The sequence below is a fragment of the Gymnoscopelus microlampas genome (assembly GCF_963454915.1).
Source record: "Gymnoscopelus microlampas genome assembly, chromosome: 21".
Lineage (NCBI taxonomy): Eukaryota > Metazoa > Chordata > Actinopteri > Myctophiformes > Myctophidae > Gymnoscopelus > Gymnoscopelus microlampas.
The window spans coordinates 35021766-35143661 of NC_139958.1; the positions used below are offsets into that span (position 1 = coordinate 35021766).

General features: G+C 42.1%; 4 protein-coding genes and 1 long non-coding RNA gene across 14 annotated transcripts in view; 2 read left to right on the forward strand and 3 right to left on the reverse strand.

Annotated features, from left to right (window-relative positions):
- prag1 (PEAK1 related, kinase-activating pseudokinase 1) overlaps positions 1 to 41171 on the reverse strand; it is a 77205-nt gene extending 36034 nt beyond the window's left edge. The window contains exons 1-4 of one of the 3 annotated variants that reach the window (XM_084046181.1): positions 41027 to 41171; positions 38038 to 38188; positions 7985 to 8034; positions 2282 to 2382 (exon numbers count right to left, since the gene is read on the reverse strand). The gene's annotated coding sequence lies outside the window, so the exon portion shown is untranslated. Of the gene's footprint in view, positions 1 to 2247; positions 2390 to 7984; positions 8035 to 38037; positions 38189 to 41026 lie in introns of those variants that run through there. The other 2 variants (XM_084046182.1, XM_084046183.1) reach the window with 2 other exon arrangements.
- Positions 41172 to 51761: 10590 nt separating this feature from the next.
- Positions 51762 to 54640, reverse strand: LOC311037459. Its single transcript, XR_014599963.1, has 3 exons — positions 53954 to 54640; positions 52613 to 52839; positions 51762 to 52391 (listed from the first exon to the last, which is right to left on the reverse strand). It is a non-coding gene; the product is annotated as an uncharacterized lncRNA (long non-coding RNA).
- A 2314-nt stretch (positions 54641 to 56954) lies between these two features.
- LOC311037939 (kelch-like protein 24) lies at positions 56955 to 65231 on the reverse strand (the record flags this gene model as incomplete). The annotated part of the gene is made up of 11 exons (XM_084047237.1): positions 56955 to 56969; positions 58405 to 58534; positions 59161 to 59371; positions 59807 to 59995; positions 60420 to 60548; positions 61713 to 61862; positions 62262 to 62400; positions 64008 to 64151; positions 64283 to 64474; positions 64580 to 64714; positions 64974 to 65231. The coding sequence occupies 11 exons, from the start codon at positions 65229 to 65231 to the stop codon at positions 56955 to 56957; spliced, it is 1692 nt and encodes a 563-aa protein (XP_083903363.1).
- Positions 65232 to 71436: 6205 nt separating this feature from the next.
- Positions 71437 to 109452, forward strand: prrc2b (proline-rich coiled-coil 2B). Of its 7 annotated transcripts, none has more exons than XM_084046087.1 (31): positions 71437 to 71576; positions 75623 to 75803; positions 76300 to 76477; positions 77200 to 77302; positions 78385 to 78445; positions 78828 to 78971; positions 79350 to 79684; positions 80066 to 80202; positions 81972 to 82141; positions 82966 to 83050; positions 83189 to 83366; positions 84749 to 85109; positions 85451 to 85638; positions 89656 to 89857; positions 90472 to 90676; positions 91240 to 93321; positions 93845 to 94005; positions 95223 to 95323; positions 95734 to 95875; positions 96887 to 96963; positions 97445 to 97741; positions 98495 to 98596; positions 99183 to 99375; positions 100114 to 100211; positions 100696 to 100823; positions 101307 to 101535; positions 102368 to 102538; positions 104165 to 104241; positions 105130 to 105211; positions 106253 to 106465; positions 107765 to 109452. In XM_084046087.1, exons 2-31 carry the CDS (start codon positions 75689 to 75691, stop codon positions 107930 to 107932), a joined length of 6783 nt encoding a protein of 2260 aa, XP_083902213.1. In that variant the 5' UTR covers positions 71437 to 71576; positions 75623 to 75688; the 3' UTR covers positions 107933 to 109452. The 7 variants fall into 7 exon arrangements, with proteins under 7 accessions (XP_083902213.1, XP_083902211.1, XP_083902212.1 ...); XM_084046085.1 differs by having other exon boundaries at positions 78385 to 78448; positions 107765 to 109451; XM_084046086.1 differs by having other exon boundaries at positions 76303 to 76477; positions 78385 to 78448; positions 107765 to 109451.
- Positions 109453 to 111814: 2362 nt separating this feature from the next.
- LOC311037198 (uncharacterized protein) lies at positions 111815 to 120188 on the forward strand. Of its 2 annotated transcripts, none has more exons than XM_084046318.1 (4): positions 111815 to 111947; positions 116583 to 116721; positions 118915 to 119019; positions 119237 to 120188. In XM_084046318.1, exons 2-4 carry the CDS (start codon positions 116584 to 116586, stop codon positions 119399 to 119401), a joined length of 408 nt encoding a protein of 135 aa, XP_083902444.1. In that variant the 5' UTR covers positions 111815 to 111947; position 116583; the 3' UTR covers positions 119402 to 120188. The 2 variants fall into 2 exon arrangements, with proteins under 2 accessions (XP_083902444.1, XP_083902445.1); XM_084046319.1 differs by having other exon boundaries at positions 111855 to 111918; positions 116550 to 116721.
- The last annotated feature ends 1708 nt before the right edge of the window (positions 120189 to 121896 follow it).

Here is a 121896-nt window from a genome sequence, read left to right on the forward strand (position 1 = left end):
TTTAGTCAATAGTGTGATGATATTGATATTTTTTTCATTTGGTCGTTATTTAAATTATTTCTTTGTTTGTTAGGAGTTAGGATTCAGATTCACCTGAAAGCCGGTCATGTATTGGATATCTCAAACTTGACATAACATTTTAACTACGTAGTAGCCAGCCCTTAACACATTAAAGCGAGCTTGTACATCTGCTGAGTCTTTGAGAAATAGTGAACATTTTTTGATTTCTTTAACACAAATCTTCTGTTCTGGGGATCCCTGGCACAAAACATTTTCAGATGGGGGTCCGCGGCCAAATACATATCATTGTGGGGGTCATTGGCAACGAAAAAGTTAGAGAACTACTGATTAATAGTTAGGCATTCGTAGAATCGGCCTCAGGTCTCATTTTATCGTCGCCATAACCTTTGCAGGGATTCAGTCTTCAGCAAAAACAGCCTTGGGAAGCAACAGTCATGTGGCCACATAGGTCAGGAGCCTATCTCCTGTTTCCCTAGCGGCAGGGATTCAGTACAATGTAATACATTATTATGAGTCTGTCAAAAATGCTGACTCACTGTTCTTCTCTTTTGCCTCTAATCTCATTCCAAAATAGGATCCGTTCCATTGACCTAACGGTGGCCAATCCGTAGGAATCTGAAACCTTCTGGTACTTTGCCGTGGCCGCCTTTCCTCCTACTTTTAAGCAGTGAAAACAAAGTGAAAAGTAACTAAGTACATTTACTCTAAGTACTGTACTTAACCACTTGAACCCCAGCATTCATATTCTGGGGGGGAACATTAGCCAACATCTACAAGCTCACAATCGCAATTTTTGGCAAAGAGGTTTGGTGTGTAGACAGTAAAGAAAAAACAATTCAGGTCCAGTTTACCAAGTCTAGAGGGTTTAAAGGGAAAGACCACTCATTTTCAACATTGAACTATGTCTTTAATACACCTTAGAGCTGTTGTGTGGAAATAAGAAAAAAGTCCAGTTCTAGGCAACATAGAGGGGGGGGGGGACTTTTTTCTTATTTCCACACACCAGCTCTAAGGTGTATTAAAGACATAGTTCAATGTTGAAAATGAGTGGTCTTCCTCTTTAAGTGGTTATAGGTTGTTTAGTTTTACTTTTTGCACAAGTATTGTTTGATGCTAATACTTTTGGACTTTCACCCAAGTCAAATTTGGAACACAGGCCTTGTACTTAACAAAGTATTTCTACATTGTGGTATGGCTACTTTTGCTTAATGGACGACTTCAGCCATTTTCAACGTATCTTCATATAATTGGTCCTCGCTGATGCTCATTATAATATATTTTTTGTCTACTCAGTCTGTGTCTCATAGCAGGCCTGTGGACGGTTCAGAAACCCGCCTACCAGTGACATCATCGATGGGGAATCCAAGCTAACTTAAATCTTAGGCAGGTTTGAAATCTGAAACCTGCCAAACGATGATGTCACTGGTAGGCAGGTTTCTGAAGTGTCCAGAGCTCTCCTATGAGACATAAGCAGAGTAGAAAAGAAATTGTGCCATATTATGATGAGCTAGTGAGGACCTATTAAATGAAGGGTTGAAAATGGGTGAAGTTGTCCTTTGACCACTTAAACCCCAGCATCCGTATTGTGGGGAAGGCTTTCACAGAAAATAGCAGATCGATCGGCTATTTTCAGTAAAGCCAGTAAAACCGAAAAGATACTAGTTTTTCAGAAAAAACGAAAAGATACTAGTATAGAGCCCTGAGGGACTCCGCTCAACCAGGGTTTAACCCATTAAGACCGGGATCGCATCTGTGTCATTTTAAGATTTCTTTGGCTACTCAAAAATAGCAGTTCTACAAGCTCACAGCGCGGCACTATGAGCTTGTAGAACTGCAATGTTTAGAAAAATCGTGGCACATTTGTGCAAATCTTTGAATATATAAATACATGTTTTTAAAGCGAACTCAAACTCAAATTGAACCACTGATATAGAAACATGAGTTAAAAAAAAAAAAAAAAAAAACTGTTAGGATTTTGAAGACATTTGTAGAATCCCCAGAAGCAAAGATTTGAGTTAAAATGTTTGCTTTAAAAAATATACACAGATTTGCACAAATTATCAAAAAAAAATAGCAGATCTACAAGCTCGGCACTCGGTGCCGCGCTACGAGCTTGTATATCTGCTATTTTTGAATAGCCAAAGTATAAAATAATGGTTAAAGACAAGTGGTTAAAATGTAAAATGACAGATGCTTTTCCCGGGCTTAATAGGTTTAAGTGGTTACCGGTAAGTAAGCAAAAGAAGAGTGCTTCTTCCACCTCTGGCCTTGGCTGCTTCTCCTGCTGTTGACACTTTCTAGGTTGCTGCGTGTGTGCTGGCGGGGGCTCTGGCACCGCAGGGCCATGATGATGAGTCACCGCTGACATGGGAAAAGGAGACGGGCAGGGAAAGTAGATGTCAGAATGTTGGGAACACCTCGCTGGCTGCTGTGTATGACTTCAAGGGATCTTTCTGTACGGGCTTACACAATGAAAAGGGAAGATCGTGATAATTGCAGATTATGTCACCATGGAAACTGGGATGCTGCCCAAGTACACGCACGCACGCACGCACGCACGCACGCACGCACGCACGCACGCACGCACGCACGCACGCACGCACGCACGCACGCACGCACGCACGCACGCAAACACACACACACACACACACACACACACACACACACATGTTTGTATTACTATACTTCAACACTTTAGGATAGCCATTTTGCCATTTTTAACCGTAAGCCTAAAGCCGAAAAACAGCAGATCTACAAGCCCACAACGCGTCGCGCTGCGACGCGTTGTGAGCTTATAGATCAGCTATTTTTCGGTGCATGACACTGGCGCGCAACTAAGTATGAATCATGTTTAACGCTAATTCCAATTTACTATAAAACAACCATTTGTCTTGTGAGGACCAGAAAAACGGTCCTCACAACGTATATTTCTTCAAATTCTACTATACTTGGTCCTCACAAGTATAGCAATACAAACACACACACACACACACACACACACACACACACACACACACACACACACGCATCATGCAATTTTGAAACATTTGAAGACAAATCTTATCTGGGGGTTCCCTAGCACAAACTGTTTTCTGATGGGAGTCCGCAGCCAAATATATATATTAATTTGGGGGTCCTTCAAATTGACATGAAAATGAACAACTGGCGATACGGATCAAACTGGGAAGAGACTTAGTCTCTTGGAAGATGAACCAGGGATTCGTGGCGCTGTAGTTGTCCCTTGATCTGTCTTCTCGTTGGAAGCGCCGCCAGCAGACTGTTAACCGCTTCCTGAACAACCATCAAAAACGTTCTCATCTGCACAGGTCAAAGGTCATCGACCCCCCCCCCCCTCTTGTGTAACTGTAAGCCTCTGGGAGGCACACAGTACAGCACAAGTTAAGATGTATGCGCGCGCGCGTGCGTGCGTAGGTGTGTGTGCGTGTGTGTGTGTGTGTGTGTGTGTGCGTGTGTGTGTGTGTGTGTGTGTGTGTGTGTGTGTGTGTGTGTGTGTGTGTGTGTGTGTGTGTGTGTGTGTGTGTGTGTGTGTTTGTGTACGTTTAGGAGTGTATTTAAAAGGGAGAGGTGGGTGTCAGTTTCAGTGCCCTTTTTTTCCCAGCCACGTTGCCATGGGAGCCGTTTGTTTAAATAAAGGGGTTGGTGTAGCTTGGAATGCAAGTGATAACGCAAGACAGAGCCGCACCTCACACAAACACAAGTACACACACACACACACACACACACACACACACACACACACACACACACACACACACACATGTACGTACGTGCGCAAGCACACACACACACACACACAAACAAACATGCATGTACGCACAGTCGCGCGCACACACACACACACACACACACACACACACACACACACACGCACACAAAGTTCACCCTGTCGCCTTCCTCACCTAGACCAGTGAACCTTTTTAATTTGAAGGACCCCCACTTTGACCCGCATTTGGTTCCTAACTCCCAATCATTTAACTGGGGACCCCCCGGAAGCCTCTCAAGGACCCCCGGGGGTCCCCGGACCTCACGTTGAGAACCAGTGACCTCATTGTTTCTCAAAATGGGGTTCAAGCCCTCTCAGGGGTCCTTGGGGGGGGGGGGGGGGTCTGTAACTCTGAGAGTGTACAAAATGGAACCAAAATGGACCCGTGCGGAACTACGGGTCCATTTGGTTCCATTTAGCACACTCTCAGAGTGATGGGGGGACCTTAAAATGAAAAGGTTTGAAAAGCAGTGTCCTAGACCAGTGGTTTTCAACCTTTTTCATGCCAAGGACCCCTAAAATTGTTATACATTTGGCCGCGGACCACCATTTGAAAATGTTTTGTGCCAGGGACCGCCAGAAGCAAAGATATCAGTTAATTTTTGTTTTAAAAAAATATAAATATTCAAAGATTATGCACACTTTTTCAAGGTTTTTCAAAAATAGCAGATCTATAAGCTCATAGCGTGGCACTCGGTGCCGCGCTATGAGCTTGTAGATCTGCTATTTTTGAATAGCCAAGGCTAAGCGGTTAAAATGATTGTGACGCCATGTTAACTAATAGACTCTATTCACAACAGCAATATTATCACTTCCTTCACAGGTGTTAGCAATGATACTAATGAAGGCTCTGTTCCATTTAGTGTAGCACAGTGGTTTCCACAACCCCCATAACTCTGAGATTGTACAAATGGAACCAAATGAACCCCGTAAGGGTTCATTTGGTTCCATTTGTACAATCTCAGCGTTAAACAGAGGCCATTTGGAAGCCCATGAGGGTCCCTGGACCCCAACTGTAGACCCACTGGTGTAGCAGAGTGTTTCCAGTGAGCCAACATGCACACTATCAGCACCCTGACTCTGTTTGACCAGAATGGAACAGAGCCTTCATTAGTATCATTGCTAACACCTGTGAATGTCTTCATAATATGGCTGCTGTGAATAGAGCTTATTTCGCTGGGGACCCCCTGGTACTCCCTCAAGGACCCCTGGGGGTCCCCGGACCCCACTTTGAGAACCAACGTCCTAGACAGTGTCTCGTGACGACGTCTGTGTGTTCCTGCGTGGGGCTGTTCATGTCTGTGTGTTCCTGCGTGGGGCTGTTCATGTCTGCACAGGTCCGCTCTCTGGGATTATGAAACGCACATCGTCACTGATCCATTCCATTTCACCCTCCATTAAAACCACTGTTTGTTGATGCAGATTTAAAGGGTTTATTACGCCGTTCAACCTTTGTTTACGCAGATTACTCACAATAACATCTATTACAACAAAGAAACCCTTCAGGACTGAGCCGTGGAAAGATTGTTTGAGACTTTTGCTACGTCGCCTGTTACACAATTATATTTATGATTATGATTATTACACCTTTTCCATTAGGAACAATGCATCTTTAGTTGACGGTATTATTTTCCTTTTATTTATGTATGTTTAATATCTTGCAGTTAAGTTTAGTCAGGGTCATGATTCATGACACTTCATCATTAGACAGACAGACAGACAGACAGACAGACAGACACAGAAGACAGACAGACAGCTAACAGTCAGAGCATCATTAGGTGTTAATCTGTCACTCTCAGACCCATTTACTGTAATGGCCCTGAAACGACCTGTTTGTCCTTGGCTTACAATACTGCTCCCTCTCTCTCTCTCTGTCTCTCGCGCACGCACGCACGCACGCATAAAAACACACATCTGGCAAATGCATTAGTCGACAATTACAGTAGAAGGCCATGACACCGTGGCACTGTGAGTTCATGAGGTGTTCAAATGATCTTAACATGGTAGCTAGACGCACGCATGCACGCACGCACGCACGCACGCACACACACACACACACACACACACACAGACACACACAGAGAGACTGTGCTGAATATTGACCATGTGGTAAAAATGTGGAGCACTATGACTGTGTCCACTGCATGTTGAGCTCTCATCAGCTGAGGTATGAGAGAATCAGCTGGCACCTAGTGCCTCGACATGAGCTTGTAGATCTGCCATTTTTTGAAAAATCGTGAACATTTGTGCAAATCTTTGAATATATATATTTTTAAAGCGAAGATTTTTAACTCAAATCTTTGCTTCATTGGGGTCCCTGGAAATAAATATTTTGAGCTGGGAGGTCGGCGGCCAAATACATATAATTTTGGGGGTCCTTGACATGAAAAGGTTTGAGAACCACTGATATTATAGCAGCAAAAGTGTTTCAGAAAACTGTTGGGATTTAGAAGACATTTGTAGAATCGGCCTCAGGTCTTAATGGGTTAACCTCGCTCCCCCTGTCTGCCTCCCAGCTGCTTTACAAGATCTATGTGATTACTACTGTCGTTACTGTCAATGGCTGACAGCCCTCCCTGTCAATCTCTGTGTTTATATTAGCTGCGGTGGTCTCTCTCTCTCTCTCTCTCTCTCTCTCTCTCTCTCTCTCTCTCTCTCTCTCTCTCTCTCTCTCTCTCTCTCATTGGTTAATTAGCTAGTGCTCATGGATCAATCAGAGATTTTCGTCAGACAGAATTAACTCAGGACCAATAGTGTGACAGTGATCCACTTCATAAAATGTTACTTATTTAGTAAAAAAAAACAAAATGCTAAATAGGCCTCAGTTATACATATTATGTAATACATATTATGTATAACTGAGGCCAATTCGGACCGCCTGCACAGGTCAGCGACGTGGTATTGACGTGAGTGAAGTCACAAGTGCCTCCACAGCACCAGCTGGAAGCGTCATGCTGCAGAGAGAACGCCAATTGAGAATACGCACAAAATCCTTTTTCAGTTCGCGGCGACCCCTGGAAATAGAACAGTGGCGTATTGGAACGCCGGGAGTGCGGGACCCCCCCGCCCCAATTATTTGCCCCCCAATTATTTGATAATAATTGGGGGGTGGGGCTGTTTTGACACACGCCGTTTGCAGTCAGTGCGTAATGACTTTCAGACACCTTGAATTGAATGAACAAAAAAAACGAGCATTCAATAAAATTGACAGACTTGCCAGTACCTAACAGTTAAAAAATATGACCTCGTTGGGTTATCCTCTCCATCTCCCCTCAATCAGTGTCAAAACAATTAAGCACCTCATTGGCCTCCAGCTGGGTCTGTATAGTGGATAATTACAACCTCTAGTCACCTGCTGCACCCACTTAATTACCATGATGACTGAGAGATACAGAGGAAGAACGACATCGTAATGTTTATTTTTTTACAATGCTTTATGTAGAGTCCTTAAGAATTAAGAATGAAGAGGGGTCATTGTCACTCATTCACACCGGTACAAGAAATGTGTGTGTGTGTGTGTGTGTGTGTGTGTGGGGGGGGGGGGGGGGGCAAACTTCATTAACTATTTATTCATTTTATTTTATCTTCAATATTTTCATTTTCCTCGCCTACCCCCCATCTCCGGCAGCCACCCTGGGGGGCCCATGCATGCACCACTGGCCCTATGTGCTGTTCAGCGGACATGTTGAAAACACGCCGGTGTGTGTGTCTCCTTGTTTTGACCGATTGCCAGTCTGACTGATTGACTGAGAGTGTGCTGTTGTGAGCCACGCTGAGCACTGCAAGACAAAAGACCAGTAAAGACCGCACCGAAAGAGAAACCACTTGAAGGATGAGTCAGGGGGAGACAAATGAAACCCATCACTGTCGAGTCCCTGCAGACCCTCTCTCTCTCTCTCTCTCACACACACAGACACACACGCACGCACGCACACACACACATGCTTACGTACGTACAGAGAGATGCACTGCACACAGACGCTCAGATCTCCTAACAAAGCTCTCTCTCAGTTCGCTCCAGCCTCCAGAGCCTGAGGCTCGGTATAGAATAAGAGCTGTATGGGATGAATAGCGTGTGAATCACACTGGGTTCCCAGACACACACAGACAGACAGACACACACACACACACACACACACACACACACACACACACACACACACACACACACACACTCACCTCCTCCTCCCCTCCTGCTCGTCTCTCTCCCGGAGGTCAACGTCACGTCCCTATATCATGTCAAACACCAAAGGCACAAGAGTTATAGTTCAGTGTCTCTCAACCCTTTCTGAACTCTGGACCGCTAGCATAATTGTACAATCCTCAAGGACCACCCTACTGCGCCTCCCCACAACTATATCACAGACACACAGACAATTGTTGATCTGCCTACTCACAACGTGGGAGCTTGTAGATTGTGAGCTTGCAGATCGGTTGTTTTCGGTGCGTGACAACGCGCGCAAACAAGCTCTTAACAGTCATGATTTCATTTCAAACTTCCACTCTACGCCTGTAAATCAATTTAATGTGTGATACATTTACAGTGACAAAGGTACCGTAAGGTTTAAACATTTCCCCCATGGACCACTTGTTATTATGCCATGGCATAAACCATTAGTGGTCCGTGGAAACAGTGTTACAGTTCACTAAGCTGTGAATGTCTGAAGAATGTTGTGTTTTGGGGGCCCCGCGTCGCCAAAATATACAGTTTTGTTTCTTATGAGAACCTGTATTATACACTAATTTGGCCTAGTTAGACGCCAGCATAAACGTTTCCTATGCTAAGGAATGTAAGCTAACTAGCTGGTAACTGCCCGAAGCTATTATTTTACTGTAAACCTTGTATGACAGGGTTTCAGTGATTAAATTGGAGACATATGAACCTTTTGAAACGGCATCACTCTGCTTTCAGAAATTGTGAAATGATACTCTTTGTCACCTCCGTCTATGATACTCACATGAAAGTCTTTTGGCCATTCCCCCCCCAGAAACAGTATACAACCACGGTATGTCAACTGATACCTGGAGGCGACAATATTTCATACCATTTCAGCCACTTTTAACGCAACATCAAAATTCCACGAGGCTTAGCCAGGCGTCAGGATAAGTTGCAGAGAAACCTGTTAGTCCGGTGGTTCCAGACTCCTGTTCCGTTTGTCTGAGTCACATAACCATACCAGATGATCCTCTGGTTTAGTCAGACCTGTCCTATGGTGTTTATGGGCCTTTTGTTGACAAGCGCAAACTTCTCTGGCCTTGAAATGAACTTAACCACTTCGACCCCATGCGTCTGTACTGTGGGGAAAGCTTTCGCAGAAAATAGCAAGTCGACAAGCTCACTAGTTCTCACAGTTGTGAGTTTGTCGATTGGCTATTTTTCTGCGAAAGCTTTCCTCACAATAACAGAAAACAGAAAAGAGGCTAGTATAGAGCCCTGAGGGACCATATGGGGTTTAAGTGGCAAAACACACTTATCTGAGCATTAAGGCTTCATTCGGCTAAGAAAATGCCATAAACAAAACATTAATAAAGTAAATAAAGAAAAGAAAAACATTTTAAAGATTTCTTTAAAGATTTTTTTTAAAGATTTTTTCAATATTCAATATTGTGTGCGGCCGTGTTATTTGGCATTGTGCCAAAACTGAGGTCATTCACTTTGGTAGGCTGTCGTGTTTTCAGCCCTGTTTCGGACGGGTCTCGAAAGGTAGCGGGGTTGGCCGCTCAAACTATTTGGTCCCAAACAAGATATCTTGAAAACCACTGACTGGATTTCCATTACTCTCCACTTCATGCTCCCCAGAGGATGACCCTTACTGATGTTGGTGACCCCATGACCTTTCCTCTAGGGCCTTTGAAAGGCAAAACCTCCCACTGTCAAAATATTTCAAACTGGATTGCCATGAAACTGGCTGAGCGCATTCATGCTTCCTGGAGGATGAACCCTCACAATCTGGGTGACCCCCTTATTTTTAACTCTACGGGTGACCCCCATTACCTGGAGGTCGCGAAAGGGGCAGGGCTTAACCCAAGGTAAAAACCAGAAGACAATATCCAAGGGCCGTTTGCTTGCCTAGATACTGTAAGTTAATTGAATATTCAGGAGCAGAAATACATCATGCATACTTAATAAGCAATTCATAGTCATAGAGAAAGGGACAAGTGAAAGCACAGATAATCTGATGGTAAGAAGGCATAGGAACTACATTCTTGTAACTGAGTTCAATCCTAAAGAGCAGCCAGAGCACACATGGACTTCACTGCAGCACACTGGCTCTCACAACCACCTATTATCTTTGCCTCTATGCTTTCAGCTTGTTGACTAGTTAGACAGATGCTAGTTATTTTATTTAGATAGAGGCTAGGTATGTTGTTTACTTGTGGACAGATGCTAAGCATGCCATTTAGATACACGTAGACGCGTAGTTACCTTGTTGAGTTGGCAACCATTGTTTTCCAGCCACTCTATTTACTTTACAACGGAGCCTGTTGTTGGTGGACTAGGGTTCATGCCTCCTATACTCCCATCCCCATCTTGCACTTAGTAGTAAGTCTCTCTGGATAAAAACGTCTGCTGAATGCAGTGGTGGACCGTAACAAAGTACATTTAGTTGATTACCCCATTAAGACCTGAGGCGATTCTTTAAAAAAATCTAAATCCCAACAGTTTTTGGAAAAAAGATTTTTCAAAAATAGCAGATCTACAAGCTCATAGCGCGGCACTCGGTGCCGCGCTATGAGCTTGTAGATCTGCTATTTTTGAATAGCCAGAGAAATCTAAAGTGACACAGATGCGTTCCAGGTCTTAATGGGTTACTATTCTACATTGTTTTGAGTATCTGTACTTTACTTGCGTATTTGAAAACCAATGTGGTAAGCTTATGACAAAAACAAATATTGCGCTTTTGACTCCAAACGTACTAAAGTAAATTAAGAATTAACCACTTAAGCTCTATGTCAAAAATAGAGAAAATGGCAGATCTACAAGCTCGTTGTGACATGCTGTGAACATTTTTGGAAATGTTTTGGAAAATGTCTACATTTCAATACAGCATTGCATTGGTATTAAAATGGAAATGTACCAAAGGAAAGTTCAAACTGACTGAGCATTCACGTAGATGAGTATCTATACTTTGACTCAGACACAGGGGTTGAGGCCTACGGCATTTCATTTCTAATTCCTCTCACATCATTGCATCAAAGTACGCAGGTGTGTACTATCCACACAGCTATTCAAAACCAATTGATGTGGAAGGAATATTGCGATGTATTACTTACTCTATATGTGTGTGTGAGCGTGCGTGCATGCGTGTGCATGTGTGTAGACTGAAGAGCCTTAATCACATTTAAATCGTTTTTTATTGACACGTAAGTGGTGTCTCAGAGGACTATAGAAAGGCACATTAACCTCTTTGGTACCGAAACACCTGCCTCGCCATTTTACAAATTAACCGCATGAGAGGAGAGGAGAGGAGTATAGATAGAGAGATATCATATGAAAAGGGATATGAAAAGGGGAGGAGGGTAGGGGGAGAGGAGAGGGGAGGGGAGAGTTAGCAGATCTTCACTATTTTTTAAATCAATAAAAAAAAATCATTCGAGGAGAGGAGGACAACTAGAGACTGAAAGGGATATAAAAGAGAATAATATATGCATGGTGTAATAATTGTTTGGAGTTGCCTAAGGCAGCGCTTCTCAAAGAGGGGTGGGGGGACCCCAGGGCTCCTTGAGGGGGTTCCAGGCGGTCCCCAGCAAAACAGTTTAACCACTTAAGCCCTATAATACTTTGTCGTACGATAAATAGTGAAACTATTAAATAGTATATCACATCTACAAGCTCACAATTATTGCACACTTTCAAGCATTGTGATACATTTTTAGCTAGATTTTTTTACAATTTGATGCAATTTTCGCCTATAATGACCCAATGCCCACAGTCTAAAACAGGGACTGTACTAAATCTTAACTGTGCTGTACTAAACTAAAATCTTCTCTTAATGGCGGCCCCTGGCACAAGCTCCTTTCAAATGGGGGTCCACAGCCTAGCATGTATCAATTTGGGGGGGGGGCGGGGGGGTCCTTGACATGCACATGTTTGAGAGAACCACTGACCTAAGGTCTGTAAAGGTTATCACCAGTCTGGTAAACACCATAGAACCCATAGATCATAAAAATGCATTCAGCCACCGAGATGCAACACACTGAAGAGTAACAAAGAGACTTCTTGATAGACACCACACCCATTCGTTCCCATTCCCATCTATAATGTAACAGGGTCACGTCTGGCTGTCTGAAACATCATACTTCTGATGGTCGATCGCACACACACACACACACCACGCGCACGCGCACACACGCACACGCACGCGCACGCGCACACACACACACACACACACACACACACACACACACACACACACACACACACACACACACACACACACACACACACACACACACACACAAGCACACACACCACGCATGCACGCACACACGCACGTTTTAATAATCTAGATGGCCATGTAATAAATACAGATGAACCTGGTTATCGCAGATCTCACCTTACAGCTGGTCCATTAGGATGATTAGAGCTCATTCACTTAGATACCGACTATACCGGATGGAAGTCACCAATTATGTGACTCTACATTAAAAAGTGATGATTAACAATCCTGTTTGCAGATGAGTTAAAAATGACTTATTGAGGATCGGGGCATTGATCATTTGGAGAGGGTTACCTACAGAATATTGCGATTACGGCATGCATTTTGTTGCTGAAATACGCCTATGTAGAGGTAAACAATAGAGTACAGATACCGACATAGTTAAAACACATACTGTAGGGTTACTATTATTTACACAGTACAGTATATGATGTCGCTGTGTGATTGTGTGACTGCACCTGGAACATGTTGTGTTGTGTTGTGTTGTACAAACCTGTTCTCTCAAACATGTCAGTAAGATTTATTGAGTTCCCAAGTTTAACCATGTTCAACCTCGTGACAAGTTGGGAGCTTGTAGATCAGCTATCTTCACTATTTGTGGAGGATTTTTGTACTTATTAATTTTTACTGACATGCTCGTAATAGGGAAGCCAAGTTGAATGTGATCTAATCTTTCTGTCTCAAAAGATAAACACACACTTGAGTCTGTATTGCTTTTGGCAGCTAGTAGCTATGTCAAATATTTTCGTTCCAAAAAAAAAACATGCAAGCAGTGCCAGTATAAGGAGAGAAGCCTTCCTAATAATAAATACCAATTAGAATCACACCCCTCGTTCGTCAAATTAAACATATTGCCCCATTGTCGTATTATTGTCATATTATTGGCCACCGCAGGAGACCACAACTTGACGTGGTTTCACAATGTTTTGGCGTGAAATATCAAATAACCCCGTGAGATGGGAACAATGTGCTCGTAACAACACAAAGCAGTAAAACCCACATGAATAGTTGGGACATGGAACATGAAGGGAGGGCGGATTGTTTTGTCGCAGATTTGCTGTGTTCAGCACCACTGCAGATCAGCCAGACACTTTGTCATGTTATAATACGGGGGGGGGCATATATCTGATACTGTGCTGTGTCATCAAAAGAAATGCAAATGAAATGCTGAATCTGAAGGAGCAAAGAGCAGCGAGTGACCACCGAAACCGCCAGACATTGTTCTGCCTGCACTGAACTACACATTTACATGCTTATACCTCAAATAGAGCTGTGCTGAATCCACACCCGTAGTTTTACTACCCGATTAACAGTATTATGCTCTTTTGTTATGTTTCTCGCATAATGTTTCCTTTGTTTTGTGTGTTTGATGCAGTGTGAAGTGCTTTGTGACTCTGTTTTTGTGCTGTGCAAATGTTGTTTATCCCATTAAAACCGGGAAAGAATTTCATGTCATTTAAAAATGTTTGGCTATTCAAAAATAGCAGATATACAAGCTCTCAGCGCGGCACGTATTTTTGAACATTTTTGAAAAATCTTGAAAGTGTGAGAACTACCGATTTAGACGGCATTGAATCTGCCTCAGGTCTTAATGGGTTATTATTATTATTAGTATTATTATTATGTCACTAATGTGACAAGTAGAACTAAACACAAAGGAAAAGATCAGTGGCTCATCTGAGTCTTTTGTGTTCCCGTGGGAGACAGAGCCAGAGGAACAGGAAGGTCCTACAAGGAGATATTTGATCTGTCTCTCTAACCTCAGCTAAAGGAGGACAGAAGAGACAAAAACTTAATGAGCACCTGTCTACGGAGAGAGACCAGAAATTCCTGTCTGGTTTAGAGTGAGTGTGTGTGTGTGTGTGTGTGTGTGTGTGTGTGTGTGTGTGTGTGTGTGTGTGTGTGTGTGTGTGTGTGTGTGTGTTACCTGTCATGTGTTGACGGAAGGGCCACAGGTGCAGGAATTTCCTCTACTCAATTGCGTACGCACGTGGGTACGGGTGTGCGTACACACACACACAAACACACACACACGCGCGCACACACACACACACACACACACACACACACACACACACACACACACACACACACACACACACACACACACACACACAGTTTAATATTGACTTCTTTCACAGGCAAATATTTGATTCAGTTGAGTCTCTATCTTTCTTGACCTTTTCATATCTCTCTATCTATACTCCTCTCTCCTCCCCTCTCCTTTGACAGTCTCAAATGCCACATGGAAGGGTACCACAATGGAACCTAACAGGGGAGTAGCCCAGGAATTAGACATGGGGCGCAACAGTAGAATGGCCACTGTGGTTAGATTTAAAACACTGGTCTCTGGTGACTCATATTGTCCTTATAATGCATGAGGGGACGTTTTTCTATTACTTTTTCAAAAAATAAATGTATCTTTATTGATTTTTATTTTTTCATTTTCTAACATTAGACATAAAAGAAGAAGGACAATATCAGTCACTAGAACCAGGCACATGTGTTTTCAATTAGTCTAAGTTGAATGGGCTTACGTATGGGGGATGGTGTCGTGTCTGATCAAATGAACATCAAATTGAAATATTGAATCAAGCAGCTTACAAACTGACTCGGGTGCACACACAAAAGCCAGAGTAGAAGATAGAAGGACAATACCCTCTTTAAATCAGAAATAGATCTTTGGTTCATTCTTTCAATGAATTCCCCGAAGAAGACCTTGCTAGGTCGAAACGTTGGTTTCTCATTCAAATAAATCCTAAATCGTGGCTACGAGTGTGCAGCCTTTTCTTTACTCTCATTCTTTCAATGACATATATGCGTTCACACTGGCAGATGCAAAAGATATAAAGCTACACAGCATAATACTGTAGCTTTGTGTCTGAAGTTGAAGCCAGCTCAACTTATTTGTACCTGTACAGTAGCTGTTGTAGCAGCTAGAAATGTCAAATGTATCTTTGTATCTTCATCAGTAGTGTTGATTTTGACAGCAAATTTTGATTTAGTTTTAGTCATAGTCTTTTGAATCAAATTCCATTAAGTTTTAGTCATATTTTAGTCATCTGAAATGTTTTACTGTTAGTCTAGTTTTAGTCGACTAAATATCATAAGATATATAAGATATATAAAACTACAGTTGATTTAGACGACTAAAATGTATCTTGGCGGTGCCTTTTTGGCGTCGTAATGGCTGATTTTACACACACATGCTGAAAATAGCCGATCTACAAGCTCACAACGCGTCAGCTTGTAGATCTGCTATTTTCAGAGCGCAACACCCGAGCGCAACCAAACATAAAATGACTCGTCTTTTAGTTCTACTGGATCTCCTCTCCACTAGTCCCTCACTAACATTGTAGTCTCGTTTTTATTTGTTGACGAAATTGTCAATACATTTAGTCTTAGTTTTAGTCATCATAGCTTAGTTTTTATTTCGTTTTTATTTCGTTTTCGTCAGTGAAAAAAGGTAGTCGACGGATTTTTTTTGTCATAGTTTTAGTCGACGAAATCAACACAGATCTTCATGTCACTGGCTTCGATTGAAATCTAGATTAGTATCTTTGTAGCTGTCAGTGCGAATACAGCAATACAGTAGATGAGTCATTTTCATTTACTAATTTCTAAGCAGCAGAATATCATATGCTGCCATTATTCTACACCGTGCATCTCTGTGGGTGTGAAGAGTTGGCTAGGGACCAAGGAGCACCCATGTTTGTTCCTGTTAGTGCATGCTGCTGTGTCCTTGTGTTCACTAGACACCTACGGTACATACTGCAGTCTGCATCTTCTCTACAACGTTGAAATTGCCTGTGGGTTTTTTGAGGGATTGTCTGTGTGCCCGGATTAACAGTGGGGGAAGAAGTGTTTTACTCTAAGTAAAAGTATCAACACCACAATGTAGAAATACTCTGTTACAAGTACAAGTCTGGTGTTCAAAATGTACTTGAGAGTACAAAAGTATTGGCATCAAAATATACTTGAGTAAAAGTACTCATTATGCAGTATGTCCCATTTCACAGGTTCGTCATGTATTAAAATCTTTTGAAAATAGCATTTCTAGATGGGCCAGGGCTATTTTCAAATAGCCAAAGTATATATAGGGTTGAAGTGGTTCATGTATGTATTGTAATAATGTTCAAAATCTTCAAAGTAACTAGTAACAGTTTTCAAATAATTGTAGTGGAGTAAAAAGTACAATATTTGTCTGAGATGTTTGTGGAGTAGAAGTAAAAGTATTGAAGATTGGAATTACTCCAGTAAGGTAAAAACAAATATCAAAATTGTACTTAAGTACAGTACTTGAGTACATGTACTTAGTTACACCACTGCGGATTATCCCCAAATATGGACATAATCCGGCGATTGAAAGTCGCACTCAAAACCCACCTCTTCAGTCTTCACTCTTTACAACACCCACTGATCTTCTACACAGGTCTATCAGACATATTATCTGAGAAATATGAAACAGGACGAGACATTTTTAGGCAGTGAAAATATGACTGTAGAACTGCGAACAAATCACAATACACCGTATGACACAACATGGTTAGAAAAAACTGCATTTGTTATAGGATGTGGATTGATATTGAGACAGAAATGGTAAGACAATATGATTGCAGCAAGAGTTCTTTTTATTACTATTGCATTATTAAATGTTTGTTTTCCTTCGAGCTCCAGAGCACAAACACTATGAGCAGAGCACACAACTAATCGTATAGTGCAGTCTGATAACAAATAGATTGAAAACATTTTATTTATAAATATAAGTGTGAACATTATATTTGATCTTGGCGTTCAGGCTCTGCTGGATATTTCACCCTTCTCAGCACATTAGAAGACAACCATTTAAGAGCAGGGTACATATACAGTACATACTATATCGTCTCTGTCAGGCGGAAAACTGTTACTTTTCAGGATTCAAATAAAAAAATTGCAAATACATCTAAAGCTAAAACCGCATCGCTTCGCGCCACGTTTCGAGCTTGCGGATCGTGCTGGGAGCAAACACACAAACAAACAAACAAACAAACGCATACCAACCTAGAGGAACAACAGTAGACGAGCTGAGCTTAAATAAACCGCCAGACTGGTCAGCTGCTTGACACGTCAGTGTTGCAGACACCTTAAATATACATCATGAACAAAGTGGCGTGTGTAAACGTCTCGAGTGTATCTGCCTGAACTAGCTCTCAGGCTGTACGCATCATATCAGGAATTTTGGCAGTGTGTGTGTGTGTGTGTGTGTGTATATTTTGGAGTTGATTGAGAGTGAGGTTTTCTCTACATAAGAAGAACCTGAATGAGTGTGTACACCAACCAATACAACCTCCATGCGAGACGATAATGAGGATTAAGCGATAGAATAAAACTCACATCACATTTCCTCAGTTGCTAAACACTTCAAGTTGTTTCTTGTCTCTCATTGCTTTCCCTGGCACCCTCCTGCTCCTGTATAATTTGATTGATAGACTCTCAACCCCCTGGTGGGCCCTGAGGATATTGCAAGTGGGCCCCCAAACTAATCATTAAACTAAACAGGCTGTGAAAATGCACACGGCCCACCCAAGTGCCGTGTTAAGTGGTCAGATGGACCCCGGTCCCATTTGTACACTATCAGAGTTACAGACCATTTGGAACTCCTCTCAACGACCACTGAGGGTCCCGAGGACCTCGCTTTGAGAGCCACTAATATCTAACAGTAGTCAAACCTGAACACACACATGAAACAAACACTGCTGCTCAATGTGTTCCAAAAAGGGAAAATGGAAAGTGTAATGACTGGTTACTTAGTCCTGAAAGATTGACGGGCTTCTCCCAAAGGTGATGATTAACTCACTGCATTCCAATCTGATGCTGTCAAGGTAGAGAGAGAGAGAGAGAGAGAGAGAGAGAGAGAGAGAGAGAGAGAGAGAGAGAGAGAGAGAGAGAGAGAGAGAGAGAGAAGAGAGTAACATGTCCCTGTGAAAGTCACATGAATCACTCACACACACACACGCGCGCACCGTCGCACACACACATGCGTGTCCACACACGCGCGCACGCACGCACGCACGCACACACACACACACACACACACACACACACACACACACACACACACACACACACACACACACACACACACACACACACACACAAGCAACCCTTATCTTTGGGTCAGCTGTCGGCATAAGTCCTCTATTTACAGTATTTTTGTATATGTAACTGTTTAGTGTGTATGGGTCTTTTGCCGGCAATCCCATCATTGACAGAACACACACACACGCACGCACGCACACGCACACACACGCACACACACACACACACAGGCTCGCGTTTGAAAGGTTTGACCTTGAGGGGCTTAACCTGCCCACCCTTATGCATCATTAAACAGCGTAAACAATGAGGTAAACATCTCCGAGGATCAGAGGCATACGGCCACTCAATCCTCTACGTGCTGTAAAATCCTCAGTGTTCATGTAACTCTGAGAGTGTACAAATGGAACCAAATGGACCCATTTGAGGGTCCATTTGGTTCCATTTGTACGCTCTCAGTGTTACAAATGGAGAAAATAACACACTGGATTGTACTGTGTTTGGAAAATAAAGAAAGGATATATCAATATTGTTTATTGCACTTTTATTTGTGTCCTCCATGCTTCTCTGTTTCTAGGGAAGTGTTGTGAATTTGGATCTTTCACTATGGTAAATGAATAAAATTATGCATTTATGTATCATATAAATGCACCATTAGGTCCAAGTATGTTGTGCATGGTTTATCTCTTAGCTCTTGCTCTACTAGATTAGTATTAACTCAGACCGTATAGTAATATTGGAGTTGAATACATGTTAATATAATGATATATTTATTTACCTACCTACAATATTTAAGAAATAATACACAAGATGATACAATGAGATATCTTGATTATGTGTGTCGGCCCAAGGCAAAGCAAAGTGCCTAAACACACACACAGCCATGATAATATAATGCAATATATCACAGCCTCTTGTGTATAATGATTGTTTTTAGAACATGATTGCCAGCGATTAACAAGAAGGGTCACCCAACATATTAACCAAAAACACAATTTTAACAATTGACTTTACTTTTCAATTCATGTCTATGGTTGCTAACTAAAGCCTTGTTCCAAAGACCCCAAATTGATATATATTTGGCCACGGACCCCCATCTGAAAATGTTTTGTGCCAGGGATCCCCAACGACCTCCAGAGGATAGGAGATCTGTGTAAAAATGATAATAATAATTCGACATTTTCTAAACATTTTAGATATTTTTCAAAAATGTACAAGCTCGCAGAGCAGTACGACGCGCTGTGAGCTTGTAGATCTGCTATTTCTTAATAGCCAACGCATAAAATATGGATAAAGGGGTTAAAATGATTATGATGATGTATTAACACATTTTGCTGTGGAACCCCCTCGGACCCCGCTTTAAAGAACCAATGCTCTACACACTGTGGACTCTATCAATCAAAAAGACAAATGGCCTTTAAACAAAAGAATTGCAGTGGCGAACACCAGGCAAAACACATACAGTATGTGCATAATATGTGTATATAATGGATGCACAAGCTGTGAATAGTGCACCACACATTTGGAGAGCAGAACCACTCACATGAATTGATTAGCCAATAGAATAAATATGAAACACAATTCCTGGCTATGGTTTTAAAGGGACGTACAGAATGTTGTATAATGGAATATGGCTTTCTTATAATATGTGGAAATACAAAACCGTCAAAATCCCACAAGGAAAGTCCAAGTGACTTTATTTGCATAGCACATTATTATAAAGAAAAGGCAATTCTTCACCGTGTTAAGGCATGAAGCATTTAAAGTCAAAAGATAAAGATTTTCGAAGAAATAAAAAATGAAAAGAATAAAATGGATTAAAAAGAAAATACATAAACACTATCAGTAATGTGCTCAAATCATCAATATTTTAATAGCATTTATGTTTCTGTTGAATTTTGTCCCTAATTTACAAATACAATTTCCAATCTGCCTGTTGGAAATTAATCCGCGCTGGGAAATAGATGTTGAGAGATTAGCTTGGATCAAGATTAATCCAAATCCCTGAAGTGTGCAATGCAGAAATGTGTTACATTAGAAGGCCCTGTCGTTACATTCCAGTGTGAAGGGCTGTGTTTCTCAGGGCAGGGGCTTCTCAAAAAGACACACGGTTCCGAATGTCCCTGCTGCTAGCCATTCTAGAGGCAGAGCTTTAAGAGAGACTGCATGTGATGCTACGTATGAAGCCAGAGGGCATGTGTTTGTGTTGTTATGAGGTCTTCTGAGCCTCACTCTGCATGGGGCCGAAGGTAATGAGACGCTGGCCTCCAGCTTTAAACAGTAAAACATCAACATGTGTGTGCGTGTGTGTGCGTGTGCGTGTGTGTGTGTGTGTGTGTGTGCAAACTGTAAACTTTTGAAAGTTGACAGCAGTATTTTTATATTTTGCATTCACTTGGTATAAAATCTTTGCGACAAGTAGCAGTAATGTATTCAAAATGTAAATTAATAAAGTTAGTTGCTCTGTTTATTCAAACTTCAAACTCTCACTCTCTCTCTCACTCTCTCTCTCTCCCCCCACACACACACGCGCACACACACATGCACGTACGCACGCACACACATGCACGCACGCGCACACACACACACACACACACACACACACACACACACACACACACACACACACACACACACACACACGCACACACACAAACGCCTGCACGCACGCACACACGCACGCACGCACACCTCAACCTGAATCTTTTCCTAATCGTCAGCCTACTCTAAAACTGTTATTTAACCATAAAACGTCCATTTCTCTCGTGAGGACCAGGAAAAGTGTCCTCACAAATGTCTGTTTCTCAAGTTCGACCATACTTGTGGGGACATTTGGACCTCACAAATACAGCAATACAAGTGCACGCGCACACACACACACACACACACGCGCGCGCGCGTGCGCGTGCACGGAGCCCCTTCCTTCAATGCCTCAAACAGAGCATAGCCAATTAAGGAAGCTGCCCGGCATTGCTTGGGGTTACTGGAAGCACACAAAAGGCTTTTGTGGAGCTGCCTGGGGCTGACACACTCTGAATGTATGGGAAAAGATTAGCCACGCAGACATTAACATATGACCGCTAACTGTCCGTTAAACATGTGTGTGATTATCCAACACATACATATTTTTAGGAACCTCATTATCATATTTTCTATCATATATATTCTGTTTGGCTAAATCGTTACCGAGCCAGATTACAAATTTACTGTACGTTTGCGGAAAGTTTTACTGCATTTGAGAGTTGATCTTATGCATAATTGCAAAAAAATTCTTTCCGTCCGGAGATGTAAATTGCTCACACGTATTTAACCGCATGAACCCTATAGCGTCGCTATTCTGGGGGTTGAACATTCTTGGGAAATAGCAGATATAGCAAGCTTGTAGATCAAACTATTTTCGGCGAAGAGATTTGGTGTAGATGGAAAAAAGGAGTAGACCAAGGATAGAGCTCTGGGGTACCCCGGTCACCTACAGGGTTTAAGTGGTTAAAGGAATTGAAAAGGTGAAATATGTATGGTAGACATAAGACATGTAGAAAAAGACAGAGAGAGAGGAGGAGGAGGAGAGGAGAGGAGAGAACTAGAGGTGAAAGGAATGAGGAGAGAGAGAGAGAGAGAGAGAGAGAGAGAGAAGGGGGAGAGAGAGAAGGGGGAGAGAGAGAAGGGGGGAAGGGAGAGAGAGGGAGAGGGAAAGGCAGGGGGAGATAGAGCGAGAGAGAGAAAGAGAGAGAATTGGGGCATGTGCATGTCTGACTCATCAAGAATCAACAATACGGTCGAAAGAGTGTGTCCTGGTCATTGTGACAAACATGGAGGTGTGTCTGGTGTGTGTAGATATGAAGGCAGAAGGATTCAGCACTCCCTCCATGCATCTGCAGAGTTCCATCATGTCAGCCACAGAGCATTAGGAGGCAGCAAAGTGTGAACCGAAACGTGCTGGTCAAGATATGAAGCATGAAATACATGGCAACGCCAGCACTCCTAATGGGTTTGTGTGGGCCTCAAGTTAAACCGCATGCTACTCTAGTAGCATGCGACCCAAACAATGGGTCAGGACCCACGTTTGGGTCGTGGACCATTTTTTATGGGTCACAAGTAAATATCCCCTTTTTTCATCTCCTACATACATTTTTTTTTATATATATATTTAGAAATCATTTAAAAAAATTACAACTTTTTATCAATTAAAAACTATTTAAAAATGTAAAAAAGTATTTCATAAATGAAACCAGAAAATCTAATAAATTCCATGAATAAAAAAATAAAAAACGTTTAAAAAGTAGTGAAAATAGCAGAGGTACAAGCTCACAATGCGGCGCGAAGCAACGCGTTGTGAGCTTGTAGATCTGCTATTTTCAATAGTTTGGGTCCCGGGCAAACATCTAGTTTCTCTTTTTGAGTCTTGAGCTAAAACGTTTGAGAACTACTGGAGCAGAGAGATAGGAAACAGGGCTAGAGTAACAGAGTGACATGCAGCTAAGGTCTGCCAGGCTCGGGAATCGAACTCCGGACTCGCTGCAAGGCATCAGAGTCTACACGATACGCAACTCAACCACTCGGTTATCAGTGAAAGGACATTAACACATCACAACCAATATACAATTTAATCTCTGTCGTTCAACGGCGTTGCACACACACACCAAAACAGCAGATATACATGCTCACAACGCATCGCATCGCACAACGCGTTGTGAGCTTGTACGTCGGCTATTTTCAGCACCGTTGTACGATGAAGCACAAATCCATGGCTTCACCACCCTGACTTCCTGTTTTGGCAGGCAGAGGGAAATAGATCAGTTTTATGATCCGTTTCCTGACTGAGTTGTTATAGCAGCATGAAGACAATACTTGATCCTCTCCAAGGACGACCCCATGCCTAATATTTTATTGTCTCTGTCGGGTGGAAATCTCATATATTTCCAAAGCTGTTACTTTTCAGGATTGGAATTTAAAAGTAGCAAACCGATCTACAAGCTCAAAACGCGTCGCGATCGACTATTTTTGCTACTTTTGTGACACTGCAGTATGACGAAGTAGGGCATTAAATTATGAAAAGATCATAAAAAGTCCGACAGCAACGTTATGCTCAACGTCATATGACGGTATCGCACAGCGTAAGTAGCAGATCTACAAACTCGCAACGCGCCATAGATGCAACATGCTGTGAGCTTGTAGATTGGTTTAAAACGAAAGTTCTCCAAACTAAAGTACTGTTCGCGCCACGTTTCAAGCTTGTAGATCTGCTATTTTTGCTATTTTTGAATTTGAGGTTTCCTTCCGACAGAGACCTTTTTTAAAATATCCCCATATGAGGCGGCCATGAACCATTTAATCTTTAATACACGGCACATGCCTGTTTAAAAAGCTTGAGGTTATCAGCGTGACGTTATCAAAACTAAATAAACTATATATTTATTTTGGGATTTGTGGCGCTGCTTCATATATCAAGACACTGGCCTCACTGGGATTTCCTGAATAATTAAACAAATACATAAATACAAATAAGTATAAATAAATGTTGCCATTGTTTCATCTTTTTTTGTCGGCACGGTTCTGGAATGAGAAGAATGCGACACGTGAAAGCCAGAGCCTGCTAAAAGGGACATTCCTTCTCAGTGGTGGAAAGTAACTAAGTACATTTATCAAAAGATTTGTATACATTTTATAAATTTGAAAACTTGTGAAATGGGACATTCTGCATAATGAGTACTTCTACTTTTGGTACTTTAAGTACATTTTGATACCAATACTTTTGTACTTTTACTCAAGTACATTTTTAATTCCGGACTTTCACTAACAGAGTATTTCTACATTGCAGTACGTATTGATACTTTTACTTAAGTAAAAAATGTGAGTACTTTTTCCACCACTGTTCCTTGTCTCTCTCTGACTATGCCAAGCACTTTGATGTACAGCACCGAGCTCTGTGTGAACACTCTGATATGGGCAAGACTTGACATGATGTACCCTATACCCTGGCACACACACTGCACTGGAGAAGGAATTTGCACACAATGAAAGTATATTGTCTATTGTCGGGTGAAGTCCAAAACTGTTACTTGCTTGTAGATCTGCTGCTTTTGATACTTTTGTGTGATGCTGTAGGGTGGTCAAGTAGGGCGTTAATTTACGAAAACAACTCAAAAAGTTACAAATATGGAGAGAAGTGGTTTCTGCCCGACAACAACGATATGCACCCTCGACACACACACACACACACACACACACACACACACACACACACACACACACACACACACACACACACACACACACACACACACACACACACACACACACACACACACACACACACACACACACACACAGGCAGGATGCCCACTGTGCTTCCTTCAGGAGGGCACACCTGCGAAGATGCGTCAAACAAGTGTGTGCTACAACAGCTGTTTTACACACACACACACACACACACACACACACACACACACACACACACACACACACACACACACACACACACACACACACACACACACACACACACACACACACACACACACACACACACACACACACACACACACAGTGTCTTGTCTCATGCTATCAGAGCTGTGATTAATAACTGCCTCAGTCTCTCTAGCTGTGTGTGTTCTCATGAATGTTTGTCTCTTTGAATGTCAACTGTTAGTTGTCTTGGAGGCATGACATAAGTATGTATGTGTTCTTCTAACCAACTTGGGGCCGCAGTGCAGGGCTCAGGTGATGGAGCGGCCACATAGGAAAGGGACGGTTGCCGGTTCAATCCCCGGCTTCCCCTGAGTTAGTGTCGTTAGTGCCCTTGAGCAAGACACTGAACCCCAACCCGATGAGCAGGTTGGTGCCTTGCATGCATGGTTTCCTCTGCCGTTGGTGTGTGAATGTACAGTAATGCACACTTTAAAGTGTTTTGGGTAAAGGCGCAATATAAATGCACTATTTACCATTTTAACTAGTGTTGCCAAGTCCGCTAATTATAAGTGACTTTGGGCTTGTTGTTCTGTAAAGTTGCTTATAAATATTGGTAGTTGCGGCTTTTTTGGGCTTGTTTCTAAAAGTGTAGTTGCTTATTTTGGGCTTGCTTCCTAACGTTGGTTCTAAAACATTTTCATGTCAAGGACGGACCGTCAAATGAATATGTATTTGTCCGTGGAAAATATCTTGTGCCCTCTCAACTTCCTCATCCGCTCGTCGACATGTTTTGTACATGAGAAACTAAAAGCCCTTGAGGGAAGAATACAGACAGCTGTCTCATAAAACTGTCGTAAATCATCTCTCTCTCTCACACACACACACACACACACACACACACACACACGTTACTGTAAGTGCAAAGGACGGCCATTTAGGATGAATCCCGTAATGGTGTGACTATGAATAAATGATGGTCTCAGCCATACATAATGCATGTTGCCATGTATGTCAAAGAGCTGATCCACAGCAGGTTGCCACCCACCTTAGACGACCTATCAATACAGCCCACAACACCTAGACGCTGCCCTCTCCCACCTGGAGAAGAGATAGACCTGCATACTGTACATTAAAAAATGTTAAAAAGCTGTTGACCCATTAAAACTGGGAAAGCATCTGTGTCATTTTAGATCTTAGCTACAGAAGCAACATACGTTTTTTTCAGAAAACTCTTAGGATTTAGAACAGTGGTTTGGAACAGTGGTTCTCATAAATATATCTGCTATTTTTTTTGGGGGGGGGGGGGGTGTTTGACAAATATCTAATCATTCAGATTTTTTTTTTTTACACAAATCTTCTCTTTTCGAGGGCCCTGGCACAAAACATTTTCCGATGGGAGTCTGCGGCCAAATACATATCATTTTGGGTGGTCCTTAGCACAAAAAAAGTTTGAGAACTACTGGTTTCGAAGACATTATGTAGAATCGGCCTCAGGTCTTCATGGGTTAATAGTTCACAGCTCAGTGTTCGACATCATAGTCCTCCCCAGACTGGCCATCAAGCTCAGAAAACCTATTAGGTCTCAACCTCTGCAGCTTGATCCTGGACTTTCTGTCAGCGTGACGCCAGGAGGTGAGGATGGGCTACAAGACCTCTGCCCCCCCCCCCCTGAACCCCAACACAGGGGTCCCCCAAGGCTGTGTTCTGAGCCCTCCCTTCTCTACTCACACACAGCTCCAAGCTGGTGGTCCAAGTTGGCTGATCATGACAGAACAGTGATGGGACTGATCGCTGACCATGATGAGACAGACTGCCAGCAGAGAGGTACTATGGAGCAGTGGTTCGGGACCCCCAGGGGTGGTCCCCAAATTATTTCTTTTTTTCTGGGGGGGGGGGGGTCCCCAGATGACAGTAAAAGTGTCAATTTAAGGACTTTTAAGACTTTTAATACCTTTAAAAAAAAAGAAAGAAAGGAAAATAAGTGAAATGAAAAAGACGGGCGGCCATAGCTGAGTGGTTAGTGAGCCCACCTAGGGAGCCAGAGGCCCTGGTTGCCACAGGTTCGATTCCCGGCCAAGCCAGCATATGCGTCGATGAAATGAAATTTGTCCCTGAGCAAGACTCTTAACCCCTAATTGCTCACAGGTTCTCATTGGAAACAAGACCGCAAGGACTTTCATGAACGACCTGTTAAAAGGAATTATCCTTATCCTTATCCTAGACCATTACTGCATCAAAAGTAATCAACAAACTGTACTATAAAAACTGGTCAAACATTGGCCAAATAATATAAGAAAGACGCAAAAATTGTGCAAATAGACGATTTACAAGCTCACAACGACTCACGTTGGGAGGCGTTGTGAGCCTGTAGATCAGCTATTTTCACAATATTTATCTGTGGAACCGAGTCAAACTAAATGTAATGCCTCAACTCCTACAATTCCAAGTGCTTGTCAGGTCAGGGGGGTCCCCAGTTCAAAATACGATTATTTTGGGGGGTCGAGGCCTGAAAAGGTTGAGAACCACTGCTATAGAGAACCTGACACAATGGTGCCAGGAGAACAACCTGGCTATCAACGTCGACAAGGCTAAAGGGCCAATCATGGACTATACTACAGGAGGCCGAGGAGAGAGAGAGAGAGAGAGAGAGAGAGCACACACCCATCTAGATCGACGTCAATGACAAACTGACCTGGGCTGGGACGTATACACTCCAACCAAGCGGGTGAGGAAGGAAGTCACAGTTAACGCCTCTAATATCTCACTTTAAACTGAAGACGTTCGGCATGAGCCCCAAGGTCCTACGGTTCCTTTTTACAGAGGAGCCAATCAACAGCATCCTGACATGGCTGCATCACAGCCTGTATGGGAACTGTACTGACCTCAAACCACCAAGCACAATGCAGAGGGCCAAGCGAACAGCCAAGCACAGCAGTGGATGGGAACGTATTCACTCCATGGAGATTTAAAGGGCTAGTTCACCCCCAAAAACATTTTTTTTTCCTATCGATTAGTCCCTCACCCTATGGAGACTTGAATTCATGGATATATTTTTGTTTTTGTCGCAGTCCTAAGCCAATAATTTGATGACCAGCGGACCAGTATGCAGACACAAAGCGGACACAAAGGAGACTCTTTGTGTCTCCTACCAGAACCGCTGCCGGTCATCAAATTATTGGCTTAGGAATGCGACAAAAACAAAGAAATATCCATGAATTCAAGTCTCCATAGGGTGACTAATCGATAGGAAAAAGGTCACTTTGGGGGTGAACTATCCCTTTAACACATTCCTAAATATAAGTTGCGTTTGGCACCCAGGGACCAGCTCAACAGCATTGACAGGATTCATGGAAATGAATGTCCAAAACTGTTACTTTTCAGGATTCTAAAAAATTGCACAAGGACAAGCTCAAAACCCATCACTTTTCGAGCTTGTAGATCTGCTATTTTTGATACTTTTGTGGGACGCTGTAGCATGATCAAGTAGGGCATTCATTTACGAAAAAAACACAACAAGTTAAAATATGGAGATAAGAGGTTTCTGCCCGACAACGTTATAATAAGCATTTAGTGAGGACCATTTATACGAAGACATGTAAATGGTTAATTGTAATGCAGAGTAACTGTCTTGGGTAAATTGTGGAAACTTCACGTACACTGAGACCGTTGCCGTTGGCAACCGAGGCCTATGCAGCCGTTAGAGGTTTGATGAACTTGACTTCCTGGTATTCATCCACTTCCTTCCTGTTAGCCAATTAGATGGTGGCAGTTTGCTCTTCAGGCTGCATATCTGACCTGCTAGGATGTGATGTAGAGGCTTGCTTCACATAGAGTCATGGACACACAGAGAGAAATCCTTGGGTACATTTTTTCACACGTGATTCATTGGGGTTAATTCATTACAGTTACACATTTCTTTCAACATTTGTCAATCTTTTTCAAATAGACGAAAAACAAAATATTGCATAAGTCTTTAAACTGTTCCTCATATTGATGGGGGACCCCATGGAACCTCCTCAAGGACCCCTGGGGGGGGGGGGTCCCCGGACCCCACTTTGAAAACCAATGACATACAGAGCAGAGGGTCCTTGACATGAAGAAGTTTGAGAAGCACTGATAGAGAACACCCCCAGACCCTCAAAGAGAACGTAACTGCTCCCACGGGGGGGAAGGAAGCCATGGAATAGATCCTCAGGTGATGGCGGTTAGGGTCTCTAACCCTAGCCGCCCTCAGGACAGGTTAGGAAGGCTGACTCAGTACATTACTCTGACCCAGTTTCCTTCCCTTCTCCCCCCCACCCTCTCTCTCTCCTTATCTTCCACCCATCCATCCCTCCCTCCCTCCCCCGTCTCCTCCCTCCTTTCCTGGTGTAACTGATAGCCTTCATCACAAGAGAGAGAAGCCATCTGGGAACAACGTTAAGAGGAAATGTACTGCGGGGGGGGACTGGGTCAGGGGTTGGGTCACAGGCAGGCAGGCAGGCAGGCAGACAGACAGACAGACAGACAGACAGACAGACAGACAGACAGACAGACAGACAGACAGACAGACAGACAGACAGACAGACAGACAGACAGACAGACAGACAGACAGACAGACAGGCACGCACGCACGCACGCACGCACGCACGCACGCACGCACGCCATTCCAAACCCCATGCCCGTCAGTCAGGCTGCCCCTCCCTGTCAGCTGTGAGCGGGTTCCCCCTCGACTTTACCCCCAGGTCCCCTTCGGCCTTCTGAAGATCTGCTTTCACCAAAACGTGACAGATGCTCTTTGACATGGGAGCTGCAGAGATGCTGCAGAGGGGCTCATAATTGAGCGTGCGTGCGTGCGTGCGTGCGTGTAAATAGACATTCAAACAACCATGTACAATAAGATCTATTTTGAAGCGACAGAATTCATGGCAGCTTTACACTCAAGGTTTTTATTAGTAATATTATATATTTTTGTGTGTGTGTGTTACTATTATTTGCCTGCTGCACCTGTAATAAATGCATTTTTATGGATATTTTACTATTCATCTGTTCTTGCCCTCCTCTTTGCTTGTGTTGACAATGGAATGGAATACATTAAATATTCAAAATAGAACAAGCAAACAATTCATGCTATTTCTACGTTCCATGCTACAGTACAGTACATCCATGTTTGTTTACATTGATAAAAATACTAACCAATCCCCTATCTCTCTCTCCCCCCCACTCACTCTCTCTCTCTCTCTCTCTCTCTCTCTCTCAGACACACAACCCACCCACCCTGTGAGTCTAGTTAGGACCTCTTTGTTGTGTGAGAAAGTGTGTGTATCTTCACTGGGACATGCCCAGACATGCCAGACAGAGGAATGCATGTTCTGGGTGATTCTGGCAGACAAGGAGGAGGCTGTTTCTGCTCTGCATGTACTAACAATCACAAGCACAAGGTCAGTCACCCTGTGGCCCCGAGCCCAGGCTACCAGCATCATCAATACAATGCCCACCACTAGAAGCACCAGTGTGGGAACACCTCTGTGGAATGTCCTTAGCACTGTAAACACGCACGCACGCACGCACGCACGCACGCACGCACGCACACACACACACACACACACACACACACACACACACACACACACACACACACACACACACACACACACACACACACACACACACACACACACACACACACACACACGTATTACTGTACTTGTGAGGACATCAACATTTTAGGAAAGTGATTTTATGAATGCATTTTTACTTTTTAATTTCTTGCCAGTTTTTGACATTGTTCGTCCTCTTATCCCCGTTATGAAAATGTTCTTCTTTGATGCGATCCAGGCGTCATTTGGTAACAGTTGTACTTTACAACTTGGCCTTGGTGTCACACAGTGTCTTTATTGTAAACACAATTTTCTTTCCCACCATGGATCCTAACGCAGGCACGCAGGCACGCACGCACACGCACGCACGCACGCACGCACACACGCGCGCGCACGCACGCACGCACGCACGCAGTGGTCTCTGTGGACTTGGCTGCTTAAACTGATATATGGTCTGTCACATAAGAGGGTTTTAGAGAGAGAAGTGTTGAACTGCTCCTTAATCCAAATGAATCTCCACTGGAAAAGACCAGTGAGAGGAAGGAAAGAAAGACAGAAAGAAAGAAAGAAAGAAAGAAAGAAAGAAAGAAAGAAAGAAAGAAAGAAAGAAAGAAAGAAAGAAAGAAAGAAAGAAAGAAAGAAGAGAATGAGATAGTGGCATCATTTATTATGATGGATACTGTATGTGTTGAGGCCATTCTACAAAATGTGGCATGTCTCATTTTCATTATACAAGATATAGCTACTATATCATTCTAACAATCATATTAGTCCGACAGTAAATAACCATAAATAATGAAGACACTAATAAACTGTTTCCAAAGGCTATTCAAAATTAAACCCTATGAAGTTGTGTCAAAACATCTTGGCTAGAAAAGCAATTACAAATTGTTGCTGTCGGGTCGAAACCTTGTATCTTCAAAACCGTTCCTTTTGGTTACAGTGAAAATAGCAGATCTATAAGCTGAAAATAGCAGATCTATAAGCTCACAACGCGTCGCAAAGCGACGCGTTGTGAGCTTGTAGATCTGCTATTTTCACCGCTTTTGTGAGACACTCTTGTATGATGAAGTAAAACATTCATTCATTCATTCACGGAAAGAAAAAGACCCCTAAAAAGTTGAAATATGGAGATACAAGGTTTCTGCCCAACAGCAACGAAATGTGCCAAACCATTGCAGTAAATAAAGCACACAGAAGTAGATACAGTTTAACTGAAGGAATAGCAAGAAGTTGAGATCAAACTTGTCAAGACTTTGGTAACTTGCCAGATATGTCCACTGCAATCCTTACTACTGCACCACCTATTTACATTTTCGCTAGTGATCATGATTTTATACCTGTCTGGTCTATTACATATTAGGCAATCATTTTTTTTTTAAAGAGCATTGGGTTAGTCTGCTGTCAGTCTGCTTATTGAATACGTGTTTCTATTCGTTGGTTGGTTGATTGATTGATTGAATAGTTTACTGACAGTTTAAAAGTAGCCTACAGCAGTGCGTAAAAAACAACAACCAAATGGACAATCACAAAAACGCCAAAGGCTTGTTTCCATGGCGGTCCATGTAAACGTTCAACAACTAAGACAAGCAACAAGACAACAAACGATGCAATACAAAATACATATGCCACTCACAAGTGATTGTTGTGAAGCTCACTGAGTGAGTTGTTTGCAACCCTGGGGGCAGGCTAGTTGGAAAATGTATTTAGCTAAGACCAAATAGAATTTCAGTAGAGCCGTGATTTTAGGGCAGAGCTAAACATTTTTAGGGAATTGAAAAGTTTCAGGGCTGCTGGTAGAGCACTCCACTGTGTAGTGGCCGCGTAGTAGAATGCATTTTTTAACCTTGAGTGACTCGAATTTGTAGGGGAAACTGGGATTAGCCACTTATTTCTATGCACTAGTCATAGCCATTCTCAAACCAAGGCAGTCCATTTGAATATGGCTCCTTTCTAAACTGGATCTCTGCTACTTCAATGCTGACACACATGGTGCTGCTTATAAAGTGTTGCCTGCACCTTTCTAGTTCAGTAGTGTCTTGCATTGCTATAAAGTTATACTGAAATTCTATGCCTTACTTTGGGCCCGCTATTGTGCACCCATGGGTGCACCCATGGGTGAACCTGATCTAGCTTAACAACATGCTGCTTGGATAATTCAGGGAGCATCTTGAGCCATGAGCACCAAGTATACTGTATGTATCCCATTGGTTGCAAATGTTTAAATCTATGACAAGACTGTTCCTGACAGAACTGACTTTTCTTATGATACAAGTAAGACGCGCGAACGCTGGAAGCGAACGCAGCTCGAAAATAACAATAAGAAGAATAGAAAGGAATGAGCAATTACTTGCCATCCGGCCTGAAATATGCACAAATGACATGGAATTCTTAGATATCCCAATAGATGAACTTGTGTAGATGCTTGTAGATGTGTTTTTTTTTGACTGTCGCTGCTATATTTTTCTCAGAGGAGTGTAATTAGTCACCCAGGGGCACAGGCGAATTTCAGCCACACTGTTGTGCATGCAGGCAATGAGAGCGTGACTCACATGGGGGCAGCCAATGAGAGCGTGAGTGACATGGGGGCGCGGCTGCACACATACTGCACACAGACAGACAGACACACAAGCCGAGCCGAGTGTCATAGTATGCTCCACTTGGTCGGAGGTTCGCCGCGCCTCCTTCCGCGTTCGCAATTATGTATAAACAGTCACTTATTATATTTGGATAATTTAGGAGGATGTGTGTTTATTGAGAATAATATTACCCTTTTCCCCAGGGTGACATGTCATCTTCTCTTGTTCATGATCTACATGTTTAAAGGTCATTGTCGGAGGACATTGCTGGCCTCCCCTCTGCAAATCCACAGTTTAAACTTGGGAAAAGGCAGAGTGAAGGGATGATCAGGGGAACATGTTTTGATCAAGGAACCTCATAGACTGTGCTCGGAGGGGAACTAGTATGGCATTAATGGCAATTAACGCAAAGGGGAAGTAAAGTTATACCGGGTTAACAAGCCATTCTTTCAAGCTGCAAGCCAGTTTATGAGTCTTATAACGTCACTGTGAGGCTTTCTCAAAGCAGTACATATACATTTGAGAAATATATATTGAACCCCTGGGTTTTGTGTGTGTAAGGGGATTTAGTCGTTCTACGTTTCTAAATTACACACGCGCACACGCACGCACACACACACACACACACACACACACACACGCACGCACGCACGCACGCACGCACGCACGCACACGCGTGCACAGACGCACAGGAGAGCTGAGATCATCAGCTATTTTGGTGATGCCAGGTCTTCTAAATGCAGCCCTTCTCTTTGTTGAACACAGACCATCTCGCCCTCTCAGTTCATGTCTCTCTCTGTCCCTATCTGTCTCTATCTCTCTCTGTGTGTACACAGACCTCGTTGCTATTAAGATTAAGATGCCACAGCCAGCCTTGTGGTCTGACTTTACCAGAAATAGGCTACACCCTTATCTGGGCTCACCAAAATGACACTGTAGTAGACTGAGACAGGGGGTGAAGGAGAGAGAGAGAGAGAGAGAGAGTGAGAGAGAGAGAGAGAGAGAGAGAGAGGGGGGGGGGGGGGGGGGGGCAGAGAGACAGAGACAGAGACAGAGCGGGAGAGAGACAGAGAGAGAGGTGGTTTGTATAGGACTACACCCAGCATCCAGAAGAACTGGAGTCACCAAAATTACAGAGATGAAGTCTGTGTATGTCTCTCTCTGTGTGTGTGTGCGTGTGCGTGTGCGTGTGCGTGTGCGTGTGCGTGTGCGCGCATGTGTGTATGTGTGTGTGTGTGTGTGAGGGTGAGGGGTGGGGGGACGACGACAGTGAAGTGATGAGGGGTACGTCCTGTCATCAAGCCAGCAAGTCTTTCTGTAGCCCCCCCCCCCCCCCCCCCCCGGCTGCATTAACTGTGACACACACAGGAAATCTAAGAGGTCCCAGTTTCCTTGATGAGCGAGGAAACAGCGGCTGCGTCCGGAGGAAGAGGGTCAAGGAAACGACACTCTTGACAAAATGTGACTCTGCACTCCAGAACAATAAGATCACTGCATACACTTTTCCTTGCAACCACGAAACAGAGTTTCCATTGCTTTCAGCCCCCCCCCCCACCCCCCGCCGCCCTTAAGAGGATATCACCAATTTTAACCATAAAAAAAACAGATCTACAAGCTCACAATGGGTCGCATGAGCTTGTGGATTGTAGGCTATTGGTGGTGCGTGACACTGGCGCACAACTGGCATAACTCTTAACCCTAAACCCTAAACCTAACCTCTAAATGCCGGGAATAATCCTCCTAACCTTAACTAACTAACCCTAGCCGAAACATGAATCTTTTCCTAATTGTAGCCTAACTCAAAAAAATATATATATCCCCTAAACCCTTAACCATTAAACAACCATTTCTCTTTTATACCCAGATGTCTTTTTGCCCTTACAAGTATAGTAATAGAAGTACACGTGCACACACGTGCACACACACGCACGCACGCACGCACGCACACACGCACGCACGCGCACACGCACACACACGCACACGCACACGCACACACACACGCACACGCACACGCACACACACACGCACACATTCAGTAATCATGCTATGCAGTTTGCTGTACTGTAATTATTGTCAACCCCCTCCTCAAGTGTCATTAAAATGCTTAGAGTCAATGATAGCAAAGCTATACACTGTCACTCTGTTTGTAATCAAGATCTGAAATAAACAGCTTATAAAATGGCTACTAATTTACCACATAATGACGTCAGCCACCGGGCTGCTTGCATCACTGGGTGGTCAATGTGACGCGCGCACACGCACACACACACACACACACAGACACACACACACACACACACACACACACACACACACACACACACACACACACACACACACACACACACACACACACACACACACACACACACACACACACACACACGCACACGCACACAAACACCCACGTGGCATTATATCTACAACAGTTCTCAACCTTTTCTTAATCTGCGCCCACTTGAACCCTAATCTGACCACTTAACATTCGGCTGCTGTGCTAAGTGGTCAGATGGGTGGGCCGCGTGCATTTTCAGAGCATGTTTATTTTAATGACCGATCAATCGATTGTGTTGCAGCTTGGATCAACGGAACTAACATAGTTATTTAGTATTATTTTGTCATTCAAATCTAAATTATTTGGGGGGCCACTTGCAATATCCTCACAGCCCATGGGCCCCAGATCACTGATCTACAACATTCGGCAGCATGCATGTGTGTAAAGGAATACCAAAACACTCGCCCCAAAACACGCCCCGGGGCAAAAAATGGGGGGCGAGCGTGATTTGGGCTGAGCCTTAGTTACTGTGTAAAGACATTGTCGGGAACAATGCAAGTTGGGAATGCATGCCCCACCCGTTTATGCCATGTCAGAGCATGACATGGTTTATATGCGCCCAGGATAGTCTGGCGCGCAGACAGCACGTTTTTGACGTCCACTGTCCACCGTCCATCCGCAAGGCAATTTTAATGTAGGATGTTGTTTTTAAGCCCTATTTCATCCTTCATCATACGATGGCGTCAATGCGTCGCAATGTGGTGTGTTGTGAGCTTGTAGACGGGCTATTTTTTTTACTCAATGGTTCCAAGAAAAATAATTTAACAAATTTCAAACTGTTCTTGGCAAATTTGGACAATTGTATAATTTACAATTTAAGCATTTAGCAGAAGCTCTTATCCAGAGTGACTTACAAGTGCGAGATAGGAATAACAAGCAAAGTAAGCATGAACTCTAGTCTGTAAACAACTAGGTAAATAGTCCCGTAAGTGGAGTGCAAAGAAAACCTTGTAGTGCTTCAAAGATACTAGGACACCAGGTAAACAATCTGTCTAAATAACATGCTATCTAAATAACATTCTTAACATTTGTGGTCAAGGAAAAAACAAATCTAAGTAACTAACTTAGAACTAACAAAAACATGAGAACAAGGTATACCTGCACAGTAAACTAGCATCTGTTGAACAGAGGTGACAAGAAGGGTGACGATGGTTTCATCTAACAAGGACGAGACACTTCTATAATAACTCTGCAGATATACAGATGAAAATCCAGATCTATCAAAGGGATACAAGGAGAGAGCATTGTCCTTGAACACCCTTGCCCAGGTACCGGGTCAAAACTAAGTCCTCATCACTTCTAAGGCAGTGTTTATCAACTCTGGCAAAGGGCCCAATTTTGGGCCGCGAGTACTGCTGAGGTGTGCCGCGCCGTTTGAAGAAAGTGTGAACCCAGCCCCTCAAGAACAATAGCGGTAATCGTCCGTCAATCGATACGGCCATCATCCGTTTCACACACAGCCACGCCCGAGTCCATTCAGTGTAGCGACCATCACCCATAGGAATGCAAATATGTTGTCCTACCTGGTACTGTATAAAAGGGGCACAGGGTACATGCTTTGGCACTCAGTATTATTACTACAAGATGATGAGAGCTCCACCAGCAAAGAAGAGATGCACCCAGGGCCAGAAGACGCTAAATTCTAGGTGTGCCCTGGGATATTTTGGCTATGCCAGGTGTGCCTTGGCACCAAAAAGGTTGATAAACACTGTTCTAAGGTCTTTGTCTTTCTCCACACTGCAACAAACATGGAACCAACCAGTGGCGAAAAAGTACTCAGGAGTTTGACCTGAATTAAATACAAGCATTTGCAGTCTGATATTTAAGTTTGATAATATCAAAATTGAACAATTTCATTTACAAAGTATGTTAAGAAAATTAAGATGTTTATTACAAATTGAATCCTGACTGTTTCGTCCTCCTTACTCAGAAGGTAACTACATTCTAAGGCCACCTGTATCAGGCAAAAAAAGGAGCCATGTTCTGAACCCTATTTTAGAATACATGGTTCTCAGCAAATGTGGAATGGAAAGTGCTGCATATTCAAAGTGACACTATATGTGTTTTGACCAAGTACAGGAAACGTCTCATGATGTTGTGCTATGACTTGCGGAACCTTGTTTCCTGCACTTTTACATGCACTATGACAGTAGTTACACACTGCTCTGTGACAGGTTTGGATCAGGCACATCACATTCTGCTTACATTTAGGGCAGGGATTCTCAACCGGTGGGCCGTGAGCATATTCTAAACATCACGATTTTATTGATCATATGAAATCAATATAAAAAAAAGATAATGTAAAAACAAATGACTTGGTATTTTTTCTTTAAAACCTTGAAAATGTTCTTTTCATTGTGATACCGATAAATAGCTACTTAAATTATACTACGCTGGTTCCGTTCCATTGATCCAATCCACAATCGATTGATCGATCATTAAAATAAACCTCTGCTCTGAAAATGCACGCAGCCCACCCATCTGACAGATTAGATGGGTGGGCCGCAAACACTTTCAAGTGGGCCCTCATCCAGAAAAGGTTGAGAACCTCTGATTTAAAGGCACTCACATCATTATCAAAAGTTGTTTTTATTGCACGCACACACGGTCGCACGCACGCACACGCACACACACACACACACACACACACACACACACACACACACACACACACACACACACACACACACACACACAAGCCCTACCAGTGTTTTATCCACTGGTAGGGTTGCCAACCGCAAATAATGTGTTTATTTCAGGTATACACTACAGTTGGCAACCCTATACCCTCAGGGGAAATTCAGTTTCAGCTTACCCCAGCTGATGGCAGCTCAGATGGTGATGAGCACTCGGGGGAGAGCAGTTAGGGGGACACATCGACACATTGTAGAGGTCGAGTAGCCAACCGGGGACCTTCTGTTTCCCAGACGGCCTCTCCAACCAATCAGCTATGGCCGCTTAGGCTTCTGTCAACGGAAATGTGATAATATTTCAGTTCAACGGCCATCTCTCTCTCAATACCAATAGTTTCAACACGGGTCATACAGCATTACATACAGCGCTGGGCCAAATAGCGGGTTCGGGGAATTAGGGTTTGGGACACTGCAATTAAAGTATACTCAAATGATCTGTACACAATAGAATTCAGCTACAGCTCTTTAACCAGTTACAGAGCATTATGGATACAGATATGAAGCCATGGGACAGTGTTGGGTCTTCCTGAACATCAACTCATAGCCTACAGCTGAAATTAAGTAGCATTTACTAGTATGTTGAACCGCCTTTTCTCCTGTTTTCTGATCAGGTGGCTGCTGATTTGTCTTTTGGTTCTTTTGGTTTGATTAGGTAAGATTAGGTTGCTCATATTTGGTTTCCTTTTGCTCTCCGCCCACCCTGAAGCTTCAAGATTTGAATAAACCCTTAAAAGGGCTGAAAATATTTCGTTTTTGGTGGTTGCTGGGAGCTGGGAAGAGGGGAGACCCACTTAAATGTTTGGCCATGGTTTCCTCTGGGCTGGCCAAGTGGGTCGTAACACTGCTCTGTTCCTCTGCTAAATCAGAAAGAAATAGCCGATCTACAGGTTCAGAACGTGTTGCGTTTGCGACGTGCTCTGAGATGGTAGATTGGCTATTTTCGCCAGCTGATCCCCCCCGCATCAGGATGTGCCGTTATGCACTGCTACATCAGAGATGAGTTCTGCCCGTGCACCAATTTAAAACCGCCAGAAGGATTGAGACAGTATTCATATAAAAATCTTAATTATGGCATTACATGAACCACAATCATATGGAGTACTTTTAGGTTGATGCATGCATTTTTATTTTACTGCGTTAAAAACATGACTCTCGGCTGTAGAATCCACTGGCCAGCGGTCAAGAATAATACTCTAATACTCATTGAGGTTTATTGTTAATGGTTTAGATCCCCATTAGCTACGACACTATCAGCAGCTACTCTTCTTAAATTTTAACCACTTTAAACTCTCTATACTTAGTAAACAAATACTTAGTTTACAGCACCAAATATCTTCGCCAGAAATAGCAGATATACAAGCTCACAAGCTGCGAGATTCTGGATCGGCTATTTTCTGCTAATGCTCCCCCCCCAGAATAGGGATGCTAAGCGGTTGAGGACAGACAGTTTGGTTTCCCTCTCTCATTTCACGTGCCGGTTTAAACCACGTCTATTTCAGCCCACAACACAGACTGACACGAGGGCAGTGACACCGGGGTCTCCATGTCCCACACGTTATGCTGCGGAGAGCTGTAATCTTGTGGTTTGTCCTGCCTAGAGATCCATGTGAAAGAACTGTATGGGAGGAACGTTAAGGAGGCATTCATGCATTCTGCGAAAGCATCTGGTTTCACAGGATTCAAATGATTGAAGCCCCGTTGTTGGGCAGGATTCGGGGAGGGAGGGTCCTCCTAATAGATTAATGAGCTCCAGAAGATTCGATTTGGTTCTGTTCTATGGTGGAAAGTACACTTACTCAAGTTCTGTACGTTTTACAGTACAATTTTGAGGTTATTTTATTTTACTTGAATATTGAAATATACCCACTATGTCTCAGAGGCAAATACTGTACTTCTCCACCACAAGTATTTGACAGCTTTAGTTACTAGTTACTATGCAGATTTATATATTTATTACAAAACAGGCATTAACCACTTAAGCTCTGTTTTATGCTTCGGCTGTTCAAAAACGACCTATCTACAAGCTCACAACGCTGCTATTTTTGAAACATTCTGACAAATTTAGAAAATAATTGTGACTATGGGACATTATACTGGTGTATGTTTACGTATTTCTACATTGTGGAATTGCTACTTTTACTACTTACTACTGTATTTGAAAGCATTTAACACATAAGCAGCATTCTTCTTATCTTTTTTTGTAAGATTTCTTTTTGGGCTTTTTTCTGCCTTTATTGATAGTATAGTAGGTTGACAGGAAATGGGGAGAGAGAGATGGGGAGTGACATGCAGCAAAGGCAGGGACTCGATCCCGTTGACGCGCTGTCAGGCTAGATTGAGCCTAGGTGCCCGGACCGCTACGCCAGTGGTCCGGGCCAGCATTCTTCTTTTCTGGTGTCATTTCTAGAGATTGCCTAAATTAATTATTAATAAAAGGGATGTAACTTTTTGTTCTGCTAGGAGTGAGGTTAATTGTTGTCCTTGGTTGATTTCATTGGCTTCAGGTCATATTAGCCAGTTTATGTTTCATTTCTTTAGTTTATTAGTTTGCAGTCAGCCCACCCTGAAGTCATATCTGTTAAATAAACCCTACTTGAGGCTGTATTATCTTGGTTGCTGGGTGTTTTTTCTGAGCTGGGAAGAGAGGGGACTCCCATTCACTCATTTTAATTTCTGTTTCTTTTTTGTAGAATAGATGAATTCAATGAGGGAGAAATGTTTGGGCTTTTGTTTTTGTTTGTTTTTTGGGGGGGGGGGGGGGGGTATGAACCTGACGTCACATGAGGGTCATTTTATTCTTGGATGCACTCTAAACTTCGTGTGCGTGCGTTCGTGTGTGCGTGCGTGTGTGCCAGGCTGATTGAATGCTATTTTTCTTTTCGCCTACAATGACGTCCCAAATAGGGATTGATTATTATTCTTCTTTTTAATAATTTATAAAAACAAACATTTATAATCAATAAAATGAATTAGTTCGATCAACTGCACCCATACAACAGATACTGTATCTTCAACAGATACAAGTTGTCTGCCTGCCTGTAACAATATTTTAAATACATTGCACCATACCACAGACAGATAAACGAAGCAAACACATGTTCTTATACGTACAGTGGCGAGGTCTCTCTGGGTCAGGCCTCTCTCCTGTGGGTCCTGCTGGATCACCTTGTCCACCTCCAGTGGAACGTTGGGGCGGTGAGGCTATTCTGTCTCACGGTGCAGTTTGACAGTGTTCTTGGTCACCAGGTGCTGCTTCTTCTGTCCTGCAGACCCTGCATACAACAAAAAACACACATTTATAACATATCAACTAGTTATCAACTGGTTTTGTGCAACTATACTGGCTAATGGCTATTAACCTCGCGTCACTCACCAGGCATTTCTGCACTGCGGAGAAACTGGCTATCATTGCATGCTAAATAAAGAAATCATAATTATCATAGTTGTAATACATTAAAATAACGATTTATCTATTTATTTGAACTTTTACCCCTATTTTTTTCCTCCCCAATTTAGTCGTTATGCCAATGAATTCCTCCAACTCACACAATTCTTTAAAGAAAATCATTTAAAAAAAATAATGTGAGTACTTCTTTCATCACTGCCTGTGATCTCTGGTGCCAAGCATCACATGGGGGAGTGTGTGAGCATGATGCCAGGGGTGGGAAGAGTACTCAAGATTTGTTTTGCTTAAGTAAAAGTAGCAAAACCACGATATAAAAATACTCAGTAAATGGCCTTTATTCAAAATGTTACTTGAGTAAAAGTACAAAAGCATTGGCATCAAAATACACTTAAAGTAACTCTCTTCTACCTCGGATTTGAACCCGGTTTCCTGCGCAAGTGCTGAAATTTTACCATTGAGCTAATAGAGCCTGCCTGCTTGCTCAGGGGATAATTGAATCTTGACCATCAGGTCAAAATTCATGTCAGATCCTGTGTCTGAATTTGTCAAACCTTTTCAAAAATAGAATATCTACAAGCCGCTGTGAGCTTGTAGATCGGCTATTTTTGAATAGCCAAAGTATAAAACAGGTGTTAATGTATTTGTATTAATAATGTAAATCTACAAAGTAACTAATTTAATAACTTAAGTTGTCAAATAATTGTAGTGGAGTATAAAAAAGCAAAGGAATTCTCAGACCAAATTATCTAGCATATCTAAAAATGTTCTTGGGGTCCCAAAGATTTAGCATCATATCCCATGTGGGTTGGGGGTCCTTGAACTTGAAAAGTTGTAGAATTACTAATCTAGGTTAAGATATTCACCCTTTAGTCAAGTGTTATCATGATCAGGTGCTGAAGATAACAATATATCTGCTGCTATTGGTGTTGTACTGTGTAAATGTAAGTGGTTTGTAAATGATGTCCTGATTATGAATTGAGTACAATGGACCCCCCCCCCTATACTGTTAACAAATGTGTTAATAAAGTATTGAATCGATCTTTCAATCAAAAGGTGAATGACTATTGACTACACACTCAAATCCTCGGTTAATTTACCTGTAACTCTGTGTACCAATGTAATCAAATGGACCCATTTGGATTACATGTGTGTACTCTCACTTGCTTTGGTTACACTTGTTGAAACTACACTCTCGAATAGTTGGCACTGCATAGATAGGGCTAATAGCCAAAAATAAGGGATGCTTGGAGGACTGTTCTAATAAGATGGGCATGCAATAACTTCCATTACTCACCATGCATGGGCCCACGTGTAGAAAGACTTCTTTTCACTGATGTTGTATGTATTATTGATTATTTTGTAACGTTATTAGCCAATTTAATAGCCTATATATTTAGCCTATACCAAGCTGTTTGGATTTGGACTGGACAGCAGTCCAAATGTGTTCTTCCTCAACAGTGACGGTGTCCCAGTCTCATTCTGCCATATGCTCCACCCTAATAATAATAATAATTGGCCTACTATGTACAAAATAGTACACGCAGTGATGTTGAGGAACGCATGGAGTCTTCTCACAACAAATGAAGCTTGAACTGTCACCCCACGCGTTTAAGTGGTTAATTGAAAACACTCTTGATGTTTACGAGGCTGCAGTGACCTCTGCTGGCAGTAACGTCGCGGTGCCGGGGCTGTGTAAAACGTATGGTTTCTATTTACTGTTTCATGGTCATATCCGGTCTAAAGCCCTCCTACCGTATCCGATCATTTCCACCCACACACACATGCACGCTCAGAGCCCGTTTCCGTATCTGCTCTAGACCAAATAATTCACAACGCGCAACGCGAGTTTGCGCAAATAAATATTAATAATACATGTCTTTAGAAGTCGAACCTCACCGTGATTCTCCCTGTTAAATAAAGGTTACATACTTGTTTGACAAGGAGACTGAGGGCTGGGAAAATAATCATATTTTCTTGTATTTTCTTGCTTCTTAAAGGGTAAGATCACTTCGGTAGAGGTTTGGGTTGTGTATGTAGTTACCTTGCCATGATGCAACTCCAAAGATGGACAAGAAATCTAAACTAATTGCTCCATTGATTAGAAATTGATATTTCAAAATATGCTCCTCATTGACTACATTTTACATACAGTGAAACAGCTCTCAAAGTCAGTATTTTAGCATGTAAACAAAGTTGGTTCAGACAATACTAAAAACTAAAACTTTTGTTCTGTTGTAAGTAAAAGTCCTCGAAGTGCAAAAGTAATAGTACTAATTGGGAATAGCCTAAGGCCCATTTCACAATGTTTGGAAAATGTGTCAAATGTCAAAAATAGCAGATCTACAAGCTCACAATGTGTTGCATTGTGCTGCATTGCCAGCTTGTAGATCGGCCATTTTTTTAATAGATGAAGTAACAGTCTTAATTGGTTAAAGCATGTTTTTGCATTATAAATAATCTAAATCTACACCTTAACTATAGCCTTGGATCAAGACGGTCATATAATATAGCCTATGACAGTCTTGTATGAAGGTTACACCATAACTTGAAGTCCTTGAAGTATTGAAAAATGGAAATGACATTCGCCAAAAATAGCAGATCTACAAGCTCAACATGCTGCATGGCAATTCGTTGTGAGCTTGTAGATGGATTATCTTTTATAGGGTTTGAGGTTAACACTGAGTATTGTACTGTGTAACACTATACCAACACATCAGAGACAATCCGTGTACGTAGCGTTCAGTTGATTTTCAAAATAAAATCCCAAAATCAAAAATCGGAAATTGTCCGTTCAGTTTATATCCGTTCTTAAGTCCCAAAATCGACAATAAGAAATTGGCTTCATCTCATGAATGGAAAACGGAAATTGACCCGTTTTTTAACTTTATTTTTTTGTTAAACACAATTTTTGCCAAGATATCAAGTACTTTATAAGCCCGTATCTTGCGTTCAGTCTATTATTCAATGTGAAATCCAGAATCAAAAATCGAAAATTGGCTTGATTTTCAATTCTAGCCTTTCATCTACATGAATGGAAAACGGAAAATTACCTGTTTTTTAATTATCGATCATTCATATGCATTATTATACAAAGTTACGGATAGGGAGGGGGCGGAGCCGAGTCTCCACCCCCTCGCTACGCGCCATCTTGGTGAGGTCGTAACGTCACGCTTTGATATCGCCGCAAAGCAATCTTCCAATCACTCTGCTGCTCCGTCCAGCTCCATTCATATTATCTCGGTGTTCAGACCCACGCTCACTGGTAAGTTGATGAAATTACTTTATTTATTTTTTGCAACACTGGCCAGGCAAGGCAGAGGGACGACAGCTGCAGCGTTATAAAGAGAAACAATAGTTTTATTTTATGTAAATCGGCTTTAGTGCTTATCTTAAGAAATATAGCCCATAGAGGAGAATAGTAGACCAGGGGTCTTCAATGTTTTCCAGGCCAAGGACCTCTTAAGAGATGAAGCAGGGACCCCCTCACTGCATATTGTATAAAATTGTGTTGCACGTTAAACATCTTCATATATTTCATAGACAGCTTCATAGACTTGTTTGACAGCACTAATGTGTTGGATTCATGTTAAGTTGTGCATTGTGAGCTTGTAGATCTGCTATTTTCTGCTAATGTTCCCCTCAGAATAGGGATGCTAGGGTTGAAGTGGTTAATGTAACGCAAAGATTTGGGCCCCTCTGTAGTAACACTGAGGATCCCCTAGGGATCCCGGACCCCCTCTTGAAGACCCCTGGTCATGGCCTGTTCCCCAACTGCAACTGCTTCTCAATAGTCTAAGACTATTGAGAATGTTTTTTGTAACCAGTGATGGTTACAAAAAATACTCGTTTTCAGTTTGCTTTGTTTTGTTACATATACCTAGTCTAGCAGCCAGGATGATTATGCTCAACCTGTAATGTACATTTTTGTGAGTAGTGAGAACATTTAATCAAATATGAAGACAGAGAAGTTTGGTTCATGTGTGCACTACTGCAGTTCTTACTATTGACAGTAATGTGTTTAGTATGATAATTGTAAAGAAAATAAAGCTGTATTATGTTATTAGTGAGGTAGAGGCGCTTCATTGTGACCAGCACTCAACAATACACACCTGAAAGGCAGATATTTGTGAGGGGCTTGTATATGTGAGCTTACAGTAGGTTTGCATTATTATTTGATTTTCTGTACAATGATACTGTGTTTATTTTACATTATCGAACCTTTCTTTGTTTTCCAGTACGACCGAGGACTCAAACTCTGGCTGCCTGCCTCTCCAAGACCCCATCTACTGCTGAGAGGAAGGAGTTTGTGCTGGAGTTTTACTAAGACTGGTTGAGGCAGATATTCCCCTTGAGAAAGCTCCCACACTGGCTGCAAAGCAGGGAGGATCCCTTCCAGCTCTGTCCCACTTCCGCTCAGACTACCTGCTAGAGCTGTTACCTCAGTATGTGGAGGATATCAAGAGTGCGGTGGAGTGAAAGGCCATCTATGTTTTATTAGATGAGACAACAGATGCCTGTGGTCGCTGTGTCCTCGGAATTCTTCTGCAACCCGTTGGCGAGCCATCTCTGACATCAGATATTGTGTTCCTTGAGAGAGTCAACTTCAACACTGTGTCACAGGCAGTCATCTCTTGCCTCAACAGCTACAACATCAACCTCAGTGACGTGTGGGCTTTTGTCACAGACTCAGCAAGCTACATGAAGAAAGCCTTCAACATCATTCTTCATGGCCTGTTCCCCAACTCCAGACACATCACATGTCTGGCACATCTCCTCAACAGGAGACATCCAACCCTTCTGCTGCCACTATCCATGGTCAACTTGACAACCTCTACATGTTTGAATACGGCTGCAGTGCAGGGGCTGAAGACTGGCATCCTGGGACCAAAGAGCAGCTGGGGGAGCTGGATGAGAATGAGCATGATGCCTACTCTCAGCTCTTCCAGAAGACCATGGCTAACTGCTCTGCAAAGCTGCAGGCTGTGATGGAGAGACACCCCAGCATGGATCTCTTCAAAGCCCTCCCAGTGTTTTACCAAGCAATTGGCTGGTCTAAGAAAGAACATTCAGGACTATGTCCAGGTGGCCCCTGCCCTTACCCTTGTGTCAGCTGAGGAATGACATCGTTACGTCCACATGGACTAGAGTGATGCTGAGTATGTCAGTCCTGTGGAGTGGTGGGCTGCCAGGGAGGACAGAATGCCCACTCTTGCCCCACTAGCATCATTGTACCTCCATCACCCCGCTACCTCAGTGGATGTTGAGTCTTTTCTCACATTACACTATGCTGCTTACACAGTACCGACGGAGCCTGACTGAACACAACATTACAATGATGCTTATTGCCAAATTCAACTGTCGGCAGAATAACCCCCACTGACTGACTGAAAGCCAGAGGCTGGCTATCTGGCTGGCTGGCTGACTGACTGCCTGACTGAAAGCCACAGACTGACTGACTGACTGACTCAGAATGCCTGGCTGAAAGCCTCAGGCTGACTGACTGACTGACTGACTGACTGACTGACTGACTGACTGACTGACTGACTGACTGACTGACTCACTCACGCTTTAATGGTTGTTAAATGTTGCCTTGTCTTGTATAGAATGTTAAAGTTGTTCTTTTCAAATGCATAGACTTGCAGAAAAAAACAATCATCTGTTTTTCAATGATTATTTAATGTTCCGGAAGTGCTTTGTATCCTCTCTTGAACAAGCACTATATCTGTTGTATGTATTTGTTCCAAATTTATTTATTGAACAAATTAATTAATGTATGTTTAACGATTATGTAAAATGTTCTTTTTTCCCCTCCTTTTAATTAAAAAAAAGAAAATCCAGCATCCATATTCTGGGGATAACATTAGCCAAAAATAGCAGATCTACAAGCTCACAACGTGTCACAATGCGGCGCGATGTGAGCTTGTAGATCGGCTATTTTTATGAGAGAGAATTCGTGTAAAGGAAAGTACAGTTGCAACTCAGGTCTATTTGTCTTAGAATAGAGAGTGTAAGTAGTTAAAGTAAACTGTTCCTTTCCAATGTACAGACTTGCATACATACAGAAAAAACAAACATCTGTGGTTTAATTATAAATTCTTTTTATTTAAATTGTTCTAAAAAAATATCAGTTCTCGCATTTGCACTATACTTATTTATGTATTTATTACATTATTTAGAGAATGAATTTATGTATGTTCATGTTGGACCCATTGGTAAATTATTGTTTTCTTAGATTAATGTTTAATCTACCTGTTCCCAATGCATTTCAGTGGCAAATTTACATTTTATTGCACATTTGTTATTTGAATTGAATATGTACTAAAGAATGTTCATGAAGGAGTGAATTAGTATTGAATAAAAAATGACAAAATCAAAGGTTTGACTAATGGATCTTACTTTGTGGTACTTTAAGATTTATTTAGCATGTTTAGGGTTGTTATTCTTGCTCCAAACACATTGATTATAGTACTGGATAACTGTCTAAAACCTTAAAAAGTCACCCCGCAGAATCCCACAGATTTTCCTCCTGAATCACCACTGAAAAACAGAAAAAAAACTGCAGATTCCGTTTGGGTTTACTGATCAGATCTTCAGGAGTCAGCAGGTGGCGTGTCCACAGCGAACAGTGGCTGAGAGAATGCGATAATGGTGTCATTTTTCAGTACAGTGTAATATATATATGTATAGTTATACATTGAGTACTGTTACGGCCCTATGTGGCCTCATATTGTGTTTTTAACCCTCTGAGTGTTTTCAGTGCCCTACTTGGTAATGGAGGGTGGAGTAGAGATTGGAGGAGTGGCGTGGTGTCTGGAGACACACCTGGGCCTCATTCCTCATCATCATCATAACCTTTATTTCAGCTCGGAGTACAGTTGAGGGGCAGGCCCTCATTTTCAATGTAGCCGAGAAACAGAACACAGTAATCAACAACAGGAATAGACATTCACATACAGCAACATAAGATGCATGAATCAGAATACAGAAATCACTAAAAAAAAACTAAAATACTCAAAGAACTAGAACAGATCTACCTAAATTAAATTAAATAAAGCAGTTACAATCCTGAACAAAATTGTTGGAAGTCATTTCCCTGAAATGACCTAAAGATGGAAGTGATTTGATTTTCAAGGGCCTCTGGAGCTCATTCCAGGCAGATGGAGCACTGACAGAAAATGCTGTCTTGCCTAACTCTGTCTGTGCAAAAAGAACCTTGAGTGTCAGGAGATCAGTTGAGCGGGTCTGGTATGTAATAGGGTTCTGATCCAACATAGAACAAATATAAGGGGGCAGCATTCCTGAGATGGCTTTAGAAATAAATACATACTGTACCAGTGCTTATCACGCCTCTCAGATAGAGAGGATAAGCCTGCGTTCCCATAGAGTGTACAATGATGGGTACCATAGCTGTCACCAGTGACCCATCTTAGGGCAGAATGGTACACAGTGTCGAGGCGCTTTAAAATTGATGGAGTAGCAGTTCTATAGATAATGTCTCCATACTAATTGTTTTCCTACTGGATGCAGGAAAGCAAGATTTATTTCTATAGAGACAAGGTTTTCAATGTGAAATTTAAAACACAATTTCTCATCTAGCCAGATGCCAAGGTAATTGTATTCCGTGGCCCTTTCTATTGTAGCACCACTTGAAGAGGTTATGACTATATTACTAAGGTTGGTGGTTTTAGCCCTAGTGAACAGCATGAATTTAGTTTTGCTTGCATTTAAAACCAGTCTAAGCTCAACCAGGGCAACCTGAAGAGCATTAAAAGCAAGCTGCAGCTTCCTCAATCAGCCCAGACAGCATAAAAGCCTGGGAGAAGCTCCTCATCAGCCTTTTTACCATCCGTCACCTCCATGTGCTGAACCCTTTCTGTTAACTGGTGTTTGCTACTGTAGGTCTATAGGCTGTGTGCCATACCTTTTTCCTGCTTAGTGCGTAAGTAGGTAACTTTATTTACTTAGTGTTTAAAGTATAGACTATTCTTAGATAGGAAACGTAATCATATTCCAAACCTTTTTCCTGAGTATAATAGAGAAGGGAAGCTTGTAGGGATGTGCCGCCATTTATTTTGTTCCCCCTTTTGACCCTGTTTTGTTTAGTTAGGGAGCCTATACTGTAACTTTGTTTTGGTGGAGTTTAGGTTGTTTTCTTTTCAGGTAGGGTTGGGGTATTTTGGCTTTGGCCACCCTGAAGTTTGTTGCTTTCCCTGATCTGCTTAATTATCCATTGTAAACTTAAGGTTGATCCTAATATTAATGTACACTTTTTCGTTACCTGTGTATGTGTTACTCCTTAGCCTCTAGACACCTTATAAGGTCGTAACAAGTACACAGTAGCTAGGCACACATCTGTTTCTGGATCGCTGGAAGAGGAATCGGGTATAGGAAGGGCACAGGATATTCACACCAACTGGGTTTAAATGGTTGAGAATGCGATAATCATGATTTATGTGTCATGCCATGAGTATTACAGTATAATAGTACATGATGTATTCTAAATTATATAACGAACAAATAAAGGGTTGGAATTAAAGAGCTAAGATACAGTATTATGAACAGTATAAACTGGTAGAAATGTGTTAATATGTATTGTTGGCCTATACTGTTTGGACTAGTATGGATGGTGCCATAGTGAAATATAAATGCCAAGACATACAGTAGGCTAGGACGCCTGAAGGTACAATATTAATAATGTACACATTCTAGACAGCAATATCTATAGTGTTAATGTCTTTGTTTGTACAACATATACCCAGTGGTGGAAAAAGTACTCAAATGTTTTACTTAGTAAAAGTAAAAGTATCAATACTGCAATGTAGAAATACTCTGTTACAAGTAAAGGTCCGCAATTCAAAAGTATAAAAGTATTGGCATCAAAATGTACTTAAAATACCAAAAGTAAAAGTACTGGAATGTCCCATTTCAAGTTTTCAAATGTATAAACATCTTTTGAAAATAGCAGATCTACAAGCTCACAATGCGTCACATCGGAAGCATTGTAAGCTTGTAGATCGGCTATTTTCAAATGGCCAAAATGTATATAGGGCTGAAGTGGTTAATGTATGTTCAGTAATAATAATCAAAATCTACAAAGTACTAGTAACTAAAGTTTTCAAATAATTGTAGTGGAGTAAAAGTACACTATTTACCTCTGAGATGTAGTGGAGTAGAAGTAAAAGTATTGGAAATTGGAAATACTCAAGTAAAGTACAAATACCTCAAAAGTGCACTTAATTACAGTACTTGAGTACTTGTACTTAGTTACTTTCCATCAATTCAAGTCTCGATGGGGTGACTAATCCATAGAAAAGGTCATTTTGGGGGTGAAATATCCCAAACACACAAAGTGAATGTTACAGATTAACAGCTGTAGGTATATGTACACACTGTATACCTCCGACTGTACAATACATAACATTTACAGTACACCAGTTTAGTGTTCATACTGTTCTGTATATGTCACATTCATACCTACGCTTACAGTTCATTCTATTTATATATTATACCAGGGGTCTTCAAGGTGTTTCAGACGAAGGACCCCATAGCTGAGAGATGATCAGAGATCCCCACTACATATTGTATACAATTGTGTGGCAGATTCAAACTTTTCATAGATTTCATATAGCTTCATAGGTTTGACAGCACTATATTGGATCCATGTTCATTTGTATTTTCAGACATTTAATCACTTAAACCATAAACTTGACCTTTCACTTGGTCTGCCCCCCCCCCCCCCCATCTACACCAAACCTCATTGCCTATAAATAGCAGATCTACAAGCTTGTAGATCGGCTATTTTCCCTAAAGTTCCCTCCAGAATACACAAAGATTAGGCGGCCCCCTGTAACTCTGAGGATCCCTTGGGGTCCCTGACCCCCTGTTGAAGAGCCCTGTATTATACATACACTAATTGTTCTCAACGTGGGGTTCAGGGACCCCCCAGGGGTCCTTAATATATACGTAGCATCAACATCTGTTTTAAGCACCTCCCTGTACATTGGCTATTTGAAATATAACCAAACTCCATGCTCCTCGTCTGAGTCGTCTCAATGTGATGTGTTGTGAGCTTGTAGATCGGCTATTTTCAGAAGAATTTGAATGTTTTTGAAACATTTTACAACACAAACATAGTATGGGGGTCCCTGGGACAAAATATTTTCAGATGGGGCTAATACATATTAATTTGGGGGTCCTTGACATGGAAAAGTATGAGAACCATTGCATTGATTATAGTGATAACACATGATTCTCTTGTTCTCAGCCACTTTCTCAGTAAGAAGAATCTCCTGCAGTTTCTTCCTCCTTGGACATGACACACTGTAACTCAGCTGTAGATGCGAAACTGCATTTTTTTGTCTCAGTAGTGCTTGTACTCTGTGCAGTGACAATAAAGTTGAAACTAAATCTAATCTAAACATCACTCATAAAAACAACTGCTTAATTTAAGCCAAGTAGGACATTTATCAATAGTAGGCTACAGATTACAGAATATGCAAGGCAAATAATGGCATTCAATAAAACATTTTATTCACAATTTAAGTGCAAGCTCTTGAAGTCATCTCTTTTAAGAGCTTGAATCCTCTTCACGAGGCTACTACTGCACAAAGATTAGTACATTTTTCGTTTTGGTGAAGCACATTAAAATAGTAGATATGTAGAGATATACAGTATGTATGTATAGAGAGTTCACAATATAGTAGTATAATATAGCATATAGTAAAGTATAATATTAGTTTAGATTAATATAGCTGTTTTTCCCCCTTTTGTAAAGGCTAGTGTGACTAATCATGCCATGACAGATCCTACACTATCTGCAATGTTGAATCCTCTGCCAACCAGTACAGTACACAGTCTCCAGGAAAATCTGATGGACGCTGGTGGTGACGCTGATCAAACTGCACGGCTCTGTTGGTGGCCAGCGTCATGCTGCCTTGCCTGGAGTGACTCTTCTTGTAGCGAGGGTCCTGCTGCTACACGCTGTGTTGGGAGCTGCCTGGAGTGCAGATGGTCTTAATTAGACTCCTTGGAGGTGTTCCAGGTTATTACTTGCAGATGGGTCAAAAACACCTGAGAATAAAATAAACAGGGAATATTACTGTGATAGTACAGACCGGTAGGATATCATTTAACTTTTAGATCATTTTCTTCTGCTTAAATAAGAGAACACTCCATGCTTCAATCAAATAATACATAAAGCATTGTCATTATCTAGTTAAAATGCTGTGGTTTCACTGACCCTGGTTCTAATGAATTAGAACAATATGCTCAATTTAAAATACACAACTCACGTTACCACGCTTTGACTCAGTCGCTGAAGTGGGCCACAAGCACCTAGAGTAAGGTTCTACTGTGTCTTTCCTCTGGACTCTTGCAGCGCAGCACCTACACGGGACCAGACCTCACACAGTCCAGACTTGCAGTCACAGTGTGCGTCAAGCACCGCCCCAGTGTGCTGTGCTCTGGGGCCATGATCCAGGGAGAGGTTGGCTTCTCCCTCGGTTGCTGAGTGCAGCACCTGAGAATAGAGTAAACAGTGATATTACTGTGATAGAACAGACCGCTAGGGTATTATTGTCTTCAGCTTACATAGGACAACACTGCATGCGTGCAACAAAAAATCAAATAATATCTAAAGCAGAGGTCTTCAACAGGGGGTCCGGGACCCCTAGGGGGTCCTCAGAGTTACTACAGGGGGTCCGCCAAATCTTTGTGTGATTTTTACATAAACCACTTCAACCAAGTATCCCTATTCTGAGAGGAACTTTAGCCAAAGGCGTTGTGCGTTTGTAGATCTGCTATTTTCGGCAAAGTGGTTTAGTATAGCGGGGAAAAAGAGCAGGCTAAGTACAGAGTGAAAGGTCAGGTATAAGTGTTGTTTAAGTGCATGATTAAATGTTTGGAAATACACATTAACATGAATCCAACATGATAGTGCTGTGGAACAAGTCTATGAAGCTGCCTATGAAATCTATGAAAAAAGAAATATTCTATACAATATAATGGGGGTCCCTGCTTTATCTCGCTCTCAGCCAAGGGGTCCTTGGCCTGAAAACGTTGAAGACCCCTGATCGTAATTGTAATTATATCTAGTTAGAATGCTGTGGTGTTACCGACCCTGGTTGTGGTACATTTTGACCCAGTCTTGTAAGACCCTGCTTGTAAGACCAGCCACTGACTGTATGAAAAGTGCTGGGTAACCAGGCTAGTACTTTTTACTTGTGTTTTTCCCCCTATGAAACTCTCAAAGAACAAAGCTTGACTATCTGCATGCCAGCCACAATGGACAGACTCGACTTTCATGAATTATTTTGGGTCATTAATAAGGCCCATATTTGGGCTTTGTTTACGTCTGACTTCTTTTGGGCACACAGTAGCTTAGTCCAGCGTTAGAGTTCTCTCTAAGTTAGAGAGAACTCACTAACGCCAGGGCTAAAAAAGCTTAGCCTTGGATCAAGACTATATATTAGTTGTATTTGATCAAGTCTGACTCAGATAAAATAAATCTACGATAGTCTTGATCCAAGGCTAACAGTAGCCACGCTAACACACAGACTTGCACAGCACTTCTACAGTTCACCAACATTACCTGTCAAACGATAAAACAAAATAATAAAAACAAACTTACTTACCCTTGCACAAATAAGATTGAGCCTCAAGGCTGTTGTAGGCCATCAACTGGTCCATAGTGTAGTAGGCACTGCGTGTAAACACTAAATAATAATCATACAATATCCGGATAATGTATGGCCCGGCGGATAAAGATCCTTATTGACACTAAACTCACTCGTAACAAGCTTATACGGATCGATACCGATAAATGTAATCTTCTCCTCGTATTGTTTCCTCTTAATCTGCGTAAAATGTTCTAGCAGTGACTAGCTAAAGTAGCTGCTATGTGTTTGTTTACAGTGTTACACTTAGCCGGAGCTAACACGGTGCTGCTGGACCGAACCGGACCTCACCAAGATGGCGCGTAGGGAGGGGGTGGAGTCTCGGCTCCGCCCCCTCCCTATCCGTAACTTTGTATAATAATGCATATGAATGATCGATAATTAAAAAACAGGTAATTTTCCGTTTTCCATTCATGTAGATGAAAGGCTAAAATTGAAAATCAAGCCAATTTTCGATTTTTGATTTTTGATTTCACATTGAATAATAGACTGAACGCAAGATACGGGCTTGTAAAGTAATACTTGATATCTTGGCAAAAATTGTGTTTAACAAAAAAATTAAATTAAAAAACGGGTCAATTTCCGTTTTCCATTCATGAGATGAAGCCAATTTCTTATTTTCGATTTTGGGACTTAAGAACGGATATAAACTGAACGGACAATTTCCGATTTTCGATTTTGGGATTTGAGAACGGATATCAATTGAACGCTACGTACACGGATTAGAGACACATACTTCCCACAGATTATATACACCCAAAGTGAGTTTGAAAACATGACCAATGAAAAAACTCCCATACCTACTGGGAGAAATACAACAATGTGCAAACACAGCTGCAAGATATGTGAACTGCTGTGAAAAGAAGACAATGGAATACAACCACCTTAAGGACTACTAACCATTAGTGGTTTCTGCACCAACATCTGTACCAAGTGGACCTCTGACATAGACCTTGTGGCACATATAAACAGAGCTACTACCTTTTAACACATTTGAAAGGCTTTTTGTATACTATTTTAAATAGTCTTGGGGGAAAATGCTGCTAATTGTCGCAAAAGTGACTGCAAAATCCTGAAAGATTGTTGCTATCTGTTTCAAATAGCTTGTATACGACTTTCTAGCAGCAAATGAACATTTGTCAGACAGTTTTTCCAAGTTGCAATGTGACATTTCTCTGTTTACACAATGCTGTATCCCCTCCAAGTTTACATACTTTCCCAATTTGTTTCTTAAATTGTTTTATTATGCTTTTGACACATGCTTTGGCAATGTAAACGTATGTTTTCTCATGCCAATACATCTCTATTGAATTTAATTGTGTAACAAAGCTTGGCCTGGAAATCCAGCAAACTGTTCTTTGTGTTGCCATGCAGAGTTTGATGCATTGGTCCGGTTGGGGGTCCCTGGCCCTGTAGGCTACATTAAGAAGCAAGCTGTTATTCTTGCGAGCTGCATGTGTGGGCCTCAGCGGAGGAGGAAGTCAACTCAGCTACGTGGGCTGATATCCAGGTGCTTATACCACCCTTCTAGTCTTACATGAATGTATTACACAAATTACTTTTTACGGTGTGGCTCTGCAAGAGGCTAGCTGTCTATGAGTGTCGGTATGTGTGCGTTTGTGTCTGTGTCTGGAGCTTAAAACCGTTGACCGGGTCATCTGTAGACATTCTTTTTCATACACTAACTCGTTTGGCGCCCTTTTCTCTCTCTCTCTGACTTAGCCAATTTTTCCGAGCTGTCTGTCAGTGGAGGATGGCGTGGTGCTGATCAACCAGGCCATGAGGAACGCCAGAGTGCAGTCTTCTGCCAGGGTGCTGGCAGACATGGTGGTCGTGAGCAATAAATCCATCAACAACTTTCTCTGTTTGATGAAAAGCTCAAACGGTACAGCTACTGTATATATATTTCTATCTTATATCTTTACAAAGATATGCATTACAGGTGACGTTTAACCACTTAAACGCTATATACTTTGTTGACCGGGGTCCCCCACACGTCTATACTTACTTGGTCCCCTCCTCTTTTTTCCCATCTACACCAAATCTGTTTGCCAATAGCCAATCTACAAGCTCACAACGCGTCACGTTGTGAGCTTGTAGATTGGCTATTTTCTGCAAATGTTTGCCCATTTTTGCTGAATGTTAGCCTCTTATAAAATGCCCAGAAAAGGAACGGTAGGGTTCACGTTTAAGGGATTTACCAGTGCAACTGTAGTATACACCTTAATTACAACATCTGCTACAAGTAACTAAAGGAGTACTAGAAAACATTCAACCACTAGTCACATTGTCACAAAACTCAGTATTTCTGATAACTGAAGAAGATCTGAAGCGAACATCTGTGGTGATAAATGGTCGGATCTTACTAACTAGTCATTACATGACAGTCGCTACAGAAGTTGTTAAACGGTTGCATAATGGCTGTAGTGTTTTATCTCTGTAATTCTGAACTAAAAACCTGAAAATAATTGTACATGGATTAGTACAAATTCTCAGCTGAAAATACATTTTTGGAAAAAATATCTATGTGACATAAACCCCTTTGATGCTTGATAGATTGAAATCTGACCACCATCATTATACGCTTAGTGATTATGCAGTATGGATTTCATGAAACAGGCATTTTCTGACAGTTTAAGCACAAACGTGGGCAAATGATTTTGCTGAGTCATAGACTGTGAAGAATAAAATACAATTCGAACAACGGCTTTATTTTATTGCATAAACAAAACCAACCATGGTGCATGGTATTTTGCTCTGGGATGCTAAATAAATTCATGGGTCGTGACCTTGTGACATCATAACAGGGTGTCAAACTCATTGTAGGTCACGGGAATGTCTGGACAAAATGCGACTTTAAGTCATGTTGGAGGCAGCAAACTACAGGTAACGTAACAACAAAATGGAGAAAAATAATGTGTGCTCTTTTTAAACAGTCCAGACAATTAGGTTTTCCCAATCACTTGTGTTTAAGCTGAATGCATAGCAGAGAAACAGAAGAATGATGCTCACACATGGGGTACCTCAAAAGGGATGACCGCACACAGGGTGGATTACTTTTCAGGATTCAAATTCAAAAGTAGCAGATCTGCAAGCTCGGAGCTTGTGGATCTGCTACTTTTGACACAAATAGTTTGATATGACATAAGAGGCCCGACAGCAACGATATATTGAAATATATTTAGTCATCAGCTTCCTTCTGTCTCACACGACAATGGATATGCCAGGGATTAGTTTGTCGTTGGTTTGTTGTGGCTGAACAGTCAGATTCTTGAGTGTCATTTATGGTCCCAGAGAATGGCAATTGCCACTCCCATGCACCTCTGAGCGTATTCTTTTACGGATTAATCTCATTCAGCGCTGAGTGCATCTCGATCCACGCCCATCCACATCTACATGTGACACGTGTCTGTAACCATAGCCTACCTTCATTAGAGCTTTCAACCCGTGTTTCTATTTTGGACATTTAATTTAAAAAACGTTGACATTCTTCATTTTTCAATTTGCAAAAATAGCAGATCTACAAGCTCACAACACGCCACCATCACCGCTTTGGGAGCTTGCTATTTTTGAAAAAAAAAAAGAAAAAAGAAATAGGGCTTATAGTCCACCCCCAAAATGCATTTCTTTCCTATCTATTAGTCACCCCATGGAGACTTGAATTCATGTATATTTTTTTGTTTTTGTCAAATTCTTTTTTCTGAAAAGTGTAGCATGTTGTGCAGGTGTACTCATTCAGATTCCAGGGGCTCTCCAGGGGGCCGGGGTTTGCCAACACGCTCCAGTGGGTTCCCAAATCACAAGTCTGTGCCTGCCTCTGTGGGTGCTGAAGCTTCCTTCTGTCAATGTTCAACAAAATCCTCAGTATTTATTTATTCAAAAATCCAATGTGAAACAATGATGCCATGATGTCGACTGTGTCAAAAACAGTTACTTATCAGGATTCAAATTCAAAAGCATCAAATGTAGCCGATCTACAAGCTCAAAACGTGTCTACTACTACTATGCTTTTGTGTGACACCGTAGTATGATCAAGTAGGGCGTTCATTTACCAAAAAAACACAAAAAGTTTGAATATGGAGTTAAGACGTTTCTGCCCGACAGCAACGATATACAGTATTAACCACTTAAACCCTATATACTTATTCACCCCCTCCTTTTTTCTCCTCTGCACTAAATAACTTTGAAAATAGCCGATCTACATGCTCACTGCGTTACATACAAAAACTACTATACAACTGCTACATTCCAGTCAAATCCTCGTGTTAATTTATCCATTTGTAAGAGTGTAAAAATTGTACAGTGTGTATATTTTGTACACTCTCAGAGTTAAATTAGAGAGTTCAATTTTATAATACATATCAATTTGGGGTCCTTGGCACGGAAATGTTTGAGAACCATTGTTCTACCTGATGTGCATCCTTCCTCATCCTGAAAGAGACACAGCTGAACAGGTTGAGACCGAGGGGCATCTTCTCTACGAGTTCCCACGAGTCCGTGGCTTCAGTGTACCGTTCCATGGTACGGTGGTGGGGATACCTACATGTCATGAAGAGTGACCAGTAGCAGTGAGAGAAACGTCTGTTTTCTGATTTCCTCAAAAACTGTACTTAAGTACAGGTTTTGATGTACTTTTACATGACTTGAATATTTAATTTTTTAAAGAATACTTTATACTTTATAAATATTGTACGTTTTACTCCACTACAATTATTTGAAAACGTTAGTTACGCGTTACTTTGCAGATTTAGGTTATTATTACCAAACAGATATTAACCAATTAAGCCGATCTACTATTTTCAAAAACGTTTGAGCGATTTTTTGATTTGATTTGATTTGATTTTATTAATTCATGCTTGCAGTGGAGCCAGGGCCCCACTGAAAACTTTACATATATATACTGTAGATATAAAAGAGCATTTGCATACAAGAACAGTTAAAAAAATTTGAAAAACATACGTAGTACTTTTACTTTGGTACTGTATATTTTGATGCCAATACGTTGGTACTTTTATTCAAGTCAAAATGGGAATACAGGTCTTTTACTTAACAGAGTATTTCTACATTGTGGTATTGCTACTTTAGTAAAACAATCTGAGTACTCCTTCCACCACTGGTGTGAACAAGCAGCCACCTTATTTAAAGGGTTTCATGGAGCATCTTACCTGCCACGGTCCGAACCAGAACATTCCGCCCCTTCTAGTAGATAGATCTTTCCGCCCACCACAGCCACGCCAGGCCCGTAGCGTCGCTCTTTCGTGGAGGCACAAAAGGTCCACTGGTTGGTCTCTGGGTTGTAGCACTCCACTTGGTCCGTGAACTCGCTGTAGCACTCCACCTGGTCCGTGAACTCGCTCTCTATTAAAGGCACACCACCTAGAGATAAACAGGAATTAACAGGATAGTGACTGTCAGTGGGTTCTGTTATGTACAGTGAAGTTGAACTGAGTCTATACTGGAACTAAGAGCCATGAAGAACAGATAAGACATACCTATAGCGTAGATCTTTCCTTTGAGCGTACACACAGATTTACCGATACGAGGAACCAGCATAGAAGCACCTTCTGTCCATTCAGATGTTTTGGGGTCGTACTTGTGCGCCTGACAATGATCTATGACAGAATCATAGTCCATTACAGTGACACCAACAGCCCGGGAGGAGAGAGACGTGACAAAACACCATTCATTGTCAATGGTAGAAGGACGATTGTGTAATAACAACAAAGGCTTTGAACATTTTCAGTTAACCGTTAACAACCTCATAAAACCCAGCAGGCTGAACCTGCATATGTGCGTAAACCTGTTACATACCAAGAACATAGATCAGTCTATCTAGTGCCACCACCGCAGGGTTGCTGTCATCGTCATCAATCGGGATAGAGCCAGACTCCATGAGCTGCCAGGTGTTGGTGTTGGGGTCGTAGCGCTCTATTGAGTTCACATACATCTGGCCGTTCCAGCCCCCCACCGCAAACACATAGCCGTCCAGCGTCACCAGGCCTATGGACCATGTAGGATTGTGCAAGAAAAAAAAACAAAAAAAACTCATTACAACTGATCCTTGGGTAACCAAAGCAACAACTCAAAGTTGTTATTGCAGCCTCTGAGCCGGGGCCCCTGGTGGGCGGTGGGGATAATGCAAGTGGGCCCCCAAATAATTGGCACTATGATTTTAATGAGCATAATATAATATAAATAATATATATATATATAAAAATAATGTAAAACTAAATGTTATGTAATCGTTTCTTCAAAACCTTGATCATTAAAATAAGATGGATGCGGCCCACCCATCGGTCCACCTAAGTGATCAGATGGGTGGACCGCGAACACTTTCAAGATTTTCAAGTGGGCCCTGATCCAGAAAAGGTTGAGATACTGTATAAAGGAGTAGCACAGGCAAAAACGCCATAGTTAGTCTTACCAACGTCGCTGCGGGCCTCATTCATGGAAGCCATCTTCGACCACGAGTCACAGGAAGAGTCATAGCGCCACATCTCACTACTGACTGAACCATCAGGGAAGTCTCCTCCGGCCAAATAGACAGATGGGCCTATGGTGAGAGTAGAATTAAAACAATGTTATGACTTCATTAAAGACATTTATCAGAGCTCAAAATGCATGGCCATTAAAGGATAATGTGCATAAACAACTTGAAAGGTCACCACATACCATTCATAATAAAAGGTTCATTTTTGCCTGTACTTCTATATTACTGTGATGGTTCACTTGCCAAGCCAAGTAGTTCACAGAAACTCATCAAAATAGGTCCAGCGTTTGTGACATTTTGTTCAAATGTCACAAAACCCTGTGAGCTATCACTCATCCAAAATGTGAAATCTTACTGTTCCTAATATCCCTTGGCTACTTTGCTGCCTGCCATCATCACTCAATGGCTGTTACAGTGGTTCCTGTGCAATGCTACCCCTTACTCTGGTTATGATGGCCGTAAAGCCAGCTTCTGGAGCCTGTAAAAACAGAGTTAAGCATGGCGGCATGCTTGTATCCAGTATTAAATGACGGTATTGATATATGTAGCAACGAAAGCACACCCATGATCACTGTTGCTAATTACTCCCATGTTAATACACATTTAACTAAAATATTAAATATTTTATCGTTTTATTTAGCTTGATAAATGAACAATCACAATTATACCATAAAATATTTCCCCCCCATTCCAGCCCATTCCATTTAGGGGCAAAACAGAGTAGGATCGATTACAGCATGGGTTCTCAGGGACCCTCAGGGTTCCTTGAGGCAGTTCCAAATGGACCCTTACAGGCCCGTGAGAATTATGGGGGTCCTTGAACCACTGCATTACAAGTTAACTGACCTCTAGTCTACTCCATGTTGCATGTTGATCTGATGATACTCCTCACTAGGCCTGCCACAATTATTACATAATCGCCTAGTTAAGTAATCGCAATTATTTTGCATAATCGTTGTAATCGTTTTCATATTGAAAGATTTTCATATATTTTCAAACATTTTCAAAAAATAGTGGAAATACCAGATCTACAAGCTCACAAAGTGTCGCGATGCGACCCGCTGTGAGCTTGTAGATCATAGTTGTGCAACTTTAAAGCCTAAAAGCCAAACAGAAATGTAATTTCTATTCACATGTTCCAGTGTTCAACGACAAAAACACAATGAAATTGTTAATCGCAATTATTTGTGTTAATCATCATGACAGGCTGACAGCCTTACTCCTCACCTAACACAACCAGACCATGGTAAACTTTAGCGATGGGCGGACATGCCAGAGTCTTCCACTGGCTGGTCAGGGGATCAAAGCTCTCGACGCTGTGAAGCGGCTTATCGCCACCACCGACCCTTTCCCCCACCGTCAGGATCACGTCACATACTGTACAGAGGAATAGAATAGTCAGTGAATAGAGTAACGTGTGAGAGCATGTGAAATGTTATGATGGGCACAAATTAGTAGTCACGCCTCAATCCAGGAGAAAATTGAATATCCAGTGTAATGCAACTAAAAGTATGTATAAAAGTGCAAGAAATCCAAAAAATGTGTAAAATAAAAAATGTATAATGAAGTTGCAAAAGCAATTATGAATACCAAATAGCAAACTAATATCTTGTTTCTTTTAAATCCCAAATGCTACACCAAAGAAAGAAATATCACAATTATTTTTTGCCAGGTATGTTTGCACATTTTGAGAAATGTGTCCCGGCATTGGAAATCCCAACTAGAAAAACCTTGATATATTAGTTACATGCATGCATGGTGTGTGAGGCAGGGTACCTGTGGACCAGCGTGGCCTGTGGTCCTTGGCCTCAGAGAGGAGCCTGTGGCAGGCCTGGGATTCCAGCACACCCAGAGATGCAGTCACATCCAGAAGGTAGGAGGGTTTCATATGAGCCAGGCGGATATGCTCCATCACCTTAGAGACAAATAGACAGTGGTGGAAAGTAAGTACATTAAAGTACTTAAGTACAATTTTGAGATATTTTGTACTTTACTGGAGTATGTCCAGTTTTTTGTACTTTTACTTCTACTCTACTCTACTACATCTCAGAGGCAAATGTTACTTCTACTTGTAACAGATAACATCTAAATTGCAGTATTGATACTTTTATTTGAGTAAAACACGTGAGTACTTCTTCCACCACTGCAAATAGAAAACACTTATTTACTAGTCCAACTGCATATTGTCTGAACAACAACATTTAACATGGCTTTCACCTCTCTCTCTCTCTACATCTGGTGAAAGACAAGGTTATAGGAACCACGGCATGCTTGCCAATATGCAACATGCAGCATGCATACCCAAAGCAAGTGCCATGTATGTAGTTGAATACAGAAACTTTGGCAGAGTAATACAACCACGGCTGCAACTGAGAGTTATGTTGATAATATAGAATGTCTATCACTCAATTAATCCATGTAAAACTGGCACAGCTGGCACCAACAGAGTAAAAATGTGGTCCTACCGAATACCCCACCACAAGAACACTGACTGACTGCTATACTTGCACTTTACATCACCATTTTATTTAGGGAATTAGGGTCAGTGAACCTTATCCAGTCTCTGTGTGGCTCTTCAAATAAAGAGGAAGATTGACAGTTAACTAGCCTATGTCTGTCATTAGTAGTGCTGACACACCCACATCAGGAACACACAGGTTTTGTTTGCACCAGCAAGGAACTGCATGGGACAAAACACTGCACTGTAGTTGTCAGCAGAGGGCGCCAGTTTGCTGCCCTTAAACTAGAGGTGCTTTGTCTTTGTTATATGAACTGAACTGATTGATTAACTGTTTCACCCCAAATTACTGCCTCTCATGCATATACACCAACCCTGGTCCTAGATCCTCTGCTCCTAACAGGGATACTGATGAATTGTATATTTTTATATATATTTTTGATAATCCACTAAATCGATAATTCTGATTAACCATTCAAACCCTAAATCGATATGTACGATTAAAGGACGACTTCACCCATTTTCAACCTATCTTCATATGATTGGTCCACTCCTCACTAATGCTGATGATAATATGGTGCCATTTTTGTTTACTCGTCTGTGTCTCATAGGAGGCCTGTGGACACTTCAGGAACCCGCCTAGCAGTGACATCATCGTTAGACAGGTTTTTTTTTTTTTTCAAACAAGATTTCACATTTTTTAGGCGGGTTTCTGAACTGTCCACAGCCCTAGTAGACGAAAATGGTCATATTGTCATGAGCATTAGTGAGGACCAATTATATGAAGATAGATTGAAAATGGCTGAAGTCGTCCTTTAAATGTAGCACACCTATAAATATAGTTGTTTCTGTAGACCACACTGTAAAATCTGTGTTAATGTAACTCCGAAAAGTGTACAAAAGGAACCAAATGAACCAATTAACTCTAAGGATTTTACTGCGTCAAACTATGCATATTTTAAACATCTTGATAGCATCCCTTTAAGCTTGCCTAAGCCAGTCACATTGCTTTGACTTCTCCATGGTCTTTCATCAGGTGAGTGACACGCAGAGAAGTGACTGACCTTTTCAAAGCTCTGCCTGCTGGTGGGACACTTCTCCAACCACAGCATGGCAGCCTCAAACACCATCTCCTCATTGGTCACATTGATGTCATCACTGGCAAGAATCTCTGTCAGTTTGTCCACACACAGAGAGAGGAACTCTTTCTAGGAAAATAAAAGAAAATACAGCAGATAGTTATAAAACACCTTTTAATATTTTACCAGCTTCCTTGGGTGAGCCTGTCTCTCAGATTTATATGAGGAAAAAGCCAACAACTGACACTTCAATGTCTGACCTGCTGGTAGACGACGCTGAAGTGTTCCAGAATGTAATCCATGCTGCGTTTCTCCAACCTTTTACAGGAGTGGGCCTCCGCAAAGCAGTGGATCCCTACACAGTTCTTTTCGTCCATGTGTCGCTCCAAGTAATGACAGCAGGCCTCCTGAACAGCAGTGACCCCCAGCAGGTTTGCTGCTGTTAGCAGGGCCTAGAGACCAAATAAACAAAATAACACTATGGTTTTAAAACCCCCGATATAGGCCATATGCATGGCCGCAATGAATGAATAAGGTTTATGATGATAATACATTACCTGCACGTTTTCCGTGGAGATGACCACCTTTGAAGTGTAGGCAAAGCTCACCAACACGTCAATGATCTGAGGTTCTACATCGAACATGTTAACCCTTTCTTGCCTGGACTCCACCATGCCAGTTGTAAACATCGCCTGTGTGCGGGTTGAAAAGATAAATGGTTGGTTTTGAGTGTCCATTGTTTAGACATTTCTCAATTATATTGTGTCAACATTAACAATTCATTGTACCGTATATAGCATTCTATTTTGTTCACATGAAAACCAAGGCGGAATTGAATGTCAATGTCAACAACAACAGGTCAATAAAATGTATTGACCTGTTGTTGTTAAAGGAATGACATTCAATGTGAACATTTAATGTTCACATTGAAAGTTGAAGATCTGCATTTACCTCAAAGTAAGGGCTAAAGGAGGCTAGTACAATACGATGACAGGGGAACTCCTTTCCTCCACAGCAGAGAATCACGTCACAGAAAGTGTTGTTTAGCCGAAGCCTGTTCAGGCCCTCTAACAACCTGTTGGGGTGTTTCTTCTCCATGAACTCACAGTTATCACCCTCCAATGAGGATGGCTGCACACTGGTGTCGTCCTCCTGACGTTCCATAGGGCAGGGGGGTAAACCAGCATCAACTGGAATCATTTCAGCCATGTTTCTTTTGCTAGACAGTAGGAGAGGATGGAATAAATGGTCAGTGATGTTGTTGTGAAGAGAAATGACAAGCTGGAACCAGTGTTGTCTTGTTAATTTCTAAATCTAGATTACATATCAAATTAAGATTTATAATCGGACAAATTAAACAATTATTCATCTGTGACTACGGTTGCAAAGTTTTAATACTGAACTTATTTGGTGGTAAAAGACATAAAGATAAAAAGCATTACACTAGGTCTCATATTTTGGTTAAACGTGTGCCCATTTAATTCAACTGTAATCATACAATGCATTCAACAGTTCATTCTTCCATCCATACCTGTGCAAACCTATACAGGATATCCTAGAGACTATAGTGTCTAATGTTTTCTCAGAAGGTCACTTTGAAGAACTGAAGCCTGTGTCCTGAAAGCTGGGCTGAAATAGTAATAGTTGATTGTTTGCACTGGTCACTCCGCTCAGTCCGCTGTGTGCTGTGTGTGTCCGTCTGTCTGTGTTGTGTCCACTGTCCTCTGTCCTGAGGTGTGATGATCAGCATTCAGCAGCAACACCACCCTTTTGTCTTAGAGTGGACAGACACCTCCTCCCACCTCCTCACAGCTCTCCTTCAGTAAACTGCAGTCAGGGTCAATTTCAATGTGAAAGGCTCATAACAAAAGCCTGCGTGATGATGTGCCACCCTCAAAGAAACATTTAGACAGATACGAGTTTCTGTGTGCTAACCGCTGATGACTGCTTTTCTTCTTTGTTTTTCTTTCCAAAGAAAGCAAATCATCATAAATAGTTCACCTTTTTAGGTGTGTGAATAAAAGTATTTCTTTAAAGAAGTGTGTTTGTTGGATATTATATGATACGTCATCATGCCACCCTTTTTCATTTAAAAAATGTGCAGAATATTTTTTGGAATATTAAGGGGAAATAACAGCATAACTGCACAATTTTGCACTCGATAGCATTTAAACACTACTCTCAAAATTATTATAGTCCGTTTTAACTAGCCCTGTCTAGACCTATTTTGTCATGTTCTGTGTACTATTCTTCTCAAACATTTTCATGTCAAGAACCCCCAAATTGATTTGTATTAAGCCACGGAACAAACATGTTCTGCCAGGGACCCTCATAAGAGTTGCATTGTTAAAAACGTTCAAGATTATCCCACGTTTCACAAAGGTTTTTCCAAAATAGCTCATCTACAAGCTCACAATACACTGCACCACTTGCTTGTGTGAGCTTGTAGATCAGTATAAAACAGGTTATAGTGGTTAAAGTGATTTTGATGGCAATAAACTCATTTAGCTGGGGACACCCTGGAACCCCCCCTGGACCCCCCCCAAGGACCACTGGGGGGGATCCTTGAGAAAGACAAAGTACAATGCCTATTTTGTGGATTAGAGGGAATAGTGCAGACAACACCCAACACCTAACAGACCCTCACCCCCAAACAACACACACACACACACACACACACGCACGCACGCACGCACGCACACACACACACACACACACACACTGCTTTCATTTACTAACGAAAGCACAGTTTCAGTACGTTTTAAATGTGAATAATTCTTGACATACCAAACATATGAGATGTTGTTAATCTGCATACAGTAATACTGTCACCATATATATCTTAGATGTATAATCTCTATATTTTGTGTCTAGAGATAGTTCTTACAGTGCCATATTATATTAGTGTATGTATTTCAGTGGGGCCTGGGACCCCCAGGGGTGTTAGATGGGGTCTCCAGCAAAATAATTGATAGTTCACCTTCACCATTATTTACATGTACAAGTAAATAGAGAACACACAGGAATCACCATTTAAATCAGAACTTCATTCATTATTATTTCTATACATACAGTAGACTATAATGGAATTCAAGACCATATCGGACCGAATCATGCCAGCAGCCTAATAATGAAACATACATGAAAAACAGAGATGAAAAATCTTATCAACTAGAGTTATGTGGCCTGATACATGAGTATCAAATTGGGTGTCCTCGAAATTAAACGGTTTGAGAATCACTAGTAGCTCAACTGACCTAGATACTACTACATACAATGTGCAAATGTACTTGGGGGCAATCCTAAAGTGTGTGTGGATTAGCTGTGCTGTGCTGTATTGAGTGGGCCGGCCACCTGCATTTAAAATGTAAATAAATAAGACAACACTATGGCCGGCTCCAGCAGTCTCTCCCCTGCTCTCTCTCTCTCGCTCTCTCTCTCTCTCTTGTGTGTGTGTGTGTGTGTGTGTGTGTGTGTGTGTGTGTGTGTGTGTGTGTGTGTGTGTGTGTGTGTGTGTGTGTGTGTGTGTGTGTGTGTGTGTGTGTGTGTGTGTGTGTGTGTGTGTGTGCGTGCGCGTGCGCGTGCGTGTGTGTGTGTGTGTGTGAGGACAATTCCCCATGTCCTCACAAGATACATGGTTGTTTTTATGGTTAAAAACGTTTTCAGATACCATCTGTCATTGTGTATACCACCAAATAGCCTCCAAACATCAAGAAATGGCATTGTGTTACCACAATGACAGATGTCACTGTGTTACCACAATGACAATTCTTGACAATGCTTGATTTTCCAACCAATCAGAGCAGCACTTTATCTCCCAGTGATGGGATACACTGAACAAATTATGGGATGGATTTTGCCAACCAGCAACAGCATATTTTCCGAAAGCCCAAGAAGGAGAAAGCTAGTTTGTCTGACATTTATGGGGGAGGTTTGCAGCATTAAGTTGTTGTGTAAGCATTGTTTGTATTTTTCCATTTGATGAATATTTTGGTTTAAACTAAAATCTCATTTAGTTTAAACTTCAGTTACATTCTTTACATTATTCCTTAATCTGTTTGAAACTTTAAAACAGTATAACATCTGTCCTCCCTATTGTGTTAGAACAAAGGGGGACAATAAAATGTGTCCATATCACAAGCACATCTTAATTAACATCTGACTGCTTGTGTGTGTGTTTTGTGAGCTTGTAGATCGGCTGTCTTTGGTTAAAAAAGGTTTAAAATGTTGTGTGGCAATTAAAACGTGTGTGCATGTACACACACACACAGACACACACACACACACACACACACACACACACACACACACACACACACACACACACACACACACACACACACACACACACACACACACACACACACACACACACACACACACACACACACACACACACACACACACACACACACACACACACACACACACGTTTTAATTGCCCTGAGTTCTACTTGGGGATAATGGGGTTGTATGGGGTGGGTGTCATGGTGCCATTAACATGTAAATAGCCAGTACCTTCTGGTACTCTTTTCATCCCTGTACATACACACATTCATCCCTGGCTTACTTTAATCTTTTATTTCTTTTTACGTATCTTCTTTATTAGTAGTATTTGTTACTCCTAGCTGTATCTCTTTTTTTGTATCTGTCCCGTGTTTCATAACTGCTGCCTGCCACACCATGACAACTGCATTTCCCCCACGGATCAATACTATAGTCTATATATCTATCAGTCAGTGTCAGTCAGCCCTATCTGGCCCGCAGCTGGTTCAAAATGCATGAGACCAGATGTCCTCTCACTGCCTTGTACCACTGGCCACTCCAGTGAAGTACAGAATTTATTTTCTTAGATTCTTATTCTTATTTTAAAATGTTAAAGCACTGCACTGGCACCAAGGGCTGCATCTTGCATCTATGAACTGTACAACCACTAAATCCCCTACTACAGCAGTGGTTCTGGGGTCCCCCAGGGGTCCTTGAGGGAGTTCCAGGGGGTCCCCATTAAATATAGTTGATATAGCATCATGGTCAGTTTAACCACTTCAACCATATATACTGTACAAAGGTTATTTGAAGACAGACGGTTTATAAGCTCACTATCTGCTATTTTCAAAGAATCTTGAACAGTTGAGAACACAAATCTTGTATGGGTGTCCCTGGAAAAAAATGTTTTAAGATGACAATATTGGCAACCAAATAAATATAAATTTGGGGTCCTTGATATAAAATGTTTGAGAACCACTTCCCTACAGAGCTGAGATTTCTTCTTCTAAACTGGTGTTCAGATAACAGCCACAACATCAAAATATGGGTGAGGCTTTAATGTGAGTGCTACATGAGTTGGGGGTCATTTCTTTTGGCAAGCTCCCGTTGTCCTGTGTCCCGTGTCTCGGTCCCGTTCGCAAATTGCACACAGGTGCTCTTTTATGCCGGTTTTGAAGGAGGGTATAGGGAATCACACTTTTTGATGGCTGGTGGTAGGGCATTTCACATTTTGATGGCATAAAAGTAGAATTAATTCAGACTCCATGTTTGTGCCGAATCTGGGGGGATAGAGATCAGTGGAGATCTATTGTATGCAACGTGTGTGTGAGGGTGGGGGGGGTGGGTCACTGCTGTTGAGGGGATACATGCAAATGAGCTAAACCTGTTTTTACACAGGTTTCACCACAACCAGGGCAGTCTGGGTACCCACTCACTGGTTCCAGTGACCCCAGTATCACCCCCCCCCCCCTAAAATATTTCACCCACTTTTTTCATTTGTAAACCTGTGATGTTCTGAATCCTTGACACAATAGGTGTTGACTCAGGCAAGGATGTAACGTTTACATCCTTGCCTTTACATTGTAAACAGAGAAATGGCTTGTCTGTCTGATGCATTTCCAATGCCTATCCTCGCTGAGACATGCACTAATCTGGTTGCAAATATTGTTAATTAATCAATTTTTGATGAACTGAGCAATGAGCAGGCCACACATATTTTTTTTTAAAGAATGGCTATTTTGCAGGTCCCGTCAAAAATATGATATAGGCCTATTATTTTGTATTTTTCCTGCATAACACGTTTATTTCTACTAATGTTGATGATGATGTCTTGTATATTATTGTATGCCTTGATGAATTGAATACACAATGGAAACAAGCCCTCAGGGCTTTTTGTGTTATCCTTTTAGCACCATTGTATAATCGTACCACTGTACTATTTGCAAACTGTTAATAAAGTATTCAATAAATAAATCAAAGGGAAAACTCAAATGTTTGTTTCTTAAGACCTTAAAGTGGGGCCCGGGGACCCACAGGGACCCTTGAGGGGATTTCAGGAGTCCCCCAGGGGTGTCAGAGAGAAATATACTTTCAAATTCTGTGTCCTTGAAACTAATCCATTAAAACCAGGAAAGCGTCTGTGTCATTTTAGATTTTTGCATTGGCTATTCAAAAAATGCAGATATATAAGCTCACAGCACTTCGTGCTGCGAGCTTGTAAATCTGCTATTTTTGAACATTTTTGAAAAATTCAAGTCATTAGAAGGCATTTAATAGGCACAAAGAGGTCTCTGAATTGAATACACAGGACAACGGAAATAAGCCCTCAGGGCTTTTTGTGTTATCCTTTTAGCACTGTACTATTTGCAACCTGTTCATAAAGTATTCAATCAATGATCAATCAATCAATTTGTAGAATCGGCCTCAGGTCAGTTTCAGAACCATCGTCTTCTTAATAATAAATGCGGCCAATAGGGGCCACTAGATTTAAAGCTCTCGCCTCTGGTCTAGTGTTGCCATCTCGGCTTATTATAAGCGACTTTGGGCTTCTTTTTCTGTAAAGTTGCTTGTAAAAATTGGTATTTGCGGGTTGCCGTTTTTGGGGCTGGTTTCTAAAGTGTACTTGATTATTTAGGCAGCCACTGGTTTAAAAAACAATTACAAAAAATTGGGGGGGTCCCCAATTTTGGGGGGTCCCCAGCTACATGATGGATAGTTAGGAACCAAATGGACCCTTATGGGTCTGTAACTCTGAGAGTGTACACTCTCAGAGTTAAATTAACATTACCATTAATTTTACAATATAAATTGGGGTCCCAGGTATAGAAATGACATTAAATGGGGGTCCGTAGCCTAATGCATGTCAAACTGGGTGGTCCTTGAAATTAAAATGGTTGAGAATCACTGCTAGAGCCGTAAAGATCTTCTCTCATGGGGGTCCCTTTCATATCTTTTCAAATGGGGGTCCACGGGCCAATAAGTGTCAATTTGGGGGTCCTTGACATGAAAAAGTTTGAAAACCACTGGCCTAGTTGCTTCTTTTGGGCTTTTGTTGCTTATTTCTCTCAATGAACCTGGCAACGCTGGTCCCTCCCCCAGCGACGTATGACGGTGTCCGGTGAAGAAACGCTTCATATCCACATCCAGGCCGGTCTGGTCCCCAGCAGCAACAACACTCACTGAACAACCTTCGGCTGTTACAATCGCCGTCCATCCTCTGAAGAAACAGTAAATCGTGGAAATACATCACTACCACTAGATCTGAAGTACATTTAAATCACATAATCGGTAAGTTGCGGACGTGTGCGGTGGGGTTATTATGCTCTTTTTCTGCTTGCTCTCCTCCGACCGGCCCAGTTTTTATTGTTGCTTTGTTCTGTGGGCAGCAGCCATTTTTAATCGTCTTGTCCTATATTTTCCATCGCCGTCTACCGACGTACTGAACGCTGGAAAAAACGGTGGAAATGTTCTTTTTTTACAAGGCCCTGGATAATGACATATACTCGGCACCTCGCTTTAAGTTGACAAATGTAAATTCATACTGTTTCATGCTTAACCAGGCCTAGTTTGTGGGGTTTTGTTTTCGTTTTTCCTGCCAGGAACTTGTACTGTTAGTTTGCGAGCTAAAGCAGTGTTGCCAGGTTTTGTGAGATAATCAAGCAACAAGCCCAAAAGCAAGCCCTTAGCCCTTTAAACATAATTACATTGGCTTCTTGAAAAGAGCCGATCTACAAGCTCGAGCTTGTAGATCGGCTATTTGGGGGGGAAATCGTGGTGGAAATGTAGAATATTTATTGGAACATTTTAAACACACAATCTTGTCTGGCTGGGGGTCCATGGCAACCAGCAACTACCAATATTGTATAAGCAACTTTACAGACAAAATAATATTTAATACTTTAACAGTTTTCTGAAAAAAGCACCGTTCAATACAAATAGATGCCATAATGATTAAACCCAAGAAAACGCTATTTTTCCAATGGGGTCCCTTTAGCCCAAAGCCGCTTATAATACGCGGACATGGCAACACTGTGGAGCTAATGCTAAGGCTTCGTTTAACCGTCCAACCTCAACACTGTTTTTTATGGTGTTCATAGGGGCTTAATAAACCTAAATAATAACAATAGTCAATGTACCTCGTCCTTTTAAAGCCATGTAATGTATTTTAAGGCCCTCCTAAATGCTGGTTTTATATAAACAACCCCGTAAGTGTTTACATAGCCATTTTGCTAGTATTTTTAGCTAGTTTCGGCTGGCTTGCTAACATCAAAGGACCTTGTTGTCGCCTTAATTAAGCCACGACAACTTGGTAAGGTTGATGACTCTCTGCTTAAGTTTGATCAATTAGTCTCGCCTTACATGATATAAAGTAGTTGCTCTCCATTTGCGTACAATTAATACATAATTAGCTTTTTATATGTAGCGTTTATCGTTCCGAGGGGGACAGTGGGTACCGTAACAGCTTTAGCTGGGTCTGGTCTGGCGAGGTCAAAATGTTCTGATGCGGTGGGTAATGTATTTAGTAATAATGATCGAAATCTACAAAGTAACTAGTAACACAAGTTTCCATATAATTGTAGTGGAGCAAAAGTATAATATTTTCCTCTGAGGTGTAGTGCGGTAAAAGTATTAAATTGTAAATGCCGAAGGAAGTAAAAAAATACCTCAAATTGTACTGTACTTGAGTAAATGTACACCAATAGTCGATTTCAAATAGCATTTCCACTTGCGACCACCGAGGCATTATTACGATTCGTCTGGTGATGAGAGCTTGAATGCTATTTGGTTAGCATGGGCCAGAGACCTAACTAAACCAGAATGAGACTACATGGACATTTTATTATTTAAAGAATCAGTGATATTTTGTTAGCTGACATTTCACGCCAATGATCTCATACTTGACCAACATATTTACTATGGTGATGCATGGTTGAGCTTGACCCTAATTCACCAGGGCCTCCGCACTTTACCTCAAAATGTGGTATTTTCATCCGTGTTATATTTTCCAAGGCCATCACAGACATCTTCAGCCTTGGACCAAGACTGCCATATAGATAATGATATTTGTTTATCTCTGTCAGTCTTGGATGTCACCCCCAAATATATACTGGATGTCTCTGTTTAATGGTCCATACATGTACAAATACAAAGTTCTTCGTATAAAAACCAGCCTTGTGTTTAGAGTGTCCACTTTGTGATTAATTGGGAGGTCAGGGTTCCCAGGTCGAGTCATACTCGAGAGGATGGCCTTATATAAGCTGTCACCATCATAGGCTACCATGGAGTTCTGGCAGTGTCAGGAATTTTGGGCCAAATTCGTGCAGTGACTCTATTTAATTGTACCTAGTACTTGATATACTGTAATTCTGGCATTGGCAGACATGGACTGCATCTGGATCTGATATGTAACATATTTGGGGTTCACAAATGTCAACATTCAACGGATCTGTGGTTTGTGGGAATGTGCAATGGCAATGTTTTTCTTTGCTGACCAGGTTCACTTAACAGGATTCACGTGCTATCACTAGGAGCATGAGGGAGAGATTGATGGCACATTTGATTGACTTTAGTCTAGGATGGTCCCTCATATTGTCAATCGAAACCATTCCCAGGTTCTGCACCTGCAATCTTGTAGGGTCTATGTCCAAGCCAACTTGGCTTTTCGGCTCGTTGTGTTCAAGTACTGACGTCTGCGATATATGAATTATTCAGCTGGTGTTTCACACTGTGGCAAATCATACAAACTATAACACAATGACAAGACCTTGTCGAGTATATCAAACTCGACAAGCACTGAGTGAGAAGTGGGTGTATGCGTTTGTGTAGCCTGTGATATCTGAGAGGAAAAATCATGTTTTCTTAGGTAGAGTTGGTATCGATATTGCAGCCAATGATTATTGAAATCGTTTCAGATTCTGTTAATGTATTGAAAAATGGTATTAGTCTTTGACAAACAATCCAATTGTTACATCTATATTGTTATTTGCTACCCTTAAAGAAACATTTGGCGTTTATATAATTTTCAGAAGAACAGTGTTACAATCTCCTGGATAGGGTGTTTTTGTTCCCACAATAATTAATTTACCAGCAGAACATCTTGGCAGGTAAATTTGTATATCTGCCTATTCAATTTAGAAATTAATAAGTAGGGGGGTGATAGGTGAGTCTGACTAGATGTTTGAAGGTTTTTCATGCACAGTGGGGAGGCAAAGCAACTTGGACATTCAGTCTGAACATCCTTGTTATATTTTCCAAGGCCACAGCAGACATTGTCAAAAGGTGGTATCCAGTTAAAAAAGGACTAAAACGTCATCATGAAATCACCCCATTCTGCCCTACAAAGCCAAAGTGCAGCGACACACCGACTTATTTGTGGATCCCAAAGGTCAAATTAGCCTTAAGGATTTTTGGGGGATAAACGATTACCTCAAGAACAGATTTATAATTGGCGTAATATCACTTATATGCTGATATCTTCAAACACTTTTTTTCATCGTTACTGCACTTTGGCTTTGTAGGGCAGCATACATCTCGCACAATTTCATAGTCCGTACATATTAGCGCCACTCTCAGGAGATGTATGGACATGTTATGGATGGAAACAAACTCAAAGATGTCACTAACAGCCGTGTAGTGTGATGCTTTGTACAAAACAAATAAGTGAACACTGACAGTTTAAAGTGACCGAAGCTTTTTTTCCCGTGGATTCCAATGGACATGTAGTGGCTCATTGGACAGCGGCGAGCAAATGTCCTGTTATGGTCCAGATCAGTGCTTCCCAAACAGTAGGTCGTGGACAAAAAAACCCCAGCAAGAACTACTGAAAATAGCAGATCTATAAGCTCAACACGCTTCACATCGCTTTGAGCTTGTAGATTGTCTATTTTCACTAGTTTGGGTACTGGGGGTTGGGTCTCGAACTAAAACGTTTGGGAACCACTGGTCCAGATTAGAGCTCTGCTGCTCTGAGTGGCTCAGGGCCGCGTCAGATTCTTGTGGGTGAATATGTTCAAACTGAAGTAATTGGACAAAAACACTCCTGCATCTGTCTCCTTTTGTGTTTTAACAGTTAAATATTGCTCTGTTTATGGCTGTGCATCACTACACCACTGGCAGTCTGCCTGGGCTTTGAACTCTCAAATTAATTGAAGGGCAGTCTTCTGTCAAATAGCTTTAATTGATCTTAATTTGAAGTCTGTAGAAATAATATCCTGACTGATAGTTGCCTAAGCTTGACAGTTTCATTAGACATTTTTGGTTTAAATATCATGGGTGTGTTTTTCAGTTTGTTGATGTTACATCATGCTTGATTTAGTTTTCTTCTCATTCGACAGAACCAGAAAAAGCACTTGGAAACCGGCGCAAAGAAAAAATTCCATACTAGATGACATTACATCGCAATGTCCGATCGTTTGGGGCAAATAACCAAGTCCAAGGATGGGAAAAGCAAGTATTCCTCACTCAACCTATTTGACAAGTACAAGGGAAAGTCAATAGAAACTCATAAAACCACAGGTAAGATGCTGTCCATTCATCATAATTACTTTTACAGAGGCTGTTGCCATACAGATTGTTTTTAATGAAATGCATTTGGTTTTGACAAGCTAGCTGGAATTGCCAAATATTTAGAATACAGTCACATGTTGTCACAACTCTTGTTAATACTTTACATTGGCTAAATATGTATAAAACTCAGACACACCGCAGCCACTTTCCCTTTGAAAACGGGGGAAAAAAAGAGGAAAAATAGCAGATCTACAAGCTCACAATGTGGCGCATTGTAAGCTTATAGATCGGCTAATTTAGCTGCTTTTGCACAATGCTCTTGTATGAAGAAGTATGCCATTCATTTACAAAAAAAAACATTCTGCCCGACAGCAACACTATAATATACGTTTTTTATTTTGTAACAAAATAATGTAATTGAACATGTGGACAAGGTATTGGCTCTCATACAGTGTACCACTCCCCTTCTCCTTCTTTATCCCTGGTTCTGTCCATTTTACCCCAGTAGTTCCGCGACATGGCTTACAGAGTCTTGGCAAAGTGGCTGCAGCCCGCCGCATGCCCCCACCTGCTCACCTGCCGAGCCTGAAGTCTGAAAACAAAGGAAACGATCCCAACGTGTTTATTGTGCCCAAAGACGGAACAGGATGGGCAAACAAGCAGGAACAACCAGATCAAAAGAGGTGAGGAGTAGAGCCCAACCGATTCCAGATTTTTGGGGCCGACCCCCATATCGAAATCGGGACATGATTGCCATTACCGACAAAAAAAGTCAACTAATGGCCGATATGTCCATCAGATTTTGATGATGTCAGAATGTCCTTGTTTAGAGACTCCCAACATCTTTATAGATGGTTCATCCCATAGTAACATTAAGACAAACATCCAATGAAGCTGGTATGGTTCCTAGTAAGTAAATATGGTTGGCAGTTGCCAGAATACTTAACCCATTAAAACCGGGAAAGCATCTGTCATCTTAGATTTTAGCGTTGGCTACTCAAAAATAGTAGATGTACAAGCTTGCAGCGCTTGAAACTGCTATTTTTGATAAATCTTTAAAGAAAAACTGGTTTAGAAGGCATTTGTAGAATCGGCCTCAGGTCAAGCCTCCTAAGTTGGAATAACATTGCTACAGCACAGCTGTTCTAACTGAATGGATCATAATGTTTGGGTTCATTAGGTTTGGCGATGTCACCGCCATGACATCTCAAAGTGAAACTGTATGCGTTCCATGAGCACTGCACATCCGCTGGGTTTCATGCCTTTGACATTATTGGCTTGTGAAAGAGAACAAGTGACACTATCACAGCCATAGCTGTCATATCACTACATCATCATGAATTCAATATATCGTTCAGCCCTAATGTGCTGATGTTCTGATGGTGTTATTCTTTTCCCTCCCCAGTACTATTGCATCAACAGCACAGCTGCCGGAGTTGCAGCCGCAGCTGGCTTTACAGAAATCTGTCTCCAATCTTCAGAAGCCCACAGCGGTAGCCAGCCAGGAGGTATGTGGGTGTGAAGGGCTTTATTGAACTTCACTGACATAGTAATTAATCAGGGGTGGAATGATTTTTACACAAGTATTATGGCTTTTGGTACAGTCGGGGAAACTACATATTTTTTCCCACTGGCATAAATATGTAGGTAAATATAAATAAATAGTGGCTTTAAACAGTACTGTAATTTTAGGATACATGTTTGCAACTCGATTCTACAATAAAGTTGTTGGCTTTAAAGCATTCTAGCCTACACAAGTGTTCCTTTGTAAAACACTCTTGGTCATTTATTTGTGCATAACACAAAAGGAATAAAGCTCTTATGAGAACACATTTTTGGTATAATTGCCAGTGCATACTTTACCTCTATTCATAGAGCTTAGTGAGATCAGTTTGCTCAGCAGCTAGATGTGAACCAGGTTCATTAAAGCCTTACTATACTTACTAAACCTGACATGAGTTGGTTCTGTACTTGGTGCGCTCATTTTTCCTGTGACACCACATCTCTTCACCAAAATGGCAGATCTACATGCTCTCAAGGCATTGTGTTGCGACACGTTGTGAGCTTGTAGAGCAGCTATTTTTGGTGATGCCCCCCCAGCATAGGGATGCAAGTGGTTAGCAACTAGATTTTAACATGTTGGTTGCATAGGTTAAGCTACCCCAGACAGATGTTGGTATCTGTAATCTGGCTTTATACAGCTGGTTTATGTGCTTACATTTGTGCTGCTGGCTTTTTAGAAATCGTGTATAGGACTTTGTTGCACATCTGGACATTAGTATCACCCTAGACCGTAGAGATACTGATGTGGCCAGGCTAAATGGCAGGCTAGCTTGTTAAAGTCAAGTAACTCATAGGTTGAAATTGTATTTTTCAGTGGCATATGAAGTTATGAACTAATAACTGAGTTGCTCACATCACTAACCCAGATTAAACTTAAGCCATTTGTTCACGTTTGTTCCACATTGAGGGTGGTGTAGAGGCTAGTCCGCCAAATGGGGCATATACTGTTCTACCACAAGATTATGATTTAAACCACACTGTTGCTTTTTGCACCTTTTTTGTAATTGTGTCCTTTTGATTTCCACAGAGCACAAACACAGGTGGACCAAAGCAATGGGCCCAGCTAAATGGAAAGGCACTAGAGCAAGGTGGTGAGTCATCTTAATTCATAGTGTATGACGCTCAGAAACAGAAATTATATTGATATGTAATCTGATTTCTAACATTTGGCGCAGTTGCCAATAGGGTGGCATAGTTTGTAGTCCCAAAACCTGGACAACCAGCATGTAAATCGGCTATTTTCGCTATCTTCTCGCCTATAATGATATTCCCAAAATAGGGATTGATTATTAATTGATTATTTTTAAATATCAATTACTTTTTATTATCAACTAAATCGATTTGTTTGATTAATTGTTAGACTCCTACACTCTGGTCCCTGACCTTGATGCTTGCAACACTGCGTCTGTTTACTTGCGTCAGCCTGACATTCTGTATTTTCTTCGATGCCTGTTGCCATGGTAACTGCAGGTTCAAGGGCCTCAAACCGACTTCAGCCCTTCTCTCACGAGGAATTTCCCACGCTGAAGGCAGCTGGGGAACAGGACAAGGCTGGCAAGGAAAGAAGCGCCTTCGATCCGTCGTATGGGCCCGGACCAAGCCTCCGCCCCCAGAGTAGGTTTGGCAAGACGATGGGGAGAAATATTGGTGATTTATTGGTTCATAGAAGAGCTGACCCAGATGCTTTAACGCTTTATTTGTTGCCGTGGTAACGTAGAATCCATCCGAGCCTGAGATCGATGTGAAGCCTTTATTGAACCGTGATGTCTTGTTTTATTTTTGCCCCTCCAAAAATATTTATTACATCATTCATTATGCATCAGCAGTAATTGGTTCTTTTCAGAAAAAGGATATTTATAAAAACATATACCGCCTTGTAGGCTGTTTTTGCCTATAATGACATGCCCAGATTAGGGAATTGGTTAAACTAAAGTTAAAAAGGTACAATTGTTTTTTTATTATGTTTCTAAATTTTCATTGTTCCATCTCCAGATGTGACCAGCTGGAGGGAGGGGGGCGGGAGGAACCTCCAACCTTCGTCCCTGCCACTCAGCCTGCCCGCAGACCCCGAGGGCAAGCTCAGTGCCATGGCTGAGACCACTGCCACGCCTCCACCCTCATCTCACCCTGCCTCTTCCACCGGCACCGCTGGCCCCACCACCACCTCCTCCTCCAGCGTGGTCACGGCCCAGTCCCCGGTTCCAGACGCCAAGGAGCCCAGCCTGCGACCGGCTCAGCCTGTCCGCAGGACCACCGTCCCCACTGCCTTGCAGAGCCACGCCCACCGCACCCCGACGGCCGTCTACCACGACATGCTGCCTGCATTTGTAAGTACTGCAGTTTTAACAGGAATTGACAACGCTAATATGGGGGTGAGGAACAGTTTAAACACGGTTATTTGAAAATAGCTGATCTGCAAGCTCACGACATCGTGTGGTGAGGTTGTAGATGTGCTATTTTCGGTGAATGTCCCCCCCTCTCCAGAATAGGAATCCTAGGGTTCAAGTAAATTATTGCTACTGGTTGACTGAAATGTTGGGTTAATATTACATTTGTATGTAACGGCATTTTGGGGGAGTACTCTTTTAATGATGGCATTGTAAAAAATATTGACAATCTGATATCCCTCCACATTAAGGCTGTTGATAGTATTAACAATAATACAGATTTAATGACTAAATGAATGTCTGCTCTGTTCGCCCTGTCAGATGTGCTCCAAAGACACCCGTGAGGCCCCGGCCACAAGCGACCATGTGACCCATGTCCCCACCCCCGTGGTGGCCGCTGCCCGCTTTGACAACAGACCCAGCGTCAGGCAAAACTTTACCAATCCGGAGTCTGTCAAGTAAGTTCTGTTACAGCCACTGTGCGATACTTTATAATCTAACTATATAAATGGCGAGCAACTTCCGCACCCTCGGTGGTGACACCCCACAGCTCTGTTATCGGATAAACAACGCACCGCCAGACCACATGTCGCCTACTGACTCGCCACGGCGGCCGCACTGAATTTACGCCTCGCGTAGGGGACATCTCACTGTTCACTACACCTTTTCCACCGCGCAACATAATTAATTCTACTCACCAAATGTCGGACAAAACGGAAGGGGAGGCAGCTTCGTACCGTTTACCGTGCGCACCACCTCATCAACACAACAGCAGGCAGCCGCTGCGGGGGTTTTTCCCTGTTTTTTCCACACTTTTTTTTTGGTCACCATTTTCTCCAGGCACCATTTCTGGTGTAACGTCGGGTGTTTCTTTTCACCAGCCAATCACCTTTCACGTTGCCACGTCCGTTGCCACGTCGCGCTGACGTACGCTAAACAAGCGCTGCCGTGCGCACAATGCAAACGAGCCCAAAGGCGCGCAAAAATAAGCCGACCATTGCTTAGACACAAAGTCAGACCTGGCAACGCAGCCTACGCCAATCATGTGTGAGAGATCTACAAGCTATGGGCCAGAGACGCCACCGTATCTTAGCAACAACTACAGCGCTCACTCTCATTGGTCGTGTCACGCTAAGAGCAGTCTCCAGACAATGGCATCGCAGACAGCTTGCTGTTACTGCTGTAGCCATCACAGGCAGTTGCAGCACGACGGACAGGGCGCTGTGATAGCTGCCATGTCGCTAACGCTAACCTGGTTGTCATGCCTGCAGCGGCTGTGCAATCACTTTGTCAACAATGCACGTTCGTGTGGTGAATGTCTATATTGCTGCTCAGTTCGTCCATTGTTGATGGTGTATGTTTGTGTGTGTCTTCTGGAGAACTATGTAGCTCCACAGCAACTACACTAACTAACGTAATGCCAGGACCGCCCCGTGCAACATGTAGTAATTTCAGATAATTTCGCTCCGATTAGAGCAGTGTTTATCAACCCTTTCACGCCCCACCCCCCCCCCCCCCCCGCCATCTTGCAGAAAGGGCTGCCATTCGCCAGCTTTCAGAAAAACAAGCAACCACCTTCATATTTTTTTTTTTTTTTTTTTTTTTTCCTTTTGGAAATTTTCATCCCACGATTTCCGCGCGGACCACCAGGGGGTCCGCGGACCCCCTGGTGGTCCGCGAAACATACAAAATATAATTTCTTCTACTTATTTTTCATCATTTTGTAACTTTTACATTACACTTTCTTACACTTTTTTTTTGTTTTTTCCCTTTTTGCAAATGTTACTTTGACAATTTGTCTACCCCCATATACACACGCCCACGCGGGCCCCGTGCGCGTACATGCCTCTAACAGCCATAATCCCCATCTATACTGCCCACTCTGTGCTGCAGCTACACGGATACAGACACAGGGACACGGAGGGACCAACAAACGCAAAGCCCCGTGCGCGGCTGGCGTTGAGGGGGGCGTAGCCCCCCGAAACTCTAGTTATTTATAATTGACTAAAGCCGATTAGTCTGATTAACCACCTATTCACTTCAAGCTGATCTTCTGAGCTCGTATATTTGTTGTTTTCATTATTTTTGTAGATCTATTTTATTAAAATATATAATATATTATATTATATAATCTATAGTTAAATAAAAAATAAAAAAAGCATTTTGACATCTGCCAGTTCATTTTGACATCTGCCAGTTCATTCACCGGTTTCCCCTATCCTTTTAGTGGTGAAGTAAGGAGAGAGAATCGCTTCGGCCGCGCCTCGCCTCGCCTCAATTCTCAATCTCAACCCATCCGCCGCCCTGGCGAGCGACCTTCACGGCCAGCCATCGTCAACCCGGAAGACCTGAAGGATCTGGATGAGCTTGACGTTGACACTGAGGACGGATGGGCTGGTGAGGACATACCGAACATTTTGATTTGTTAGCAGCGATCAAAGTTCTTCATCAGCGACAACAGACTTATATCATCTGGAATCTGAAACAGCCAGTTAAGAGATTAACTGTAGAAATGTCCTGGCAATATGCTAAATATGAAATCAAATGCATATATATTTTATATATGCATATATTAGAAGTATCATATTTGTTTATTTGGAGCTTGGGTGAGTTCGGCGTTTGGGTGGATCTTATTCCACTCTTGGCATCACAGCCTTAAGTATGAGAAATGTGGTGGTGGAAGGGTGTATTTAGCTTAAAAATATAATCTATTTATGAGATTATAACATGCACCCGTTTCACATTATTTGAACTGTCCAGCATTTCAAATTATCTGTTCCCTGTCTTAAAGGGGCTACACCATGAATTTCATTTTTTTTTTAGGTTTTTAGTATTTTTTGGGCTCCCCAGTGTCTCTTGTACCCCAAAAAATATTTTTTTTTTAACATTCAGTCATTCATGCTCATTTCATGGATTTCCTGAATGGGCGTGTCTGAACAGGCCATTTCAGAATGGCAGGGCAAGTGATGTCACTTGCCCTGATTTTGCATTGATGATGGCCAGACAGAATTGCTCAGTAGCTCCCCCCTGCCCAATAGGACGTTTTGGTATTGCAGCTGAAAAAGCTTGAAATGACAGACAGTCAGATTGTGAGAAAAAATATCTGGATGTTTTTTAGGCTTACAACCTGTTTAAAACGTATTAGGGGGCAATATTTATAGATAATATATTTTTTTTAAATTCATGGTGTAGCCCCTTTAAATATGTTTTTCTTGTTCCAGGTATTCATGAAGAAGTCGATTACGGCGAGAAACTCAAATTCAGCGACGATGAAGACGGTGAACACAGTGACAAGAACAAGATGTGGTGAGATTGCTTATCTCTAAAGAGTTTGAAAAGACCGCCGCCCGGCCTTTGTGTTTGTTGTGCTGTTGAGCAAAGGAATGTGGGAACAATTTGGAACAAAGGTCCTTGTGTTAAAGCGATTGTTGTTTGTGGTTGCAGGGCGGAGTGGGAGAGGGAGAGAGCGAGAGAGAACCAGCATCAGCGTGAGTGCCAGCCATCCCCAGGTGAGGGGCTTTATCCTCAGGAGACCCCCGAGGAGGAGACTTACCCCTATCACCACCACCACCACGATCCCACCCGGAAGCCCAGTGTCAGATATCCCCCTACAGAGGCCCAGGTAATTCAAACGGGAGCTCAAATATCGTTGCTGTTGGGTAGAAACCTTGCATCTCCGTATTTCAACTTTTTAGGGAAAATAGCCGATTATTTGCTATTTTTGAAAAATTATAAATGGTCAAAGTGGTTATGTGTGCCTGTGGGTTTTATGAATATTGAACCGATGCAATGTATTAACAAGAGCTTGTGACTAAATAAAATGTTACAAGATTTTGACCGGACAGCCTCAATACATAGGCAGTTCACGTAGTTAAACCAATATCAAATACATGATGGTCAAGCCCGGTCCTGGGGCCTTGCGTCAGCACCCAGTTGGGGGGGAGAGAAGCGGGCCCGGGCTTCAGACCATGACTGAGAACCAGTCCAACTGGTGCTTCCCTTACGCTGGCTGCTGATAGGTGCGTTGCGCCCAGTCTCTGGGACACGCCTCTCTCTCTCGTGACATTCTGCATCACTGATGGGGTCCTTCGGTGCTGGGTTTCACCGTGCTGGGCGGTCGGAGAGAGGAAGGGGTGAACAGCGGTAGTTGCCAGCTGACTTGAAACTGGTGCGGACCAGCGGAATGCGACTATTAAAAAACTGAGCATTAAGGTTTTGATGTGATTTCTCACCCCAAAGATCAAATTGACCACAGTAAACCAATGCAAAACTGTCCGTCCCTGTCTATGCTAACTAGTTCTACACGTTACCTCACATATTGCATTGTGGGTATTATTTCCAAGATTGAACACACTGGATTTGAGTTTTTAGACTTCAGTTATGCATACGTTTTTTTTTAAATGATTATGGTCACAAACTTACTAAGATATCGTTATGAGGTCTTTTTATTTTATTTTGGCAGGTAAATTAGCTGGTGCCTACCCTTTAAGACTATTTACAATTTTGGCATTTAGCTGATGCTCTTATCCAGAGCGACTTACAAGTGTGAGATCGGAATAAGCATAGTAAGAATGAACTCTAGTCAATAAACAATGTAACTCCACGACTGATTTCAGTCATTTGGATTCAGTCAGCATGACTTCTATGGGAGCGTGTCACTGACCAAAAATGGGCTATCCACAAGCTTACACTGCGTCTGCGATGTGTCGTAAGCTTGTAGATAGCCTATTTTCAGTTATTAGTTATTTTTAAGATGAAAGCGTATTTGAAGTGGTCAAACTAGCTATAGAATACATGTTCAATCTTTCAGAACCCTAATGATCTCGGATAATACATAAAAGCAAAGCTTAAGGCCTCAATCTGCAATTCAACTGGCTTATAGTATGGCTACCAAAACATTATCATTATTTTACACAAATTGCAGATTATGACTTGGCCTAACAAAACCTTTCAGTCGTGAGATTTTCTTCCTTTAATCCATGCCTACCTCTGTTCTGTCTCCAGACCCAGCAGAAGAGCTCGGTGTCCGGCCTGGCCCACCAAGGCCAGCTCTTGGACGACCAGGACCAGCGCCAGTCCCTGGCACAGGCTCCTCCCAGGGCCAAGTTTGTGTCGGCCGAGCTGTCGGAGGCTGTGGAAAGGGCCCGCAGGCGCCGCGAGGAGGAGGAGCGTCACGCCCGCGAGGAGAGGCTCGCGGCCTGCGCCGAGAAACTCAAGAAGCTGGACGAGAAGTTTGGGAAGCCTGAGCGGCAGACATCAAAGACAGAGGAGTGCCTGACGGATTCGGAGAACAAAGACCCTTCACTGTCGCCAAGTCGAGAGCAAAGTAAACCCCAACGGGAGAGCTGGCAGTACACTTCAAAAGGTAAGAAGCCTCAGAATAGCTGCTGTTCTCAAAAATAGCCGATCTACAAGATCACTTTGTGTCACGATACGTTGAGCTCACAACGTGTAGCTCAGCTCAAACATTTTTCTAAAACAGCCCATCTACAAGCTCAAAGTGTGTCGCATCGCAACACCTTGTGATCTTGTAGAAAGGGCTATTTAAAAAAAAACATGGTTTAAGTGTTCTATAATGGTTCCAAACAATGCAGATAATGGGATACTGATTATACATCAATTTTATATTGGCCTTATTGGGGAGGAAAAACTAAAATAAATGAAACATGAACAGCTGTAAACGGTCGAATGATTTCCCTGCTCCAGATCCGAATGAGGGCACACACTCGCCCCTCCCAGACTACCGGGAAGAGCCCGTTTTCTCCGCCTACCGCAGCAGCGAGGAGGACGGACAGGAGCCTACTTCACCTTTAGGGGACAGCAGTGGGCATCAGCCTTCTAAGCCCGTCGCACCCCGCTTTCAGAAGCAGCCACAGCAGCACCACCAGCAGCAGGTGAGGGCCTGGTGACACCCCTTCAAACCCCCCCAATGTCCTAATTGACAATCTAATGCCTACACCCCCTGCACACACCCACCTTAAATGTTTCTTCTTTTTTAATTGTTGACTTGGAGACGGATAATCTATATAGGTGGATGCACGTATACCTGTATGCATGTGTCTTTTAGGGCTGCAACTGTCTATTACTTTCTTTATTATTCTATCGATTACTTGTTCGATGAATTGAATAATCAAGAAGCACATTTTTTAAAATTAATTTTATATAAATTGTGAAAGACTTTCAAGTGATTTTCTATAATGGTTCACATTGATTTGTCCGATTTAACTGTTGCAGCCCTATTGGACTTAAAGGTCCATGTATGCTACTGTATTCAAAGGAATTGCTTTTTTTTCTAAAAAATCACTCACCCCGTATAGCCGCGAATGCATGGAGAATTTTTGTTGCGAAATCATGTCTAAAAAAAAACCTTGCATGCAAAGCTGAAGTGATGAGCAACTGAAAAATGGAATTGTTTCTTCAGAAGCCAATGATGTTGACTAAACGGTGATTGTGAAAACATATTTTAAATCTTTTTATTATTTTATTTAAATCGATTTTTTTTTAATGGTTCGATTGTTTGTGGCAGCCCTAATGTCTTCATATATTTGTATGCATACAGATATATTAATGTATTTAAATATATGGATGAATGTCGTTTTTTTCTATGGATGAATGTTGGGTTTTTTTCTTTGTTTTTTGTTATTTGCATCACTGCGTGTTTGCTATCATTTTTTCTTTTCTTTTTTTACAATAATTGCAAGGAGATTGAACTAAACTGGACAATGTGGTTGTAATGACCTTTTTAATAAATTGCAATAAAAGTGATAAAACAATTACAATGTAATTTCTCAGGGGATAAGTGGCCATTCTGTAAGGAAAGAGTTGAAGGGAGCAATGGGCTTGGTTCATTACATTAACACAAAATCTGATAAATGGCTGATAATGGTTGATAGCAAAAATCTCACCAAATGGTTAGAGCTAAACAATATTTTAAAACATTAGTCAAGACATGTTTTATGAGGTGGGTTTGTTATGCGCCCCTAATGTAGGAATTTTAAATGGGGGTTTGTTATGGGCCCCTATGTAGGAATTTTAAAATAACAATACACTTGGGGTTTCTCTTTGTCTCAGGAGAGAGACGGGCGTGGCCTGGTAGAGCCCATGGGAATCCGGTCAACTAAGTATAGGGTTTAGCGGTTAAAAGCATCTAACCTTAATTGGCCCATTTCTCCTTTTAGTCTGAGCTAAGCTTAAGCAATAAATTCATATACGGACAACTGTGGAGTATGGCTCGATTAATAAGCTTTAAGTATAAACCTAGATCTACGTCCCTACTGCCAATCCAGTCCAACTTGATCTTGTCACATCAGAACTTTGAAGGTCTAAAAGTGGGTGAACATTTTTTTTTAACTAGGTCCCAACATTTACTGTTTTAAGAGTGGTAGGGTAAGAGTTAAGAAAAAAAGCATGGTGGAAAACAAAGGGAAGGCACAATGTCAATAAGGTGCATCGTCAAAATATTAATGAAATAATGCAGGAATGCTTCTTTGCAAGCAAAGTAGGGAAACCGACTCTGGTGGTGCGCAAACATGGCAGCCATGTTTTTAGTGTAGTGCTAGACCACCTACTGTAGACTGGCTCCCTTGATGTGGGAGTGCACATGCCAGTCAAACTGATGAACTTTCAGTTATATTCCAATTAGTTTTATTGGGTAATACAATTAAGGTACAGCTGCAACTATGGATTACGTTCTTGGCAAATAGTCTTAACCTTTTCAATTCATCCAATCAAGCTCCATATTTTTGTTTTTTAAATTAAAGGATGACTTCACCCATTTTAAACTATCTTCATATAATTGGTCTTCACTAATGTTCGTGACAAAATGAACGGGTCTGTTTCTAAGGAGAGCTGTGGACACTTCAGAAACCTGCCTCCCAGTGACGGCAGCATTAGGGATTTCATACTTTTTTAACATTTTTAACAAGACGAGAACTATGGTTTCCATTATAGCATGCTAACTTTCAGGAATAAAAAGCCTGCAGTTTCTATTAGCTTGGATTCCCCATCGATGATCTCCCTGGTAGGCGGGTTTCTGAACTGTACACAGCCCTCCTCTGATACACAGACTGAGTAGATAAAAATGGTACCATTTCATCATGAGCATTAGTGAGGACCAATTATATGAAGATTGGTTGAAAATGGGTGAAGTCGTCCTTATCATTTTGGGGGAAATAATTCTATTCGTATCTTAATAATAATTTATGATACATGGGGTGTCTGAGTGTTGAGAGTTTATATATTAAATTGAATGTCACATTTGTAGCTATCACAAGCCTAGAAATGATTCATGATCAGTCACGCACAAAATAAATCTCCCATATGTTTAATAATGGACTTACTTGGGCGTGAAGCTGAAGTGACGAGCAACTGAAAAGTCTAGCAGTCAATGATGACTAAACAATGATTGTTTTTATAATGAGCCAATTCATCTCACATCTTTGCACTTCTGTAAATCTTCACCAGCAAATGTTTTTTTTTTTTATATATCCGTGAATCACTGCGAAAACAAATGTTTTGGGTTTTTTTTGTAATCGATTAGACACTTAAACTCTGTAATGTAGACTCTGTACTTGGACCGTTTTTTCAGTGTACACCAAATGTCTTTGCCAAAAATAGCCGATCTACAAGCTCACAACGCATCGCATTGCTGCGTGTTGTGAGCTTGTAGAGCTGCTACGTTATGATTAATATTCCCCCCCATAATATGGATGCTGAGGTTCAATTGGTTAATATTATAACTGGATCTGATTGCCTTTTATCCTGGCTTTATATACAGTATAATAATATATTTTCTTTTACTCAAGATCTTATTTTGTATGTTGGAAGTTGTGTGTAACGGTCATGTTTACAATAAACATGACCTTTAGATATTTCTGTGAGAATATCGAGAATATCGTCTCTGCCGGGTGGAAACCTCATAAGTCCAAAACTGTTACTTTTCAGGATTAAAATTCAAAAATAGCAAAAGTAGCAGATCTAAAAGCTCAAAACGCGTTGCTTAGCTGCGCGTTTCGAGCTTGTGGATCTGCTACTTTTGATGCCGTTGTGTCGCACTGTAGTTGGGCACTAATTTACGAAAAAAACACCAAAAGTAAAAATATGGAGATGGGAGGTTTTTGCCCGACAGCAACGATACAATTCCATCCATCTTCATCCGCTTGTCGCGTCGTGGAGGCAGCAGCTCCAGCAGAGAACCCCAGACTTGCCTTTCTCTGCCCGCTCTGAACGGGGATCCCGAGGCGTTCCCAGAACAGCTTGGAGAGATATAATCTGGTCTTCCTAGCTGGGAGTGCCTGGAAAATTCCTTGGGGAGCCGGTGGGCAGTGGGCAGCGTCCTCCTTACTAGGTGCCCGAACCACCTCAACGTGTTCCTTTCTACATAAAGGAGCAGCAGTCTCTCACAGACGACTGGACTTCTCACCCTGTCCGTCCCAAAGGGAGATGCCAGCCACTCTCCTGAGCAAACCAACCAGTGATGCCGCCTGTATCCGTGATCTTGTTCTTGCAGTCACGACACCACATTTCATGACTGTATGCGAGAGTATGTTATTGAAGGTTGACCGGTAGACTTGAGCCTCCTGGCTCGGCTCTCCGATTCCGAGAATATTGTGAAAATATGTGAAAAATGTGGAAATATCAGTCGGTTGACATTGCAGTGCTAGGAGGGTTGCGATGCTCACTATTTGCTATTGTAATATGAACTTGTTTGCCTATGTTTACTTAACCAGTTAAACCCTATATACTTACTTGTGTTGAACATCAAATGGCAGATCTACAAGCTCACAACAGCTTGAAGATCTGCAGTATTTGGCAGAATGTTCATCCTTTTTTCCCCCCACCTATTAGTGGCATGCTCAGAATAGGGGGTTCATGTGGTTAACGAGGTTTTATCCCTTCTGTTCCCTCTTCAGGAGCAAGCGTACAAGATGCAGCACTGGCAGCAGCCGAGTCACCCCGCCCCCTCTGGCTCCAGCCATCCCCAGCGGGGTTACTACCCCCCACATGTGCTTGGGTTTGACCCCCGCTGGATGATGATGCCCCCCTTCATGGATCCGCGCATGGCCCAGGGTCGATCTCCTGTGGACTACTATCCCAACGCCGTGCACTCATCAGGTGAGCCCTGGCTTAAAGCAGTGGTCCTCGAGCCTTTTCGTGTCGAGGACCCCCACATTGATATGTGATTGGCTGCGGACCCCCCATCTGAAAATGTTTGTGCCAGGGAAGATTTGTGTTAAAAAAAAATCCAAAGTATTCAAAACTTTTCAAACACTCAAGATTTTTTCTAAAATAGCAGATGCGAGCTTATATATCTGCTATTTTTGAATAGCCAACGCTAAAATCTAAAAGTGACACAGATGCTTTATATAAACTCCAAAACAACGCTTAGGGTGCGGCCACAACAAACTTTAATTGTACTTATGTGGGTGGATTCTGCCAATGCTTTTCAATGGGAACAGCATTTTTTTTGCAGAAATCCGCAGATGGTAACGAACAGCTCCGTTCCCATTGAAAAGCATTGGCAGAATCCACCCGCATGGGTAGAATTACAGTTCGGTGTGACCGCACCCTTACAGTGTAATCCCAAGTGTACCGTCTCCCATGTGTGTCCTCAGTATTTACAAAGAAGTTTGCACTTGGATATTAGAAGATGATGAACCATGTCATCATCGTTTTGTTAATTTTGCTCAAAGTAAAGAAATCAATCTGGACTTTTGTGTTTTGTACAGGAATGATGAAACCTGTAATGCACCAGGACCACCTTAGCAGCCCTGGCTCTGATGAAGGCTGCCACCCTGGCCTCCATCAGGAGAGAAGGGCTCCTTCCACTGAGCCTTACCCTGTTTGGAACCAGGATGGTTACCCCCTACGCAGTTTCACCCCACCCTACCAGAGACAGCACGAGAGCTCAGACAGCGGCCAGCCAGAAGACAGGTAGTTGACCATCATAAACAAAATGCTGTGAAAGAATTTTGAACCACTTAAAACCAATGAACTCTTTGACTGCCAGAAATAAAACAATAATAATATTGAAGTAGTTTTAAGTTAGTAATATTTTTAAATAAGTGTTAGATATCTCTATATTCCCATAGTAATCATGGTTATACAGTGTTTGTTCAGTGGTCTCTCCAGCTCTTTAGTAAACAGAAAATACATTTTCAGATAAGGATACCAATTTCATCCAATCAGGAGATATAAGAGAACTCAAACAGAATACAGTATAATAATCACGTGAAGTCATGAAACAAAGAAATAAGCTGATTTTGGAATAATATTAAATTGAAGTTGGTAAATGTTTTTTTCCCCCAGATTGGTTGAATTTGGTGACCTACCTGAAAATGTATTTTCTGTTTGAGACGGGGAGACCCCTGTTGGTGAACAATTTAAAGCAATGTTTACTATCAGAATTTAGAGATTAAACTTTCAAACAAGAAAACGTTATAATAGTTACTTACAGCACCCGTTTAATCTCCATTTTCACCATTTTCTCTCCCCAGAGGTGACCTGGCCTGCTCCCAGCGGGAGACTTATGAAGAGAGGGCCACTGAGTGCCTGGACCACCCCTCAGACGAGCAGGGCTACCAGCAGAATCGCGGCCCCGACAGGGACCACCACCACGAACAAGGCCTGCTCACAACTGTTCAGAGCCACTCCCAGCAGCATACCGAAGGCGACTACCCCAAGCAGGACCCCAGAGACAAGCACCCGAAAGACGGGCCGGAGCCTCGCAGCGAGGCCTTCGATGGCTCCACAGACAATTGGAGGAGGGACGGAAGCCAGAAAAAAGACGGAGGACTCGGTGGAGTCCAAGGCCAGTGGTCCGAACCCGTCTCTAGTTCCAGCAGCAGTGTCAGTCAGCCGTCTGAGACTGGCGGGCGCACACTGATCCGCAGGACTGGGCCCATTAAAAAGCCAGTGCTCAAAGCGCTCAAAGTGGAGGACAAGGAGAACGAGAAACCCAAACCTGAGCCAGAGGAGAAGCCAGTTCCTTACCGCCTGGAGAAGGAAGTCCTCACCAACGTGTATGACTTGAAGAAAGATAACCAACCGATTGGCAACAGGCGGTCGGCCTCGCCCGCCGTCGTTGTCGAGAAGCAGCCCGAAGAGAAGCAACTCCAGCCACCGCCGCCGGCTGCAGCCAAACCAGAGAGACCCGTCAGCACGCAGAGCGAAGACTCCCACAAAGACAGCGGCTGGGACAGCAGCAAGAGCCAGTCATCCAGTCACAGCCAGGAGGGCCGGGAGACCCAGGCGCCCCGTCGCAACAACTGGATCTTCATCGACGAGGAGCAGGCCTTCGCCGGGGCCAGGGGAGCGGGCAGAGGAGGGCGTTCCAGGGGCGGCTTCCGAGAGTTCAGCTCCAGAGGAGGAGGTCGAGGTGGCAGAGCCGGAGACAACCTCCGCGGGGGTTATAACAACAACAACAACAGCAGCAGCGGCGGGGGCCAAAGGGCGGGGAGAGGCCGAGGGCCAATCAGGGAATTCGTCAAGGTGGAGGATCTCCAGAGGGGGAAACCGCGGAGGAGGAATGTCAGTGAAACCATGAGCGAGACCTCGGAGTACGAGGAGCTGCCGAAGAGGCGCCGCCAGAAAGGCTCCGAAAACGGAGAGGGTTACACCGAGGCCGGAGAGGTCCGGAAGGCAGACAGAGATGCCTCTTGGAGGTCCAACAAGGTCTACACAGAAGACCAGGCAGCCATTGATGCCAGAGACAAGGCCAAGGCCCACCGGGGCTTTGGAGGACGCACATTGCCTCCCAGACTGAACACCACCGGCACCGGGGGCTACAATAGAGGCTTCGGGGGCTCAAGGGACATCTCCACATGGAGGGGCAGAGGGACCCAGTTCAGCAGTAGTGGAGGCGCTCCGTTACAAGAGAATGGTTACGGTCCCGGAGTGGAGACCTCTTATTCCCGTAGGGCGCCCCCCGCCGAGCGCGAGCCCTTACAGTATACCCCCAAGTTCAACACCCCCTTCATGGAAAACGGCACAGAGGGCACGGGCACAGGAGAATACTACTTGGAAAACGATAACCCCGACAGGCAGGCCCTGAGGAGGCGGCGGCCACCCCGCCAAGACAAGCCTCCCCGCTTCCGCCGCCTTCGGCAGGAACCCGAACCCGGCCAGCCAGGCCATTGGACCAGCGACGAGTACATAAACGGAGGCGACTTCACCAATCCCTGGCCCGGACGCGCCAAAGCCAGCGGCGAGGACAACTGGCCAAGCGGCCAATACGCCGGCGGGCGCTCGGGCCAACACGGCCAGGCCGAGGACTGGGACACCGGCTCGGAAAACAGCGACTTTGGAGACTGGAGGGAGAAGCGAGGCGGAGGAGGAGGCGGCCAGCAGCAGGGACACGGTGACGTCCCCTCGGACTCTGGAGGACACGGCGAGCCAAACTCCGGGGAGAAGAGGGAGCTTTCCAAAAGGAGCTTTTCCAGCCAGCGCCCCCTGGTGGAGCGGCAGAACAGGAAGGGAGAGCCCACCCTCCTGGAGGGGAGCAAGATGACGCGGGCTGATAACTCGTCTTCATGTAACAGGAGTGACAGCTGGCAGAATGGTGGAGCTCCTTGCAGAAGGTTGGTTGAATGCGGGTCCCTTTTTTCTTTTTTTTTTACCTTAGCGGCTTAGAAACCAGCATGTAATTCATCATCAATCCTTGCACTAGTCGGCAAACACACCGTTGCAGATTGCTCTTGATGTGGACTGGAGACATTTTATTTTTAGAATTTAACTGCATGTCCAATCTATATTATGTCACCAGTTAAATAGTTGCAGACTCAGAAAGTGTCTAATGTCTGAGTTCTACTCAGGTCGTGTGCCATGTGGTGCACATGCACAAAACGTTGCAGTGCGGTACGTTGTGAGATCAGCTATTTGCGACGCGCAGCAGCGCTGTAAATGAGGCCATAGTCGCTAACCTAGGGTTTTCAGAACACATGCCTTTGTGATTTCCGTATGTGACCAGAATCGAGGCTTGTTTACCGTAACATGCCGGTTTTAAATGTAGACCAAGACCTATAACATCCTGAATTTCGACAGATGATTAAAAGATATTTGCTGAAACAGTTTTTAATTGTTTTGGTTCCTATCTCCCAACAGGTCCCCAGATGAGTCGGGTTGTGTGTACAGCGTAGAGCAGCCTGAGGAGCGAGAGCCCAGCGAATCCTCTGGAAAGAAGCTGGACAAGGACCTAAAGCCAGTCTCCATCAAGTCTGACATGGCTGAACCACTGTCCCAGTACGATCTCAACAGCTACCCAAGTAAGCCAGCAACTTGAATTGTGTTCAATAAGTTGGTACCCTTTAACGGTTTTAATGGGTTAAAGTTTTAACCCATTAAAACCGGAAAAGAATCTGTGTCATTTTGGATTTTAGCTATATATCGTCTCTGTCAGGTGGAATCCTCATATGTCCAAACATTTTACTTTTCAGGATTCAAATAAGAAAATAGCAGATCTACAAGCTCAAAGCGCGTCGCTTTGCGCCGCGTTTCGAGTTTGTGGATCTGCTACGTTTGATGCCTTTTGTGTGACGAGTAGAAAACTGTTAGGATTTAGAGGACATTTTTAGAATCGGCCACAGGTCTTAATGGGTTTATGCCAGTTGTTTTACATTCCCAGTAGAATAACTATTAGGGTTGTTTTGATTTATCGGCTAGTTCAAAAGCTAAACTCATGCATGTCGAATATAAACCTTTTACATGGAAATTAACAATGGCACAACCAAACGGATAAAAAAAGATGAACTCAGAATTTCTATTGTAAACAGAAACCTTTTATATTGTTTCCAGCTTGTATTAAAAGCATCTGGCGGTGTTCATACTAAGCTCGGTTTCAGTTTTGGAAATGTCCAAATAATGTACAACCATTTGAACAGCTTAAGGGAGACCTTTGTTAATCCTGTGGGAGGGGAAGACCAGTTTCAGCTTCAGCCAGCTGATTGCTACTCAGATGTCCACGATGAGCACTCATCATCAAGTGTCTTGCTCAGGGGCACTTTAACACATAGCCACTTAGCCAGGGCCGGGGACCTTCTGTTTCCCAGACGGTGCCTCTATCCATTCAGCTAGGGCCGCCCACAATTTGCTTAGTGTTAAGCAGTTCTAACAGGAAGGAATGTGTATAAAAGGTAGTATAATAGGTAGTTAGGGCATCTGTTGCGTTACCCTTTATTTTTGTACTAGTTTATACAGTCATCACATTAGTTGCCTTTTATTTCAAGACCATTATATAGTGAATTCTTAGAGTAACAAATTCCCCCCTTTTTGGCTTCAGAAATTGTATCCGTTACAAATGCATTGCAGTTAGTTTTGTTGGTGTCTGAGAAGAACCCTGCTTCATTGCACATACACTTAATGATCGATGCTTGTCTTTATTACATTTCTATCACCTCATTTTTCTACCGAGCGAAAAAAGTAATTTAGCCGTTAGTGGCATTTAGTTCTTTTCCATTAACTGACTCTGTTTGTGTTTGTGCAGTTGAGGGGGACGTGGATCCAGATGGCTTCACAGACAGTCTGTCCAAGAAGCAGAGACGACCACAAGACGAGGAGAGGAGGAGGAAGGAACAGGGAGCCAGCGTAAGCTAAACTTTTGGATATTTAACTCCTCAATTTACTTATTTAACCACTTGAAACCTAGCATCCATGTTCTATGTCTAACATTCTGCGAAAATAGCCGATCTACAAGGCATCAACGTGTCGCGCTGCAAAGCGTTGTGAGCTTGTATATCGGCTATTTTCGGCAACGTTTTTTTATGTAGAGCGAAAAGGAGAAGGCCTAACATAGAGCCCTTTGGAATCCAGTCAACTCAAATCATACTAAGTTTGATACTTTTGATACTTTTGTGTGACGCTGTAGTATGATCAAGTAGGGCGTTAATTTATGAAAAAACACAACAAGTTAAAACACGGACATAAGAGGTCGTTTCTGCCTGACAGCAACGATATGACGTTGCATGCTTTTAATGTTGTCGTTGTCTATATATTAGGTGCCAGTGAAGAGCAGGACCATCACCTCCAAGATGCCACCACGGTTTGCCAAGAAACAGGGCAGCATGAGTATGGATCAACCAGAGGACGGTCTCTCCTCCAATAACCTCGGCACTGAGATCTGGGAGACCAACAGCTCAGGTTAGGCCTGGCACAAGTTGTTGCATACAATCGCCTAATCGCAATTATTTATCTGCGATAATTGCAATTATTTGTGCATAATCGTCCTAACCGTTTCCACGGTGAAACGATATTTTCGCAAAATGGAAGAAATAGCCGTCAAATAGCGGAAATAGCCAGCTATTATTTTTATTGTGTCATTTTCGTTATTAAATATTTTTTTTAAAGTATAAAGTTATGAAATGTAATTTTTAAAGTTATTTGTCATATCTGCCCGTGAAATTTTGGTTTACGAAAAACACTACCAAACACAACCAAAAACATTAAATCGTTAAACGCAATCATTTGTGTGACAATTAATCGTCAAGTAAAATGTCACAAGATGACACTTTATTTAGTATTCCCCAGGAGTAACACAGCAAAGACAAATTGTGGGGTATCTGGTGGCTCAGACAGAGTGGCTAGATTTAGATTTAGATGGTGCTCACAAGGACCACATTATGTTCCTTGTGAGCACGAGGACCAGGGTCCGAATAGACCTCAGTCTTGTCTCGCATGTCTCTCCTCTCTGCCCTCGGTTTACTGTCTCTCTAAACCAGTGCTTCTCAAATGTTTTCATGTCGTTAATTAATTAAATCAGTGGTTCTCACACAAAAATAGCAGATGTACAAGCTCTCAGTGCGGCACAAAGTGACGCACTGTGAGCTTGTATATCTGCTATTTTTGCATATCCAACAAATTTTGCTGGGGACCCCCTGGAACCCCCCTGACGGGACCCCACTTTGAGGACCACTGATCTGCACCAACCTATCTGAAATAAACCATACAATGCCGAAAAGAAATCTTAAGAAAAACATTTAAACTTGTAGTGTGAGGTTCCTTATTTGAGATGAGCAATAATTAGTTTCAGCCCAAGTTTGTTTTTGGCACTTTCATTGCCCTCTGGTGGACAAAGTGACAGACAAGTCAGCCTCATTGCAACATTTTGAGCTGTGAATTGTATTAAACGTGTTCCTCCATTTTCCTCCCCAGCTCTGTCAGTTCAGTCTTCAGGAGGAGACTCGTGGACTAAACAAGTGTCATACACTGGCAGTGAGCCCAACTCTGAGGTACAGTCATGCATATCTGCATGCTTATACATTATTTTGTATCTGTGTGGTAAACCTTTTTTTTTTGTAGATTTGTTGTGCCCTCAAATCTGACCTTAGCATTTATGGAGCTTTTTTTTCTTAGCGAGTATTCTATCGATATGTTTTTTGTTTTTTATTAATCAAATAATTGAGAAGCGTATTCATATCAACAAATTGATTAACAACTTAAGCCCTATGTTATGCTTTGTTGCACACAAAAGGCATGCCTCATGTCCAAAACTTTTCAGGATTCAAATTCAAAACTATCAATATTGTTATGCTTTTTGTGTGACACTAGTATGATCAAGTAGGGCGTTTATGTACGAAAAAAAACCCAGAAAAAGTAAAAAATATGGAGATAAGAGGTTTGTGCCCGACAGCGACAAAATCATAGATTATCCCCCCCAAAAAGTGATTCAATGGATTATTAGTTCCATTAACCGCTTTGCACTCCCTGCAGGACTCCGACGCCGGTCCAGAGCAGAACAAGGAACAGCACAACAAACCGGGGCCCATCGGCAACGAGCGCTCCCTGAAGCACCGCAAGGGCTCGGAGGGCGTGGACCGCCTGGAGGGCGGGCCCATCGCGCCGGTCAACGGCGTGGTGGACCTGCACGTGGACACGGGGCTGGCCGTGCCTCCCATCGAGTTTGGAGTCAGCGCCAAGGACTCCGACTTCAGCCTGCCGCCGGGCTCGGCCCCGGTGCCCGTGTCCAATCCTGTGGCCAAGCAGCTGCAGGACGCGCTGGCTACCAACGTGAGTCTTCGGGGAGAGAGAGGGAGAATGTTGTGAATCGTCGCTGTCGGGCCAGAAACCTCTTATCTCTATATTTTCCCGGAAATGAACGCCGTACTTGCTACAGCCTCACACAAAAAGCATCAAAAATAGCAGATCCGCAAGCTCGAAACGTGGCGCGAAGCGACACGTTTCGAGCTTGTCGATCTGCTACTTTTGCAGCTTTTGATTTTTCAATCCTGAAAAGGAACAGTTTTGTACATATGAGGTTTCCACCCGACAGACGAATTTGTGTATAAATGGAGTTAACCACTTGAACCCCTCGCATCCCTGTTTCTGTGAGTCATTGGGATTAATTTGCCGAAAAATAGTAGATCTGGAAGCTCACAACGTGTTGCGACGTGATGTGTTGTGAGCTAGTGGATGTGCTATTTTTATTTGGTGTGGGGTGGGGGGGGGTGTTCAGATCTGGCCCTGGTCATCTTAGCTTAGTTTACTAAGTGTGGTTAATATACCAACTATCTTATCAAGTACATTTTCTATCAAACTTGTAATTTGGCCAGCTTTTTGAGCAGTGGCTCTCAACCTTTCCTGGATCAGGGCCCATTTAGAAATCTCAATGGAACCAACGTAGTCTACTTTAAGCTCCTATTCATCGGTGTGACAAATCTTACAGTTGAGAATCACTGCCATCCAGTATACTTGGTCAATGTTTGCGTTGTGTCAGTGTGCGGACGTTCTCATGGAACTCAACGTGTGTTCATGTATCAACAGCCCACTCTCAACCAGAGCATCCCAATGCTGCGCTCCAACCACCTGCAGCCTGGCATCAACCTCAACCCCATCTCCTTCCCCAGCGCTGACCTCACCCTCAAGGTATGCAAATAATGATTATGATTCATTATTATTTTTTTAAAACGTCAGGCTGTTCAAGCACACTCGGTGCCGCGCTACGAGCTTGTATATCTGCTATTTTTGAATAGCCCAAAGTATAAAATAATGTTTATAGCAAAACATCTAAAATGACTTAGTATATATGTGTTCCCGGTCTTAACTCATTCACTGTCAGAATTATTTCTGGCCCGTTTGAACACCGCCAAGATTTTTCATTGAAAATAAAAAAGTACTCAGGAGCCGAGATACAGAATTTTTAAGTTTTAAGTTAACAAGGAAGTGGATGGGAGTCTATATCTTCAAAAAATAATATCTCCTTGGTCTTTGGGTCAAAAAATAAATAAATATATATATATATATATATATATATTTTTTTAAAGTCGTTTTAGTCGTTCTTGGCAGGCATGGCTTATGGACAAAGTCGTTTTAGTCGTTCTAGGCAGGGAATGAGTTAATGGGTTCATCTATTGACAGTAGAGCACTCTCAGCTCGGTCAACCTCTGTCCCCTAGTATTTTGGTCGTATAGTAACAGATCGGGGCTGGTATGTGTCCTATCTCTCTCTGCAGATGGAATCGGCACGTAAGGCCTGGGAGAACTCCCAGTCTCTCCCCGAGCAGGGCTCCCCCGGTGCGGGAGCGTCCGGCAACCAGCCTCCCTGCAGCGTGGGCTCCACCAGCGGCGTCAGCTACAGCTCCTTCGGAGGCGTCTCCATGCCCCCGATGCCTGTGGCCTCCGTGGCTCCCTCCATGTCTATGCAGGGTAAGCCTTCCCTCCTTTTTGTCCCTCCTTCAATACCGTATATATATCATTGCTGTCGGATTGAAAACGGGTCCAAAACCGATACTTCTCAGGATTAAATTTTGTTATGCTTTTGTGTGACTGTAGTGTGATTAACTAGCGCACTAATTTACGAAAAAAACACACAGTTAAAATATATAACATTTTAAGATGGTGAAGGAGCTTGTAGATGTGCTATTTTCACTACTTTTGTGTGACACTAGGGGTGTGCCGATATATCGTCCCGCGATATATCACGATACGTTTTCGCGACGATATGTATCGTTTTGGGAAAAAAAAATATCGTTTTTGAATTTTTTTTTTTTTTTTTTTTTTTTTTAACAATCATAATAATCAGGCATGCAAACGGCCCCGAAGTGAAAAGAGTGACAACATGTTTTTTTTTCGGGTCAGGTGTCATACTATTTGGATTCAAAACGGCTATTGTAGCTGAAAAGCTACAAATTTGCATGTCTGAATAATGCAAAAACAGAATTATTTGTTTGCATTTTCTTTTTTTCTCCTCCATATATTTTCATAATAAAAAAAGTGCGTATCGTATCGAAATCGTATCGAAGTTGTGAGCCAAATATCGTATCGTATCGTTTCGTGAAATTAGTGTATCGGCACACCCCTATGTGACACGCTTGCGTGATGAAGTATTTGTTCTTGTTGGACCCAGTAGTGGCTTCCCACTGAGCTGTTGTTTTGTCCTTGCAGGGAACCACATTCCTCCTCTGTACCTGGACGGTCACGTGTTTCCCAGCCAGCCGCGCCTCGTACCACCAACCATGTCCCAGCAGCAGAGCTACCAGCAGGTACCAGACCAACTAAATCGACCAACTAAATTGTTCAATCGGCCTCATGTCTTAACCCATTACAACCGGGAACACATCTGGGTAACCACTTAAACCATTATTTCATACTTTGGCTATTCAAAAATAGCAGATATACAAGCTCATAGCGCGGCACCGAGTGCTTGTAGATCTGCTATTTTTGAAAGTTTTTGCAAATTTGTGCAAATCTTTGAATATATACATTTTTAAAGCAAACATTTGTAATTCAAATCTTTGCTTCTGGGGGTCCCTGGAACTAAATATATTCAGATGGGGGTCGGCGGCCAAATACATATAATTTTGGAGGTCCTTGACATGAAAAGGTTTTCAGCCCCACTGATATAGTAACAAGGCTTTCAGAAAACTGTCAGGATTTTAGAAGACATTTTGTAGAATCGGAACCGCGGGCCTTAATGGGTTTAACATTTCCATGTGTGTCCTCCTCCTCCTCCTCCTCCTCCTCCAGGCGGCGGCGGCCCAGCAGATCCCCATCTCCTTGCACACGTCCCTGCAGGCCCAGGCTCAGCTGGGGCTGAGGGGAGGCCTGCCCGTCTCCCAGTCCCAGGAAATGTTCAATTCCATGCCCCCTTTCAGGTACGGTACCACCACCACCATCAGCAGCACGTTTGTTTTTTGTATGCACCACACATCTGGAACAAACTCCCAGGAAAATGCACAACTCTGTTCTTTTAACCCATTTAGACCTGTTAACACCTATACGTTGTTATACCTTTCAAGCTGGGAACGCCTCTGTGTCATTTTAGTTGTTGCTATTTATCACTGTTGCCAGGCAGAATCTCCATATTGTAATATTTTGTGTTTTTTCATAAATTAACGCCCTGCTTGATCATACTACACACAAAAGCATCAAAAGTAGCAGATACGCAAGTTCGAAACGCGGCGCAAAGCTACTTTTGCCATTTTTTTAATACATAGCAACATAATTCTGAAAACTTAGGTAGGATTTAGACGGTGTTTTTGAGTGAGCCTCAGGTCTAAATGGGTCAAAATCACCACGTTGTAAAATGTGGTTTAACACCTATAATAATTCCTCTTGGTTTCCCCCCCCACACACAGGTCCCAGGTTTACATGCATCAGCCGAACCCCATGGTGCTGTCGGGAGGAGCGCCCCTCAAAGGGCCCTACTCGGCCTTCCCGGGCATGCAGCCCTCCGACATGGTCAAGTCCCAGTCCGGCTCCCACTACCAGCCTATGAACGGCAGCCAGCAGATGGTCTACGACGGCCAGATGAACCAGGGCCCCGGCATGAGCTCCTCCCAGCTCATGGACTCCCAGCTCATACAGGTATATATATATATATACAGTAGATCCAGCAGCATATCGTTCGTTTGGCTGTCGGAGCAGACACCTCTTATCTCCATGTTTTAACTTTGTGTTTTTTTTTTCCCCCCGTAAATTAATGCCCTACTTGATCATACTGCTGTGTCACACAAAAGTATCAAACAATAGCAGATCTACAAGCTCGTTTTGAGCTTGCAGATCTGATATTTTTGATATTATCGAATTTGAATCCTGGAAAGTAACAGTTTTGGACATGAGACGTTTACACCCGACAGAGACGATATCAACTTTGCAAGTCCAAATGTGTTACTTTTCACAAAATGGGGGAAAAAATTACTTGCCAAGCTCTTACTTAATACTAATAATTGATTTAATATTAATAGAACTCACAGACTAAACCACTTACACTTAAAAAAACATTAGCTTACGAGTTTGTAGCTTGTGAGCCTTGTAGACTTTTTACGCTACACTTGTATGATGAAGTAGTAGGGCATTAATTTACTGAAAAACACACAAAAGCCGAAATGGAGATTTCTGCCTGACAACAACGACAGCCGTCCATTTGATGACTGATCCAGATTTTGGAGAATCCTAGAGACCGCAGATTACCAATGTTCTATCCTATTCATTTTGTTATAAAGTGCAACATTTGAAGAACTTTGATTAAAGTTTCTATTTGAGAACAACTTCTACGCAAACAAATGAATGGAAATGCAACACAAACAACTTTTGTTTTGTCAAATGAACTGCCGATACCGACGTCGTTAGAAAAGTCAAATAACGGTCTTTGTCCCTGAATCCTCCTCCCTCCCTCCCTCCCCTCCCTCCCCTCCAGGTGACCATGCCCCTGCCTGGCTCTCAGCTGCGGTACGGCTCGGCGCAGCAGCACCTCATCCTGCCCCAGTCCATCCAGCTGCAGCAGGGACAGAACCTGTCCGTGGGAGCCCCCCCGCGCCGCATGCTGCCGCCCGGCTCGCAGCCCCAAGTCATGCCCGGCAGCCGAGAGGTGAGATCCACTGGGTCACACGGCAACAGCAACATTATGGGTTTGCAGCATAACGAGCAAATCCCGCACCGTCAGCCGGAAACTTTGTATGTCCAGCAGAACCGTTCCTTGTTCAATATTTATAAAACCCATAGGCACACTTAAAGCCGCACTATGTAACTTTTCCTCTTCCACCCGCCCGGATTTGAACCCCGGGGTTTTTCCTGCGCAAGTGCTGACATTTTTACCGTTGAGCTAATAGAGCCTGCCTGCTTGCTCGGGGGATAAAACGGAGTCTTGAGACCATCAGGTCAAAATTTGTGTCAGATCCTGTGTGTAGGTGAGACATGACCTTTGACACGATCTACATGTCTCAATAGAAGAGAAGGGAGACAAAATACAACCACCCCAATTGTATAAGTTATATTGTATTAACATACTCTACCATACAGATTGGACAAAATTACATTTATTCATAAAAAAGAAAGTTACATAGTGCTGCTTTAACCACTTTTAGTGAAAATAGCTCCTCATCCAATCAGGAGAGAGAACCCATTTATCAGCCTGACTTTTATAGTGTTCCAGTTCCAGTGTTTTTCAGCTCATTTTTGTTTTGTTTCATCATTTTTTACCTCCCGTCAATATGTATTCTTACATACATGCACCTGTATGTGTACAGATATATGTGTATAATGTATGTAAGAATACATATTGAAAGGGAGGTAAAATAAATACTATCCTTGCAGATCAAGCTCTGCTTTGTTTTGTTTATCTATTGTTTCTTCTGTATAATTGATGCATTGCCGGAATTGTTTCAACTGTTTGTTCTGATGTATAATATATGAAGCTACGTTGAAATATTGTTTTCTTTTGTTTGCTCTCTAGTCACATTTTTTTTTCCTGGTGTGTTAAATAATTCAAATATTAATAGGTGGGCATAATAAGCTTCGGCTTCAGCCCATGCCTTTTCGGCCAATAATTATTTTGCTGCTTCTATTGTATGCACAACTGTTATGTTAAATTGTGACCGAAATGAATAAACTAACTAAATCACTTCCAATTTCACTTGTTTATCCTGTATCTTATATGAGTTCTCTCTCCTGACTGAATAAAATTGGTATCCTGTATCCTGTATTTTCTGTTTACTAAAGAGCTGGAGAGAGGGGGAGACCCCTGTCACTGAACAAACACTCTATAGTTACTATTGGATTACTACTTTTAACACTATTACTACGTTTAACACTTATTTTAGTACAACAAAAAAAAACATCTGTTACACTACCCTTAAGTAAATCTAGAGCATGTTACTTTTCAATCTTCAAAAATGCTACGTGCTGAACTCCAGAGTGCTTCTCCGGGGGTCCTCGAGGGGCGTTACGGGAGGTCCCCGGCAAATCGGTTAACATAGCATCAAAATCTCTGCTGCTATGCTGAAAAAATCCTGACTTTTTTTTTACGTTTGAATATTTTTTTGCCACATTTTAAGAACACAAATATTGTATGGCGGTCCCTGGGCACAATATCTTCGTGGACCAAATACATATGAATGAATTTGTGGGTTCTTGACGATGTGTGAGAAGCACATCTGTACTTGACATGAAGTAGTGTAGAAGTCAATGTGTAACACTGTTCCCTCCTCACTCCCAGGGCTCACAGATGGAAATGAAAGGCTTCCAGTTCTCAGACAAGCCCAATCATTCCCCAGGCTTACAGGGCTCTTACAGGTAGGAGAACAAGTCTACTCTGAATCCATTTAAGTCTACTTTCAACCTGTAGTTGAACTACATACTACTGGCTATGTCATTATTGGCAAAGAAAAAGCTCAAATGTCAAAAATGTGACAATTGTAGATCTACAAGCACGCAACGCAAAACGCTGTGAGCTATTTTCGCTACCCGTCATACAACAAAGGATATAAGGCTATATAGAGCTCAAGTTGTTAAGTATGCATAAATACTAAATTATGGCTTCCATTTTGCCCCGGAGATGAACCGATGAAGTGTAACCGGGATTAACCACACGAACCTTAACATCCCTATTTTGGGGGGGGCATAAGCCGAATATAGCAGATGTACATTATGTGTGTGTGTGTATGTATACATACGCGCACACACATACATGCTCAGCTTGTAGATCTGCCAATTTCGGCGAAGAGATTTGGTGTAGAGCGGTGGTTCTCAGAAAGTGGGGTCCGGGGTCCTTGAGGGACTTCCATGGGGTCTCCAGCAAAATGTGTTAATACAGCATCACAATACTAACACCATAATGCATATTTTATACGTTGGCTATTAAAAAATAGCAGATCTACAAGCTCGCCGCAAGGCACTGTGAGCTTGTAGATCTGCCATTTTTGTATTTGTTTTGAATAATATCGATAATGTTTGGATTTCTTTTTTAACACATTATTTTCTCTTCTGGGGGTCCCTGGCACAAAACATTTTCAGATTGGGGTTCGTGGCCAAATATACAGTATATCAGTTTGGGGGTCCTTGACACAAAAAAGTTTTAGAACTAGTGGTGACCAAGTCCAGAGTCGACCAACCCTGTTCTACTAAGTTTCTAGTTTACCAAGTACTGTATAGAGGATTTAAGCCATGTTTTTCTGTTTGCAGGCCAGGCTCTGCCAGCCCCAGTGGGAAGCCCTCTGGTCCTGGAGGCCCTGTGGGACCTCTGCCTACACATTACGCTCAGCAGGTAGCTGTCACTCAACATTAAAATAATACATATATGAAATTAAACATTAAAAATAACAATATTTCAAAATGGCCATTTCCAACTAGCAAATACAACAACAAACAAGTTCTGATCTCTAAAATGTGAATGAGTCTGTCTGTTCCTATGGGTTTCAGTTAAATTATGTCTCAAAAATATTGTGAGAAGTCTCATGAACGACTTGGGGAAGTCATATATGAAGACCTAGTTTTGTTTTGACCATACCAGCCCTAATAGAAAAAGGATAGTCATTTTGCATTTTTAAACAAAATGTGGATGTCAGAGAGTTACAAGAAAAGTTCATGATAGTTTTACTGTCTTGTTCAGAAATGTGTGGAATAAATGAGTGCAAATAGCAACCACTATATTGCATTCCTATAAGCCTTCTGCTGCCAAAAAAGGAAATGCTAAATCGTTTATTGAAGCTTCGTGTCCTCAGATGAGGCATGTCACAATTATTACATAATCACCTGATCACAATTATTATTATTATTAAAATGTAGAATTGTTTCCATTCATTTGTATAAAAACAGCTGGATGAAATGAACAGAAATGTACAAATCTATATTATTTCCATGTTATTGTCCATGCTCTTCTAGCCACTTTAAACCTAGCATCCCTTTTTGGGGCATTTAGGGCAAAAACATTTCAAGTGTAAACTTATTAACAATGGATTATTTTAGTCATGGTACATTACTTATTTAGATAATTAGCACTGGGCATTGTCATTCATTTATTTGTATATTTCAATAATGAGCTTTGTATATGTTATAGTTATTTGTTATATCTTCCTTGTGCAATCTTTATTTACAAAGCCTCCAATGTTCAATGTCCCCCAAAACATGTACTCAACCTTAATTGACTTGAACTTAATTTCAGTTATTTGTATGACAATGAATCATCAACTAAAGTGTCATGATTGTGATAGCCGTATATGCAAGTATAATAAATGACCGTTATTGAAGCATTCTTTATACATCCAGATATGGATGTATAATAGTGTCCCTCTGCTGCCCCCTGTAGGTCCCACCTCCCCAGGGCAGCATGGTGATGCACATGCGGCCCCCCACCACTGGCCCTTTCCCCACCCCCATCCAGAGACCTGTCATGCAGGTCAACAAGACAGTCATCATCCGTTCCCCCCCGTACCCCAGCCCCGGGGGGCGCGAGCCTTCCCACTCCACCCCTCCCTCTGCCCCCGAGCCCCCCGTTAAGGGGCCAGAGGATGGCATGAAGGTGAGCCACCCACTGTAAATTTAGGTAATTCCATTTTTATCCATTTTTTTCCTTTTCCATTTGAGCCAATGAAATGTGAATGCATATTAATGTTGCTGTTGTGCAGTTAGTTGTGGTTTGGGGTAATAGGCTCTATTCACAGCAGCCATATTATGAAGACATTCACAGGTGTTACCAATGATACTAATGAAGGCTCTGTTCGATTCTGGTCAAACAGAGTCAGGGTGCTGATATTGTGCATGTTGGCTCACTGGAAACACTCTGTTACACCAGTGGGTCTACAGTTGGGAGTGTACAAATGGACCCGTAAGGGTCCATTTGGTTCCATTTGTACACTCTCAGAGTTATGGGGCTCGTGGAAACTACTGTGCTACACTAAATGGAACAGAGCCTTCATTAGTATCATTGGTAACACCTGTGAAGGAAGTGATAATATGGCTGCTGTGCATAGAGCCTATCGTCTACAACTATAATACTCTCAGGTGGAAACCTTGTAGGTCCAAAGCTGTTTCATTTTTTCCCCCCGAAATATTTCAAAAGTACCAAAAATAGCATACAAGCTCACAATGCGTCACATCGCTACCGGTTGTGAGCTTGTAGATCTGCTATTCTTGCTACCATTGCACTGTCATGCGACAAAGCATAGAATATGGCATTGATCTAAAAAAAGAATTATGAAATATGGAGATACAAGGTTTCTGCCCGACATCGACGCTATACTGTTACATTGTAGCTTTTATAATGGCTTGATTTGAGGCTTTGGTCAGATATAATACTGTCTTAAAGGGATATTTCACTTTCAAACCTGTTTGAAAGTGAAATATCCCTTTAATAGTTTAATCTAAACGTAATTGTGCTCAACATTTTGGCAATGGTAGAATTTCAGTAAATACTATTGATTGTGAATATGTTTAAACTTAATTGTGCTTAACATTTTGGCTTTTTTGCACTATTGATTTTACAAAGGGAGAAAGAGAGTAAGAGAGAGAACACTGTATAATGCATTGATGATATGTAGCACCTGTAGTGGATAATTCTGCAAACAGGCCAGCATAGGTATTGAACACTTTAACTGTATAAAAAGTAATAAAGGGCTGATTTTAACCTGAATCCTAACATTTTTAGAGTAGCAATATGACGTTGTGTGAGCTTGTAGAGCTGCTATTATCACTATTTTTGCTTTTGAAGTATTATATAAAATTAAAGTGTTAAGTAAATGTAGTTAGCAACTTTGTGTGTATAATTCAGTGTTAGTGCTGTAAGATGTTAGTAACCTTTGCGTATACTTTATTGGCACAGAATAAAACCCTGCGGGACGTGCGCAAGACGGTGGGTGAGGGAAAGGCGCCATCTGGGGGCATGACCAGCAAACTCCAGGAGCCCCTGCCCTCCTCGGGACAAGCCAAACCAGCACGCACTGGAGCCATCAAACCTCAGGCTGTCAAAGTGGAGGAGGGCATGGCTTAGCAAACGGACCTTTAAAAGCCTCCTCTCGCCACCACCACCAGAACGCCACCTGCCCCCCCTGACCAGTGTCTAAAAGGCTCTTTTCCACTACAAGAAACTTAAGTGAACCGTGCCGTGAAAACAGAATTTCACGGTTTCTGGAGTTGTTTTCCACGCGCAATGGCTCGGTTTCAGTTAAAGGTTCTCAGAACCTAATTTGGGCCGTGCTCAAGGAGGTGGTACTAACCCTGAGTTCTGGAAACCTGGAAAATGTTCCTAAAAATAGCGAAAATAGCAGATCTGCTATCTTCGCTTTTTTTTTTATTATTATGACCTACTTCCCCATCAGGGGTGGTTCTGATAATAACGGAAACGTAGACAAAAAAATAAACACATCACAGAACTTCAAGGGTTCTGGAAAGTTTCAGGTTCTGGTAGGTTCTGGGTCACCTTTTGTAGTTGAAAAGAGCTATATGCCTCCTCCTAAGGCCCCCCCCAAAGGCAAAGGGCCACACAATGCACAGAGGCATACAGTACTATCCCCTCTGAACTGTCAGAACTGGACACTTATTCTCTCACAACCCGTATAGAGATATATAAATATATATATAAATATATACATAGACACAATAGACACTTCTTCTAAAGCAGATCTCTTCAAGGTCCCACTTTTATTTATTAACGTTTAATGTCCTTTTTTTAAGAGAACAATGTTAAGGAGAAAATATATATATTCCTGTTTTTGTGTTTCTCGCTCTCCAAAAGTGAGGAAAAGGAAAACAGCAAACACAGAGGGTTAATTTTTTCACACCGTTTTTGCCAAACTGTATGTATGCCCCGTTGAAACCGGGCACACGCTGATCCGTTACCATGAGAAAGATGTGTCTGCGAGGCGTTTTCAACTTAGAAAATGCAGAAGGGCACTTTTTTTTTGTCATTTTTCATAAGCGTTTTTGCTGGTAGTTGTGGAGCTGAAACTTTTTCTAAGTTATTGTCACATATTTACTCAATTACTAAAGGACTGCTTTTATTCAATCATAAAAAAAATAAAAAATAAAAATATTTTAACTCGAATTTGAGGATGTTGTGTTAACATGGAAAGAGTGAAGTGAATCTTTCTGGGGGTATACTTCACAGCTTGTGATCTGTGACAAAAAACGCTTAGATTGGTAGAGTTCTTTTTTTTTAATGGTGATGTTCCTTGCTTTTTTTTGTTTTGTTTTTAAGTTTTAGCTCGCTCTCTTTATGTAAACTGAAGCAAAAAGTTGGACATTGTTTTGGCAAAACTGTCATTTCTTCCACGGGAACTTCGCTGGCCTTGATAACGGGGTGTGTGCATGTGATGATGAGCTTACAGGACTCCCGCCCGGGACCTGGTGACATTTAAAAAAAAAAAGAAAAAACGCCTTCAGTACCTGAAGTCAGTGGACATACTGGATGCTGCCACAGTGTGTGGATTTTGATCAACAAAGCTGGCAACGTGTTGGAGCTTGTTCTGTAGTTTTGGGAAAGGGGGCTGAATTCATTCATTACTGTAAATCAGGGGTTCTCAAAGTAGTCCTTTGATAACCTTGAGGGGGTTCCCTATCTAAATGATTGATTATTATACAAATGGACCCTTACCAGTCTGTAACTCAGAGAGTGTACAAATGGAACCAAATGGACCCTCACGGGTCCATTTGGTTCCATTTGTACACTCTCTGAGTTATGGGGGTCCGGGGCCTAGTGCATACCAAACTGGGTGGGTCCTTGAAATCAAAAGGTTTGAGAACCCCTGCTGTAAAATGAAACCTCTAAACGGATTATGAGACGTTTACTCTATGTTGCTTCACTTTGGTTGTAAAGAATTGAGATGTTTGTTAGGTGGCCATGTGATAAGTGATTTTTATATCCCCTGGCCTAGTGTGTGTTTGTTTTTTTTCTCCTTCACGTTTTCTCCTATAGGGCTCCTGAAAGACCTTTTTTCTCTGCAATTCCATTTGAATCCAGCTTATGTGAAACGCGGGGCGGGAAAATGTGAAGAGACAAACCACCATCCGATTATTATTCCGCTTCTGGTCTCCGAGGTGGCACTAGCAATAAATGCAGCCTAACTATAATCACAATCAGGGTCCAAATAATTATTTTTAAGTTAGACGTCGATCATCACAAAGAGAGAGGCTTTTAGCTTTGCTTGTTGAATAAATGTATGAACTTTTTTGCTTAAGCTATTTTCCTGTGAGCACTGCAGTTCCAATGGACTACGAAGGACTTGTGTTTGTTCTGTTTGAAAAAAATGTGAAGCTGTCGGCACCATCATTGATTTATTTGTAATGGACACTCATTTTGAAACTTCACTATGCCAATGTCATAACTGGTTATAAATGTTACTTGCTTACTAAAACGCTCCATGACACTACAAAATGTTCCAATGTATCTTTATGACAGTGTTTCACTGGTATATATGTATATGCATACTTAACTGTACAGTCAAACTTTGTCAGTGGGGGGAGGCTACGATCATGCTTCATTTTAGATATTGTATCAACTAATTAAAAAAATAAAATAACTATGTTTAAAAGGTCACCATGATGTTTTTGGAGTGGACTGCTTACAATTGTTGGTAGGATTGTTTTGGGCTTTGGGTGTTTTTGCCTCTTGACTCCCAGAGGATCCGGATACAACTCCTCATATACCGGCACAGAAGTGTTGCCCTCTTTTTTTCCTTTTTTGTACTTTTAAGATGCATATTTAATTTTGTCAAAAGGACCAGTGCTTTCTAGAGCTGATCCTGTCTATTTATCCTACCTGATCTTACTCCTTTCAAATGTGTGGTCATTACTCGCCCCTTTCCTTGTTTAAAAAAGACAAAAAGAGCTTATTGAGAGAATAAATAAAGCAGTTGTGATTTCTCAAAAATCGTACCTTTGTGTTTATTCTCTGTATTATTGCCTTGTTTAACTACATCAACCCAGTTATGATACGCAAACAGGAGGTGGTCTAGGATAGAGCCCTGGGGGACTCTGATCAAATAAGTATAGGTGTTGTAAGTGGTTAATGAAGGCATCCTGTAAAAACCTGTAACGGTGAACTGTTAGCTCAGTTTTTGAGTGGTGCCAACCACTCCTACATTTGACTTTGTCCGTATGTCCGTCCGTATGTCCGTACGTCCGTATGATTGGTCAAGCTTCACGTGACACGTGACAATATGTTGTCACGTGTCACGTGACAACATATTGTTGCTGATTGCAACACAAGGATGCAACCAGTTACACTTTCAAAGGCACCACTCTCTTCACACTGGGCGTGATTTTTGATTGCAATATTTGAAGTTAGATAAAGTGGCAATTTAGATTCATGATGCCATTCCATTCCGGAACTAACTGTAAAGTAGCTCTGGTCTATAGCATTAGAAGGTGCTACTATGGACCAGAACTGTAATGATGATGCCTGTGACATTTATTATAGGAGGACACAGCAGTAGGTCTGTCTGCATGTAGAGCAGGGGTTGGCACGGGTGCCAACATTGGCACAGGGGAGGGTGATGATCACTGACACTGACACACTGGCTGGCATAAGTGTGAGAGAGAGGTTTTTACTTTTAAAATAAAATGTTCAAGAAATGTTCAGCCAGTTAAAAGAAGTCCCCTCACATCTACATACAAACAAATGCACATAATTCTACATTCATTCAAACTCCTAACTCTGAATGGGAGATGGTGGGTTATTGCTCATTACACCCTTGATGTGAAAGAAAATAAAAAATAAAAAAATAATTCACTTTTCAAAGGAACTTTAGAAAAAGAAACAAAAATCCATACATAAAAGCTGGGGGTTGAACTGAATGACTGACGTCTAAAACGGTGTCAAATTCCATGCATTTTTGTTGCCAGACAAAGGGCCTGTTTAGACTTCTCCTCCAAGCAGAGAGAGAGCCTTCAAACATCTTGTTTAAAGGTTTGTAGGGAAAGAACAGGAAGGAGGCAGTCGACCATCTTTCAGGGCTTTTCCTCCAACTTCAAAGTGTTGTGTAAGACATTCTGTCAGTCAGGACCAGGTAATAAACATTATTTATGCTCTTTCTGTATGCTGCAATGTGTCGTGTTGTTGTTGTTGTTGTCCAGTTGTGCAGCATCGCACACATGAACGTTATTATAGAAAAGAATAAGATGCATAGGATAGAGACTAGGCTACATTTACGCTTATTTATTTATTTAATTATTAACTTTTTCACTGTTTTTGACCAGAACGGCGAAAAGCCATCTTTTTTAGACCCATTTCTCAGCTCCGTCGTGAAATCGAGAAATAGAAGATTTCTGATTGAATTCATGAATAAACATGTCAAATTACTACAAGTGGTTGCAGCTGCCATTGACCGTTTTTGTTTTCAAATGTTTGACGTTCACTTTACAGCACGATGAAAGTCAAATGTACTACCAGTCCAGCATATATGTAGTGTGCTTGCTTGGGTTGCTCATTTGGCATTTGAATCATACTCTGTTAATACTGGGCTCACTAGCTCAGTCAGTGTATGATTACACAATGTCAAAAGATAAGATAAATAATCAACTAAGTGTTCTTTATAATTTGTTGTATAACTGTTGAGTTGGCATTGATTAAATTTTTTCAGGGCTGGATTTTGTCACCTCACTGTAATGACCTTATTTTTGGCATCACAGATACAGAAGATAATAGTCTCTTGGGAAAAGCCATGTAAATACTTAAAAGTTCAACACAAAACCCATAATTCAACGTTGCACAAATACGGCAATCTGGGAACCCATGTAAAAAAAAAAGGGGGAAACAGTGCCCCCTGCGACGTCGTATGGACGTCCGTTTTGGACGCCCAAACGACGTCTGAGTCAGGACCTCAGTCATTAAGGAGCTGACTGACTGAGGGCCGACTCGCGACGTCGTATGGGCGTCCGTTTTGGACGTCCATACGACGTCGCAGGGGGCGCTGTTTACCCTTTTTTGATGAGGTTCGACTCGGACGGCGTATGGACGTCATATGGTTGTGCGCACGGCACAGTGGGGGTAGTGCGTTGCAACATGTATAAAGAAATAGCTGAATATATTCCTTCACTTCAATAAATCAAATATGATTGTTATTAACTAACTACCATAAAGAACATAATGTAAAGCAGGCTAAATTAATTATGTCAACAAGGCAGGGAAGTTAGCTGGTATTATTATTATTACCCTTATTATTATTACACTTATTATTACATTTATTATTATTATTATTATTATTATTATTATTATTATTATTATTATTATTATTATTATTATCATTATTATTATTATTCATCAGTCACATTGAAACAAAAAAAAAGGGTTTCCGAGGCTATGAGTCACATGACTAAGTATCAAGTATATTGGTCTCATGTTGACATTTGCTCAATTACTGCATTTCCCCCCCCACTGATATAATAATAGTATTCTGTATTTTTTCTGATATAGTGTAGTCTACACTATATCACAAAAAGTAGTACAGTGGTTCTCAAACTTTTTTTTTAAAAACATATATTATCAAGGACCCCCGAATTAATGTATTTGGCCGTGGACCTCTTGTTCTTCAAGTTTTTCCACAGTTAATTCAACACATGTGTTTGTATATGGACTCATTTGAATGACCCTGCATTCAAATGATATAATCAATGTAATTATATTACTGAAATAGTGTGTGACCATGAATCATAATTGTTTCACAATGACTCCTGTGATATGCCATGTTTCCTTTCTTGCTTATTATACATTTTACTTCCTCGTAAGATTCCGGGGAGACATCAAATTTCTCTTTTGGGTCTTGAGTCGAACAAGAGGCTCCCGCGGAGACATCAAATTTCTCTTTTGGGCCTTGAGTCTTGGGACTCAAGGCCCAAAAGAGAAATTTGATGTCTCCGCGGGAGTAATTGGTTCGACTCAAGACTCTTTTGGGTCTTGAGTCTTGGGACTCAAGACTCAAATCCTGGAAATCAAATCCTGGAAATGGCAAGTCAGCATGTGTCTGTCTCCCTGGGGTCTAGTGCTGTAATAGGGATAGACTCCTGTGTTCTTGGCTGTTGCTGACAATAAGCCCACTTGTAAAGTGCATGAGCCAAATGCCTTTAATTAAATTGTTGGAATGACCCATCACGTTCATGTAATGTCAATGTGCAAAAGTCAGTGTGCTTGGTTAGCTCTGTTGGAAGAGCTCTTGACTTCAGACCACAAGGTCATGGGATCGAATCCCAGTACATGATCCTTGGCATCTGGCTCCTACGGGGCTACTACCTTTTTTCGCCTTTATCATAAAGGTTGCTGGACAATATATAGAGGATGAAATACATAATTTATTAAATAATATAAAGGTAATATCAAATACATTGTAGAAAATGAGAGACATGACGCTTTATTAGCAAGATAGTCTTTAATTATATCATTCCTCATTTTGCTGGTTTCCCCTGAAACCCCTTTACTGTTACAGAGTACAACTGCCTTAGAATCACTGCTGATGATGTGGCCATAGCTGAATGGTTAGAGAGCCTGCCTGTCAAGCCATAAATCCCAGGTTTGATCCCAGGCCTCAGCAATGTGTCCAAGTGTCCCTGAACAAGACACTTAAAAGAATAGTTCACCCAAAAATACTTATTTTCTATCAATTACACACTCCATGAAGCCTTAAATTCATGGAGATTTTTTTGTTTTTGACACATTCCTGAGCACAGACTCAGACATATTGGTTGGATGCATGGCGCATATAATAGGCTATCGCATAGATTCGCATTGTAGATTAGTAGGCGATAATTCCAATAAGCCTAACTGAATTATATATGTATGGACTTGTATATAATATAAATTGTATATATTTTTGGACGACTTGTACATTTAATTTGTCGGCAATACTTTGCCACACTTTCTCCCTGGATCCATTTATTGCGGCCGTGTTTCCTTTCTTACTTATTATACATTTTACTTCCTCGTATGATTCCGGGGAGACATCAAATTTCTCTTTTGGGTCTTGGGAGCCTGGGTCTTGACTCAAGACTCAAGGTCTTGACCCTGGGTCTTGACTCAAGACTCTTTTGGGTCTTGAGTCTTGGGACTCAAGACCCAAAAGATATTTGAATAAATTTGATGTGTCCGCGGGAGCCGGGACCCAAGCCTCAAGACTCAAGACTCTTGAGCTAAAAAGTTTGTGAACCACTGCCATTTAGAACAGTGGTTTTAAACCTTTTTCATGCCAAGGACCCCTAAATTGATATACATTTGGCCACGGACCCCCATCTGAAAATGTTTTGTGCCAGGAACCCCCAGAAGCAAAGATTTGAGTTAAAAAACCTCGCCTGCCCTAAATGTAATTCCTGGGAACGCCACTGATGTAATGGCAGCCTATTTGAAACACATCGTAGGCCAGTGGTTCTCAAACCTTTTCATGTCAAGGACCCCCAAATTGACACGTATTAGGCCGCGGACCCCCATTTGAAAAGATATGCCAGGGACCCCCGATAAGAGAAGATTTTTTACGGCTCTAGCAGTGATTCTCAACCATTTTAATTTCAAGGACCCCCCAGTTTGACACGCATTAGGGCTACGGACCCCCATTTAATGGCATTTCTATCACTTGGACCCCAATTTAAGTTGTAAAATCTATGTTAATTTAACTCTGAGAGTGTACAAACTCTTTCTCATTTGTAGACTCTCAGAGTTACAGACCCATAAGGGTCCATTTGGTGCCTAATTTATAATTTAGCTGGGGACCCCCTGGAACTCCCTCAGGGACCCCTGGGGGTCCCCGGACCCCACTTTGAGAACCAATGTCGTAGGCTATGTAGCTACTGTATGATGTTTAACATATGAATGAATGAATGATGATGTTTGTTATATATTGATTTAGAGCTTTCCCTAACATATAGGCTATACATTAAACTCAAACATTTGACTGGCCACTGGTTCCAGTTCAGTTCAGTTTAACCACTTACATCCTGTTTTACACTTTGGCTTTTTTCCCCCTTTCTTTTTATTTTTAGGGGGAATTTCTATGGGCCAAATAATAGCTCTGGTCCATAGCATTTAGAAGGAGTTCTCTAAAGTCTATGGACCAGAGCTAGGCCAAATACATTTGGTGCGTATGCGTGTGCCGTGTGTGTGTGTGTGTGTGTGTGTGTGTGTGTGTGTGTGTGTGTGTGTGTGTGTGTGTGTGTGTGTGTGTGTGTGTGTGTGTGTGTGTGTGTGTGTGTGTGTGTGTGTGTGTGTGTGTGTGCAGGGGCGGATATTTGCACTAGGCATACCAAGCACTTGCTTGGAGCCCCAAGGCAGGGGAGCCCCCACCTCCCCCCTTTTTTTTTTTTTTCTTAATACAATTTTCTTTTCTTCGCATTTTCGCGCGCGCAAAATAGGCCCCGAACCAGAGCTTTGCTTGGAGCCCCTAACTTCTTAAATCCGCCCCTGTGTGTGTGTGTGTGTGTGTGTGTGTGTGTGTGTGTGTGTGTGTGTGTTTGAAGTTTCTAATCCCTCCTGTTGTGACTGATTGACAACGTGACTTGAGTTATTGTTGTCCTAGTTTAGTCTTCTTTGTTTTTCTCTTTTTCCGGCGCCTCGGGTCAGTGTAATAACTGGATGGGGGGGGGGGGCGCACTACAAATACTGAACCTATGAACCTATCTTTGAACATGAGCTAGTTGTGGTGTCTTTTTCCTGTGTGTTGCAGGATGTCTTCTAGGAGTGGCGTCAGGCCAGATGAAGGTTTGATGATGATGCAGGAGCTGGACGACAGGCTGAAGGAGCAGATAGACAAACTGGAACACGTCCGGCTCGCTGCCAGTGAACTCAAAGACAACCTGTCTGGGGTAAAAGCCTGCCTGTTACATGTCGTCGCACGGCGGTGTCACCTGCCAAAAGTAACATGCAAAATGTACATCCCATTAACACACATTAACCCCAGGGCAGAATGCTGGCCATTTGGGTGCCCTAACTTAGCCAGTGGTTCTCTCCATATGGTTTTGGGACAGAAATATTCTCTGTACATCCCGTAGGTTTTTGGTGTGGAAGGTTGACAGTTTGTGAGATCATTTGTGGTTCTCCATCATTCTGAACTGTATAGCAGGGTAGACTGGTACAATCTCAGCTTGGTGTTGGTTTTGTACTGGGTCGACTTCCAAACGTTGTTAAAGGTGTTGTAAGTGATATTTCTTGTTTTTTTTTGTTTTTATTATCAATTGTTTTTATTATCATATCAGCAATACAATTATGTTTGAATGGATACATTTTTCAACAAAAACAAGATACAAACACATACACAACTTAAAAACAACACAGACGGTTAATTAAAATAATAATACAAATAATAATAATAATAAACCCACCTACCCCTCCCCGGACCAACAATGTCTCTAAATGCAAGGGCCAAACACCGTGCCTATACCTGTGCAAGGTCACAACACTGTGTACAACACTTAAACCAAGCCTTTAAGCTTATCTGCGAAGTTAGACCACATATCAATGTTCCTCTCACTTGCTCCATGTAACCTCGCCGTTGACAGTTCTAAATAAACAATATCTAAAAACGTTAAAGCCCATTGGTGAAATGTTAGGGTATGAGGAGGTTTCCACCTCGTAGCTACCATTTTTTTGCCGCTGTTAAGCCAGCAAAGAAGATGCGCTTGTGTGTGCAGTTCAGCAGTAGCCGGGATACATTATTTAAGATAAATACAGATGGAGAAGGTGTGATATCAGCTCCCAAAAGTAATGACAGTTTAGCTGCAACCATAATCCAAAAAGAGGAAACATTTGGACATTCCCAAACCATGTGAAAAAAGTACCAATAACATTTGGAGTACAAAATGTGCAGTTGGGGATATTTAAAATCCTCATAGCACATAATCTACGGGGAGTCAAATATGTTCGGTGAACAAAATTTAAATTCATCTGTTGATGATCTGGATTCCTAGAAGACAGCAATATATTAGACCAAACCGTGTCCCAATTCAAATCAGGATCCAAATTCACTATATCATTCCTCCATAAAGTATCCACAGCAAGGGACCCATAATTAGATTCTGATAAAAAGGCATATAATGTGGAAACGAGGCCTCTTGATCTACTAACATCACAGATGAGTCTATGTAAAGGGTCATTGTAAGGGAAGTCTGCCATGGAACTCCATAAGTCCTCATGGCTGTTCTCAGTTGTAAATAAAAGAAAAATGAGGTACCTGGCAAATTAAATGTGTCACATAAATTCTGAAATGAAGTGATATTTCTTGTTAAAATAAGTGTTAAATAGCTCTTCTCTTGTAGTAATCGTTGCTATAGACTAGAAGTGTTTGTTCAGTATAACAGGGGTCTCCCCATCTCTCCAGCTCTTTAAACAGAAAATACATTTTCAGGTTAGGATACCAATTTCATCCAATCAGGAGCGAGAACTCATACAGGATAAACAATTGAAAGTGATGAAACAAACAAAAAATTGGAATTGGAAAGCAATGAATTTGAAGCTTATAAATGGGTACTCTCTCCTGATTGGATAAAATTGGCAACCTTTTCTGTAGACCTTCATTTAACGTTTGTGTCTTTGTTTCCACTCATACCTCAACCCTTCACTGATTGGTCACAGTTATCAGGGTCATTTGTGTCAAGTGTCAGATACAGCTTGTGTTCTTTACCCTGAAGAAGGCAGCAGCCCTGTCCCAAACATTGGCTTTTATCTGTGTTCTCTTGTCCTGAATAAAATTTCCATCGAGTTTGCGGTGACTCTGATTGTCAACCCACCTGAAAATGTATTAAGAGCAGCGGAGACCACTGTTACTGAACAAACACTCATAGGCAGCACACGGCCCGAGGGCCAGACCCATGCCCTGGACCATCTCAATTCAGTAAATATTTCGAGCAAATATGTATATCTTATCTGGCCTATAATGGTCCCTATTGTGTTTGTGCTTTGTGTTACATTTAAATAATTCATCATTTCTGATTATTATGATGATCGGCTCGTCTTATTTTTGTTGTGGTATTATTCATTTTATGTATTTTCTTTCTTTGTAGACCAACGGTGATCTAAGCCAGTCGATTGCTGACCACCTAGACTGGTTGAACCATTTGTCAGAGCGAGTGGAGACGCTTCAGATGAACACCACTGTCTTTGTTCAGGTGAGATGAAGGATTATTTCAAAAGAGTCTAAAATGTTTCCCCCAAATTTGTACTATTAATAATTGAAATGCGGCTTAAGTGATTAATTCATAATGCATTTTTGTTAAGTTTGTGTCCTGAGGGTGATGCCGCCAAAATGTATTTATTTGGGTCTCGAGCTGAAAGTGTTTGGGGACCTCTGCTCTAAGCCACCATGTGTGTGCATTTCTTTCCCAGATGAACCCTAAACGTCGTGCGTGGGGAGGGAGGCAGGGCTCCAGACAGGACCACCGCTGGTCCCGTGCCCACCTAGCTGAAGATGTCCAGTCTGAGTTCGGCTGGTCTCCCATTCGCACGCGGCGTGACAGCGACGCTGCCTCCGAGATGTCTTGTAATTGGTGACTCCAACCACCTGCGATCCATGTGTCAACTTAAAGCTGTACTATGCAACTATTTTGTTTAGTGAATACAATGTTATAGTTTGTCCAATCTGTATGGTAGAGTATGTTAAATTAATACAATATAACTTTCGGGTGGACATTTAAAGGGAAAAAAGTACAAACTTTGTCAGGCTACTAGTCCTACATACTTACGCCTAGAACCCCCATTCAAACTTTCAAATGTTCAGAGATTTATAATGGAGGCCGATGGAAGACTTTGGGACCTCAAAAAAACACTTTCACCTAGAAACTCTTGTCCATTTTGCCATTGACCATCACTGCTTTTATAGATTTCAGGGTAAAAAGTACAAACTTTGGCAGGCTACTAGTCCTACATACTTACGCCTAGAAACCCCATTCAAACTTTAAAATGTTCATCTTACTGTGAACAATGTTTGCCTGAAAACGAATCTTTGAAATGTTTCATAGGTTTAGAAATGTTCTCCTTTAAAAGTTTTGGCACCTCAAACGCTTTCACCTAGAAACTCCATTCACGCTTTTTATAATTCATCTTACTGTGGACACAAATGCTTGAACTTTTTACTTTGAAATGTTTTGTAGTTTTTGAGATATTTAACTTTAATGCATTGTCAATGGCAATGGATATAGATCAGGGGTCTTCAACAGGGGGTCCGGGACCCCTAGGGGGTCCTCAGAGCTACTATAGGGGGTCCGCCAAATCTTTGTGTGATAGGATTTAGTTTTTTACATTAACCACTTGAACCCTAGAATTCCTTTTCTGAGGGGAACATTAGCTGAAAATAGCAGATCTACAAGCTCTCAACGCCTCGCACTGCGAGGCGTTGAGAGCTTGTAGATCTGCTATTTTTGGCAAAGAGGTATAGGTGTAGAGGGAAAAAAGAGCAGACTAAGTAAAAAGAAATGTTTTTATCTGCAACACAATTGTATACAATATAGAGGGGGTCCCTGCTTCATCTCTCTCAGCTAGGGGGTCCCTGGCCTGAAAACGTTGAAGACCCCTGAACTTAATCATTAACTACACATTACAAGGTCAACCTGTACCTGGGACAACCACCAAGACTTACGGGCACAGAACCAGGACCATATGACAATAAAATAATAACTGATTGTACTCAGAGCCAGTCCCTTGTTTCTGCTATAGAATAATATTTCACTGTCATTGTACTTCAGTATAAGGTTTTTGGACTAAACTTACAGTAAACATACTGTGCATTACTGATGACATGCTAATTATAAAAAATCACACCCAGTGTGAAGAGAGTGGTGCCTTTACGTGTTTTTACTAATTTTAACACCTTTTACGTATTTTTACTCAGTTTAAGTATTTTTACTCAAAAGTGTGTGTGTGTGTGTGTGTGTGTGTGTATGCGCGCGCGTGTGTGTGTTGCACTCCTGTTTGTGTGTAATTAGTGTAACTGGTTGCATCTTTGTGTTGCAATCAGCCGCAGCTGTTGAGGTCATGGTGAGGTCGTGCTCAAACATACATACAGACAGACACACACACACGGACAAAGTCACGTATAGGAGTGGTTGGCACCACTCAAAAAATGCACACAAGAAAGACACAGCACGGATGATAGAGTTATCAGGCAATTTAGAGTTGATTGGTAGTACTTTGTAGTGACGATTTTTTTGGTCCCTAACATTCATCGAGCTCAGCCTGGACTTAGTACATTTCACCATTGTGTCACTACCGAAACGAAAGTTGGTCACTACCGAAACGAAAGTTAAATCCGAAAAAATCAATAAGTGTGGAGGCCAAAATCGTCCCCCCAAAAACCTGTTAGGAGTAAGTTTCAGGCAATTTAGAGTTGATTGGTAGTACTTTGTAGTGACGATTTTTTTGGTCCCTAACATTCATCGAGCTCAGTCTGGACTTAGTACATTTCACCATTGTGTCACTACCGAAACGAAAGTTGGTCACTACCGAAACGAAAGTTAAATCCGAAGAAATCACTATGTGTGGAGGCCAAAATCGTCCCCCCAAAAACCTGTTAGGAGTACGTTTCAGGCAATTTAGAGTTGATTGGTAGTACTTTGTAGTGACGATTTTTTTGGTCCCTAACATTCATCGAGCTCTGGACTTAGTACATTTCACCATTGTGTCACTACCGAAACGAAAGTTGGTCACTACCGAAACGAAAGTTAAATCCGAAAAAATCACTAAGTGTGGAGGCCAAAATCGTCCCCCCAAAAACCTGTTAGGAGTACGTTTCAGGCAATTTAGAGTTGATTGGTAGTACTTTGTAGTGACGATTGTTTTGGTCCCTAACATTCATCGAGCTCTGGACTTAGTACATTTCACCATTGTGTCACTACCGAAACGAAAGTTGGTCACTACCGAAACGAAAGTTAAATCCGAAAAAATCACTATGTGTGGAGGCCAAAATCGTCCCCCCAAAAACCTGTTAGGAGTACGTTTCAGGCAATTTAGAGTTGATTGGTAGTACTTTGTAGTGACGATTTTTTTGGTCC

Excerpts from the sequence above, each read along its gene's own strand:
- prrc2b (XM_084046085.1), top strand. The coding sequence starts at position 75,689 with ATGTCCGATCGTTTGGGGCAAATAACCAAGTCCAAGGATGGGAAAAGC. Across the intron at positions 78,972-79,349 it reads ACCAAGCCTCCGCCCCCAGA|ATGTGACCAGCTGGAGGGAG; the intron begins GTAGGTTTGGCA and ends TTCCATCTCCAG. Across the intron at positions 96,964-97,444 it reads GCAGTGAGCCCAACTCTGAG|GACTCCGACGCCGGTCCAGA; the intron begins GTACAGTCATGC and ends CACTCCCTGCAG.
- LOC311037198 (XM_084046318.1), top strand. The coding sequence starts at position 116,584 with ATGTCTTCTAGGAGTGGCGTCAGGCCAGATGAAGGTTTGATGATGATG. Across the intron at positions 116,722-118,914 it reads TCAAAGACAACCTGTCTGGG|ACCAACGGTGATCTAAGCCA; the intron begins GTAAAAGCCTGC and ends CTTTCTTTGTAG. Across the intron at positions 119,020-119,236 it reads ACACCACTGTCTTTGTTCAG|ATGAACCCTAAACGTCGTGC; the intron begins GTGAGATGAAGG and ends TTTCTTTCCCAG.